This window comes from Trachemys scripta, chromosome 1 (assembly GCF_013100865.1).
Source record: "Trachemys scripta elegans isolate TJP31775 chromosome 1, CAS_Tse_1.0, whole genome shotgun sequence".
In the NCBI taxonomy this organism is placed as follows: Eukaryota; Metazoa; Chordata; order Testudines; family Emydidae; genus Trachemys; species Trachemys scripta.
In genome coordinates, this window is record NC_048298.1 from 295,323,879 (window position 1) to 295,468,057 (window position 144,179).

Genomic DNA, 144,179 nt, shown 5'->3' on the forward strand with positions numbered 1-144,179 from the left:
AGAAAGTACATTTAATTTTAAAATGCTGTCTTTCACAATTAGATACAATCTATCATATGTGTTAAGTATGTTTGGTTTTTAGCTGTGAAGCTCATGAGCTTTCAGCTTTAAGGCCTGGGCTTTCTATTGATAAAGTATCTCAACCTATCATGCAGCATAACTTTAAAATGGCAATGTCAAAAATACTCATTTCCGATTGCCAAACAAGTAAACCGGTTTCCTGAGCTACCATAAAGGGTAATAGGTTTCCCACTTTGGGAAGAAGTTGTTCCCAGGAGCTTGTTTAAAGCAAAGAAAACGGAGTGTACAACCAGTTGTACCTTCAGATATGTTACATTGGAATCTGTCTTTTCTCAGTTTACAAGTTGTTATACACTTCTAGGATTTGGTTCCTTTTAGAGTTATCTCAGTTTTCTGGAGGATGAAGAAGTACTGAAATAAATTCTCAATGAACATGTTCAGTTTTTGTTTTGTAGTCTTCACTTCCTTTGGTATTCTGGTCCATATAGATCTGTCACTTCTGCTGAACGAGTTATATGACTGGTTGCTGCATTAACCAGAATAAAGTGATAACTGCTCACTTGTGGTAAGTGTTCTATGCGCTACTGATGTGATAGGCAGGGCTGGTAGTGCCACCTGTTAAGGTTGTTTGATGCTTCCCATTATAAGATCATGTTCTCAATAGCTTATAACTTTGTCAAACTAACCATTTGGCTGAAGTTTTCCATGCAAGACGTCAGCTTCAGTCTGACTTTGAAAACTTCTGCCAAAAATATTCAGTTGCTTCTTAGAAAGAGGCTAGGGAAAACTATGTTTTACCCATGTAAAATATAGGTAGGGGAATTCAGTTGTTGGATTTTTCTTTAAACCAAGAAAACTACACACAAAATACCTGCATTAAAAGAATATTAATAAGCAATCCTTCCAGATTAAATATCACGGGATTTATAAGTAAAAACCATTCTATTAGATTATGGAAATTACTATGCATTTGAGCAACACTGATCATAAATCTATATTTAACAAAATAAAAATGAGGCTTAATAATTAGATCTCATCATAAAGCAGGCAAAAAATGGAAACTTCAAAATTATTTGTTTCACAGCATTCAAAATTGACCTACTTTAATCCTCTCCAAAATTTTCTGCAAGACTTTAATCAATATCTTCAAGTTTTGAATCATTACCCAAATTTTCTTTTACTGAAAATAGTTTTCTGTAATAAAATGAAGATTTCAGTAAACGAAAAACTTCAGTGATTTTGAAAATAGACAAAAATTGATAAATGTGGCAGAAAGTTTTGTAAAAGAGTAAGTTTTTAATGAAAAACTGTCAACTTTATAAAAAAAAATTTCACAGGCCATTTTCTGGAGAAAAATAGCCTTTCAAAAAGAAAACAATGAAAATTCTTGCTAAAAATTTTGACAAGCTCTAAATTCATCTAATTCTTTTACTCAGGATCCTTCCATTGTTATTGAATAATATGAAGCAATGGTGGAGCAGAGACTCCATCATTAGGGATGTGTATAGATATCCAGTGTAATGCAACTTCACAATAAATTGTTTTCCCTGAAATTTTCCATATGTTGTCTTTTAGCACACTCACCTTATATATAATCTGACGACATTTGGAACATGACTGCTGCAGGAAAAAAACCTCAGTAGTAATTCTATTAATAAAATAGTCTCAATTTTTTTAGTGACTTGACCTGGAAATTACAAATTTGGTCTGAAAAATGTTCATATGCAGCATTTTTTGAACAGTTGGAGAGTTAATTTTGTAAACTGTTCGCTACAGAAAATGTGTGGCACACTCAAGACAGACAAACTGAAGTCCACAAAGCTCCTGGTGGTGTCTGAAGTCTACATGCTCTCCTGCAGAGAGGAGATAGGGACCGAGGGGAAATGGTGGCTGTAGATCTTTCTTGTACTCACTCCTGATACTGTGTTCTGCAAGACAAATACAAGGGCAGCCATTACAGTATTTAATTGCTAAGCAGTTCCAAATGTGGCTCAGCAGAGGCAAAAGACTCCAAGAACTCCCATTACAAGTGAATAACTACCTATTTACTGTGTTTAACAATAAAATGACATAATTCTGATACTTTGTGGGAGGTTTTCTTTTTTTTCCCCAGTAAAGGACAGTGATTCACTTTTTGCTCTTTTTTGATAGGTAACCTTTTCTGCAGATACGCAGTACATCACAGGCCAAATCCATCACTGCTCTAACTCCTGAATTTAGCTCTGTATTCTCAGTCCATGGGCTCAATGACACTGCAGCATTATTTCAGGGCAGGGCACCTCTGCACAAGTAATAAAGCAATTTCAATCAATTTAGAATGTGCAGAGTGAACAAAATCATGAAGTGTCAGCAACGAAAGGCAGGAGATGGCTCCAGTTCACTCTGCAGAACGGTATTCAATATACCAGTTACAGAATTCACAACAAATGTCTGAGGACATTCCCATACCAACTGGAAGTAAATGCCCAGATTAGTCTTACAGCTAGTTTTTACACAAGTGCTTTGCAAATTTAAACTGAATTAATTAATGTTTGGAAAGTACAGACACATCCTTAGTTGTGGCATACACACCTTCAATATCTATTCTCGAATCTCTATGCTAGTATTGCTTAAGACAGTGGAACCTACCTGTAATTATCAATTTACCTAGTACCCAAGAGTGTGCTAGACGTTCACAGACAGAAGACAAGTTACAATCTACAAATACCAAATACAGGCAAGAGAATGGGAGAACGTAATTTTTCTTTATCCCAATATTTTTATTTACCACTTATATTTTAACATTAGTCCCTTAGCCTTTGTTTAACGTTGTCATATTAAGCCCCAGCCTCTTTCTTACTCTTGCTATTTTTTCAATATTATATAAAATAAAACACACATATGAGATCATATGCTGGCAGCCACGCTCACCTGTGAATCTATTTAAAAGATTGATCGCTGGAAGGGGAAATAGAAAATATTATAGCTATACTGTACATTGTTCTACATTTCACCATTTTTATTATCATGAACCATTTCTGCCTTCTGGTTGTCATTATAGTTATGTGATTGTCAAACTGCTCATTTAGATATGTTTAGACAATTATCCTTGTCTGATGTTTTTTAAGCCCCCTTGCCTTCAAGCATTCTGCAAACCCTAGTGCTTGCATTCGAGCACTCTGCAAATCCATAGTAATACTTCTGGGGCTAAGAACAAATCCATTTTTAACTTGTCAATATAGTGTGCCACTTTTTAGCAGGCTACCAGTCCTTTCAGCAACTTCATACATAAGCATTAAGCATTTATTTACATCTTGTAAATAAGATAAAGCGCATACCTACCTTTTCCGAAATGTGCAAGTGTTTCATTTCCCTGAAACAGAGATGAACTGCAGTGAATGTTCCAGTAGTAAGCCTGCATACTTGCCATAGGGTGGCCCATTCAGCTTAAAGGAGCATTAGAGGGTCCAGCTTCACTTGGGGTCTCACCCATCTCACCAAACACATGAAGTTGATCAGAATAACATTTCATCTTTTTAATGCATGATGCTGCAGTGCAAATGAGATATTTTGAAAGATGAGCGATATTGCAGTTCTGGTATCATTTGCATTGTTCTTAGGGTGGTTTTGCCAATTTTCTGGGGAAATCTGTTCATTAACTTATTTTCTAACATTTATAGCTGCAGATTTTCAAAGATGGGTGTCTACAATTAGGCTCCTCAATCCACATTTAGGCACCTTAACAAGTGACCCTATTTTTCAAACATGCTGAGCACCCTGCAGCAGACACTGAAGACCATGAGAGCAGCTCCATTCACAACACCTTTGAAAATCAGGTCACTTGTTTAGGACTGATGTGAATTTAAGAGCCAGTCATTTGAAAATCTTGGATATTCTGTTCCCAAATGACTTTCTCAGCTTTCAGTGCCCATGTAGTGAACATGTCAGACAAAATTTGACTGATGAAACAACATGCAAAACAGATAAACGTCCATAGTCACCTATGTTTAATAATTTGGGAAGTTTCACTTTTGTCTTTGGCACATATCCATGTATAACAATATTTGATGCACCATTTACAGTAACTATGCAGAAGACCTGGAGAGGAGCTCTGATTAAGCTCGAAAGCTTCTCTCATTAACAGAAGTTGGTCCAATAAAAGATATTACCTCACCCACCTTTTCTCACTTACAGTGAGGTTTTTAAGGTCAGACTTGACAAAGCCCTGGCTGGGATGATTTAGTTGAGAATTGGTCCTGCTTTGAGCAGGGGGTTGGACTAGATGACCTCCTGAGGTCCCTTCCAACCCTGATATTCTATGATTCTAAAGTCAGTTGGAGAGGAATCTTGCTAGATCATTATTGGAAAGGACTTCTCAGAGCAAATAGTATTATATCCCTTTTCATCAGTTCTCTAGTCTGTCTGAAGGAAATTGTTCAGACAGTCCAGTTAGTGCTAGTTCTAGCAACAGGTTTGAATATAACTTGATCCAGTTAATAGTGCTTCTGCCAATGTGTTTTTACAGATACTTGAATCTGAACCAAAAAATCCCAATGAACTGAATGTATTGCCTTTTTGGTATTTGGTATTTCAAGTAGCAAAGATTATTTATTTTCCCAAATTGTACCTGAGTAAGATGAGATGACACATTCCTTAAAGCATTAGGGGTAACTGGCAGTTCTTTATTATTAACCTTGCTAGCACTAGTGAGGCTGGACTAAAGTGAACAATGGTGGGGAAATTTTTGAAAAATTCCCATGTAGAGGGTGCTTTTCCTGAGTTTCCTCATCTGGAAAACATTTGCCTACCTCATTCATGTGGTGTTTGGTGATCCTGGAATGAAAGATACTATGAAAGAGTAATTAGTAAGGAAACTATGCTGTCTTTATCAGCTTTGCCTTCCCTTGCACCCACACAAAGTAACAACTGAGAAGAAGAGAGCAAGTTTTCCTGCCCACCCCAAAAAACCACTTACGTGAGTCCCAAAGAAGGTCTAACACATGAGCCATTAAGAAACTTTTCAGTCTCACTTCTAGAGAGTATCAGCTTCCTAAAATTCCTATCTCTGCTGACACCAATGGTCTCACTTCCAGCACCTTGTATGTATCCCACAGTATTACATATTGTACCAGTGGCCAAACAGGAGGGAAGGCGTCCACCCATGATGCCAGTTGGTCCTTGCTTATTCCTGAACCCAAAGATGCTAGCAATGGGACAGAGGGGCACCTACCTGGGCTTAGGCAGCACTGTACTAGCTGCAGTTCTAGTGGTACAATGATTGGATGTGTGTCAGTAAAATATGGGTGTTTAGGGGATAGCTTAAAAAAACGGTCCCTTTAGCGATTAGAGCTTTTATAAATGGCAAAGAGTTTCATTCTAAATTCTAAGCTACATTACATATAAACATGCTTGGAAGGACTAGATTTTTATTGATAAAAGTCAATAAACATTGATTTCATTGTACACAAACTGACAAATATTTCCATCAATAATAATTGAAATTTACAACTAGGCACGGTAAGAAAAATGCTGGTTGAGAACTTTATTAGAGTTTGATTTAAGGCTATTTACTTTGTGTATTTTGATATGTGATGTTGACAATGTGTTCTAATGGTTATAAAGCTTTCAATTTTTGCATCTCAGTGTCTGCTGTCATTAAGTAATTATTATCTGACACCTCCCCCCATAATTTCCTGCAACTATGAAAATTTAAATTAAAAAAAATGCCTAAAAACAAGCATTGACATTAATCTGTCAAATTTATAAAAAAAAATAAAAATCAAAGTTCACCAAGGCTACATATAAGTTTGTCTGGGTCCAGGATTTTATATTCTATAAGGTTATTTCAGGGGAAACTGGTGTGGTATAGTGGATTGAGTCAAGAAATCTGGGTTGTGCTTCAAGTAATTTTCCACATGGATTCCACTTCTGACATGCATGTGCCCTGTGCCTGTGAGACTGGACTGGAGCATCTGTTGGGGTTGTCCCTGTGCCCTGCATAGCCTTGCACACCCCCACCTGAGGGCATAAAGGGCAGAACAGCCCCAAAAGTTCCTTCTTACTGCCCCTGAGAGCAAAATGGAACCCTGCAGCGTTCCCTTCTCTGCACACTGTTTCATCTCTTATTCTTTCTAGTTCTTACTGTTACTGTTAATTCGCTGTAGTTATTAATGTTGTGCAGTTTAGACTAGTGTCGCTTTACTGCCCATTATCAAAAAAGACAAAGGCAGAAAGAAACTTCAACTTTAGGGAAGTTGCTCTGAGTACTGGCACTCTCCTGAGGTAGCAGAATCCAAATCTTCAGGTCTTAAACCCGGTCTCTCTTGTGAGGCAGCTATTCCTATCAATGGAGGACACAAAGAGCTCTTCTGCCTCAGTGAAATGTATATCCCCAATAAATGCTCGGTATGTTCCTCTTTTTCTATGAGGTCACAAACAGTAAGGAAATCCCTCCTTAATTTTTTCCTCTTGGAATATTCCATGAGGGTCTCCTCTGAGCCCCAAGGGAAGAATACCACCAAACCCGAGCAGACCATCTCTGCAAGTGCTCTGGTAAGCTGCGGTCTACCCTAAGCTCCAGGGCTCACTCGTCCTCAAGAAAGTCTCATTGTCGACTATGGAGTCAGTCACAGTTGCTAACCCCTCTTCTGCCTCCTCTTCAGAAGAAAGGGATCAGGAAAAGTATCACTTAGCATGACCGCGGAGACAGGTTTCCCTCCCTGGGACCAGGTAGATCCAAGCCAGGAGGGCAGTTCAAGGCCCAGATCAGGTCTCCCTGACACCTCAGTACTTATGGATCACCAAATTACCTCAGCGACACCTTAAGGAGCCTATCTGTGCCTCTACAGGTTCTTCCATTGCTCCTGCCTCTAGAGTCAGGTCTCCCTCTCCACATATGCCATCTTATGAGAGTCAGCTGATACATGGTATATCACACATAAAGAGCAGGACATAGATGACCATCCCATCCCAATGAGGATATCCTCCTTTTTGCCCAATGAAGCTTTTCACTGCAGCCATCCCAACCCAGCCAAACGATTACCATATTTTTTCAGGAGCTTTTATGGCAAGTGGCCAATACCCTGAAAATTCCAGCAGAGAGCATGCATGAAAAATCACACAAACTGTTTGTTCCTGCATTCCTCAGTCCCTTATAGACTGGCAATGCCAACAAATGATGGCTTGTTGGAGCCAGCTAAGGACCTTTGGCAAACCCCAGCTTCAACCCCCCAGGATCTTTGCTGACTGCAGCAGACCACAAAAGGTCTGTGCAGCAGGGACCACCCAAAATGATACCATTGGATAAGGTTCCAAAGAAGTTTGACTTCTCTGGCTGGAAGGCTTATTCCTCAGCTAGCTTATAGATGTGCATATCAAACTCCAAGTGCTGCTGGCTAAATAGGACTTCCTAAACTGAGACCAATTGTCCCAGTTTGTGGAAAGGATCCCACAGGAGCACAGGGAGGAGCTAAAGCAACTAGTAGCCCCCACATCTCTGCAGGCTGCTCTCGATGCCTCCAACATGGCAGTGCAACCTATGGCAACCTCATCACAATGTGCAAGGCTCCATGGGTGAGTCTGTGGGGATATCAAAAGAGGTACAACCAACCATCAAGTACCTACCTTTTGAATGCTATGACCTTTTCAACACGCACAGCAATGAAGCCCTGTACACTTTAAAGGACTTGAAAGCCACCCTATGGTCCCTGGGAGTAAACACACTAGCCCTAAGAAGAAAGCAGTACAGGCCTCAGAGCTACCCTAGACAGAGGCAGACTTCCTTCCACTACTATGGCCCACAGAGGTCTTCAGAGCCTTCCAGAAAGAGACAAATGTTCCAGAAGAAGAGTCCATCTGCCCTTTCCTCTTCTACCACACTTTCTGCATCAACCTTGCATCAGCAGGTTTGATGCCATGGTCAAAAGCTGCACAGAACCACAGGGTCTCCCACCCCCAGCCACACACCCCAGTTTGGGAACCATCTGTGTTTGAGAGACCTGAAACTGGATAACCTCAAACCAATGGGTCCTGGAGACTGTGGACAAGAGGTATTCTATCCAATGCCAGGGCCCCACATCCTCTCTTTCCTGTGTCTCTTTGGGGACCCCTCTCACAAAATATTGCTAAGGAAGGAGGTAGATTCCCTTCTGCAACTCAGAGCAGTGGAAGCACCCACTGGAGTTCCAGGGTAGGAGGTTTTACACACACTACTTCCTAATCCCAAAGAAGAAAGGGGATTGGTACCCCAATATGGGCCTCTGATGACTCAAAAAATTCATCAATCATTTCAAATTCAGTTTGGTGACCTTAGCTACCATAATCCACACCATAGATCCTCGAGACTAGCTTGCCGCTGTCCACTGACAGGACACCTATTTCTGTACAGCAATTCACTCAGCGCACAGGAAATAGCTATGGTTCCTGATGGAAAAGTCAAACTGCCAATGCAGAATACCTCCCTTCAGTCTCTTCATGGCTCCCAGAGTATTCAACAAGTGCCTAGCAATTGTAGTGCCTCATATAAAGAGGCAAGGGGTTTAGGTCTACCCATATTCAATGACTGGCTAATTTGAAGCCACTGATACCAAGGGTATGAAGCCTGATACTGATAGCTCCAGGATGGCCCTGTCAGTTCTGGTATTCAGAACAGATGAACTTATCAACACAGGCACTACTCACACTTACAATTCAGCCCAATATGATTATGCAGAGTGGAGGCAAGAGTCTACACCCACATGCAGCATAGCTGTTTCTGACAGCCTGGATGCTGGCTGGCCACAGACAGAAACTACTCTATTGAAGTCCAGAACATTTTGACTTGTAGCAGTACTTGCCCAGCAAAATGGAAGAGGTTCTGTATTTGAGCACTATAAAGACCCCACTTTGAAATCCCTATAGTGGCTATTCTAGGTTACATGTTAAGCCCTAAAACATTCGGGATTCTCAATGAGCTCCATAAGAGTCCATTCAGCAGAAATTTCTGCTTATTGACCTCCCGTAGAGGGTCACATAGTATTCACACACCCAACAGTTTGGTAGGTTCCTCAAGCATCTCGGTCATGTCTCCTTCAGTCAGAGAGAGTGCTGAACAAATCAATTCCTGGCTCCGAGGAGCTGTTATGCATGTCGATTTCTTTTTGGGGAATACAATCTTTGTATTTAGTGGCAGTTTATAATGTCATAAGACATTAATTAATGTGTGTGAGAATGCTTTTATTTTTCTCCATAATCTCCCCCTCCCCAAACAATTAAAATACTTCTGGAAAGTAAATACAATTTTAAAGCGGTAAATATGTGCACATATAACCACCACTGCTGCTTGGTACTAATTACAATTTACAGTCAATGCAGAGCAGACAGAATATTTAAGAATCAGGATGGAAGGGTTAATAGCTATCTATGGTGGGATTTTCAAAAGCACTTAAGTGACTTAGGAAAACAACTCCCTGGAATGGTCCTTGCAATAGGTTAACGCCTTCTTATGAAAAAAGAATGAAGAATACTTGTGGCACCTTAGAGACTAACAAATTTATTTGGGCATAAGCTTTCGTGGGCTAAAACCCACTTCATCAGATGCATGGAGTTGAAAATTCAGTAGGAAGATATATATATACACAGAACATGAAAAGATGGGGGTTGCCATACCAACTCTAATGAGACAAATCAATTAAAGTGGGCTATTAGCAGCAGGAGGGAAAATAACTTTTGTAGTGGTAATCAGGATGGCCCATTTCAAACAGTTGACAAGAAGGTGTGAGTAACAGTAGAGGGAAAAATTAGCATGGGGAAATAGTTTTTAGTTTGTGTAATGACCCATCCACTCCCAGTCTTTATTCAGGCCTAATTTGATGGTGTTCAGTTTGCAAATTAATTCCAGTTCTGCAGTTTCTCGTTGGAGTCTGTGTTTGAATTTTTGTTGTTGAAGAATTGCCACTTTTAGATCTGTAACTGAGTGTCCAGGGAGGCTGAAGTGTTCACCGACTGGTTTTTGAATGTTATAATTCTTGACATCTGATTTGTGTCCATTTATTCTTTTGCATAGAGATTGTCTGGTTTGGCCAATGTACATGGCAGAGGGGCATTGCTGGCACATGATGGCTGATACAGACTAACACGGCTACCACTCTGAAATCTTTCTTAATGAGTTTCATATTATACATTCACAATGGAAGGCAGATCATGCACTTAACTTTCTGGCAGATCTAGAGATGATTTTCCCAGTTGGAGCTGTTTTTATAATTACAGCATGTATATGGTTGAATGCTGTGCAGTCCTTGTTCTGTGCAATAAGCCAGTGATTCTCAACCAGGGGTTTGGGGGGCCCTGAGCAGGTTTCAGGGGTCCACCAAAATAAACCACAGAGCAGGGTTGGTGTTAGACTTGTTGAGGACCAGGGCTGAAACTGAAGCCCGAGCCCTGCCGCATAGGGCTGAAGCTAAAGCCTGAGCAGTTTAGCTTCGCGGGGCCGCCTGCGGGGTTGGGCCCCGGGCGATTCCCCTGCTTGCTATCCCCTAATGCTGGCCCTGGCTTTTAATCTACTGGATATGCAGAAAAACAGTTATTGTAGTAAAGGCGAGTCGTGGAATTTTTATAGCATGTTGAGGTGGGGAGGCTCAGAAAGAAAAAGGTTGAGAACCCCTGCAATAAGCATTGATCTAGCGGTAAATGAGCCGTGTGCCCAAAATTTGTGTTGTCCTTGTAGATTGTCAGAAGCTTAACAAGCTTAGGGAAACTAATTGGCTCCAGTTTCCTAGTGTTTTGCATTAGATGGAGGCTGTGCCTTAGTTGAGTAACATTTTATACTATTAGTCCCTGGATCTTGTAATCTGATCTGTGTGGATGGACCACTGTACGTATGCAGCACTCCACTGATTTCTGCGGGACTCTGCTCAGTGTTTAGAGCTAATCCACACAGATCAGACAGGGTAGTCCTAGCAGCGCTTTGTTTACCATTGCAGAGGAATAATACATGAACACAGCTTTCGAATACAGATGCCTTTTAGACGATTAATTATATGATTACATTAGTACAGGGATTCTCAAACTTGATGAGGCTCTGGCTCTTACCCAGTCGCAGTGAACAGTGTGAGAACCTCTTACAGATGTAGTATGCTTTTGGCCCCAAAGTGAAAGCTGACAGCTTGAAATATGAATGCTACAATAACACACATGATCACAGAGCTACTGATTAATAAAAACCATGATGGCAAAATATTTCCAGCACAAAGTTTAAATCTTCGGGTATCTGTGATGGGGTTCACTAACCACTAGTGGTGCCTGGGCCACGTCTAGGAATTAGCTCCACTCAGATCTGAAGCCCCCTTCCTTGCACCATGGCCCCTCTCTTTCCAGGAGTCGAGGTGCTCCTTTGTGACTCAACCCTCCAGCCAGGTCACTACAGTCCTCCCCTTCTTCTGTCAACCTAGCTGTGTCTACACTGGGGCTTAGGTTGGCTTAATTATATCACACAGGGCATGACATTTTTTCATAGCCCTGAGTGATGTAGTTAAGCTGATTTAACTTTGTAGTGTAGACCAGCCCTTTAATTAGCTGTTTTAGAGCACCAACTCTCAAATGGCAATCCATGCACAACTAGTGGTCCACAGAGAGCCAGCTAGTCACATTTTGCTGGCTTGCTCTCTTTTTTCCAGCTGCTAAACTGCATTTTTTTAAAAAAAAGCTAACAATACATCTAATGCTTTCCTAATTATTTGTCCATCTATCGACTGCTGTGGGGATGTAATACAGCCACAAACGAAAACAGAAGAGGTTCTTGCGATCATGATCGCCTCATGGATCACCTCCTTTCCTGAGCTCTTTATTAATATATAAAAGCTGGAGAAGTATTGCTCCAAAAGCTGGTGACTGTCGAAACAGTAACAGGAGTCTTTCACCTCTTGATCAGTGTGAATCAATCCCACCTAGGTTGATAGTGATGAAAGAGGCCTGGAGGCTGTCCTAGTAGCCTAAGGGAAATTAGTTGTTTCAATCCAGTTCCTTATGGACAGGCACCCTCATCACAATAAAGAAACATCACGGAAGCAAAGATGCTTAAGTTAAGGAAAAACAGAGTAAGTGTCACAACGATCTGGTATCGTGGTGTTAAATCACTTCTAGAGAGTAATTTCTTCCATATGGCCCCCCAAGACCAGTCCATGATATTCAATTGCCACACACACACCCCAACACACACACACACACTAACACCTTTTGCTGGGTCCTCTGTGTCTGTTTTCTAGACTGCACATTTTTGGGGATAGAGAATGACTTATGTAACTTGTGTAGGGATGAGCTCATCCGTATTTTATAATAATCACACAAATTCATTTTGAACAGTGCAACTTGGCTAGGATAGCTGTGATCCCTACTCAAGCTGCACTGTCCAGAATGAATTTCTGTGATTATTATTAGGGCTCCATGTCTGTCACGGAGGTCGCGGAAGTCACAGATTCTGTGACTTTCTGCAACCTCCGTGACTTCTGCAGCAGCCGGTGTGGCTGACCCCGGAGCTGCCCAAGCAGCTGGCCCCGGGGACAGCCACACCGGCCGCTGTTGGAGCAGCTCCGCAGACAGCCCCGGGGACAGCCGCACCAGCCACTGCTCGGGTGGCCCCAGGCAGCTGGCCCCAGGACCGCCTCAGCAGCAGTCTTGGGGTGGTGGGAGCAGCAGTGTGTGGGCGGTCCCGGGGGGGAAGGGCTAGAGCAGCTGCTGCCCTCGGTGGCCCCCGGCAGCTGGTGCTGCTGACCCCTGGGCCCCCTGTAACCATGCCTTTGTGGGTCACAACTGAGACTACCTAAATTCAGGCAAACGGCTGAGAAATAGGGCGGCCATCCCCCAAAACTGGAGGTTATTCTCCCATGAGGTATACCAAATCAGCAACAAAAGTAAACTGGTTCACTACACTGGCTAACAAGAAGTCAGAACAGCAGTTTCCTTAGGCATTCCAGTCCTTGAATCACCACCAAAAACACTAGACTTATAGATGAGTGGTTCTTTAAAATCCATTTAATCAAACAACAGGTTCTTCTGATCCCAAAGGACACACACCCAGGTCAATATACAACTCAGATCTTACCCAAAAATCACGCTGTTGCCAATCCTTTAGTATCTAAAATCTAGAGATTTATTTATAGAAAGAAAGAAAGAAAGAAAGAAAGAAAGAAAGAAAGAAAGAAAGAAAGAAAGAAAGAAAGGTGAGAGTTAAAACTGGTTAAAGGAATCAAATACATGCAATAATTGCAAAGTTCTTGGTTCAGGCTTGTAGCAGTGATGAACTAAACTGCTGGCTTAAGTTAAGTCGTTGGCTGCTTCCAAATCATTGGAAGGTCCTCAGTCTCTTGGTTAGAATGCTCCCATTAGTATAAGTTCATGGTCCAGAGGCTTGAGCAGGAAAGAGGCAAAATGGAGGTGTTTCCAGGGCCTCTTATAGCTTCTGCCATATGGAGGGAAACCCATTGTTTCAAACAAAGCCCTCAGCACAGCCAGTGGAAAATCACAGGTGACAAGATGGGGTTTGGAATCACATGGGCAAGTCACATGTCCATGGATATTTTTGCTTAGTCACAGCAGGAAAGTCCATTATCTGTACATAGGCATCTCCCATGGTGAGTTAAGTATTCTTTAATGAGCCACTTAATTTGAATAGTCCCTTCAAGATGTGCAGGCTAAATACCTTATGGGCGTACCCCAGGGGCAAACATTTGAAATACACCAATAGAGCCAATACTCATAACTTCAAATACAAAAATGATACATGCATACATATAGCATAATTATATTCAGCAAATTGTAACCTTTCCATAGACACCTTACTTGACAAGCTTTGTACAAGATTTGTTGAAGATGTATAATAGTGGTTGCAACAATGATCTATATGGTCATATTTTAATCAGATAACGTCATCGTCGTCCCCCCCAGAGCAGCAGCTTCCCGGCCCCCCAAGGCAGCAGCTCCACCCCCAACCCCCAGCTAAGATTTAGTCAGGGGTACATATTTCAAGTCATGGACAGGTCATGGGCCATGAATTTTTGTTTATTGCCCATGACCTGCCCAGGACTTTTACTAAAAATATCCATGACTAAATCATAGCCTTAATTATTATCAAATACTGATATGCTCAGCCATATACAGTGACTAGCTAGGAATTGCGCACATCCTCTTATATTTGTTCCCATCCTTTCCTGCACCAATCTGAACCCCACACCAGCCCGTTTGCTTGCCTCAACAGCTGTAACAGCTTGCCTTTTAAACTGTAATGTCTTTGGGGCAGAGACTGTCATTTATTATAGGTTTGTACCGCACCTTGCACAACGAGGTGCAACCTGGCTGTGGCCTTTTGCCTCTACCTCAATATATATGTTAGATAATAATAAAGATCATGCATCTCACCCTGGAACTTCGTATTTTACACTTTTGTGGTTTGTTAAGCCATTCAAAGGCAGAGATTTACTCGCTTTGTCACAGCATCCCTATTGTAAGGCAAAAGACAAAAACAAAAAAACCCTCTGGCTTCCCTAATTTTAAAAACTGAGGTGCTGAGGAAGAATAGCTTTTTGATGGTTGTGGGAAGATGTAATCCATTTGGGCCAACTATTTTAATACTGTGAATCCTAGAGCAGGCTGCACTTTTTTTCTTGTTGAGTCATTTCCGCTTGGAGTTGGCAAATGTGGAACTACTGAGGAATTGTTTAAGTGCTTTAATTAAACTATTCAATACTGCACTTTAGTTATTACTCCTGGGGGAATTCTGTGCCAAAAAATTAAAAATTCTGCAAAATTTTGCATCTTTTAATTGTCAAAATAACACAACATAATCGCACCAGTTTCAATTATTTTGGTAATTTATTTCAAAATACCTGTCAGCAATGCCTGTACAGTGGAGTCGCATCATACGTGCATTTAACTTACGCGAATTCAACTATGCGTGGTGTGGGGCTCCGTCCGCCGGCTCCTGCCAGCTGGGGGATGCGGCCCCGCTCAGTCTGCTGCCGGCCCGGGGTTCTGTCCATCAAGCTGAGAGGGGCCAGCAGCCGGGACCCCGGCTTGCAAGGGGCCGGCGGCCGGAACCCCAGACCGGCGGCGGGCTAAGCAGCTAAGCCAGCTGACAGTCTGGAGTTCCTTGCAAGCCGGGGTCTCGGCCTCCAGCCCCGCTCAGCCGGATGGACGGAACCCCAGGCCGGTAGCAGACTAAGCGGGGCTGCGTCCCTCGGCTGGCAGGAGCCAGCGGCCAGAACTCCAGACCGTCAGCTGGCTGAGCCGCTCAGCCTGCCGTCGGTCTGGGGTTCCGGCTGCTGGCCCCCGGCAAGCCAGGGTCCCGGCCACTGGCCCCGCACAGCCCGATGGACGGAACCCCAGGCTGGCAGCGGGCTGAGCGGGGCCGCGTCCCTGGCTGGCAGGAGCTGGCAGACAGAACCCCAGACTTGCAGCGGGCTGAGCCAGTCTGGGGTTCCAGCCGTCAGCCCAGCTCAGCCAGCTGCTGGTCTGGGGTTTTGACTATACGCAATTTTCACCTTACGCACTGGCTTTAGAACCTAACCCTGCGTAAGATGCAACAGTTCTGTAATAGTACAGACAATGAAAAAGATCCAGAAAATGTTTTTTTGACAAATAGATTCCTTATTAGACATATTAATACAGAAGTGAGTAATAATTCACGTAAACTACAATACAGAAATGTATTTCCCACACCCCTCAGAAGCAGTGCAAAGGCTTGGGGGAGTCAGCGGTAATGGAGGAGCTGAAGGAGAAGGAAGTAATTGCTGGGAAGGAGCCTGGGTGTGAACTTGGAGTGTTATTAGGTGTGGGTGGGAGAAGTATGGAACAGGTTTTGCGGGGAGGGAGGGATTGTTAGGGAGCCTCCCCCATGCAGACCTTGGCTGACCCCTAGCCTCTCCCAGTTAGACAGGCACATCGCCAATGTCCCCATGTGTCCCTGCACCCTCACTCCCATTCAACCCCTACCCCAGTCCCTCAGTCTGTTCCCCCACTTGCTCTTCTGAACCCCAGTCTGTCACCCCCCACAGAACCCCCATGTGCCCTACACTGTCACCCCCCCATATACTGTGTCTCCAGACCTGGCCCCACAGGCAGGGTGCTGGGAGGAACGCAGCCTCTTCTCTTCCCTATCTGCAGCTGGGGCTGCTCCCTCCTGGCACCAGATACTCTCTGTTCTGGTGCCACAACAGCCTCTGGTGGGCAAAAAGTGTAATTGCAGCACTTCTCCAGCAGAATGTATTTTCTGTGGAGAAAAAAACATTCTGCACGGGACATGAATTCAGCACATGCACAGTGGTGCAGAATTGCCCCAGGAGTAACTCCGTTTTGGTGAGGTCTAACCCAAAAAGAAAGATCATTTATTTTCTTCAGAATTTCCCTGGGCTTCTTTAGGCAACCTCTGGAAGAGGCTAGAGTGAGCTTAACCTATAACATGTGTGATGGGGTGCACAACCCCACACTGGGCCCAGAGGGTTTAAAAGGCAATACTGGGCCCACGTAGTCCCACCCCTCCAGCCTGTTGAGGATGCTCTGACTGAAGAAGCAAGTTAAAAGGATCTCAGAAGCTCAGGCAAAGGGTGGTGGACAGGTTGCAGGAGAGAGGAATCCTTCTCCAGGCAGAAGAGTGAGACTGAGAGGAGGCCACAGAACAGGTAAGGCCTCAGCCAGTGCCTTCTCCTACCACTACCCCCCTTTGTGAATCAACAGGTCCTATAGGGTCCTGCTCCTTTGGACTGTTTTGGTTGTAAGGTGATTGACTGTTTGTAGACACCTGTGGCTGACCTGTGCCAGCTGACTTGGGTTTGTGGGGCTCAGGCTAAGGGAATGCTTAATTGCCCTTTAGGTATTTGGGCTTGGACTGCAGCTAGAGCTCTTGGGCCCTCCCACTTCTCAGGGTCCTAGAGTCTGGGCTCTTGCCTGAGCCTGAATGTCTACACTACAGTTAGCCCTTAGCTTGAGCTCTGCATGTCTAAGTCACCTGGCACAGGCCATCTGTGGGTTAACTGCAGTGTAGACATACTCTTAGATTTACTGCAAGGAGGACCCTGTTGGTGTCACTTCCCTGGGCTGGGATTTGGTGGAACGTGAGGGCCCAGGTCCTCCTGCTGTACTCCATTAAGGGCCTAGTTCCAGATGTGAGTGAAAAGCTGAAGATCCCCGGCTTAAGGTCAAAATAGGTACCCCACCACCCTGAGAGACATGGGGCTGGAAGTTGGGTGTTCTAATCACTAGGCTGCCTGGCTCTCCAAGTCCCCCTCTCTCTGCGTGGCTCTAAAAGCCCATTCAATGTGACCATTCCACCCAGTTCCAGGAAGCTGGGAATCTCTGAAGTCTCCTCTGACTCCCTCAATTACAATTTTGTCTGATTTGTATACAAAATATGTACATATGAGTCATGTTAATTTCTTGCCCTTTGTGAGAAAAACCTGATACCTTGTGCATACTTGTGGTATTTCTATACACAGTTTACATACTTGTCACCAACCTAGTTTATTTTGCCTTTGATTCTTTTCATACATAAATTGTTGTTCTGCAGCCTCCTGCTCAATGAAGAGTTTATTCAGCATCTATGCCTTCTAAATATTTAGAAATAAAGATAATTTTTAGAATTTTTTCCTTTAGTGTTTTCACTAGCCAACATATCTTCTTCCATTTCTTTGATCCTGCAATCCTCTCTTTTTTTAAAATGATTTTTTCCCAGCTGCCAAAGGAACAATGTGGGGCTATTTACAAAAAATAAAATAAAAAAACAACAGTTAAAAAGATATTGGTTGTACACCAAAGAACCCCTCTGAACTATCTGTTTCCTACGCAGTAAAACCTCTGTCTCTGGAGTAACCAAGTTTGTCTTCATTGTACATTCAAATAAGATGTTATTACAGTAGTGACTTTAATTACATTTCTTGCTATTACATTAGTGCATAGTTACATGGGGTTTCACTGGCTCTAAATGTGTTAGTTTGTAGAACATGGTGCCTTTAAGTCTTGTGATAAAGGGAGGGCAAACATCAAAAGACATTTGGCCCTAAATTTATATGCCATTTTACTCTAGATTGGCAATGCATCTACCTAGGGAATGTGGTCCTAATCTTAAAATATTTTGTGATAAAAGATTTGGAAAATGGCAAAATATAAAGTGATAAATAAAAAATAACTTTTATACACGTAGACATATGCATAATACAAGAGTAGCAGGATTCTAGAAATGTGTTACTGTTTATATTATCAGTGTAAACAAACTGATTTGTTCCATGTTAATCCAATGATCTACCTAGAGGTAAATTTTAGTGACCCATGCCTAAAGTTGGATCCGTTGCCCTCATAGTGAAAATTATCTGGACTACCAAAGTCGGGAAAATTCTTTGGGGATTACTATAGTCTTCTGCTCTATTTCTTCTGTCTGTATCTGTTTCTTTCCTCTTCAGAGCAAGGCCTGTAGAAGAAAACTAGCTCTATTCTCAGGTACTTTGCCTTTGGTTCCTGTTAAGTGAAATTGACTTGATGTGTACAATCCTAAGAAGTTGCCCTCAGGAATGGAGGACAACGGTACAGTGATTTTCTACAGGAGTACAGCATGGCTATTCTGGCTGTCTAGCAAACATCAGATAGGAAGTGATTCAGTAAAATCACAGAAACATAGGGCTGGAAGGAACCTCAAAACATCTAGTCTAGTCCCCTACACTGAGACAGGATTAAGCATACCTAGACCATCCCTGACAGGTCCATGTTTGAAGGTTTTTAAGAACAGACTAGACAATGATAGGAATCCCCAGGTAACTTGTTCTAGTACTTAACTATCTTTATAGTTGAAAAGATTTTTCCTAACAGCTAACCTGGGTGGCCCTTGCTGCAAACCAAACCAATTACTACTTGTCCTACCCTCAGTGGACATGGAGAAATTGATCACCATCCTCTTTATAAGAGCCTTGTACAATTTCAAGATTGTGTCCCCTCTCAGCCTTTTCTTCTCTAAAATAAAACATGCCCAATTCTTTGAACCTAAAATGAATAGCTTAGTCTTATTACTTACATTTAGTCAGATATCTATGAAACTAAGAGATGATAGTATGGGATCTGGCTATTCCTGAAGGCGTGAATTTGTCACATCCATAAATGCCAAATCCTGCAACCCTTACTCAATCAGAGCCTGATCCAAAGCCCACTGAAGTAGGTGGAAAGACTTACTGACCTCAAAAGCTTTAGATTAAGTCTTAACTATGTAAACACATTTCTCTGAAGGATCTTAAAGGGCATTTGTGGCATCAATGATTCTATAGAATAGATGCTACCTTGGTCTATAAGAGAACAGCTATCGTTGTTTGTTATGGGTGGACGGCTATGTTGGGACACACTTTTTGGAAGTCACTGGGCTAAGTACTTGATTGGTCCTACTTTTAAAAAAAAAAAGCATTGCTTGACACAGCTGGTTTCAAGCACTAAATTTTCATGGACGCTCTTTTTCTCTTTACTTCTGCCAGATAGTGTAAACAGAGATAAATTTGCTCCACATAAATCAAGTTTTTAATTAAAAAAATAGTCTTCCAATACAAATGGCATATCTCGCTCCACTTGTTGAATCCTGCTTTGATCCCAGCTCTGAACAGACATGCCATGCTAATGAATATTGTCTTGCCAAAGATTTTTCTTTTGTGTTTTGGGTTTTAATGAATTTATTTTATAAATATCTTTTACAGAGGAAATATACTGTCCTTGTTGGAAAATCTGCATCTTTTAAAATAAAAAAAATTGATGTCTGCCCTCATCATTAATTGTGATCATGCTTGCATGTAGGAAGGAAGGTCAGTATACCATTAAAAGAGTGGGTTAAACTAGATGAATGTTTCTCAAACTGCTAGGCTCACATCCCTGGTGATGCTCCTGTTTCTTCTGAGAGAGGCTGGTGTCAGCTCAATGAAAAGGAAAAAAATAATTTCTTGCTTACTTTTTTTCATACTGTTGTTGTATAAGGCAAAATACACAATAGGAAAGAACACATGGACATGGTAGACTCAAAAAAAACCAACCCCAACCCCAGGATATACACAACAAAGCCTACGTGTACATGTACACATACACACACACACACACACACACACACAGCTGCTCTGGATGATTTTTAAACATACGATGTAGTAAGCACCATTAGAGGGCTCACAAACTATTTAAAGGGATACTGACCTATTCCCATACAGTACAGCTATAAACTCAGCAAAAGCAAAGTCATCTATTATGTACTGAGTATTCTCTAGAATAGTTGCTTCTGCCAAGTCTTAAGAGGAAACAAGCCAGGAGGAAACAGAAGTTAGCAAGTTGTCCTGTCCATATATTTAAATACTTCCAAAACACTAGTCTTCTTTCACTATGTCTCCCTCATGTTTCCTCCTCCAAAGCCCCCCAAAAATTGTGAAGGAAAACATTAATCTGAGAAGGACACCTGGACATGTTTCATGCTGCCAGTACTAAACCATCCTTGGAATTTCTAAAAGTTAGATTTCCTCATGCAAAAAAAGTTTGTATCCAACAGAGTTTTAACAGATTAAACAGGAACTGATCACAAAACTAAAAGCTAGTGGGTTGCTTAGGTGTAGTTGATCCTGATTTGATTACATTTGTTATGTGTAAACAGAATTAAGTCCAATCCAATTCTACTTGGTACTTTTCAAGGGCCAATTTCACATAGCTGAAAACAATTATGAGCCAAAGAGCTGTGTGAGAGAATTTAAACAGAAAATGTGAATAATTGGGAACGGTTGAAGAACATTTTACTATATGACCCAAAAGCCACATTATCACAAATTGAGAACAAAGACTATGTTGGGGTTTTTTTTGTTTTTTTTGTTTTTTTAAGCAGCCTGACTTAGAAGGGAAATGAAAGCAACTATTAAAAAAAATTGATAGCAATGAATATAAAGTACAAGCCAAGAATTTTAGGAAAATTGATAAGGGAGCAAAAGGACATAGGAGAAATCTATAGCCAGCAGAGTTAAGGACAAGAAGGAGTTTTGGTACATCAAGAACAAAATGAATCCTAACAATGGTATTGATCCATTACTAGATAGAAATGGTAGAACTGCCAATATTAACATAGAAAAGGAAGAAGTAATCAATAAACATGTTCTATATTTGGGAAAAAGCAAGATGTATTTATATCATATGATGATAAAATACTTTCCATTCCTACAGTAACTAGGATGTTAGAAGAACAGGAGTACTTGTGGCACCTTAGAGACTAACTACAGCCCACTTCTTCGGATGCCGAAGAAGTGGGCTGTAGCCCACGAAAGCTTATGCTCTAATAAATTTGTTAGTCTCTAAGGTGCCACAAGTACTCCTGTTCTTTTTGCGGATACAGACTAACATGGCTGCTACTCTGAAACCTGCGGGATGTTAGACAGCATCTACTAAAGTTAGACATTTTTTAATCACCAGGTGCAGATATCTTGCATCTAAGAGATTTAAGATCTGGCCAAGGAGCCATCTGGCCATGATTTTCAATGTCTTATTACCCAGGAGAAGTTATAGAAAACTGGAAGAAAAATGTTGTCAATAATGAAAAGGAGGGTACCCAGGATGATCCAAGTAACAACACACCTGTCAGCCTGACATTGTTCCCAAGTAAAACAACAGAACAGCTGTGTCAAAGAATATAGCCTGTAGCACACCCTATTGGCTAGCATGGCACTACTGAGGCCTGTCTGTTTCCCCCTAACTCTGCTCCCCTCCCCCTTAATTCCCTACAGGCTAGATATTCTGGGGTCCAATGAACCTTCTGGGGTCCAATTTTTTAAGTCCTGCAGAGTCTTTCTAAAGAAAACTAAAATATAAAGCCTTCATCCCAGTTTCAGCTGGGCCCAGCCCCTCCATCCTAAGGACCTATCTTCCTCTCAGTTTCAACACTCCCTAGAAGGAACAGACTTCCCCCCTGTGGGTCTGTCTTCCTGCTCTCCCAGCACCTCCTGCCTGGAGTTTGGCCTTCTCCACAGACCTTCCCCCTGCTGACTGACTCAAGGCCCTGCAGGAGTCTTCTTACTCCTGGCAGTGTCTGCAAGCATCTCCCCACAATCCGTGGCTCTCAATCTCCCACCCTCCACACACCTGCTTTATAAGGCCCAGATGCCTTCATTGAAGCCTTATTGGGCAGCAAGTAATTAGTCCAGGTGCAGTGGACCCCGCTCCCTCTTGCGGGGCCAGTCACCTGTGGCAGGCTGATATGGAATAATGCCAATAAATACAGGCTTATGAAAAACAGATCTTGTCGAATTAACTTTTTAAATAAGTTTACAAGTTTGGTGATAAAAATAATATTGTTGATGTAATATACTTAGACTTCTGTAAGGCATTTGAGGTGGAACCACACAACATTTTGCTTACGTAACTGGAATGATACACAATTAACGTGGCACACACTGAATGGATTAAAACTAGCTAATGGATAGGACTCAAAACTTCATTGTAAATGGGGAATCCTCTCCGAGCAGGGGGTGTCTAGTGGGGTCCCACAAGGATCAGGTCTTGGCCCTTTGCTGTTTAACATTTTTCATCAATGACCTGGAAGAAAACATAAAATCATCTCACTGCAGAGGAAACTAAGTTTGGAGGAGTGGTAAATAAGGAGGAGGACAGGTCACTGAAACAGAGTGATTTGGATCTCTTGGCAGGCTGGGCACAAGCAAACAATGTGTGTTTCAATACAGCCAAATATAAGGTCCTACATCTAGGAATAAACGCCATACTTACAGGATGGGGAACTGCAACCTGGGAAGCCATGACTCTGAGACAGATTTGGCAGTTAGGATAATCAGCTGAACATGAGTTCCCAGTGTGACACTGTGTGGGGGAAAAGACTAATGCAACCCTGGGATGTATAAAGAGGGGAATATCAAATAGGAGTAGGGGGGTTATATTCCCTCTGTATTTGGCACTGGTGTGACCATTACTGGAATACTGTGTCCAGTTCTGGTGTCCACAATTCAAGAAGGGTAAGGAAAAATTGGAAAGGGTTCAGAAAAGAGCCACAAGAAAAATTAAAGAATTGGAAAACAAGCCTTATAATGAGAGACGCAAGGAGTTCAATCTATTTCTCTTATCAAAGAGAAAGTTAAGGCATGACTTCATCATGGTCTGTAAGTACCTACAAAGGGAAAAGAAATTTGATAATAGATTCAGTCTAGCAGACAAAGGTATAATAAGAACCAGTGGCTGGAAGTTGAAGCTAAACAAATTCAGACTAGAAATAAGATGCACGTTTAACAACAAGGGAAATTAACCACTGGCACAACTGACCAAAGGTTTGTAGTGGATTCTCCAACACTGACAATTTTAAAATCAAAACTGGATGTTTTTGTAAAAGAGCTGCTTGAGTTCACCACAGCTGTTGGACTGGAGTGAGAAGTTCAGGGAAGTCCCATGGCCCGTATTATGCAGGAGGTCTGACTAGACAATCACAATGGCCCTTGCTGCTCTTAAAATCTATGATTTTATGAATATTGATTTTTTTTGTTTTGCCCTATGGCAATATTTGACACAACCAGAAGTAAAGGAACTGGCTCAGAGGAATTGGATAAACAGTTCAGAGAATCTTCACAAACACACAGGAAGTAGCTGCCCATTCATATTCCTTTTTCCCAATACCATGAATGAAGTTCAGGAAGTACACCTCTACCTCAATATAACGCTGTCCTCGGGAGCCAAAAAAATCTTACCGCGTTATAGGTGAAACCGTGTTATATTGAACTTGCTTTGATCCACCGGAGAGCGCAGCCCCACCCCCACGGAGCACTTCTTTACTGCGTTATATCCGAACCCATGTTATATCGAGGTAGAGGTGTAGTAAAGGCAGGGAACTATATTGGTTCTTGAACCAATGCCAACTGAAACTGAGAAACATATAAATATTTCAGCCAGGCCAGGCAACCAGCGGGGAAGTAATTTCTTATAACACATACTTCAGCCAGTGATGGCTAAAAGAAATGGAAACCTAATAACTGGAGAACATTACCATTATCTATCTTATCCAAGGGGGTTTTAAAGCATCAATATCATAGGTCACTAAGTTGTGAACACCATCAAGTAAAAAGCTGGAAAAAAATCCCACAGTAGATATTCTTTTTTCTCTATCTCCCCGTGGTTTCTGGTTTGGAGGTGTGGGTTGTTTTTCTGAGGGAGAAGCAGGGAAGGCAAGACTTAATAACACTGGCCTTACATTTCAGTCTCATCTCAGTTAGTCTTGGGCTCAGTCAGATCTCTTTGGACAAGTGGTTCTGCAGCTCAGGTCCCACCATCAATGCTCTGTCCTCAGTGCTTGAGAATCTTATCCTGGATTTCTTCAGCTGCATTTGCCCTGTGGAGGAACAGCTGTCTCCCTTGGTAACAAATAATGACAGGTAGCTGGGCCTTAACCTCTTACAGGCCTTGTAGATTAGGACCAGGATTTTGAATTGGGTCAGAAACACAGAATCTGTAGAGCACTGGTAAGATTTGATCATGACAAATTTGATAGAGTTCATTCAGATTTATACCATTATAACTGAGTAGAATTTGGCTCAAAAACTATAATCACAAATAGTAATACTTCATTCTTGAATAGCCAGTAAATGACAACTAATGCAGAAGGGTTCTTACATAAACTGAACAACAAAAATCTTCACTAAGCCAAAGCTGAACGAGTGCAGTGTAGAAAAGTGCTCTATCAAGTTCTGGAACCTCAAGAAACCCAAAAGAGAGTCCCGTGGCACCTTTAAGACTAACAGATGTATTGGAGCATAAGCTTTCGTGGGTGAATGCTCACTTTGTCAAGAAACCCAATAACTCAAGTCATCTTGAGTTCCTAAGTGGCTGATGGTTCATCTTCATTCCCTGCCAAATATTGTGCCCTCTTCATTCCTGACATCTCCTTTGAGTCTAACAAGAAAAGTAGTAACATGATAAGTTTTAGTTCATTACTGTTTTGAACCAGCTTCTAATCCAGAGGGGACAGGCTCCATGTTCCGGTATCTTGAGCCATTCAGTCTGGCCACTATTTACGTTAACACAATTTACTCTGATAATTACTAACTTGTTGGCTTGAGCCTTATTTTTGCTGCTGCTGCCCTAACTTTCTCTTTTTTAGGTCTCTTTACACTTCTAGAATATTCTTCTACGGTCTTCTCAGATCCTTGTACATCATTCCACCACTGATGATTTCCCTTTTCACTTTGCTCCTTAACTCCCCCACCACTCAACCTGTCCCACTACCTCCCTTATTGTGCCTTCTTCTTCTGTCTCTTTAGCTTTGTATTTTAGCTTTCAAAAGCTGCAGCAGAAGTTGTGAAACAAAGGTGGTTCCAATCTTCTCGCTGTGAGAGAAGAGAGAATCCAGCGACGCACTATGAGCACAGTACTGCTGAGCCTGTTGAGATGTTGCATGAGTTGGCAACTGCTTCACTTTGTAAAATGTCCTGTCTTTCTTTTAGGAACTGGCTTCTCAAGTTACAAGCAGGAAGAACAGATTGATGTGTCTAGGACAGAATGTGTTTGTTGGGAACAAATGTTTTATTGTGACAATTTTAAAAAGGCTATATTTATCTGAAGATTGATGCTAGTTAAAAGTTATATGGCATCCGTACCTGATCAGGGCCTTGTTGTTTTAGGTACGCAGAGGGTGATAAAGTGCCTGCTCTGAAGAGTTTACAATCTATTGTAACCAGAACACTTTAGTTCACATTATTGTATGGGGTTGTATTTAGTTTATATCCTAAAAGTAAAGAAAACAGAGCATTCTCTAGAAGATACCCTGCTATATTTACTCTCTGTGTCTCCTATACAGCTTCCAATCTAAAAAGACAAAATACAGACATAAGAGTAAGGGAAGAATTGTCACATAGTTTTAGGGCTTGTGGGAAATGCGAGGTGTTGAGGAAGGATTTGAAGGAGAAGGTTACATGACATGTAGGATCAGGGAGTATGTTCCATACATAGGGGGCAACATAGGGAGAAGCCAAGAACTTGGGGGGGAAAGGACAAGGCATGGAGATAGGTGGGATTAGGAAAGCTCAGGATTTGAACAGGAGAGTGAAAGGAGATGAGTGATGATGCGTAGGCTGGAGCAGAGCTGTGCAGAGCCTGAATGTGAGAACAAAGATTTTCAAATTGACACAGAAGGGGATCTGGAGCCAATGAAGGAACTCAAAGTAGGAAGGGGTGATACAAACAAGGGCTGTGATATATTCATGAGGTGTGCTATTCAGTTGCTTTCCTGGGGATTGAGGCAATGCATATCATATCTTCTCCTTATGATAAAGTGACTATATCACTATTAATTATTATTATTATAATTATTATTATTATTAGGTGTGCTGTATAATCTGAACTGTAACTGGACATGCAAGAAACATGCTCACTGTGACAGATATTGCAATTCCACACAGTATCTTTGGGTACCATTGTATTAATGATTTGTGTATGATTGTGTTCTATTGCATGGGGGAAGGTTGCCACAGCTCCTACAGGAACTAAAAACAGTGGGGTCTCAGTAAGGTGAGTCAATAAGATTGTAAACAATTCAAGAGGGGTGGTACCACCCCCAGGGATGGTTTGCGTACCCTTTTTCAAACTGGGTTTTCTGGAGATCGAGAGAGAGATGGATATAAAGGCTGAGTTTAAACAGACTCAAGGTCTTCCGTTTAGCTTAGCAAATGAACCGGAGCTTTGGTCCTAAAGCGTCCCCAAACCCTTGCTGAAGAACTGGAAGGAACACTGGCCTCCCAGACTTCTCATGTGGAAGGGTCAGAAGGGAGTAGTACATGGGTCCCTATCCTGAGACTGATGACAGCTGGAGGCCTCTCACCTGACTGATCACTCCAGGAGTGGACCATGGAGGGAAGATACAACAGGTGCACCTAGTTAGCACCACTGTTTCACTAAATCAATTTTTAAATCAGTTTAGTTAAATCTGTGCAAGGCTTGTGTGGACACATTTTAATTTGTTTACAACTGGCTTATATCAATTTAGCTTAAAGTCAGTAAAGTAAACAACCCTGCTGCTATAGAACACTGCAGCACCTTGTGCACCTTTTCTTTACGTCTGCGATGTAATGTTTTAAGTATATAAATCTTATAGATAAACAGTATTATGGGTGTAAAGGCTCATGTAGCACCTAGGTACTATGGTGACAGGCACTTTATAAATGTTTATAATAGATTTTTTGAATAATAGCATCTGTTCAACCACTCATCTATCAAGAAACCTCCAGGTAGGTGATGGAAGACAGCAATAGCAGGGAAGTGGCAGACGCCTTGATGTGTAGGACCAGGCAGGGAAGCTGAAGCTGTCCTAAAATTGGATAGTTCTATTATTATCTCCCCATCTCCACTGCAAACTTTTTATTATGGAGCTATAATTCCATTTGTGGGGGTGGGGGTGGGTGGGATGTCCTAATGCCTACGCAAACCACCTAGCTTTGCTGCTATGTTTTACCATGTAGACAGTTTGTAATGAAAAAGTTGGCAGGGTGGAATAAACTGACCACCATTTGGCAGGATCTTTAATCATCCGTGCAGACAGATTTCAGAGGTTTGGGCCCTAATTCAATTCAACTGGAACCCCTCAGTGCAACTAGATTTAGCCGGTGCCTGTTATGTATTATCAGTAAGGCTACAATTTAGTCATGGGTATTTTTAGTAAGTCATGGACAGGTCATGGGCAATAAACAAAAATTCACAGCCCATGACCTGTCCATGACTTGTACTATATATCCCTGACTTAGCTGGGGGCTGGGGGGAGGGGTGCTGCTTGGGGTGGGAGGGAGCAGGGGATCACTGCTGGCAGGGGGGAAAGGGGCCAGCAGCACTAGCTGCCGGAGGCCACTGAGCAGCAGCTGCTCCTGCCGCCCCCAGGCCGCTCACACACCACTGCTCCCGTTGCCCCCGGGACAGCTCCTCAGGCAGTCCCCAGGGCCAGCCACACCAGCTGCTGCTCAAGCGGTCCCTGGGGCCAGCTACCTGGGGCTGCCCGAGCAGCTACCGCCGTGCACTTAGCCGCACTGCTGCAGCTGGCTGCAGGGCCGCCCGAGCAGTTGGCTGCGGAGCCACTCCAGCAGTAACCGGAGTGGCTGTCCCTGGGTCACCTGAGCAGCTGGCCCCTGGGGTCATCCACACTGACTGCTGCAGAAGTCACAGAATCCGTGACTTCCGCGACCTCTGTAACAGACACAGAGCCCTAATTATCAGTGCCTAGAGCCCTAAATTCACAAGTACCTGTTATTTCTAAGGACTTCAGTTGCCAGTATCTGTAGCCTTAGAGATCACTGGTGGCCGTCATTTCTCTTTAACTCTGTGTATCACTGCTTATATAATATGCTTTGTTACAAGCTGTTACACAGGGTGCAAATGATTATTTAAATATTTAATAGCTAATATCTAGTATTACTAGGATGACCAGATAGCAAGCGTGAAAAATTGGGGCAAGAGGTGGGGGGTAATAGGCGCCTATATAAGACAAAGCCCCAAATATCGGGACTATCCCTATAAAATCCAGAAAAAAGAACAGGAGTACTTGTGGCACCTTAGAGACTAACAAATTTATTAGAGCATAAGCTTTCGTGGACTACAGCCCACTTCTTCGGATGCATATAGACTGGAACATATATTGAGGAGATATATATACACACATACAGAGAGCATAAACAGGTGGGAGTTGTCTTACCAGTTTATGCTCTCTGTATGTGTATATATATCTCCTCAATATATGTTCCATTCTATATGCATCCGAAGAAATGGGCTGTAGTCTATGAAAGCTTATGCTCTAATAAATTTGTTAGTCTCTAAGGTGCCACAAGTACTTCTGTTCTTTTTGCGGATACAGACTAACACGGCTGCTACTCTGAAACCTATAAAATCCAGATATCTGGTCACCCTAAGTATTACAGATAAGTAATATATCTGCTAATATTAACTGGTTTACAAATTATGATCTTGTCTGGACAATTTAATCTCTTAAATTGATGTAACAATCCAAAACTCCCTTACAAATGTGCTTTGATGTTATTTACAACATATTTTGTATTACAAGGGCAGAAGGAAGACCCTGAGAGCCTCATGCACTCAGCGGTAGAGGTAGGATCTCCCGTGCTCCAGCAGTGGAGAAGAAAAGCCTTATGCCTGTATTAAGCATAATGCCTCCAGGGCTTCTGGGGTGAAGAGGAGCAGTATTGCTGTCAATACTAGCTGGCCCCGACCCCTTGCGCTTTTGACTCCTAGACGACTGTGCTAATGGGGCCCTTCAGAACCTCTTTCGCCTTCCAACACACTTCTGTCACCCCAGCAGTAATTTGTCCCATTATATATTAGTGCTGCATATAGAGCACTAGAACATTGTCTACTGTGGGGTAAAGATGAAATGGTTTAATGCCTTTTATAAACACTCTTATAACACGTTCTGTTGCAACATACTGACAAAAACATGGCTGTCTATTAATGTTGGATGCATTAGGAATAAACTCACTACAAATGTACCCTCAGCATTAAGGATTACCTTGCGTGGGAATGAGAGTCACAACGGAAATGCCATTGCTTGGGACAGGTGAGTGAGTAGGTGAAACCCTCTGCAGGGAACGATCCTGCTTTGGGCAGAGGGATGCAAGGGGGTGACCCACTGGTTATCCTCTACAGCTAACTTCCCTGCCTTTCCAACCGCCATGGATGCTGGGGGCTGAATCACACTAGCCATCTGGATTCTCCAGCCCCCTCCAAGCACCCAAGTTAAGTCCTAGCCCCTCTAGGAGAGTGAAACACACCAGTGAAGGGGGCTCTGGGAAGCTTTTTGTTTAGGGTTTGTACAGTGCCTAGCACGCTGGGGCCTGGGGCAGAGGTGCCTGTTTGTACAGCGCCTAGCACGCTGGGCTTCCCTCACTGAATGCCAAGCACCCGCTGGTGGGGAGCGGAGAAGGGGCCCCCTAGGGGGAGCATGAGTCCGGCGCAGCCCTGGACCCCCCCGCGCGGCTGCGGTGGGCGTGGGCAGCGCCCAGGGGCGGCACCGAGGCAGACGCGCCCCCTGGCCGCGCTCCAGCTCGGCGCACTAAGACAGGCTCGGCGGCTCCAGCCTGACTGACGCCGGCCGGGACTGCTGCTGCTGCTGGCCCCTGCCGCAGCCCTGTCCCCGCCGCGGCAGCGAGTGGCTGTGCGAGCCGCAGAGAGACACGCGGGCGAGGCGCGAGCGGCAGGTAAGAGCCTCCTTTCCCCTCCCCACGCGAGCCGGAGACGCGGCGTGGAGCTTCCCCGCGGCCAGGGCTGCGGCCGGCCAGGGGTGGCCGAGGCTGCCTGCAAACCTCCCGCGGCTTTGCAAACTTCTCGCTTGGCAGGAGCCTGCGGCACGTGCACGCCCCGCACCTTGGGAGGAAGGTGCCGAGACTGGCACGTTTGCATGGCAGGAGAGATGGGGAGACTGGGGGGGACGGGACTGGACCTTTGTCAGTGTCCTGCTGTCCGTGAGCACAGGCGGGAACGCGCTCCCTGCCTGTCTGCCCGTCCCGAAACAGATCAGCTGCAGCAGGGTGTGTGCGCCTGGGGTGGAGGCTGCCGATTCTGCACAGGCATCGCTAGCTGGCCAGGCACTGATTCGGGGCACACTTTCCCGTGCTGACCCAGAAGAAAACGCCCCTCTATCCAGGGCTTTATAATTACAGTCCAGTGGAGGCAATGAAAGAAATGGCCTCTCCCATGGGGTGGTCGCGTGGATCTCTTCCATTTAATTGCTCTGTATTGTACTTACCTTGTAGGCATTTAAAAACAAAGTTAAGAATGTGCTTCTCAAGTGTTTTTAGGCTGCTACGCGGATTGTTTCCTTGTGCTAAAATACTTGATTTTTTCCCCCCTCTTTGCTGGCTGTTCCTATGCCAGATATTTGCAAGAGGGAGGGAGGGGGAAAACAGATACAGGAGACAAACTGACGCCAGTATTGTGATCGAAAGGAGGAGCACAAGGAAAAACACTTTTATGGATGGCTAAACGCTGACATGTCTTCCCACTATTATGATTTCTTTCCTTCTCATTTAGCGGAAAAAAAAACCACATGGCACGTTTTGAAACACTTTTCCCCGTCACATTTCATTTTGTAGTCTAGAAATCTTGCTACTGGAAATACCTGCCAATGAGACATCAGTATTTGTCAAATTTTGTTAACACATTTGTGTAACTAGCATATCAATCTGAATCAGATCAGTGTCTTTTGGACAAGCAATTAGTGCCATTGAGCAGGATTTCCAAAACAATAATCTCAGCTATGGGAAGTTGCCTGATTTTTTTTTGTTTGTTTGTTTGTTTGTTTGTTTTAAAGCAAGCCTGGACAGCTATAAATGGAGGAAATTCATAGTTGGTTCAATTTCTAAATTGTTATATAATATAGTGGGTGACTTCCAGATATTTGTACTTTCAGTCTAAATGTATATGAACTGTTACCAATGGTACTTGCTTTAAAGGATTCTCATTAATGTGAATGAAAATGAAGAATACATGTATAATTCAATGTTTACTCCAGTGGTTCTCAAACTTTTGTACTGGTGACCCCTTTCACATAGCAAGCCTCTGAGTGTGACCCCTCCTTATAAATTAAAAACAGTTTTTTTTATATGTTTAACACCATTATAAATGCTGGAGGCAAAGTGGAGTTTGAGGTGGAGGCTGACAGCTCGCGACCCCCCTATGTAATAACCTCACAACCCCCTGAGGGATCCTGACCCCCAGTTTGAGAACCCCTGGTTTAGTCTAAATAGATATAAGGAAAAAATAAATTATTGACAAAAAATAGGCAACCTCTCAATGAATGAGTTTTCCCTTAAACTCTTAGAAGTAGGAAATAAGGTACAAGTTCTTGGACTGTATTCAGGTTTGGGGTTGTGCAGGAAGGACAGTGCAGATAAGACAAAGATTCAGTACTTTATAAATGAGATGCAGGTAAGAACATGCTTATAATGTTAGGAGCACATTATCTTCTAATCTTCTGTGGTGTAATCTAAAGGAAGTACTGTAAAATTTGTCTGTGAGTACAATGAATCCTCATAGCAACAGCTTGGATAACTGTCATCTCTCAAAGTTCATCCTTTTTATTCAGCCAGACGACTCCCTTCTTTTAGATTTGATAGGTACCAATGCCATTGCTGATCTGCACTAACATTTGTTGGCTGGTTTCAGAATAGCAGCCGTGTTAGTCTGTATCCGTAAAAAGAACAGGAGTACTTGTGGCACCTTAGAGACTAACAAATTTATTTGGGCATAAGCTTTCGATGAAGTGGGCTGTAGTCCACAAAAGCTTATGCTCAAATAAATTTGTTAGTCTCTTAAGGTGCCACAAGTACTCCTGTTCTTTTTATTTGTTGGCTGGTTTGTGTTTGTTTCCTATTTGCTTTTAAAACAAGGAAGTAATTTTTATGACATTTCCTTTGTTATACCAGTTCAAATAAGTATATATCAGCAAAGTTTTTGGTAAATGAAATTTGTTGAGAAATATATATAGCTATATGTTTACTGAGGTCTACAGTGGTTTCAGTTTCTCATCTCTGTCTGGCTTTTCTAGGAGAGGGAGAGGTAAATGTTTTCTTCTTCACTTTATTCCTGACATTTAGAAACACTAGCAGTTTTGCAAAAATGACTAAAATATGGATCTAGTGTATTTTATTACCACTCACTGTGGTAATTAAGATTGTAAAATTATTAAAGGTACCCAGAGTCTGGGATAGATGCTTTTGTTTATGTATAAACTGAAATAAAATACAATGGTGTACATCCTCAGTGCCTTACAACACTCATTTTCACAATGCGCTTTTGTGATAGGTAAGTATCTTATTTTAACACATTTGTCCAAATCCAAGAGACACATACATATATGCCCAAAGCATATGTTGAGGATAGAAATATGTTTAGAAGAATCAAATATCATGAAGGTCTGGATGCTGCTCCCATTGGAAATCAGTGGTAGCACTCACATTGACTTCAGTGGCGACATAATTGGGCCTAAACCCCTGGAATCAGACTAGATACATTCACAATAAAAGATGTCACAAAACATTGGACAGTTAATTCCCCCTCCCCCCTTCTTTTCTTTACAAACTTTCTTCATCTTAACTATCTGCTGTTATCAGTCAGGGAGATAGTGTGTCCCACAATCCTCTCTCTTGAATACTAAACTGTTGTAATTCTAGTGGCCAGGCTAATCCATCTTGATAAAGTTTTATTTTCCCCTTGTTTAATTTTGAGGAGGATAGCTGATTACTTAGTGCTCTGGTTAGAGGTCACTAATAGAGTATTACTACTCGTGACAGTAGCTAGCAGCAAATCCAGGATCAGCTGGACTGTGCCTTCTGATTTAAATGACATTAAGAGACTAAAGCTGGCCAAAAGGAAGAAAATGTGCTTTGGAGTAATTTGTCCATTGCAAATAATATAATGTAACAATTACTAATGAGCGTTTGTATAGATTCTGTTTGCTCCAAATATTCTTTGGAAATAAGTGCAGAGGGGGGAAGAAAGCATGGTAAATATATTTTAAATTAAAACAATATAGCAAAAAAACCATGTATGCAATTGGTGGTTGTTCCTGACTGTCTGATTTCCTGCTGGTGGTTGGTATAAACAATAATATGAATGTTTATTTGTACATTAGCAGCACAAAATAATAAGTAAATGACAACGAGAGCTTTATGCTGGTTTAGTACTGTCTGAGAGCATTTGGCATAAGAAAAAACTAGAAACAGAATTCAGTTTCATAAAATGACCATTCAAAAAAAATAACCTAACTCATTTTCATTGGCATTTTTTTTGCATCATGTTCAAATAATAAGATTAATATTTATGAAAAGGTGTTTATAATAAAGAATCTGGGACTGCTCCTGAGAATGCAGTGCAAAATCTATTGTTTATTTTTAGTTAACTGAAAATCTTGCAACCTCTACTCAAGAGAGCAATACCAAAGAGTTGCAGGATTGGAACCAAGACTACTAAAATCCTTTCTAGTAAATACATTTGAATTAGAATTAAGCTAATTAACCAGATTTGTGTTGCAGATGCATGTGGCTTTAGACAGATGTGGCTTTCACCATTAAAGGTTTCTGCAAGAATTGTTGCAACACCTTATACAAACCAGATATAGACTGTTTCTTTAAGTTCAGAATCGGGATTGCAGCAAATAAGGCAAAGAGGTGTAACTCTTCCAGGCAGATATATTTTGGGGACTCCTGTGCACCTCAGTAGGCGCACAGATGTAGAATTTTTTTTTGGCTTTTTTTCTTTCCAACCTAATTTCAAATGCAACACATCTTCACAGAGCTAATCCCCATCATTCTGGTGGTTGACTTTAAGGTTGGGATTGCAAAATTCACCCTATACTCCCTTCCCCTCCCCCCCCCGCCCCCATTGATTAGGAACACCTTTGTGTATCCTCACTGTTCTCAGAGCAGGAATGCAATTTCTGTATCTTTTCCCACTTTCTCTGTCATTGTCAATAACATCACTATCCTCCCCTCATCCGAACTCTTGGCGACAACTTTGACTTCTCTCTGTTTCCTCAGATCCTCAGCTAAAACTTGTCTCTTTTTTTTTTAAATTTCTTTACCGTACTTTCCAAATTCCTCCCTTCCTTTCTTTCACTGCTGCCACAGCATTAGTCCATGCTGCGGCAACTTTCTATCTTTGATACTGCAGCCTCAAGCTCTCCAGCATCCTCATGTCTGCTCCCCATCAGAAACACCACTGCCAAAATCCTGTTCCTTTTCCGCTATGCTTCAGTCATGTCTCCACACAAATATGCCCTCTGGAATCTCTATACACCAGCTTTCCTTCTTTCTTTCACCCTAAATTTAAGCTTCGTACTTTCAGATCTCATATGGGAGCTGTGGTCCATTTAAAAACAAATCAGTATGTTTGTTCAATTTTAGGCCTTCTTTTCCCCCCTCATTCCCAGGTTTCACTGGCAGCAGGAGTAGGTCTATCACCATTAGCTGGTACTCTGTTGTTTGTTCTCTATTGCATTGTACTTGCTTATGCTTCTATTCTGTAAGCAATGAGAGGCGTGGAGTGTAATTTGGTTTACGCTTCTGCAGTGGAGTGTTTGATAACTGTACTGTAGTGTGTAAATAATACTTTTAAATGCAAATGATTGTGCTAGGAAGTCACCAAAATTCAATAAAGTTGAATTGTTTTTTGGGTTTGTTCTTTATTCGTTTTTTTTGTTTTGTTTTGTTTTTTGCATTTAATTTTCTAGATTGTTTAAGTTAACTGTGAAATCCTGAAAATGGTATAAAACTGCCTGAAATAGAAAATAAGACATTGGCCGACACTTTCACACTTCAAGTGCTTAAATTTAAGCACCTAATGCCACATGTTGTCTCTTATAAAAACACCCTGCTTTTTAGAGGGAATGAACTCCAATTGAAGTCATTAGGAAGCGCAGGTGTGCCACTGATGGGGACTATATACGTACCTGGATGGATGGGTGCCCAGCTGTGTTGGTCCTTAGCCATGTTATAATGAAATACTCAAATCCCATATAAAGCCTGAGCTTATCCAACTGTGTTATGCAGGAGCTAAGTGGAAAATACCCAGTCCACCTTCAGCAGCCTCTGAGCTGCTGTTACTTGGTCTCTTCGGTGATGGAGTCCTTGCCATTGGTCCTGTTTTACAGAGGCAAATAACTCCACTGCCCACCTGCGCTCAACACTCCTCCTTGTTACTGGCATATTTGGATCTAATTCCCCACCAGGCAGAGATTGTGGATGCCCCAAAGGGTATCATGGGGTTCCATGCTATAGAGCACTCATTAGTGCAGAATACTGTGGATGCTCAAGCAGGCAAGCTTGTATGACAGTCTTATTACATTATCATTTTCCATAGTAATACACAATGAAAGCCATTTAGGAAAAACCTATTTGAATGTGATATGACTTGAGCAACGCTAATGTGATTCAGTGGAAAACTGCTCATATGGGAAGTTGAAATCTCTTCTGTACATAAATATATATATATATATATATATATATATATATATATATATATAAAAACTGAAAAGAAGAAAAAATTCTGTGCATCCTTATGCCCACTTTACACTTTGTGTGCTTAGGAGAAAATGGAGGATGATGGAATTACAGCTACTTTATTTGTACCTGCTGTCGATCAGATTGGAATCACTTCTGAAAGTTCTCTCTTCTGGAATTTAGAAACCTCATCTGTATTTTGTTTTGCATTCAGCTACACCAAACCATGTCTTTGTAAAACACATCACACTGTGTTAACATAATGCTGAACAGATGCTGAAGGGTTTCAAACACCTTTGGTTTCCCCTGATTTCAGGGAAAATTGAAGGCTCTCAGCACCTTGTAGAACCTCACCGAATTGGGCCCAAAATCTCTTCTGTAATAAGCTGGAAAATTTTACACTTATGAAGATATAACATTTGCTTCATCTAGTACCTTTGTTTTTATTGCACAGTATAGATCAAATAGTACATTGTGTTCTAGGGACCTGAGATACTAAATTTTCCACCTAAAATATCCTCCAAATGAAAAGTCCACATTAAGTACAGGATAGATAACAGCTCTTTACATATATCTCCATTACAATATGTTGAACATCTAATTCCGAGCTATTCCTTTTCCTAAAATGGTTGTGTGGGAAAATCTCCAGGAAACCTGTGACTGATCACAAGGATTACAAGATCTGATTAGTATGGAAATACACTAGCTCAGCTCTGACACTGAAATACTTCTGCAGTCCCCTTCTTCCTGTAAGTGTTTGTCCTGATGGCATTTCGATGTGCAACTTGTTTGAGAAGGGCCAGCATTTATTTTAAAAATCATTAACTCTATTTTTCTAATTTTTTCAACCATTTCATTTTTAGAAACAATGTTGGACATTGCTACAACTTAGATGGGAATGCTTGGCATGCAAGGAATTCGGGATTCTGCCTGCCTGTAAAATGGGGATAATATTTCCTTTTCCCCAGTCTTTGTCTGTCTTGTTTATTTAGGTTGTAAACTCTTTGGGGAAGGGACTTTCTCTTATTGTGTGTATCTGTAGTGCCATTCACCAAGGGGTCCTGCTATCATTTGGAGAGTCTAGACACTAATAAATAATAGCAATAATTGGTTAAGCCTCCTCTTTCATTGGTCTCGGGAGGCCACTCCCAACAGTCCTTAATCAAACAAAACTTCCCATTGGCTTCAAATGGAAGTTTTGCCTCAGCAAGGACTGCATGATTGGGCCCTTGTTCTTTATTCTGGTGAAGGTCTAGATCATTGATTGAAATCAATATCTGAGGTTCAGCTGGAGAATTAAGCCCCAGCTATGCATCAAAGGCCCGGTCTGCCCTAGAAAACTAGATCAGTTCATGTCAGTCGGGTGTGAAAAATCCAGACCCTTGAGTGGTGTCGTTAAGCTGACCTAAGTCCTCGTGTAGACAACGCTAGGATAATGGAAGAATTCTTCCATCCACCAAGCTACTGCTGCTGGAGGAGGTGGATTAACTACAGCAACCAGCGAACCCCTTCTGTCGGCGTAGGTAGTGTCTACTTCGAAGTGTTACAGTGGCGCAGCTGAGCTGCTGTAGCGCTTCAGTGTATACACTACCTATGCTAATGGGAGAGGTCCTCCTGTCACTGTAGTTAATCCACCTCCCCGAGAGGCAGTAGCTAGGTCAATGGGAGAATCTTTCCATCAACCTCATGTTGTTTACAGGAGGGTTAAATTGGCATAGCTATCTCTCCTAGAGGAATGGATTTTTCACACATCTGAGAGACATAGCTATGCCAATGTAAGTTTTCTTGTAGACCAGCCCTTGGTGAAGCCAAGCTGGCTCATTATGTATAGACATGGACACCAGTTTCCCTAAGAAGGTAATACTTTAATACCCAGAAAGCCAGTACAATCAAAGAGAGATGATTCTGAGTAATTGTGCTAATTAGATATCTACTAGGCTGGGACCTGGTGGAATAGAGTGGGCCTGGCTTGTTGGTGGCACCGGGGCACCACCAACTGATTCCGGGTTTCTTGCATCTGGGGGTTGCGGTCAATGTGGTATAGGCGTCACCTGTTATCTCGAATTGGGGGTACTGTGCTGCCCGGCAGGGTTCCGTGACACTCCCATTGATGCTGACTGCTTATAGGTTCGACTAAGTATGAGGGTCTTCCTGATCTTGGCCAAAACCTGCCCCCAAATTCGACAACTTGTGGAGGGATAGCTCAGTGGTTTGAGCATTGGCATGCTAACCCCAGGGTTGTGAGTCCAATCCTTGAGGGGGCCACTTAGGGATCTGGGGCAAAATCAGTTCTTGGTCCTGCTAGTGAAGGCAGGTGGCTGGACTCTGTGACCTTTCGGGGTCTTTTCCAGTTCTATGACATAGGTATATCTCCATATATTATAACTCTTTGTCACAGGGTTGCACGGGGGTGTTCCCCTTGTCAGCAGTGTCGAGCTCAGTATCTTGACATTCCCGGACACTCAGGTCAGGTCACTGGGCATCTCCCTCATCCCTTCAAGGAGGTCTCCCTCAAACGCCAATTCTTGATGACTGGACTTGGGATTTGCGGTGCATGGGAACTCCATAATTCACCCCCAGTCACAGCCAAGGATGACTGGATATGCTAGCTTCAAGGCCAGAGCCTGTCATGGTCCTAGTTTCACTGTTTACCATCCTGGTGACTTGAGCAGTGGGACTGGGCTTCACATCCCTGTGAATGCACTGGAGGCAGATGATCCCTTCTTGTGGGCCTGGGGGTCCTAATGAGGTCTTGGCAGATGAGGGTCTGCCCAGACCCCAAGTCTGAGTGCGGAGACCTGCACCCCTCCAACCTCACTGGGATCGTCAGCTTGCCGGAGGGTTGTTTATGGACTCTAGCTTCCCCGGTCAAGACCTGTCCAAAGATACAGCCCATCATTGGATGTTCCCGGCGGAGGTGGCCGAAATGGCCACAGGTGAAACATGGGCCAATTTCAGGGCACCTGGGCCTGTCCTCGGGTTTTGTCGAGCAGGTCTGCTCGCCTGGGGTTTGGGATTTCCTCACTATGTTCAAGGGCATGGTGGTTCACCTAGATGCTCTGGGTGATCATTGGGGGTTGGCGAAGTCCCGTCTGTTGCAGCATTTTGGGCCAGGGCTGGGGCTGTTCACTGGCTTTGGGTCCTCTCTCCTCTTGGTAGCGAAGTCATTAGGGTGGAGGCACGAGCTCCGGGGTTGACAGGGATCTCACGGCCAAAAAATTCTTCGTGAGTGTGACTGTCTCATTCAGGGTTGCTGGCCAGTGGCAAAGGACCCATATGCACCCTTGTGGTGGGAGGATGTGCACAAATTGTTCCAGCACCACCTGTCCGTAACCTTGGCCCTGGTATGCAAGTCAGGCCTTGTCTACACTAAAGGGAAAAGTCAATCTAAGCTATGCAATTTGAGTTACGTGAATAGCGTAACTCAACTCGATGTAGCTTAGATCTACTTATCACGGGGTCCACACTACACGACGTTGATGGGAGACGCTCTCCCGTCGACTCCCCGTACTCTTCTCGATCAGGTGGAGTACAGGAGTCAATGGAGAGCGATTGGCGGTCGATTTAGTGGGTCTTCATTAGACCCGCAAAATCGACGACTGATGCGTTGATCGTCACAGCGTTGATCTTCCTGTAAGTGTAGACAGGCCCTCAGATTGTAACTATCACCAACGTGCATCCGTGAACTGCTGTGCAACCATCCTCAGCCTGGCCCCGGGTGGGTACGTCTTTCTGCACAGTTGTCGCTGATACGTCTTGGGTGTGATGTCGAGGGCATCACTTTTCAGGCACCCATAGTCTTGGGCATCAGCCACTAGGAGTCCATGGTACACAGCTTAGGCTGGGCCCCATTAGGTATGGAGCCAAAAGGGTGGTCCACTGCTCAGCGGGCCAGTTGGCTTCTGAGGTGGCCCACTCAAACATGACAAGAAAGGCCTCCGGATTGTTGTTGGGGGCCCATCTTAGCCAGGCATACAGGCACTGCGGGGCCAGTCTGAGTCGCTTCTCCACCAGAATTAGGGGCAAGAGGTGTCAGTAGTAGGGTAGCGAGCTGCTGCAGGCATTGCTGCTCCTCCTGGTGCTGGGCCCCCAACTCTGTTGTTGGTGCTGACTGCCCAGCTGTTGAAGGAGCTGCTGCTGGCTTTCCACGAGTCCATCACAGTGGGGTCTCTTTCTGTCCCCCTTCTGTGGGGTGGTCTCTGGTTAGCCCTTGGCTCAACCCGTTGACTCAGGGATGGGATGATGCCTGAGTTCTCCACCACCTTGTTCTTCCCTCTCGGGGTCAAGGGCACTCCCTTCTGGTGGCATCGGGAAGTCCGCACGCCTACCGGATGTACGTCAGGTGGTCTGACCTGCGACCATGCAAGTTGGCCGAATAGCAGTTCAGGTCTCCAGAAGGAGGGTTCAGCACACCCCAATGAGCCAGTAGTCCTGTTCTCCTGGCCAGGGTGAACAGTAGTCTATGGGTCTGGCCCTCTAGGCATGGGCTAAGCACTTAAAAAGTCTATGGCCCTCAGCCTCCTGACGGGGGCAAACAGCAACAGTCTGACTTCAGCCTTCTGGCCTAAAGCTTAGTGTGTGTCCAGCCCCGCATACAGGACTGGGGACAGAGGGTAAGGGGACCTGCTCCACCAGGTCCCAGCCCCGGGCCCTACCAGGAGTGGGCGATCCTGCCACAGGGAAACGTGCCGTTGCTGCCTCACATCCCAGCAGTGCAACTGGACCAACCTCTTGTTTCTCAGGGTTACTTCCTACTGGTTCTGGCTGGTGCTGCTCTGTCGCTGCTGAGCTCTGGCTCTCAGATTTACAGTCAGGCGACCCTTACTCCGGTGTCTTCTCAGGGTCTTTTGTCTCCTGGGGCAGTGGGTAGACCTTCTTCCCCACGACTTTCTTCCTGGATTCTGCTGAGGGCTCAGCTCTCTGGGAGGGACCGTCTGCCTCCTTCTCCAGTCTGGCCCCAACTGAGCTTCAGAGCCCTACTCTTATACTTCCTGTCCTGCCTGTGCACTTCCTGCGGGGGGGGCAGGGTTAGCTACTCCCACCATGGGGAGTTAATCCCATCTGTAGTGAAGGGAGGCCACTTTGCCTCACTATGGGTCCATAGTGATTTTCTTGCTTTGCTCCTCCCATCACAGCAGTAAACTGTAAGATCAGAGCAATATCCATCTCAGATGAAGACAATTGATACTTACTTTGGGCCTGATCCTGCAAGCTCTGTATCTGAAGCTACTATTGATTACAGTGGGGTTTGGAAGGGCTGCAGATTGGGCCCTGTTTCTGTGAATCAGCAGTAAGTGGATGGAAAGACTTTAAAGAATGACAGGATTCGGCAGAATGCCATGTAAAAAAATCTGAAAGGCCCAGAATTCCTCCCGAGTCTTTGTGCAGAGAGAGGCGATTTGACCCCAGTGGACGTAACAGAGGGTTGAGTCCGGAAGCCCGCATGGGTGCTGTGAGTCCTACACAGATGTCGGGGATCTATTGGAGGCACAGAGATGTCTTCATGAATGCTGAGTGCTTCCATACTGGCTCAAGGGCTCTCTGCTGCTCCAGCCTGAAGCTGCCCTGAGACTCTCACCCCCTTTAAGGTTCCATGGTGAAAGGAGCTGTGTAAGAAAGTTAATTTAGCCTTATTATCTATCTTGTGGATTCTTTGCTAGATTGGGAGAACCTGCCGCCGCCTCCTCACTCACAGATGCCAGCCCCTAAAAGGTATGTTTATGTTGAAATAAAACCCCGCAACACTATTGTATTGTTCCGGCCCAGGCTGGAGCCCAGGCGCTGAGACCCACCCCCTTCGTGCATTTTCAGAGCTTGCACTCCAGCCCGAGCCCAAACATCTCCATTGCAGTTTTTAGCCCCATACCCCAAACCCCACGAGCCCGAGTCAGCTGACTTGGGCCAGCCGCAGCCATGCTGCGGGTCTTTTATTGCAGTATAGACGTACCCTAAGAAGGCCCTGCAGGGTCCGAGCTAAGAGGTCTGGTGCTGTAGAAACAGCTGATTCTCTTTCCATCGGGTATGGGGAGTCACTAGCAGTACCATACAGCTGAAGTAGTTTGAGAATCATGGGTAAGAGGTCCAGGACTGATTGCAGTGCTCAGGGAGAAAGGAGTGAAGATCTCTCTCATTACACTACATGTCATTCAAAGGTGAGTGAGTGAGAGAATTCTTTAAGAGTAAAATTTCTGGGGTAAAATCCTGACCGTATTGAATTCAGTAGTGAAACCCGCATTGCTTTCAGTAGGGCAAGGATTTCACCCCAGGTGCTTTGCTAGTATTTGCATGTGACAAAAAGGCAAGGTTTAGAATTACCATTATCAAAAATCCTTCTCCCAAGTCACAGTTAGTATAAACAAGTTAAAGCTAGATTAAAGGGTATACGTGTTCAGACACGTTCGGCAGGGTTTAGAAATTGTAAATGACAAAGGAGGGTGGGGCCTAGTGTTCAACTGTGTAGATAGTCTGAAATTGAAATTCACAGGCTTCAAAATACAGGCCACTTAAAAATAAACTCTGTATATGGGTCATTGAATTCCCTTCAGTTGCAGGCCTCCTTTCATCTTCATGCTTAATCTGCAGCTGCAATAAGATTCTTCCATCTTACCTCATTTTTTCCTTCCCTTCAGCTTTTTTCCTCCTGTCCTGTCTGCTTGCCTGGTTTCCCTTTCAAAATGGTTTCTCTGTGTTCCTCACCCCCCCAACTTTAGTTCCATGCCTCTCAACTGTACCTTGTTATGGGAGTTAGTGTAGCCTAGTGGATACAGCACTGGACTTATACTCAGGGACCTGGATTCTGTTCCCAGTTCTGCCACTGATCTCAGTTCACCTCTCTGCCTCAATTTTCCATCTGTACAATAGAGCTAGAGCTAATGATACTGATGTCCTGCTTTCTTTGAGACCTACTGATGAAAAATATTATATAAGAGCTAGTTTTGATAAAGCATTGTATTCATTTTAGACCCAAATGTATGTGACTTTACCACACTTTCATATTTTAAAAATTGTTTTTCTGTCCTTTGCTGCTATGTGAAAGACCTGCACAAAGAAATGACTGCAATGAAACAGAATATACACAAAGTGATTTCAAAGGCACACATTTAGAAAAACCTCTGGGGGGAAAAAACTCTTTCCCTATGATCTCTTTTAGTTACAGTAATCTGAGGTGTTAGCTGTAACAGTAATATGTAAGAAATGTACAGATAGTATCGCTTTAAACGCACAGTCCTTTATGTTGGAGATATTTTCTCTGCAGATGGTTTCTTTTCTATTTGATTCTTGTAGCGGTTTAGTTGCTGTCCTATAGATTCACCCTTTCCCAGTGTCTAGCAATATGTGATCCCAAAGCACTGCACAGTGTATGTCTAGACAGCCCTCTGAGAATATCTACTCTGTGCACATATTTAGCTGTTTCAGTGACACCGAGACTGATGACAGCAGTCTTTTTCTGGTACCCAGGCTGCTTGTGAGTCTGTCTTGCTCTCACTGTACACCCAACCGACTATCTAACACTGTGTCCTGGATGGATGTGTAGTAGGGTGCAGTTCTTACTGTAGATATGTATGTACACAGCATTAGGCAAACCTGGCTTCTGCTCTCTACACAGTAGCTTGTAGCCATGTCCTGTTTCCTTTAACACCAGTGGAACTTTTCCCATTGACTTCAACAAGAGCAGGATTATATCTGTTGGGTGAAATCCACCCCTGTGTAGAAGATCAGCACAAGGTCTATGCACCGCTAAAGTCCTCAAAATTTAATTTAATTGGGATTTAAATGGGTCATAAGTGATGCATAAGCCTTGTGCGAGTCCTCTGTCCAGGAATAAGTTCCATTGGCTGCACCATTTTTTCGGTGGGCGCTACTTGAATTGTCTGAGACTCCCAAGATCCGTTCCTGAATGCAGGGCTCTACCATGCCAGGGATGTGTGTTCCTACTGGACAAACTGATGCAGCTTCCATTAACTTACTAGATGCCTTTTCACCGACTTCATTGGGAGTTGGATCAGGTCACAAAACAGCAAGCGTATGATGGCTCTGTGTCCTCTGCAGTCCTCTCCTCTTAGTGTCAGGCTCCCTAGCAGCATAGCTTCAATAGAGCCGCACTGCCAGGGTATTCTGTAGCCTGCAGCAGCCCTTGGATCCCTCTTAAAGGGTCTTCCTATCACAGAAGGAGTCAGTGGAAGAGTAAGATGGCTTCATGCTGTCTTACCCTTCCATCCTGAGCTCTGTGGAAAGTGAGGTATGCTAGGGAAGTAACTATTGACTGAATGAGGCAAGGCATTCACACGAATATTGCATGTGCTATCACCAGAAAGCTTGAAATTCAGAAACAGTGAGACCAGAACTGGTGGTAACGCCGGATCTCAAATGGCAAAGCTCATGACTTTGTAAAACTGTAGAGTTTGATCATCAGAGTTGAGACACGCTTTTCCCATGGACTCAAATCATTCGCATAGGAAAACATGTCAGACCATCAATGCTGGAAACACGTCCGACTCAAGCATTGCTTACAGCATTTTAGAACTTTAACCGGGCAGTGCTGCAGGCACCCACTACCAGGATAAGTTGCTCGATACGAGATGCTTATGTCTGAAACAAATGTGGTCCTAAAAGATTGTTTAAATTAAATTAAGTGGTGAATTACCATATTTCTGTCTTTACAGCACTAGAGCAGAGAGGCTGCCTAAGTATTTCCTAATGGAACATTTAGGCACAGGAACAAATGGTTTCGTCTGCTGAGCAGCCTGCAGTATTCTGTAATCTAATAGCACTGAAGTAGGATATTCTGATGTTAATGTTAGTCAATAGCAGTATAGGGTATGTATATCTAAAAGCAGCGTTTAATACCATTTATACTTCGTATGATCATTTAGATTTTTTAAAAATTCTTGTTTTAAGAGAGAAATGAAGGAGCATGAAAGGAAATTGTGCAATATAACCTTATCTTAGACTTCATCACATGGTCTGCAGAGCACTGCTTTTGCTTTTATACATGTACCCTTGGCTTCTCTCCCACTAACAACAATAGTGTTCAGACTCATGCTGAGGTCACTGTTGAATTATTTAATTTGACTGGAAGAGATTAATGTGTTTATTTAAAACCTTGCTCAAAATGGAAAAAAATCTCAGAACAATATTCTTACGTATGTAAGTTTGTATTCCGCGTATGCTTTCAGATCTGCTAATTGTAAAATTACATTACCTTATCAAGAACAGTTGTTTACATACATTAACGCCTGGGGACACCCCTCAGATAAAAATGTGCCCCATTTTCCCCAGCAGCCTATAGCAGGTACTTACAACCGTACTGATACAGCAGGATTTAGTCATTGGCTCTCTAGATTCCATAGGGCCTGATCCACTAGTCATCATCAGGGCTCCTTCCTATTCAGGTTTTTGTTTTCTCTCATGAGGCTGGAATTTGGAGCAGCCCAAACTCAATAGCTGTGTGCAGAGTAGAGTCTGGATATCTGACAACTGGGTCAGACCAAAGGTCTGTCTAGCCCAGTATCCTGTCTTCTGACAGTAGCCACTGCCAGGTGCCCCAGAGGGAATGAACAGAGCAGGGCAATTATCAAGTAATCCATCCCCTGTTGTCTAGACCCAGCACCTGGCAAAGGCTTAGGGATACCCAGAGCATGGGGTTGCATCCCTGACCATCTTGACTAATAGACCTATCTATCTACCACTGATAGACCTATCCTCCATGAACTTATCTAATTCTTTTTTGAATCCAGTTTTAGTTTTGGACTTCACAACATCCCCTGGCAACAGGTTGACTGTGCATGGTGTGAAGAAATACCGTATATACTTGTTCATAAGCTGAACTTTTTTTTAGTAAAAAAGGGAAGCATCAGAGAAGGGGGTCAGCTTATGAACGGGTAGAGAGAGGGAAAGGTGGGACACAGCCCCTCCCCCCAACATAGGGGGCAAGGAGAGGCAGCACAGCCAGCAGAGTCAGAAGGGAAGAGGTGGGGCCAGAGTCTCTCCGCTTCTGGCCACGCTGCTCTCCCCCTAGCCGCCAAAGCAGCTTCAGCTCTGGGGTTGGCAGGCTGCAGCCGCGCCGCCCGGCTTGCAGGAGCAGCTCCAGCCAGACCAGAGACAACCTCCCCTGGCCTGCCCCAGCTAAGGTGGAAAGGGATGATTGGGGATAGTGTGGGGTCCCAGGCTAGGGGTGGGGGCATATGGGGGATGGTCACAGGGGTTACTCCCCTGACCCCCAGCTTCTCCCCCCCCAAATTTCCCCACCAGTTGCTGTCCTGGCCCATCAGGCTAAGCCTCTGGCGCGCCGGGACACTTTGTTTACTTAGGTTTACCTCCGTGCCTGTGGATGCTCGAGGTAAACAAACCATCTCAGCCTGCCAGCGGCTTATCCTGATGGCCCGGGAGCCAAAGCTTGCCGACCCCTGAATTATAGGGTCGGTTTATAAATGGGTAATAAAAAATTTCCATTTTTATTTATCCATCTTGTGTGGGGGCTGGCTTATAAACGAACCAACTTATGGTCGAGTATATATGGTACTTTCTTTTGTTTGTTTTAAACTTGCCTCTTCATTTCATTGAGTGACCTCTAGTTCTTTTGTTATGTGAAGGGATAAATAAGACACTTTTTCTCCACATCATTCATGATTTTATAGACTTCTATTATTCCCCCCCTTTAGTCGTCTCTTTTCCAAGCTGAACAGTTCAACGCTTTTTAATCTCTCCTCATATGGAAACTCTTCCGTACCCTGATAATTTTTGTTGCCTTTTTCTGTACCTTTTCCATTTCTAATATTTGCTTTTTTGAGATAGGGTGACAGGGTGCTGGAACAATTTGTATAGTAGGGCTGCTGAGAGCCATTGAACCAAACTGTAAACCCTGTATATGATGGAAACCACTTCAAGCTGCCACATCCCCAACGCTCCTTGTTCCAGCACCTATGTGGGGTGACCAGAACTGCATGCAGTATTCAAGGTGTGGAGGTACCATTGATTTATATGGTGGCATTATGATTACTGACTTATCACCTATCCCTTTTCTAATGGTTCCTAGAGAGACAAGGTAGTTGAGTTAATATATTTTATTGGACCAACCTATGTTGGTGAGAGAGACAAGCTTCTGAGCTACACAGAGCTCTTCTGATATTAACTCACTCATCTTTTCTCTCTAATGTCCTGGGACTGACATGGCTACCACACTGCATACAACCAACATTGTTCCTAACATTGTTCGCTTTTTTTGATTGCTGCTGCACATTGAATGGATGTTTTCAGGAACTAACCACTCAAGAAAGAAATCTTGGGAGTCATTGTGGAAATGGCTAATTTAGACCGCATCATTTTGTACGTATAGTTGAGATTGTTTTCCAATATGCATTACTTTGCATTTATCAGCACTGAATTTTATCTGCCAGTTTGTTGACCAGGTTTGTGAGATCCCTTTGTAACTCTTCACAGACTACTTTGGACTTAACTATCTTGACAAATTTTGTATTATCTGCAAACTTTGCCACCTCACTGTTTACCCCTTTTTCCAAATCATTTATGAATATGTTGAACAGCACTGATCCCAGTATAGATCCTTAGGGGATACTGCTGGTTCCACTGACCATGTATTCCTACTCTGTTTCCTATCTTTTATCAGTTACTGATCTATACTGACATTCCCTCTTATTTCATGACTGCGTTCTTTGCTTAAGAGCCTTTCATGAGGGACTTTGTCAGAGGCTTTCTGAAAGTCCAAGTACACTATATCCTCTGGATCACCCTAATGCCTATGTTTGTTGACTTCCCTCAAAGAATTCTAATAGATTGGTAAGGCATGATTTCGCTTTACAAAAGCTGTCTTGACTCTTCTCCAATAAATTATATTCATTTATGTTTCGGATAATTCTGTACTTCACTATCGTTTCAACCAGTTTTCCTGGTACTGATTTTAGGGTTATCAGCAAGTAATTGCCAGAATCGCCCCTAGAGCCTTTTTTTAAGCATCAGCATCACATGAAGCTGATTTAAGTGATAGGTTACATACCATACTAAGTAGTTCTGTAATGTTATACTTGAGTTTCTTCTGGTCCTGGAAACTTATTAGTGTTTAATTTATCAATTTGTTCCAAAATCTCCTTTATTGACACCTCAATCTGGGACAGTTCCTCAGATTTGTCACCTAAAACAAATGGCTCAGGTGTGGGAATCTCCCTCTCATCCTCTGCTGTGAAGACTGATGCAAAGTATTCATTTAGTTTCTCTGCAATGGCATGGTCTTTCTTGAGTGCTCCTTTAGCACCTTGATCGTCCAGTGGCCCCATGGATTGTTTGGCAGGCTTCCTGCTTCTGATGTACTTAAAAAATTTACTATTAGTTTTTGTGTCTTTTGCTAGTTGTTCTTCAAATTCTTATTTGGCCTGCCTAATTTTACTTTTACACTTGACTTGACAGAGTTTATGCTCCTTTCTGTTTTCCTCCCGTAATATTTGACTTCCAGTTTTTAAAGGATGCTTTGTTGCCTTTAATCACCACTTTTTACTCTGGTTTTTAGCTATGGTGGCATTTTTTTGGGTCTTTTTTTACTTTTTTTTTTTTTTTTAAATTTGGGGGGTATATTTAGTTTGAACCTCTATTATGGTGTTTAAAAAAAAATCCATGCAGCTTGCAGGCATTTCACTCTTGTGACTGTACCTTTTTAATTTCTGTTTCAACTAGCTTCCTTATTTTTCGGTAGTCCCCCTTTCTGAAGTTAAACATTGCTGTGCTGGTCTTCTTTGGTATTTCTCTCCCCTCCCCCCCCCTCCCCGAATGTTAAATTTAATTATATGACAGTTGCTATTATCGAGTGGTTTAGCTATATTTACCTTCTTGGGCCAGATCCTGTGCTCTACTTAAGACTAAATCAAGAATTGCCTCTCCCCTTGTGGGTTCCAGGACTAGCTGCTCCAAGAAGCAGTCATTTAAGGTGTCTAGAAACTTTCTCTCTGCATCCCCTCCTGAGGTGACATGTACCCAGTCAATATGAAGATAGTTGAAATCCCCCATTATTATTGAGTTGTCTATTTTTATATCCTCTCTAGCCTCCCCAGGCATTTCACACTCACCATCGCCAGCCTGGTCAGGTCATCAGTAGCATATTCCTACTTCTGTACTCTTCAAGCATGGAATTTCTATCCATAGAAATTCTATGGTACAGTTTGATTCATTTAAGATTTTTAGTATATTTGACTCTATGCTTTCTTTTACATATAGTGCCACTCCCCCACCAGCACAACCTACTCCGTAATTCCTACATATTTTTGTCCCCTAGTTTTACCATGTCCCGTTGATTGTCATCATTCCACCAAATTTCTATGATGCCTATTCTATCAATATCCTCACTTAATACTAGGCACTCAAGTTTACCTATCTTAGTATTTAGACTTCTAGCATTTGTATACAAGCACTTATATAATTTGTCACTTTTTAGGTGTCTGCTTTCACCTGATGTAATTGAATGGGACTTTTTGTCATATGACTTTTTTTTCTGCAGTTCCTACCTGTACTTATCAAATTTTATCCTCTTCTCTTTACTAGGATATAGAGGATCCTTGTTAATACAGCCTCCCCTATGGTATGTCTCTGCCCAAACTGTGTGCTCCTCTGCACCTGTCAGCTTTACCCCAACCCGTAGTTTAAAAATTCCTCTATGATCTTTTTAATTTTACATGCCAGCAATCTGGTTCCGTTTTGGTTTAGGTGGAGCCCATCCTTCCTGTATAGGCTCCCCCTTTCCCAAATATTCCGCAGTTCCTAATAAGCCTATAACCCTCCCTACACCATCATCTCCTAATGCAGTTTTGCCTGTCTAGCTGGCCCTACACATGGAACTGGAAGCATTTCAAAGAATATTACCTTGGAGGTTCTGGACTTTAATCTCTTACCTAGCAGCCTCAATTTGGCCTCCAGGACCTATTTCCTGTCCTTCTCTGTCATTGGTGCATACATGTACCATGACCATTGGCTCCTTCCCAGCACTGCCTATAAGCCTGTCTAGGTATCTTGAGATCCACAATCCTTGTACCCGGCAGGCAATTCACCATACGGTTGTCTTGGTCACTACAAACCCAACTATCTATATTTCTAAAGATTGAATCCCCCGTTACTAATACCGGTCTCTTCCCAATAACTGGTATTCCATCTCCGGGCAGGTATCCTCAGCACAAGAGGATACAACGACATTATCTGGAAGGAAGGTCCCAACTATAAAATTGTTTCCCTCCACTTCACTTTGATGTTTTCCTTCCCCGAGACTTTCATCCTCAACAGCACAGAGGCTGTCAGACTGGGGGTAGGACTATTCTGTTGTGTCCCGGAAACTCACGTCTGTGTGTCTCTGTGTCTCCCTTAGCTCTTCTAGTTTAACCACTCTGGCCTCAAGAGCCCATACACAGTTTCTGAGGGCCATGAGCACATTGCACTGAATGCACACATATGGTACCTGCCCACAAAGCAGGTAATCATACATGCTACATTCCGTGCAATAAACTGGGTAGCCCCCACTCTGCTGCTGGACTTCTGCCTGCATTCTTTGTACTCCTGCAGCTTTTTTGGGGTTGTTGGTTTTTGTGTGTGTGTGTGGGGTGGAGGGAGGTGTCGTGGTTTGGGTGGGGAGTGGTTTATTGGCCTAAGTTTCGAGAATGTTTGGTGGATCTGGCTCTCTGGCCCCCTCTCAGAACTCCTCTGTTTATGCTCCTGTTCACTTGCTCCTCTGGTTGCTTAGGCACTGGCTTTTTAAACCCCTGTTTTCCCTAAGTAGCCCGGTCCCCTGGTTAATGGATCCTAAACAGATCAAGGATCAAAGTCTCATTAAGAAGCTCTCAGCCTTGCCTAGCTGATTCCAGACAGGCCTTAGGGCCTGCTTCTAGGAGGTGCAGAGCATCAGTCAGTTGGAGTTGAGGGCACTCAACGCTTCCTGGAAGGACCAGGCCATTTATTTGGTAAACTGATCCAGTCATTACACAAGGATGGGAATTGCTGATCTAGACCAATTACAGTTCACTGCCTTATCAGCTACTCTATTTTCTTTTGGTAAATCATTCTGGCTTGTTGAATTCATTTATAACATAGCACAGAGACTTGGCACTATAGCATTGAAATAAGCGTATGTATATTTTGTACACATAAATGTGTTTCTTCCTCCATGTTTTCAATTCACTCATGCCGTTCATGTTTTTATGATAAGTCTTTTCTCCCAGTGCTTGTCATGTACATCCACTGGGCAAGTAGGGTCATATGGGCAACAACAAAGACCACTGTGATTTGGGGCTGCATGACAAATGTCCCTTCCTCCTTGTCCACAGAGGAAAGCTCTCAGGTACAGAGCTCTGTGGAGTGCAGGGTGTACAGACTCGCTTGGGCACAGTCACTGTGGTGGTCAGCTTCTTGATGTCCTCCACCTCCCATGCTTTAAGGAGGGCCCTCAAGAAGCTGACCACAGGAGAACAGGAAGTGAATTCCCTAGAAGCTGACTGTAAGTGACTAGACTCTTTGCTCAGTCTAACATGAGAGAAATGTAAAAACCAAGGGCCCAGCTTCCAGGGATAGCATTGGGCCCAAAATAGCAAACAGAGTGAAAAGTAAACACACTTTTGAACTTCTTTCTCTTTTTATCTAATTTTATTAAAACATAAGTCAGGAAATGTATTAAACCTAACTATGGATTGTGTTATTGTTTCAGGCTTGATCAACATTTTCTTGGTATTGTGGAGAGGTCTGAGTCCCACCCAGTTGGAATGTTCTCAAACTGTGTCTAAGATTAGGAAGACTGTTATGTGGGGAAGAGACTTTCTGTGAAGGCGGCTACCCATCTGAATATTGTGAAGACTTCACCCAGGCTTTGTAATCACCAGAGAGATTTGTGCTTCTGTTTACACTTACACACAATCTTTGCTTCTTATGCACTCCAGCACCCCTATTAGCTCATTGTTCTCCTTCACCAGCCCAGCAGTGAAGAGACTGCTGGGCTGGAAGCAAGGAGATGAAGAGGAGAAGTGGGCAGAGAAGGCTGTGGATTCCCTGGTGAAGAAACTGAAGAAGAAGAAAGGCGCTATGGAAGAACTTGAGAGGGCTCTGAGCTGTCCTGGCCAGCCCAGTAAATGTGTCACAATCCCACGCTCCTTGGATGGGAGGCTGCAGGTGTCTCATCGCAAGGGGCTGCCCCATGTCATCTATTGCCGAGTGTGGCGTTGGCCCGATTTACAGTCTCACCATGAATTGAAACCACTGGAATGTTGCGAGTTCCCATTTGGCTCGAAGCAGAAAGAAGTTTGCATCAACCCCTACCATTACCGGCGGGTGGAGACCCCAGGTAATATATCAGCTGAAAATGATATAAGTATATATCAGCTCTTTGGGTGAAATGTCTGTACTTGGTGCATCATAACTAATCCTATTGTGAAATCATAACAAAGAAGGCTCTGTTCAGCTGGAAAGATCAGCTGTCTTTTCTGCTGAAAGGGATCCCAGATCTAGCTTCTGCCCATAATTGTGATTTTACAAGGGGCTCTCCTCTCCTCTGGCAGGATACAAGGAAATCCCATTGAAGTGTGAGAGGAGAATCGGACATCAGGAACTTGTCCAGGGTGCTGAAAGCTTTTTTCCTTTGATGTATTGGGTGCTAGCTTCCTTGAGAACCTCACTAGCTAATGTGCTGGCACTATTGTGCCCATTAGCATGAAATTGGGCACAAACTAGTCTCTTCATCCTGGTTGGATCTTTGCCCAACTCTAAAAGGACAAAAACTGATTTACTAATCCACAGTAAATGGCCTTTTTAAAGATTAGAGTGGATCCACAGGGATGGATTGTCATGAAGGTGCACCAAAGATCCTAGACCTTAGATCAGTCAAGGCCTCTTAAAATACCTGCTGTCCTGCCGTTGTGAGTTTTTCATAGCTGGGTGGACACTTCTAGCTCCTCCCCTCCCACTCCACCCCCAAGTCCACATGCAACTTTAAATTTTTCTGCTGAGGAACCTCTTCAGGGTAGACGTCAACCAGCATTGTAAATCCCTGCCCTTATCACGGGATCAAGTCATTGGATTTGTGTGGTCAAAGAAACAGCTGAACAACGATTGTAAAATTATTGAGCCCAATCCTTGTCTTGTGGCAATTTACTAGTGAATAGGGTTTGTAGTTAGTAACTGTAAACCAGGTACCGCCATTGATGATCCTCGGTCAGTCATAAACTTTGAATTGACATTAAGATCAAATAAAATGAACCATGGGATTTTTCTTTTATTGCTGTTTCAGATAATTTAAGAGCGAGAAAGGGATTTATTAACATTAATGCAACAATGGCTGCTGCCCTTCCTGATGTTCCTTACTTTAAAACTGAGCTCTCACTCTGAAATGGATCTGAACGTCTAAAAACATTGATTTGTCTAAAATCTTACAGGTGAATTGATAGTTGTCTAATTTGCATGGGAAGTGGTTGATTTAATGATTTACTAAAATAAGCTATTCAAATAATCTCAAAAAGCCACTAAGATGATATCCATTTTCTGTAAGGTGACCAGATGTTCCGATTTTATAGGGACAGTCTCGATATTGGGGGCTTTTTCTTATATAGGTGCCTATTACCCCCCCACCCCCGTCCCGATTTTTCACACTTGCTATTTGGTCACCCTAATTTTGGATATCTTTGCCTTTGAAAGGTTGTTGGCTTTATTGTCCTCTCACACTGGTGTAAATCAGGAGTAATTTCATTTAAATCAGTATATTAATCACAAACAGTGCAGATCTTATGATCTATTCAATGTCTGCTAACAGCTGTTATTCTGTGACAGTTCTGGATACTGCTGCAAGAGCTCTGAAGTTTGTTGTCTTTGCCCTTAAGCCCAGAGGGTTATGGGTCAGGCTCTGTCAGTATCTGGTTCTGGTGTCGGGCACTCCTCTCCTTTGAACAAAATGTGACAGCTCCCAATTGTCTAGGCTGCAATCCATTTAAATAACAATTTTGGTTAGCTACAGAAAAATACAACACTCTTCATATCTAACTGTGGTTCCTGTAGGCTTGTGTGAGTTTCTTTGCATCTTAGCCTCTGGAGCTAAAGAAACTGCATCTTGGATTGTTCAATAATAAACCCAGTGATGGTCACAGAACTGCTATGCTGTATTGATCTCCACAAATGTCCTTTATTTTTCAACTCACTCTTCCCATAAATTCAATTGTTCCCATTCTGTTGTCCCTTCTCCTGAGTGACTCATTCTATACTCCAATGTTTTGAATTTAACAATCCATAAGTTAAATTCAAAACCAGTGGTTTTGATTTATTCAGTGAGTTCCTCCCATCCCAAAGACGGACGGGACTCACCATGGCAGAGGGGGGGAAGGGGAAAGAAGGAGCAGTAGATATCCCCCAGTGAGACCAATTCTTAAGCCCCAGCCTGGAACTCGAGATGCACTGACCCCTCTCTCTCTTCCCTCAGGCCACCTTGTCAGCTTTGTGACATATGCCGAACGATAGAACATAGGTTGCGTGTGGCTTCTGCCACTGCCAGCCTCCCTCCAGTGAAACTTCCCCAAGCCCACAACTCCTGGTGGAATCCAGGCAGTGACTTTGGCCCAGTGTACAGTAGGTGCTGTTAGAAAGCACCACTGTCACTTCCCCATTTTTGAAACATCCCCTTGATTCGCAGAACTGAGAGTTAGAGATTAAGAATAATCCTTCCAATTTAGAGGAGGTGGATTGGGTGGCTAGAGTCATTTCCCTATTCTCCAGGTCAGAAGTCAGAGTTAGAAATGGATTACTGCCCACCAAAACTGCAATTTTAAAATTATGTAAAAACTGCCTGCTCTATTATTTTTAAATGAGATCACTCTGTGTACTGGGTGACAGATAATAGAGCTGCTAATATGCAGTGCTGCTGCAGACAGCAGAAGCAAAGGTGAACTTTTGACTTGCTATAAATGAGTTTCATTGACCAGAAAGGGTGGTAACTCCCCAGCCAGGGCGCTGCCTAAAAATCTCCTCCACAATATTTGTATGGTTGTTAGCATGGAAAAGTGGCTGTGGTCCACGAGTGAAAAGGACCCTGTGAAATGATTTGAATCCTTGTGAAGCTTAAAACTGAAATCAAGTATCAGAGGGGTAGCTGTGTTAGTCTGAATCCGTAAAAAGCAACAGAGGGTCCTGTGGCACCTTTAAGACTAACAGAAGTATTGGGAGCATAAGCTTTCATGGGTGAATGCCCACTTCATCAGACGCAAGCTGAAATGTATCTCTTGACCATTTTCTCCCTTCACATGCTACATGTTGTTGTTACTGTAGGGTTGCCCATGATCAAGGACACAGGGAAAGTTCAGGGAAGGGGGGAATCTCATGTAGGACTGCACTCTCAGGAGTGTAAAACTTTGCAGTCGTGCACAAGGGTCAGAACCTGAAGATGTGCTATTGTACCCAGAAGCAGATTAGGGATTTGTGGGGCCCTGGGCCAGAGCAAGTGGGGGCCCCTCCCCACCCCTTCCACCTGCAGTCCCTCCGCCCCCTTCCCGGTACTCCTGCCGGGGAAATGGGGTTGGGGCGTGGGGGCTTCCCCCTTCCGCCTGGAGCTCCTGGAGGGGTGCGGGGGCTTGCCTTGCCATACCATGCCTGTCCAGCACAGCTGCTGCTGGGGAGTGCGGTTTGGGTGCAGGGGCTTCCCCCGCTCCCCGGCAGGAGTGCCGGGTGGAGCAGGGCAAGCCTCTGCACCCTGACCCCACTCCCCGGCAGGAGTGCCAGGGTGTGCATGGACGCCCCAATTTGCCAGGGCCCCTGGGCATGGGCCCTGTTGGCACATTGGCTAAACCGCCACTGATTGTACCCTTCATTAAACAATTATATGTGGGGGGGGAAATGTGTGGAAAATTTGTTGTGCTCATTAGCAACTGCAGCCACAGGGACAACAGGCAGGTGCATGTGTAAGTGCTCAGAGTGCAACACAGTCTTCATCTGGTGCCTGGCCAGGTTTTCAGCAAGACCTACCGCAATAGATGAGGGTGGAAGGCAATGACCAATAAAGAATCTAGTCCAGGAGCAGCAATGGCAGGACTCAGGGGATCAGCCCATTAGTCACCAGATGTGCTAGGGGCACATTGTCATACTCCTGTAATGAGCAGGAGGAATAATATACCCCCATAGGGCCAGCTACAGATATTGGACAAAAGGTGGGGCAAAGGAACAGCGGTGAGTAGAGATGATCTAGGTAAACCACTCGCACAGACTGGGTGTGACGGGGTCATACAGGGTTTCAGTGTCAGACCTGTGGTTACCCTGTCTCCAGCATGGCCATCTCTTACGATTCAGAGAACGGCATCTGCGGGCAAAGGAGCAGGGAGAATAAGGAACCTCTGGAGATTCACTAGCCACAAACGGAAAAAACCTCCATCCTCCTTGCTACCCCAGTAGCTTCACCCCTTTAGGCACAGTATGGCATAGGCAGCAGAAAGATGGAGTGCTGTGACAGAAGCAGTGCACTGGAGAAGTGTGGGTGTGCCAGTCAGAGCTGGATATAACAGTTTATCAGGCTTATGGAGCTGCCAGGCTTGGAAACTCCCCTTGCCCACTTATCCTGGGCAAGTAGGAAGCCTTCCCTGGCAAGTGCCATCAGCACCTGCAAACTTTCAGGGGTCATTTAGGCAAAGAATTGTTTCTAGTCCTCATGGTGGCAAAGAAAACCTTCCAAATACAAAGAGAGCACAGGTGATCCAGTGCTAGCTTCCTAAGTCTATAGACAGGCTACTGTAGTTTGACTGCTCCTGCTCAGAGCTTCCACAAACTACAGTACAGTGAAAACTGACCACGGCCATCCCCTTTTTGGTTGCTGTGAACCCTGTGGGCTGCCAGGAAACAAAGTCAGGTCAGTTTCATGTTGCTGCTTGGGGAAATTCTGAAGAGCAGCAGCGTCAAGCACTGGAGCTGTTCATTGGAGAAAGAAGACTTTTAAACCACAACAGCTAAAGGAGAGGTTGAGCAGCAGAGACGCACCACAGTAAGGAGATGGAAATGCGGGGCGGCGGGGGGGGGGGGGGGCATCACCAACCCAAACTCACCGCAACCAGGAGAGAGGAACAGGAAAGAATATTCCTTCTTCTTTCCAGCAACCAGAAGGGGTTCGTGTCAGGTGGAGGGTTCCAGTTTATTGGACACATTCAGGCAAGAGGCAGATTAGACAGATGGAGTCCTAGAGTAGGTCCCGTGGACAGCACCCTGGTAGGAATCCCCGTGCCTTCCCTGTTTCCCAGTAGTGATGGGAATGAGGTGATGGCTTTTCTCTTGGGCATTGCCTCTGGACAGTGAATCCCTTCCCTACTCCGTTCCAACCATTTGTACTGGTCTTTAATGCTCAGTCCTCAGGCTATTAGGTGTTATGTGCCAGTGGGTGGGTGGGAGTGTTGGGAGAAGCAGGAGATAGGAAAAGGTTGGTGGGATAAGTTATGAAAGAGCAATATGATATTGAAAGAGATTGGCGGGTAGCAAATGGGGAAGACAGGAGAAACAGAATATCTGGGGGGGAATCTAGTGGATTCAATGTTGGGCAAGAAAAAAAACACAATATGAAGAGAGAGAGAAGGAAAATTTAAAAACAACAGATGCTACAGACAGGAAAAGTTGCACCCCCATTTTTCACAGAAAAGAGAGAATGATGTGAAACAAGGATGTCTAACAAAAAAGGTGATCGTAAGTTACATTCATAAAAATCTATTAAATGGAAAAATAATTGACAATTCGCTATCATTAAATACAGCACACAGCTCTGTCCCTTTCCATTGCTGGGGGCATGACCTTGGGAGCAACATAGCAGTACAAGATAATTTTCACCCTTGCTAGTAGGGCTAGTCCTTGGACTAGAGTGCACAAAAGGTTATTCCAGGCATTTAAGGTGCATTCACTGACTCTGCTATTCTGTTAGCAACCATATTTATCCAAGTCTATCTTGCTGCTGTTCTTACATGGATTCCACCATGAGCACCATGACTCCCCTGTTTCTCTGGACCTGGGTTGAAATACCAGAACAAATAAATGAATTGATATTCTGAAAGGAATGCTATAGACAGATCCTACTCGACAGCTGTCTGTATTTTCAGGTACCTAAATACCTTTTAAAAACTGGCCTCTAACCTCTCCATGCCTCCGTTTCCTCATCTGTAAAATTCAGGTAGTTATACTGACCCCTAACCCTGAAAAGTGCCAGATATTATTATTTATTATTGAAGTGGGCTCTGAGTTTGACAAATCCTGCTTATCAAGAGTATTGTGCAAATCTCTGACTTCTTCAGCATCCCAGAAAAGAGATTGTGAGAGCTGTAATTTTAATGGGTATAAATGTGCCACTTCCATTATTTTAGGGGGGCGGGCTGTATGTGTGTGTGCATACTATCTCTCCTTGTTGAAGACAGTTGGAGTTTTGTTCATGTAGCAGCTGCAGACCTGGCCTGCTATCTGAAAGCTTTAGTCATATTGTGTAAGGAATGATAGTGTTGCCACTGAAGAAAGAAGAAAGCTCAGTTGCAGATATATTATCCTCTAGTTTCAGTGAGGGGTGCTGGATGAACTGAGTTGTAACAACAACAAACTGTGAGGACTCTGGTAAAAGGTATTTAAAATATGTTTGTAACACATTTATAGCAGCATTCAGAGGATAGTATATGTGAAGTGACGTTTTGATAGTGTGGTGTGTCGCTCAGATGCAGAAAGAGATACAGCACGCTGGAGTGGGTGTTTGACTAAAACTTGTACTCGCTTGTTTTCACTTTCAGTGTTGCCTCCAGTACTGGTTCCAAGACACAGTGAGTTTAACCCACATCTCAGCCTCCTTGCCAAGTTCCGGAGTGCTTCCCTCCACAGTGAGCCTCTGATGCCACATAATGCCACCTATCCTGATTCTTTCCAGCAAACTCCCTGCACCCCTTTTCCATCATCACCCAGTAATATGTTCTCTCAGTCACCCAGCAGCATCAGCTATCCTAACTCTCCAGGAAGTTCTTCTGGACCAGGAAGTCCATATCAACTCACAGGTAAGAGGTAATGGTGGTCTCCAGATGCCCACCCGTGCCGGTGAATGTGAATGCAGGAGGAGATCCTGCATGGTGTTTGGAGGCTGAAGCAAAAGATGGACATGTTCTGTTAGGAGGCTGAATAGATGAAAAGAAATCGAATGAGACTCTCCTTTAATAGAGGCTGTGAGCTCTGGGCAAACCCAATAGCTCTCAAGGAGCTTAGAAACTCTAGCAGGAAAGTCAGTGGAACTTGTGAACTCCCCAAGTTCAATAGGTTTGTACTTCTCCTTGGGGGGGAGAGGGGGCGGGGGAAACAGGGAAAGTAAAATATAAAGACATTTGTTGATGTCACTTGAAGTTCATGAATAGAAAGACTTAATTCAGGAAATTAAAAAGGTAACTGATGTGATCCAGCACCCACTGCAGATGATGGAGGGACTCCCGTTGACTTCAGAGGATGCTGAGTCAGCTCCAAAGTTTCCTTCTTTCTAAAGTTCACTCATTCATGTTGCACATATTGTGAACCTCTTACTTTTTAAAGTTTCTAGTACTGAGGTGTTCAACATACGTCATGTGAAACAACTCCAAATTAACATTACTACAGAAATCTTGGCTCACATTCTGCTCGTGTTACACCAGTGTAAATCCATTGATTTCAACTTTGGGTTTACATGGATGTAATTCAGAGCTGAATCTTGCATCTTAACTTTTGAATGTCTTGACTTTTGAGCATCTAAATTCCTGTCCTTAATGTTTTCATTTGTCCTTTATTTATAAGCCGACACTACGGACATAAGAAGATTTTGTTTTCCTACTTTTTCTATCATTTCTTTTTTGCATCTTTAATCATTTTAGCTCATATTCCACAACCTCACTGATGTACTCCCCAGAATGACAGGGTATATGTAGGGCCTCTCTTCTCACTCACTGTGGTTTTACACCTGGGTAACCGTTGACTTCAGTGGAGCTGCTCCTGATTTATACTGGTGTCCTTGGAAGGTGAGGCCTGTCGTAAATTACACAGTGTGGATGTCCTGCCAATTCAGCTGATCCTGAAAGCTTGTAAAACCACTTGAAAATGTAAGTGGCTTAATCTGCATTTTAGCATATCAGCGCATACGTGATTCTGAATTGGAGACAAAATTATCTGATTGCGATTGAGTCAGGGACAGCTGAGTTTAATTTTTAAAAGGCTGTGGTAATTTCAGGAATCTTCAAGATGTGCAATAGCTATCTGGGTAACCGCATGACCCTTTTTTCATAACTTTCATCTTCCCTTCCCCCTTCCTTCCTTTTCTTTGTCACTCTCACTTGTTGAATCTTCTCACAAATTAGATTGTAAGTTACTCAAGACGGGCTAGCTTACTGATGTGTTTGTACAGTGCTTAGCACAGTGGTTCCCAAACTTTTTATTAAGGCGACCCACCAACTGCAGTTCATCTCTTTTGTGGACTGTGAACCTTGCACTGGACGGGGAAGGGTTAACTCTACATTGTGGGTTGAGGAAGCCATGCCCACTGTACTCTACTGGGCATGCTCCAGGTGGACTGGTATAAAAGGGAGCAGCTCGGCTGAGTTTGGGCTGACTGCCATGGAGGAAGGACGTATGCCACCTGCCCGAGCCAAGGCTCAGTGGAAGGGTTCGAACGTGCCGGAGAAAGGGCAGACCGGAGAACCTAGAGGTAACAGGGACGCCCAGACCATGGCAGCAGGGACGACGGCAGGAAGCAGCCCAGGGGAATCAGACGGTGGACCGGTGAGTGAGCTGAAGCCTTGAGTCAGTGTGTTTCAGTCAGAGCTTTCCCCTGCTGATTCAGTGGCCTGTGATACAACCACTAATAAGGTCCTGGGCTGGGGTCCGGTGGAGCGGGAGGGCCCGGACCCCCCTGCTGGGGGTGCAACCCCTCCCTCTGTGTTTGGCAGTGGTCGCTAGGCCTTACTGCCCTGCTGACAAGGGCGAATTTATTGACTCTGGTCACTAAGCCTTGCAGCCCTGTGGACAGGGGCGAATGTAGTGATTTGGGCCATTAGGCCTTACTGCCCTGCGTAAAGGGGCGGATTGACTGACACTGGCCCCTAGGCCTTACTGCCTGGTTGACAAGGGCAAATTTATGGACTCTGGCCACTAGGCCACACCACCCTGCTGATAAGAGCGAGCGTATGGACTCTGGCTGGGAGGGACATGTCCTCCCCCACACACACATTCCCTAGGAGAGGCGGACCCACTTGCCCTGCACAGGACGGGGTTTCCCCCCAACCCTCTCATGTGGTGGAGAATGTGGGCAACGACCCACTCCTGAGGAGAGGTCTAAAACCAGTAGATCCGAGGGGAGTACAGATTCTCCCCTTGATTGCCCTGACTTGCTAGTGACCCGAGATTACTGGACACCAGCATGGAGTTGGATAAGGTTTTGAAATGGCTCCTAGAAAGCCAGCAGCAACAAGCCACACAACAACAGCAGCAATACGCCCAGCTGTTGCAACAGGTGATGAGCCACCAACAGGAGATGATGCGGGAGTTGGCTGCCCAGCAGCAAGCCCACCAGGAAAGGCTTGTCCAACAAATGACAGCATTATTGTGGCCAGGTGGACCGTCAGTCAACCCTCTAGCGGACCCTCACCCGAGATCTCTATCATCTGGCCTCCCCCTAAGGCTCACAAAGATGAGGCCTGGGGATGATCCTGAAGCCTTTCTCATGACATTTGAACGGGTGACCACTGCTGCACGATGCCCAGCAGGACACTGGGCCATGCTTCTAGCCCCTTACTTAACGGGGCCAGCCCAGGCGACCTACTGCAACCTGGACACCAAGGACACCCTGGATTATGAAAAGGTTAAGGCAGCTATATTAGACCAGACAGATATCAGCCCAGAGACCTACCTCCAGTATTTTCGTCAGGAACGGTACCCTCCGTGGGGTAGGCCGTGAGCAGTGGCTCAATGTCTCCGGGACTACGCTTGGTGAAGGCTAGGGCTCGACCAGCGGTCCGGTGCTCAGGTGGCAGAAGCTGTAACTTTGGAACAGTTCACCCAAATCCTCACTGCCGGAGGGAAGGAGTGGGTGCATAGACGCCTCATGACGCTTATGGGAGTGGTTGGACTGATGGAAGATTACTTGGCAGCTGAGACTACGGAACCCTGACCCCGCAAGACGGAGGAACCTGGGGGGAGAAACCAGCCCACTTGGCCCCCCTGGGAGGACTATAGTGTCTGACAGGAGCCCCGGTCAGGACTTGTGACCCAGATGAAAAACCGACTGCCACCCAAGGTCTTACATGGCGGGAGGAGACACCACTTGTTGGGTTCGGGCCAACTTGAATAGATACGCCGCCCAGAGGAGTGAGAGACTGTTGTTATGAATGTGGTCAAGAGGGACGTTTTCGTTGGGATTGCTCCTACATGGAATGCAATTACTGGCAGGTCTGGGTAGCCAGCCCCTGGGCCCAAAAGAGGGGCCCAGGGAAACTCGGGGTATTGCCATTCATCGACTCTGGCTATAGTCAAACTCTCATCCGGGGTGATCTTGTACCCAATCTTGAGCCACGCAGAACCCCCATCTACATCCAGTGCATCCACGGAGACCTACATTTGTATCCTACTGCCTGAGTGACATTAGAGATACACCACCAAAGAGCGGACCTCTCGGTGGGCGTGACCGCCAGACTGGCCTATCCGGTGATTCTGGGGCTGGACTGGCCATGGTTCCTAGAACTATTGCAAGAGTCTACCCAGGACACTCCGGTAGGAGAAGGCGAGGAGTGAGTAAAAAGAAGGCTGCTCGGGAGGGATCAGGATGATGACCCAGGGGAAGGACCTTCCAGGTCTGCCAAGATCCTGGTACCCCCATCTACACAAATGGATTCCTCTGTCAATGATGCACAGACAGAGCTCGAACGTGATGGTGACTTTATTCAGGAACAACGAAAGGACCCTACACTTAGGCATGCCTAGGAACAGGCCACTGCTAGACAGCAAGAAGTGGGGGGCTCTCCCCTAAAGCCCCAAGGCCCACACTTTGAAATATGGCAGGACCACCTCTATCGGCTGGTGGAAGAGCCGCAGACTCTAAGTATTCCATCAACTGCTGGTCCCACAGAGGTTGCGCCAAGGTCTTTTACACCTCACCCATTCAGTGCCGTGGGCAGGACACCTGGGAAGAGAAAAGACCCTCCAACGGGTAGTGCGGCGGTTCTTCTGGCCAGGTATCCACCAGGAGGTAAAGAATTATTGTGCCTCATGCCCAGAGTGCCAATGCACGGGCCCAAAAAGAGTGCCGAAAGCGTCCCTCATTCCCCGCCTCCTCTCCCCCCCCCCAAGGAGAAGTACAAACCTATTGAACTTGGGGAGTTCACAAGTTCCACTGACTTTCCTGCTGGAGTTTCTAAGCTCCTTGAGAGCTATTGGGTTTGCCCAGAGCTCACAGCCTCTATTAAAGGAGAGCCTCATTTTGCTTCTGTCTTCACGAAGGTCAGCTTCCAGACTGCTGCACTGGGCAGCACAGTATGGGGAGGAGGTGACCAGCCCTCTGTGGAGGAAGAAGTGGTTCAGGACTATTTAGAAAAGCTGGATGAGCACAAGTCCATGGGGCTGGATGTGCTGCATCCAAGGGTGCTAAAGGAGTTGGCAGATGTGATTGCAGACCCATTGGCCATTATCTTTGAAAACTCCATGATGATTGGGGGACATCCCGGATGACTGGAAAAAGGCTAATGTAGTGCCCATCTTTAAAAAAGGGAAGAAGGAGGATCCGGGGAACTACAGGCCAGTGAGCCTCACCTCAGTCCCTGGAAAAATCATGGAGCAGGTCCTCAAGGAATCAATTCTGAAGCACTTAGAGGAGAGGAACGTGATCAGGAACAGTCAGCATGGATTCACCAAGGGCAAGATATGCCTGACTAACCTAATTGTCTTCTATGATGAGATAACTGGCGATAGTACTTATCCCTACAGCCTTATGATTTCCAAGTGATGCACTACCCTGGAAAGGCGCACACCAATGCTGACTTCTTTTCTTTGCCGGAATTTGAGGAAAGAGACACCGCACCCCTGCCAGATCCACTCTTAAAGGGGAGGGTGTGTGATGAGGCACACTCACCCTGCACTGGACGGGGAACGGTTAACCCCTAACGTTCTGGGTTGAGGAAGCCATGCCCACTGTACTCTACTGAGCATGCTCCAGGTGCACTGATATAAAAGGGAGCAGCTCAGCTGAGTTGGGACTGACTGCCGTGGAGGAAGGACGTATGCCACCTGCCCGAGTCAAGGCTCAGTGGAAGCCCGGGACCCTAGGCGCCGGGGATGCCGCAGCGCAGGCAGACGCTAAGGCAACCCCGGAGGCCTCACAGGGTTCGAACGTGCCGGAGAAAGGGCAGACCGGAGAACCTAGAGGTAACAGGGACACCCAGACCACGGCAGCAGGACGACAGCAGGAAGCAGCCCAGGGGAATCAGATGGTGGACCGGTGAATGAGCCGAAGCTTTGAGTCAGCGTGTTTCGGTCAGAACTTTCCCCTGCTGATTCAGTGGGCTGTGATACAACCACTAATAAGGTCCTGGGCTGGGGTCCGGTGGAGCGGGAGGGCCCGGACCCCCCTGCTGGGGGTGCAACCCCTCCTTCTGTGTCTAGCAGTGGCCGCTAGGCCTTACTGCCCTGCTGACAAGGGTGAATTTATTGACTCTGGTCACTAAGCCTTGCAGCCCTGTGGACAGGGGCGAATGTAGTGATTTGGGCCATTAGGCCTTACCGCTCTGCGAAAAGGAGGAGATTTCCTGACTGTGGCCATTGGGCCTTACTGCCCTGCGTAAAGGGGCAGATTGACTGACACTGGCCCCTAGGCCTTACTGCCTGGTTGACAAGGGCAAATTTATGGACTCTAGCCACTAGGCCGCACCGCCCTGTCGATAAGAGCGAGCGTATGGACTCGGGCTGGGAGAGACGTAGGCATAAGATACATATGTCCCCCTCCCCCTAATTCCCTAAGAGAGGTGGGCACACTCACCCCGCACAGGACGTGGTTTCCCCCCAACCCTGTCACAGGATCCACCATTATCCTGGCTCCCCCTGTTCCCCTCTTGCAGCCCCAGATAGTCCCTCTTTCATTGTAGCTAGTTCGTGATTGCCACCAGTGTGCTAACTGTCCACTTGCTGGCTCCAGACATTTCTTCAGCACTGCTGCTGCCCACATCCCTCTCTCCACACTGCTGCCCAAGAGACATGGGAGCAGGATCCAGGCAGCAGCAACAGCATAGAAGAAACAACCAGATCCAGCAAGCCGACAAACAGTAGCCTGTACCCACCCCATGTGTGTCCCGGAGGTGCTTCCTCCACTCTGATGCCTGGATCCCACTTCCCACGCCATTGCCTGCTGCCCAGGGGAAGTCCAGTGTGTGTGTGTTGGGGGGAGCACTTCTGGGGTATGCACGACCCACCTACCTTGACCCTTCTGGGGCCCACTGTGAGTTGGGGCCCACCATTTGGGAAACACTGACTTAGCACATTGGAGCCCTGGTCTTGGGCACTGCTGAAATATACATAATAATGACCTCAATCTGGATACTATAATTCTTGCTGTTTTGCCAGTTCCGTGGTCGCTTTACAAGTTAGTCTGTATTTATCCGCTATACGTGAATTCATCCTGTGCGGAGGGCCACCCAATGCCTATGTACCACTTAATTCCCACTTAAGCCCCAAAAATAGGGTTTAAGTGGTGCACAGTGTTGCAGTTCCCCAAGAACTCAGTTGGACTCCAGTCTGGTCACTCAGGTTCTTTTTTTGGGGTCATACAGCAAAGCTATGCTGAATTGATCAGATTCAAGTGTAGGGGGTTGGTATAGGGCAGGAACCGTCGGCATTTGTGGTGGCGCTATGCCTGTGGATGGTCAACGTAAACAAAATGTCTCGCAGCCTGCCAGCGGATTACTCTGATGGGCTGTGTGCCGAAGGCTGCCGACCCCTGGTATAGGGCGTACAACACATCCAAAGTTACACTGCAACTTTCCTTTATACACATTTACAAACTACATTGAATTTACTATACATTGCATCACATGTTTTGGGATTGGCTTGGTCACTTTGTAGGAACCAATCCCTGTACAGCATTCTCTGTCCATGTAGAATTTATTCTTCACCCCGTCTTTATGTTTCCGACTTAACTTGTCCATTGTAAATGGTTCCCTGGGTTTTTTCCCACATATCTTAGCCAGTGCAGACTTGCTGTTTTCGCCTGCTGATCCATTTACCTCTCTAATCCTATCTCCAAATAAATCAACTCTCACTCATGTCCAATTACTAACATCAAGCCAGGTCGACACAGATGTCTTTTGCTGTCTCTCTGCACGGGTGAATTTCAACCTAAATACTTTTATTAGTCCTGCAAACATGTAAACACCTGTGCAACCTGTAATTCCATTAAGTTACTACTCCCATGAGTAAATTGACTCCCATGCTTAAGTGTTTGCAGGATCGAGGTCTACATCTGTGTTTTCCAACATGAAAACAAGGTCTTTATTTCAGCTTTCTAATGCGCTCTGTTCCTTCTTGGCATCTATTAGAATGGAGGATGTGTTTTCCTATTTCTAGGCTGCTGTTCTATAAATGAAACAATTCAGGAATTAGGAGGGCTGTTTATTTTTCATTAGCGCGTATGCTTCTTTGACAAGAAGATTGGTCAGATTAAAAGAGAGTTGGCCTTCCCCAAAGTGTGAGGGATGAATACCCCTTCTGTCCCGCGTGAGCGTCGTCAGCTTGTGCCTTCTTTCAGCTGCCGGTGCCATAGGTTATCTTGGCCGGTTAAGGCTAGAGGGAAGGTACTAGTGAAAGTGATCAAACGTTTGAGAGGCCAGGCTCCCTCTGTGCATACATGTGTGGAACGGCAGCCTCTGTTCTAAAGTATTCATTCTGCAAATTACTGGCCAGCCTCTGCTCCTCCATTTGTGAGAGCGGTTATTGTGACTGAGCTGCCTTGTAGAAGAGAATTCCCAAAAGCTAAGGGTGCTCATCGTTGTCCAGTTTCCCTGCTGTTCTGTCCCTTATCTTGTTGAACGTGTATGAGCCTGATGGGAGATAGGGGTACAGACTGGGATACGGGTGATACTAGTGACCTTTACCTCTGTGCCTCCTTTCCTGTTGTCCTGCTTTAACTATCTCTTGGTTTTCTTGCAGACAGATTCGTTTAGATGGGGGACAGTTGGCTGAAACTCAATCCCGATAAAGCTTATGTAATGTTTCTGGCACTTCCCGTTTTTAAGCGGTTGTGGATGCTTTATGCACCTCCGTTATGCCCAGGGCAAGGCCACCACTTGCGAGGGAGGTCAGGAAAATAGGGGTCATTCTGCATTGCTTTCCAGAATGGAAGCTCCTAGTACAACACTACTTCACAGTGGCTATCACTAGACTTGGAAATTGCCCAATTCTGTCTAATGCAGAACTCACTACAGCTATACCCACGTTCCTCCCCTCCTGGCTAGACTATTGTAATTGAATCCTGATTGGTCTTTGCTTGAATCTGATCCAGAGGCTACAATGGCTGCAGAATGCAATGCCTCTCATTTGCTTCATGGCATAGGGCAATGCAGTTAGCAATGCCTGGTTTCCACATTCTGCCTGTAATCCATCTGATTCATTTCCAGGTCTTGCTGACAGTATATTAGTCTAGGCCTGTGTGCGGCTGTCTCTCCCCCGTCAAGGCAGTTGAGGTCAGCTAGTGTGTCTTTGCTCTCCATCCTCACCAGGATTCCATGTGAAGCGGGCTGGGTTCAGGGAGCCCACTTATGGAACTCCACCCTTAAGATGGATGCCAGTCTCTTTCCAGGGAGTTTGGGTTTGAGGCCAAACTAGGACTGGGTGCAGACTAACCAGTGCCAAAATCAAAGCTGAAATTTCTGTCATCTTGGGCCAAATCCAATCTGTATTTGGAAATTAGGACCTTTCTGCCTTTGGACCTGACACAGAGTCTAAACCGTAGGGACAGGTTCATCTCCAGGGGTTTGAATCTGAAACAGTCTTGACCTGGAGTTTGAGGAGGGAAGAGGTTCAGACTTGGATTCTGTTTTGGACCCTTCTCTAGTTAAAACTATGCTGAAGTAGAGTTGAAGAGTTCCCAGGCAGACCTGGGTAGAATTTACCAACTTGCTGATCTCAGTGTCTTTCTGTTTTTTAGTTGAAACACCCCCACCTTACAATGCAAGAGAAACACCAGGAAACCAAAATGGACGATCAGTGGATGCAACAGCTGACAATCAGTTAGTGCTATCATTGCCCAATGGAGGTAAATCTGCTGCTAGAGAAACTGAAAATATACAAGTATTTGTACTGCTTCCCAGGGAAAAATTCTTAGCCAAAGAATTATTATATATTCTTCAGAGCAGGAAGGCCTATTGTTCTTTTTCGAGTGCTGGTCCCTATGTGTATTCCACATGTGGGTATGCATTTGCACCGTGCACTCAAGTCTGGAAATTTTTCAGAGCAGTGTCCGTTGGCCCGCACATGCACAGTAGAGCTCCTTGTGCTCTTGACCTAGGGTATAAGAGGCAGTGAGGGTCAACACCTCTCCAGTTCCTTCTTACTCCCACATAGTCTGAGTCAGACTCATGTCCTCCATCGCTCAGTTGTATAACTTGCAAAGAAAGAGAAAATATTTGTAAATAGTTATATATTTTAACTTAGTAATTAGTAGTTAAATTTGTAGTTAGCATAGAGTATTTCCTTTCCCAGGTTGGGGAACCTCCAACCTCAGGGACTATGCTCAGATTCCCAGGATTCAAGAATTGCATCTCCCGCCCTTGCTCCTTTTCCATCAGATTGAACATCAGCGGTGCCTGTATTGTCTGGGTGAGGCACATATCTCTGTAAAGTGCAGGATCTGTCGCTCCTTCCCACCCAGAACTTGAAAAGCCTGTGAGCTTTGCCTATGAAAGCACCTGAGGGAGAAGTCTAGGTGGCCCTCATCTGTGCCCCTCCAAGCACATGCTTTGGAGTGGAGCCTTTGACATATAAGCCCAAGGACTCTTCTTGTAGGGCTCCCCATGAGAGTAGAGGGCACTCCTCATGGGCACAAGGACAGATCCCCACTGAGGACTGTCCACAAGAAACACCCTTCCTCCCTGAGCCTGTCCAGGTGAGGTGAAAAGTTGCCTACGGAACCAGCTCTGCTGGTGACCCCCAGATCGGAGGACAAGGCACATCTGTAACAATGGGCTCTGCCAGATCTGAAGTTAAGGAGGCAGCCCAGGCTTGTCATTCAGTAGCAAGAGAGGGATTTAAGAATTCAGTGACTTAGGTACCAGGACAAAAGATTCTGATTTTTTTTGCATCTGGGGGGTCACAAAAGTTAGAAGTAATAATGAAAACAAATACCATTATCCAGGTTGTAGTGATGAAGATCAAATAAAGGATGAGGGGAGGGAGGAATGTGTAACGCAGCAAGAGCTGAGTCAAAATCAGGACCGATTTCTTTATTGACTTCAATTTGGGGTGAGTTACTTATCCACCGTAAAGCACTCTGTTTAGAGGCTTTAGTATTTCCATCTTTTTTTTTTTTTAATGTCACATTGCTGTAATACATACTTATATTTTCTGAATAATAAGTAGTGTCACTAGTGCACAGAAAGAGCTTTACAGAAGGTCAGATCTTCCTCCCCATGCTTTGTGTGGGAGACCTAGTGAAAGCTGGGAGGGTTGTAAGCCCCCATCCGCATGCTAAAGGCTAGGGCATGGAACAGCTTTAGAGCCACTTTGCAACTTTTCTTCTTTGACTAGTGTCCCTATGAGTTCTCAACTGTAGGTGTATCTACATCCCTGCGCCTCTAATCAGAGATTTTAGGTAGCTGTGTCCGTTCAGCCCGCGCATGTGGTCTGCCTCAAGGCTATCAGTGCTGCGTGGGCAAACCCCCCACTGGGCTAAAAGAAGAAAAAAAACTTTAGTTTCCGTTTCCTGTTTTTTGGGAGGATCCTCCTTGTCCCTCCCCTCACCCTCGGAGTGTTTAGAGGTTATTCTAACTTTCTCTTGGTTTAAAAAAAAAAAAGAGAGAGAGAAGACGAGGACAGAACATCTTTTTTCTGCTAGAGGGTGATAGCTTCGACCTCCCCGGGGCATGGCTGGCTCTCCCAGCTTCAAGAGGTGCCTCTCCTGCAAGGAGTCGATTTCTGTAATGGACAGACACTCTCATGATGTCCGGTGCCTGGGAGAGTCCCATATCCCTCAGAAGTGCTCCCTCTGCCACCAGCTAAAGCTGAGGTCTCGCAAAAACTGGGAGCTGAATAATAATAAATAAATAATAATATATGGAGATATCCTATCTCCTAGAACCTGAAAGGTCATTGAGTTCAGATCCCTAAGAGGTCCCCTCAAGGACTGAATTCACAACCCTGGGTTTAGCAGGCCAATGCTCAAACCACTAAGCTATCCCTCCCCCCAGGTTAAAAGTCCTCCTTATGGAGAAGGCACTTCAGCTGCCAGGGGACTCCGGTGCTGACCCCGGATCCTCCCCAGAGCCTTCAACTTCAAAGGGAGTAGAGATGCAGAAAAACCAGCAGATTCCCCCCATAAAGGCTTGAGGAAAAAGGGCTCCAAGCACTGTTGGCCTGTCAGAGGAATTCCCCAGTGCGATCAGCCACCTTGGTACTGGCGGCTCCGAAGTGCGGTACCCAGAAGCATCAGGGTGCCTCCGCTGTGAGCTCAGCCGCACCGCCTAGAGAAGTCAGGGCTCTGCCCCCGAGGAGAAAGATAAATACCGTATTGCCTCTAAAGGAGTGGCACTGAGTAAACCTTTACCAAATGTATCAAAACTCACATCTAGGGAGTGCTCTGCATCTTGACAACCATCGGTACTAGCAGTGTATCACAGACACTCTCTGTGGTACCGAGTGAGCTGATGATACTGCAAGAGTTACAGTACCCCAGCGACCTAATGGTTCGTTGAAGAAACACAGTCGCCCTTACTCAGTATCAGGGCCCCGGTACCAAGCACATCCCAGTGCCCGGAATCGTTCTCAGCACCAGGCCTTATGCCACCAATATCTTGGTCAACGCCATCCTTACCCAGTGATGAGCCTGACAGTGACCAGGAGGATGTCATTTCCCTAGCTTCTCACCATGGCCTGCCATCACAATACAAGGGTCCTCAATTCCATTGAGCCAACCCATGATTGTGCTATGGGCCCCCCTTGGGCTTCTCCGCCATCCATGCCTTTCCCTCGCCTATGTCTGTATTGGGATCCTTGGGCGACATACACATCCCACGTGTCAAGGATGTCCATTGTCTCTCAGAGAGAATCCACCAAATGGTCCCCTCTGGCCTCTCTGTCCAGAGCCCCTGAGCCAATGGAGGAGGAAGCTTTGGAAGAACAGGAAGAAGGACTTGAAGGAGAAGCTATCCCTCCTGAAATCTTCTCCTTATCTTCACCAGACGAGGCTGTACTACTCCCCTCTTCCCCCCAATCACTTGGTGATGATTTTAAGACCAAGAGAGTGGCAGATGAGCTGTAAATTCGCCTGCAGGAGGTGACAGACACATTGTAAACTGGTGAATATTCTGCACACTGCCTCTTCATCCAGAATTGCCCTCCCAATTAATGAGATGATTCTAGATCCTCCCAAAATCATCTGGCAGACACCAGCCTCCATTGCACCAACCTGCGAGAAAGCTTGACAGGAAGTACTACATCCCTCCCAAAGAGGCAGACTTTTAGAGTCACGAACTACCAAGCTGCCATGGCCAAATAAGATTTTATTAATTATGTGAAACTTAGTGTATTTGTGGATCATCTTCCAGAGGTACAAAAGGAGCAGTTTCAGGCCATTGTCAGAGAGGGCCAGTTAGTAGCTAGAACTGTGCTACAGACAGCAATGGGTGCAGCCAATACAGCGGTCCACTCAGTCTCCATGGCAGTGGTAATGAGGCCGGCTTCCTTGTTACATCTTTCCAGGGTTGCCCAAAGAACTGCAGACGATAGTGGAAGATTTCGTGTTTGAAGGGCCCAAGCTCTTTGCGAATAAGACATACTCCTCTCTCTACACCCTGAAGGATTCCCGGCCCCCATTACGCTCTCTGGGAATCTACACTGCAGGACAAAAGAGAAGATACAGCTCTCAACCACAGCAGAGGTCATGACCTCCTCAGTACCCACCGTCACAGCACGATTACAAACTGCAGCACAAAAAGCCTGCAGTACAAAATTGGAAGCAGTCAGCATCCCAATCCGCATCCTCTCTGCCCTCCTCTGCTGAACACTTTTAACGGGGGTTGAGGGTCCAAATAGCTATTTCTTGCAACATCAGATGACTTCTGCCTGTCATGTCCCTTTGGAAGTCGCCTGGCCCTCTTTCAGAGCAGTTGGGACAATATCACCTCTGACAGATGGGTCTTGGAGATTTTCAAAGGGTTATGTCATTTAATTCCCTTTCCCTCTTCAGGGACCCTTTTCATGAGAACCTACTTCACCATGAAAATAGATGTATTACACTTAGGGGCCATAGAACCAATCATGACGCAACTCAGAGGCAAGGAGTTCTACTCATTGTTTCTTGATTCCCCAAGGTGAAGGGAGTGTAGGGGCCCATTCTAGATCTAAGGGCACTAAACAAATACGTGAAGGCACAAAAGTTCCAGATGATCACTCTAGCAGCCATTATTCCAGCTCTGGAGTAAGGAGATGGGGTTGCAGCCTTCGACCTACAAGATGCCGACTTCCAGATCTTCACCTTCACGACTCTCATAGGAACAGTCCAGTCCAGCTCCCAAACATCAGCTAGGAGCTTTCTGCAGCTGCTAGGTCATAGGGCAGCATGAACCTTTGTCACTTTAAATACCCAGATGTTCATGAGGTGTCTTCAGATGTGGCTCAATTCAGTCAATTCTCCAAACAGGGACAGACTAACCAAACTGCTATCAGTGCCCTGCATAGTAAAATACTCTCTGGACAGGTGGAAAGACCCATCCAACTTTCGAGTAGGTGTTCCATTTGTGCAACCACCACCAATGCTGACTCTAACAACAGATGCTTCCCTAATAGGCTTGGGAGCCCACCTACATGACCAAAAGGTTCAGGGCAAGTGGTCTTCCACAGGAGCGGCCCTCCATATCAATCCTTTGGCCATAACAGCAGTCAGGAACGCCTGTGCACACTTTCTGCCATTCATCAAAAATAACCACACAAAAGTCATGATGGACAATATGACTATATGTTTTACATAAATCACCAAGGGGGGTCACCAGATCTCTCTCCCTCTGCATGGAAGCACTCAAACTTTGGAATTGGTGCATCCATCACAATGTGCTTATCTCAGCTGTGTATCTGCAGACTGTGACAGCTGACAGTCTGTTGGATCTGTTCTCATGACTACGAATGGGAACTGAACTCAAAGGTGCTTCGCAACATATTCACCCTTTGGGGAACCCTACAGATCTTTTTGCTGCTTACTGAAACAAGAAACGTCCTCGCTACTACTCCAGGGCTGGCCTGGGGACACATTCACTGGGAGACGCAGTCATCCTCCTATGGGACAGGGGCCTTTTGTATGCCTTTTCCCCCATTCCCTCTCTATCCAAAGTCCTGTTGAAAATCCAACGAGACAAAGTGAGAGTTATTCTGATTGTCTCTTCTGGACAAGACAAGTCTGGTTCCCTTACCAGACACACATGACGGTATACCCCCGGTTCCTCTTTGGCCCATTTCTCCGTTGCTCTCTCAAAACAACAGGAGGAGCCTTCACCTCAATCTGCGGATCCCCTACCTCCATGGTTCACTCCTTCGTGGTTCCAAGACTAAGAGGTAAAGTGCTCTGACGAGGTGAAAGATGTGTTGCTATACAGCCGAAAGTTGACCACTCAACCTACTTACCTACAAAAATGGAAATAATTACAAATTTGGTGTCATTCTAAGCACATATACCAGGCCTTGTACTCTCTCCCTCTGGTTTTAGACCTCAAGAGGTCAAAACGCTCGCTCCACTCCCTTCAGGTACATCTTCAGTCGTAATGGCCTTCCACCATCAAGTAGACGGATACTCGGTGTTCGTTCACCTGCTGATGCATAGATTTTTTTTTTTTAAGGCATTGGTAATCTCTTCCTGCATATGAGACCACCCTCTCTGACCTGGGATCTTAACCTAGAATTAGACCTCCCTTTCAGCCCATGGCAACTTGCTCTCTCTTTCACCTGTCGATGAAGACAGCATTTCTAATTGCCATCACCTCAGGTAGGCGCATAGGAGAAATTGCGGTCCTGATTGTACATCCCCTATTTGTTGTCTTTTTTTAAAGACAAAGTAACCCTGAGGCTGCATCCCAAGTTTCTCCCTAATGACTAAGGACTTTCTTTCATTCGCAGAAAGACACAAAGGCTCCGTGATATTGGCTCAAAGACTACCCAAAAGGGTCTTGGGTTGCATTAATCTCTGTTATCAAGGACTCAACCCGTTGCCTCCATCCGGACGTACGCACTCCACAAGGTCAATTTCTACCTCAGTTGCACTCTTTAAAGATGTCCCTATCTCGGAAATCTGCAGAGTAGCAACTTGGGCCTCTGCCCACACTTTCACAGAACATTATGTGCTCGCTGGAGATTCGGCCTCCGACGTCATCTTCCGTTCCTCAGTACTCTCTGTAGTAACAGACTCCACTGTGAAGCCCTAGCCCTCCATGGGGGATACTGCGGTGAAGTCACCAATGGCGGAGCACCCATAGGGACACTATTCAAACAATAAAAAGTTACCTTGTGCAGTAACTGAGGCTCTTTGAAAGGTGTGTTCCTATGGGTACTCTACAACCTGCCCTTCTCCCCTCTACTTTGGAGTTCTTAATATGGGGCTCTGCGGTAGAGAAGGAACTGAGGGGGGTTTCCTACGCTGCGCTAGAAAGCCTCGAGGCAGACCACAAGGGAGGGAGAGGAGAGCGCATATGCGGGCTGAACAGACCTAAAATCTCCAATTAGAGCTGCAGGGTCACAGATATATCTGCAGTGGAGCATCCTTAGGGAGACACATCTTGAAGAACCATCATTACTGCAGAAGGTGAGTAACTTTCTCTTTCTGCAGCCTCTTGGCTGCAGTAATGACTACAGACCTCAGCTTGCAGACCTACTGACTTGCTCCTCCCTTAGCCACACATTCACCTGTCTCAGAGACCACCACCGTGGAGCTGTGCCCCATGGAATCTATGGTATGAGGAGTCCCTCTGCTCTGGTTTCCTATGGCCTGCTCTGAGTGCAGTTGTTACGATTGCTCATCGTACTGCAGTACTGCACAGACACCAGGTTCAGGGCCTGGCTGTGCTGAGCACTGTGCGCAAACATATTAAAGTACAGTCCCTGCCCCCAAAAGCTTACAATCTCAATTAAGATAGGAAGTAACAAGTGCATGTAGTAGACAACTGGAGGGGAGGGAGGATGAGGGTAACCATGCTAGGAACATGTGGGTACATATCACACCCATGTGACAGCCACCAGGTTTCCAGTCATCTTTCCTCTCCTCTCCCCCACCACAAATAAATACTCCCAGAAACATTAAGGACATCATTGATTCCTGCTGGCCACCTGCCTAGCTACTCTCAGTTGGAAACATATTGTACATTTCACAGCAGGAGTGGGTTTCACTGCTTTTTGGGTCTCACATGCCCATGGCAGGGGGACAGGTTAATTAATGCTCATGGGACAAATAAGATTCAGTACAAATAAGCACCCAGATGGATCCTTAACCAGACTTTGAGTCTGCAAAACTTGGGGTTCCAGCAAGAACGGCCTTTCCTGTGGCATTTTGGCATTTCTGCCTGTACTCTCAGGTGGAAACAGGCCATCCTGAGGTGTGTGAAAATGAAAAATAAGAAATAAAACAGAGGAATGATACATGCAAACCTCCTTGCTTGGCGTTAGGTTTAATCACACATTGCATGAAGGCTTAGCTCACTTTTTATTGTAAAACTGAACCAGTTTGCTCATTCCTGGCTCCTGTTGTTTGTCAGAGATACAGTGCACATAGCTTTGCAGTGCCCGGGCAGTTAACTCAATCTGCACATGCTCTACTTTAAGCATAAGAGTTGTCTCACTGGAGTCTCAGCGGGACTACTCACATGCTTCCAGTTAAGCACATGCTCAAGTTCTCTAATGTTCTCCCTTTGGGAGCACTAGTCAGCAAACTAAGAAGAAATGGAATCTGCTGTTGAGACTGCCTCTGACGAAAAGTGACTGATTAGATGGAGATAATGGTCTGAGAGAGTTTGGATAGAAAAATAAGCATTACTGTGACCTAGGCACCTGATTTATTTTATTTCCTACAGACTTTCGACCTGTTTGCTATGAGGAACCCCAGCACTGGTGCTCAGTTGCCTACTATGAACTCAACAACCGAGTAGGGGAGACTTTCCAGGCTTCTTCTCGGAGTATTCTTATAGATGGATTCACGGATCCTTCAAATAACAGGAACCGATTCTGTCTTGGACTGCTCTCTAATGTCAACAGGAATTCTACTATAGAAAACACCAGGCGACACATAGGAAAAGGTAAGAGCAAATTCCCTCTTATTGGTAAGGAACAGAGCTTGGAAGAACGTCCATGGTCTAGAACTAGAAAAGTCTGTCTGTCCGTTGTATCTGTCTGTCTATCTAACAAACATGAATATAAAGCCACCTGCTCGGCTTCTTTCTGAAGCAGTAGATGAGGCATTGGCCCTTTACTGGGAAGAGGGTAGCTTTTTACACAGATTATTTACTTGGCCTACATGGAACCCATAATTAAAAACAAAACTTTGCTCTAACTTAGAAGTATGTGTTTTCACATATCAGAACTTCTGGCAATGGAGAATATTGCCATTGAAATGTCACTAAAAAAATAATTATTGGTCCCTGACTGCTGGTTTTTCTATCACCAGAAAGCAGGCGGAGAGAGACAACATGCTAACTAGCCGAGCTATAAATTTAAATAGACTGCTAAAGTTTCCTCTGTTGCTTTTTTTCTCTTGTTAAGGAAACCAGTCCAATCTGATTCTGTGTTTCTGGGAACTTTTACCAGTTAAATCTAAGAGAAATCTAAGGTTCTTTTTCAAGTGATTGCCCACATATATTCCACTTCCAGTGAAGTGCACATGTGATCCACACACACAGGACTGAATTCTTTTGGCCAGCAGTGTCCACTGGGGCCATGCCTGCACTCTGTATGCCCTCGTGTCCCCCTCCTGAGGCCAGAAAGAGCAGAGCAGGTCCAGCCATCCATCAGTTCCTTCTGATCGCCTGTGACAGTAAGACCAAACCCCTGCAGTGCCGCTTCACTGTGCATTGTGTGACTTTGCCTACTCATGTATATAAATTAATTGTAGATAACGTCATTAGTATAGTTGCCATTTTTCTCTTACACCTGCTAGGTTTAAAACAAATATATATTTAGTGTCCTTAGAGGCTTCTCTGGTACCAAGACTGCTGTAGCTGAAACAAAATCCCTGGAGTTCAAAACTTGCCCCTCCTGTGATACAACTATTCTACTCAATGAGCATTTTAGGTGTCTTTTTGCCTTGAAGAGGGGCACATCCCCATCAGATTCTCCATCTGCCCACCCCTTCTCCAAGAAGACACAGAAGGCTGCTCCTTGCTGCAGCTCATCTCTGTTAGCAAGTTCCAAATTGGGTAAAGCTTGCCCAGTTGCCAGTATTTAGTGGAAACTTCTAGTCTGTGGCAGCCAGGTTGCTGGTCATCTCTTTGATCTGTCATGTCTTTCCTCCCTGGGAGTTTGGCATCTGGACATCCCAGCTTGCCTGGAGTTTTTGCAGTTGTTGCTCCAACAGAGATTTGACAGCCCTCAGCCCTTTCTGGGAATCCTCCAGGTGCTGCTGTAATTTGTTTTGTCAAGCTTCCAGGTCTTGTTTTAAATTCCTTTGAGAAAACTCCAGCTCTGGTTGTATGTCTTGTTTAAAATCCCACTGGTCATTTTTGATTCTGCAAGCACCTCCTTTATTTGTTCCGTCTTGGTTAACAGGAATCCAGCTCACAGTCTCTTTTTCTCTCTCCTTGGAAACTGGATGCCGCTCTTGGCATCAGCGTGGCCCCTTTTCAACTTGAGCGGCTAGTCACATTTATGGGGCCCTGAGGATGTTCCAGCTGGAAGTAGAAGTTGATGGATTCTGATATTCTCTTTGATGCAGTCTTGTTTATTTACTAGGAATGTACAAAGTCCTCCTTCTCCGAATGCAGGAGGAACCCAGAACAAAAGGAGCAGTTTCTTAGTTTACAGATCCAAGACTCTTTAGTCCACAGCCCCAAAAAATCTCTCTAGCTTTTTTCAGGGTCACATGGTGTTCATAGGCTACTGCTTGGCCTTCTTGCTTTTTTGCCTCTCTCTCTCTGTTCCTGTCTTTTTCAGTCTTGTATCGCTTCTGCCATTCCTCTCCCTCCCCCATACACACCTACCCAAAACAATATTCAGCCAAAAACTTTTGGGTGGATTCACACTCACCTACAGTCTTCAGCTTAAACCTCTCCAACGCATCATCAGTGATCTACAACCCATCCTGGACAATGATCCCTCGCTTTCACAGACCTTGGGAGGCAGGCCAGTCCTCGCCCACAGACAACCTGCCGACCTTAAGCATACTCTCACCAGCAACCACACACCGCACCATAACAACTCTAACTCAGGAACCAGTCCATGCAACAAACCTCGATGCCAACTCTGCCCACATATCTACACCAACAACTCCATCACAGGACCTAACCAGATCAGCTATATCATCACTGGTACATTCACCTGCACATCCACCAATGTTATATATGCCATCATGTGCCAGCAATGCCCCTCTGCTATGTACATTGGCCAAACTGGACAGCCACTACATAAAAGGATAAATGGACACAAGTCAGATATCAGGAATGGTAATATTCAAAAACCTGTAGGAGAACACTTCAACCTCCCTGGACACACAATAGCAGATTTAAAGGTAGCCATCTTACAGCAAAAAAACTTCAGGACCAGACTCCAAAGAGAAACTGCTGAGCTTCGGTTCATTTGCAAATTTGACACCATCAGATCAGGATTAAACAAAGACTGTGAATGGCTATCCAACTACAGAAGCAGTTTCTCCTCCCTTGGTGTTCACACTTCAACTGCTAGCAGAGGACCTCACCCTCCCTGATTGAAATAACCTCATTATCTCCAGACTGATTCTTGCCAGCATATTTATACCTGCCCCTGGAAATTTCCATTACATGCATCCGACGAAGTGGGCATTCACCCACGAAAGCTTATGCTCCAATACATCTGTTAGTCTTAAAGGTGCCACAGGACACTCTGTTGCTTTTTACACTCTCCTTGTATCTTAGATGGGGATTTATGCTCATAGGCATGTTAACTGAAGGGTGAGTTCACACCTGTCGATCTCAATGGGGGTTTAACTCAACCCACAATAAGGTTTCACCCAGCTCATAACAATATCTTCCTGCCACTTCTGTGACCAGCAAATGGATCACCAGTTTTAACCTTCTCAAAATAAAACAAAGCATGGAGTTTTGGATTTCCTTCTCCCTCTTCACTGCTTTCTTTTTTGTTACTTCTCTCTCTGAGGGGATCAGAGTAATTGGGACATTTTAACCAAGGCTATGTCTACACTACCACTTTTGGCATAGTTACTGCCACTCGTGGAGGTGGTTTTATTATGTTGATGGGAGAGCTCTCGCCCACAGGCATAGAGCAGCTACGCAAGTGATCTTACAGCGGCACAGCTGCAGCGATACAGTGTAGACATGGCCTAAGGCTCAGTTAAAACAGGCCCTTACTGTCTACTGAAATCAACAAAAGTTAGAAGCCTAAATGCCTTTGTGGATTTGAGCCTAATGATCTTCTGTTCTGTGACTGGTCCTCTTCCTTGTTCACACAACTTTGAATCAGCACTTGCCATGATATGATTGTCAAGTATCAGAGGGGTAGCCGTGTTAGTCTGAATCTGTAAAAAGCAACAGAGGGTCCTGTGGCACCTTTAAGACTAACAGAAGTTAGTCTTCTGTTAGTCTTAAAGGTGCCACAGGACCCTCTGTTGCTTTTTTCATTAAATGATTGAAGATCAGACTGGAAACCAGGAACTCCTGAATTCTGTTTCTGTCTCTGCCACTAAGTCACTTGGATGAGTTGCTGAAACTCTGTGTCTTGGTTTCCCCTCCGTAAAGCTGAAATAATAATACTTATCTAATTGACATTAGTTGTCTGAGGATTAAGTAGTTAGAATCCAAATGTCACTTAGAAGATCTAAAACAATTTATGGATAATGATGTTGACATTTAGTCTTATAAAAGTTTTGATATAGGTCACTGATGCATTGGCAGGCCAACGGCAGAAACAGGGAAGAAATGTGAACAAATTTGGCCTTGCCACAGAAAAATAAGCAACCCATCTCTACTACAAGTGTTTCCAGGAGAATTCTAGCCTTTTAAATAATGTCTCCTTTCCTGATTGGGATCCAGAATAATCAATAAACATACATGCCCCTGTTGGTATAATCCCAAATGCCTCTATTGCAGTCTGCATTTAAAAAACAAACAAACTCTGAAGTGTTCAGTTATGGATTTCCCCCTTCCATTGGAATGGCTTCTGCTGGAGGACATAAAACAGCCAAATTGAACCGGACTATTCCCTGCTGAAGATACACTCAAGTTTTTTCAGGTTGTAATTTATTTAGTTGCAGTAGTAAGTCTTGGTCAGAAGCTTTCATTAAGCAATGATCAGCTAAACTACATTTCCTTTTTTTTTTTTTTTTTTTTTTTTATTATTATTATTAAATGAAGGTCCAACAGAACCAACTCTCAGTGGCCCCACCCAGTTCCCAATCTCAAAACAATATTTTAATTGTCTCTAGTCCAGTCTTGAGACTGAATGATTGAATATGGTAAAGGCCTAAGCCAAGTAACAAATCTGATATGCTTGGTACAAAAAACAGCAAATCTGAAGGCCAAATGCAAGGCCATTCCTCGGCCTCCCACCTTTCTACGTACACCTCTACCCCGATATAACGCGACCCGATATAATACGAATTCGGATATAACGCGGTAAAGCAGTGCTGTGGGGGGGCGGGGCTGCACACTCTGGCGGATCAAAGCAAGTTCGATATAACGCGGTTTCACCTATAATGCGGTAAGATTTTTTGGCTCCCGAGGACAGTGTTCTATCGGGGTAGAGGTGTATTGTCCTTTGGAACAGTTAAGATGTTGTGATGCTTCGTGAAACCCCAAATCGTTAATATTTCTTTTTGAACAGTGGAAATGAGAGAGTCGTCCAGTTCCAGTTTATCTTAAAATGAAGACAAAGACTGTATAAGAACATACGCTAGTAGTGTGTTGTAGATCCATAAACAACAATTGTTAGGCCTCTCACGGTTAAGATTCTCATTTGAGGCAGCTAGTTCCTATGAGTTTCTGCCCAAAGGGCAAGAGAGGGAATGATCTCCAGAGCAGGAAGAAAATGTGGTAAACACTAATGGTTCTCATCTGTTCAGATTTGAAGATCTGTCTGTGTTGATAAAAAATCCTAGAACCTTACATTAGGAATCTACTCAAAGGAAGAAAGCTAATTGCCCACGGAGGATCCTCATCCAGCCGAGACTCTTAATTTCTCTGCATTTCCTATTCATCCAACTTGAAAGGAAAATGCCCAGAAGGAGGGGAAATGCCCTAAGCACAGGACTGTAAGACAGGTCCAATGATTCATAGTTCCTAAAGCATGTCAGATAGACAGATGAAAGCTGTTGAAATGGATACAACTATCTCTTCTGTTAACAGAAAAAACAGCGAGTAAACAAGATTAGGTCACTAGGATAAGTGTATGTAATAGAATTGTCATCCAGTGTACCAGCATGAAACAGTTTCCTGGAAATACCACATCAAAGCAAGTAATAATCCAGAGCACAGTGCAATTACCTGCTAGAAATTGGTCCAATTTCAGCAGTCAAACTTCAAAGACAGACATGAGGCTTCTGATCTGTTTACTTTGTAGTACCGAAAAGTTCTGGAGGATTCTAGGGTGCCAGATCTCAGGGATCTGAAGAGATGAACAAAATCCCATAAAAGCATGGGAACTCCTGATTTGGGGATTCTGGAAGTGAGTGCAGCTGACTGGCTGTCATTGAAAGTGCTTGTCTCCAGTGAATGCATACTGGAGAAATGGAAATACTTACTGGCATTTTAGTTTCATTATATTCATGTTTTTTTTTTTTTTTAAATCCACAAAAATAAAATACTGTCACCGAAATGTTCAGAAGTGACTTATGAGTTTGGTTGTCTTTCATGTTGGATGCTCAGTTTGAGATACCTTTAAAGGGATTTGATTTTCAGAGGGTGGGTACTCTGCATTTTCTGAAAATCAGGTCCTTTAAGTTGTCTCAAGTTGGGCACCCAAAATTACTAGCATCTGCTGAAAATTTAAGCCACAGTGAATATTTCTATTCCTAGTTTTCTCTTCCTGCCCCGAGGCTGGTCAGTGGCAGTGTTCTCGCTCTGTCTGCCTATATCACATACTTCTATTGCCCTGTCACTGTAGTGTCTGAGCAGTTCACTATTACATATATTTATCCGCACAGCACCCCTGTTGTTCCCACTTTACAGATGGACAAAAAAAAGAGGCCCAGAGGCTTGTCTTCATTGCAACAGGTAGCTCCACAGTTACTACACTTGAGATAGCTTAGCTTGAGTGAGAGCAGCCACACTGAGCTAGAGATTAACTCTAGCTAGTGCCTGTGCAACATTAATTTGGCTTCCTTATGCATGTGCGTTATGATACAGTCTTTAATTACGTGATCATATAGTGTGTTTTCCACAGAACCCATCTCATTCAATGCACAGGTTGGACCTGCTCTGGACATGAATCAGGGCTGTGTAGTGAAGGCAACTGTTGTCTGTGTGACTCCTGCTTCATTTATTGCCAAAGTTGGAAGGTGTGTGGTGAATGGGGCAGGGGACTACAGTAAAGGAAAGCATGGTCTCATGTTGAAGGCAGTTGAATGCTGCCCTGAAAAATTGGATTCTGCCTCTGCCCCAGTGCTCCTGTGTGATGTTTGAACTCATAAAGTACTATATAATACTAAGTAGGGCTGTCAAGCGATTAAAAATAAATAAATCATGACTAATCGCGCGATTAAAAAAATTAATCACTCGATTAAGAATAGAATATCATTTATTTAAATATTTTTGGATATTTTCTACATGTTCAAATATATTGATTTCAGTTACAACATATAATACAAAGTGTACAGTGCTCACTTTATTATTACTTTTATTACGAATATTTGCACTGTAAAAAAAATAGTATTTTTCAATTTGCCTAATACAAGTACTGTAGTGCAATCTCTTTATCATGAAAGTTGAACTTACAAATGTAGAATTATGTACAAAAAATAACTGCACTCAGAAATAAAACAATGTAAAACTTTAGAGCCTACAAGTCCACTCAGTCTTACTTCTTGTCCAGTAACCCTTGTCTTGCCAGGGGCCCGTGAGCCAGGGGGCATGGCCTCCCTTGGAGACTGATGGGGAGGGACAGACATGCAATCCTACATTCAGGTACCAGCCCATTATTACTCCATCCATGTAATCACTATATCTCATGGTTGTTACTGTAAAGTCACAAATTTCCTATACAGAATAATAAAATATTGCTACTGATACATATAAACATCTACATACATACACTTTAAATATAACATATTATCATGCACAGAACAAACCTTTCAGTGATTTATGTCACAATTCTATTCCATACAAAAAAACTACACCAAAAGAACATTATTAAGGTTGCAAAATCAAGCATACTACAAAGTTAGGAAATGCCAGAATTAAGGTTGCCTGCGGAGTCTTAATTTCCTCCCCTGCACTCCCAATGCACACTGGATATGCCTCATTCAGTACACAGAATGGATGGTGCTCTCTTACTGAGCAGCCATTCAACAGTTTGTTTTATCCTCATTGTTCAATGTGGTCCCTGCCTTATTTACACTACCCAAACCCTGCTACAAAGACAACAGTATTAATTTCCTCATGCGTTTTCCGCTCATCGCTACAGCATCTGAGTGTTTAAAAATATTAATTAATTACTTTTCCCAACACTCTGAGAGATGAGGGGGTATCACTTCCACCTTACAGATGGGGAACCGAAGCACAGACAGATTAACACCAAATGTATTCACTAATTTTGAGTGCCCCAGTCTCTGAGGCCTTGGCCCTCTAAGCAGGGCCAGGCAACAAGTAGTCCAGGGCTCTGGCCTCAGGCAGAGCAGAGAAACGAGTGGTCTAACAAGCTCAGATCCTCAGGCAGGAAGAGCAATAAGCAATCTAGGGCTCATGCCTGCGAACAGGTTAGAGCACCAATCTAGGGGCTCAGGCCTTCAGGCAGGGTGGCGCACCAAAGAGTCTTGACGTCCTAGCTCTGGTAAGCAGCAGACAAACGCAGGCTTCTTGGCCTAAAGTGGGGAGGCTGCCACGCTGGGGTGGGGTTGGCAGTAGGGGGGCCCCAGGCCCACCCTACTCCACCGGGTTCCAGCCCAGGGCCATAACATTGGCAGGCCTTAACATGGTTCCGTCAATGGGTCGCGGTGATCCAGCGAAACATGCTGACCTGGATTCAGGCAACAGCACAACTGGACTATAGTCAGGTGTCCCTGGGCTACTTCCTATACTCCCTTCACTGTGTACCTGGGTCTTGGGGTTGTCCTCAGTCTCCCCAGAATATGTCGCCAGCAACAGTCCCAGCAGCTCCTCGGCATCCTAGTTGGCTGGCAGCTCTGGTGATCCTGGTGAGTTAGCGCAGTTGAGGTCCTCTTCAGGCTCTCGTTCTAGCAGCAGGTGGGAGGCATCTGTCTCCTTTGGTGGCTCTAGGCCAACTGAGCTTCAGGGCCCGCCCTTTATACTTCCTGCCCCACCCCTCTGCTTTCCAGCAGGGTGGGAGTGGATGTCCTGACTCCGTGCACCAAGGTGTGGACAGGGATTCCTTCCCATCAGTCTCCAAGGGAGGCCACGCCCCTTGCTACACTGTACAGAAGTAAAGTAGCCAAAGCATAAAGCCCTGATATAATATATGTCAAGGATTACAGAGAAATAACTTGTGGTTTTGTCCTTTCAAGGTGTCCATCTCTATTATGTTGGTGGCGAGGTGTATGCAGAATGCGTGAGTGACAGCAGCATTTTTGTACAGAGCCGCAACTGTAACTATCAGCATGGCTTCCACCCAGCCACTGTCTGCAAGATCCCCAGCGGCTGCAGCCTCAAGATTTTCAACAACCAGCTCTTTGCCCAGTTGCTCGCCCAGTCAGTCAACCATGGCTTTGAAGTGGTGTATGAGCTGACCAAGATGTGCACTATCCGAATGAGCTTTGTTAAAGTAAGGATTCCTTTTCTTCTGTTGCCTTTCTGGTAAGAAAAGGGAAATCTCAGAGATTAGTTAACTGTGTTGATTTTTTCCAATAGAGTTTTGTCTAGCCACCAACATAAAAAAATGCATGAATGCTACTAAACAATTCACAGTCTGTAGTTGCTGTAGAATGAAAGTGATGGGGCCTAGCTGTGAGGTGCTGAACACCTTCAGTTTTCATTGAACTTGGTAGGAATTGATGGTGTTCCACACATTTCTGATCTCTCGCCGCAAGGAACGAAGAGAATCTCTTCAAAGCTGTTCATCCTTCCCAGCCATGTTCAGCTAATGAGTTAGCAGCTCCTTATGATCAATAGTATTGAAGATAACTGCCCACTGACTTGAGGAGACTGTTGACCACTGAAACTATTGCTTTTCTGGGCCATGGCCTGGTCTAAAGCCAGACTAACTGCTCTCTAGAAACTTGGAACGTATCAGATTCTGCTAGAGTTGATTTTTCTACTGTCTTCTCAATGCCCTTTCCCAGCAAGAGGAGACTAGGGCCAGATTTTCACATCTACGTACCCAGAGTCAGACTCCATAATCTGTATTTATGCCCCTAGATAAAGGTGGGATGATTTTCAGAGTGACCATCATTCCCATTCACTATCCGTTGGAGTTGGGGTTGCTCAGCACCTCTGAAAACCAGCCCACTGCTGTTTAGGTGCAGAGTTCGAAGCCTGAATTTAGGTGCCCAGGATTGGAAATATCGACTTAAGTGAAAAATGGCAACGCTTAGGAGCAAGGGATAGAATACAGAACTTTTTGAGCTCTGCCGGCAGCTTGCCCTCTCATTTACAATTACAGTTTATAACCTCACAGGCCCATCCATCTCCCATTAGCTTGTCCTGACTAAGGCCATGTCTACACTATGCAGCTTTTAGTGACACGGCTGTATTGATACAGCCGTGTCGTTAAAAGTCGGGCAGTGTAGCTGCTGTTTGTTGGTTCTTTTGCCAGCAAAATACTTTAACACCTCTGTTAAAGTTTAACACCTCTGACAAAAGTTTTGTCGTTCAATTGTAAGACATAGCCTAAGAGGAGCCTGGTGACTTTCAGGTGGTTGAACAAACCTCTCCCAGTGCCTCTCGAGCTTATGATTGCAGTTCTGGGAGAAAGCTAATCACAGAGGACTGGAAGTTTTTCTCTGCACTTCTTCAGCTCTGGAAGACTCCCCCTAGTTTATCTTGTTTGTAATAACTGACAGGTCTTTGCAGCTTTATACAAGAAGTAGTGCTGTCCAAATGACTGCAGTTAGCTGACTATTTATGCCAGAGGGGACGGGGCTTTTGGGCCAAGAATCAGGACTGATATGCCTAGAATGAATATCAGCAGGGTCAACCACCCCCCTCCTCCTTGCAAAGTGTCTAAACAGCTTTCTTAGTGCAGACCTTTCCTATAAAACCTTAAGGACCGAAGTCCTATCTGCATTTTGTGGACATTAAAAATCCCCTGGCACTTTTTTCCTAAGGCAAAGTCTCCCAAACCATGACCTGCTCTGTTATGCTGTGCTCCAGTTTGGGAAGGAATTGAAGTCTTGTACAACTCAAGTATTAGTAGCGAAAACAGTGTTCTTTGTTAGTGGAAGACATGAATGGGCATGTTTGTTCAGGAAGTGCACGCAACACCTTCATTATCTCAGTAACTCGCTGGCGCTCTCTTTGATGTGTTATCTGGAATCAAACCTGAGTGGCAGGGAATGCTGTTGTGTTTTCATGCTGAACCAGACTGCTCCCATGTTATCATCTTGCGTTGTTGAAACAATTGTAAACACTATATCACCCTTTTGGCTCCCTATCATCAATGTGTGAGAGGTCCATTTCCAATCTTTTCAAGCCTCGTTGCTCCTTTTTATTTGTTCCTTGGAAAACTGCTTTGGGAGTCCTCTTATGGTCATTTTGGCAGCAAAATCTTGTCCTCTCCTCCACTGGGGACGGAGAGTGCAAGAAGCCACTTTCTGTCCCTTCTTCCCCCAGTGCACCCCTGCAGCAGCTGGTTAGGATTACAACTGTAATAATACTAAGAACTTAACAAATGCTTTTCATCTATAGATGGCGATGTTCTTTACAAAGGTGGGTATCATTTTCCCTGTTGCAGATGGGGAAACCGAGGCACAGAGAGGTTAAATGAGACCTCTACAATCACACAGCTTGTCAGTATCAGGAACAGGAATCAGGTCTTCTTACTCCCAGTTTGGTTCACTTCCTCTTGGACTACACTGCCTGAGGCTGCAGTACTAAGGAGAGGACCTGGAAAACACACTTACTGTGGTGCTCCACAGCTTGAAGGGACTGCATTGCTTGTTCATGTGGGGCATGGCCAAGCCCCAGGCTCCTGTTGACAGAACCTGCTGGGAGCGGCCTGTGCTGCTCCTACTTGGAGCCGCCAGTATGGACTTCTGCTGAGTTCATTGCCTCCAAACCCCTGAGCCATTTGCTCTGTGCTGGCAAGCTGGCTCTTGGACCCTCTACTTAGTCACTGCCATCCCCATCGCAATCATATGGCACAAGACAACAAGGCTAGGATTTTGCCCGTAGTTTTGATTTCACTCCCTTTCTAATCACTTCGGAGAGCTTCTCCGTCTGCTTAAGCTTCCAGCTTCATTTTAGTACTGGGAGCCAAGAATGCCAGCTGCAGCCCAGGGCAGCCCGTTCATAAGCAGCAGTGGAGTTGGAGTAACTTTCTTTGATAGGGACACAAGCAGAAGTCACAGTTCCTTGCCATTTTAGTCACGGTGGGTTTGAGTGTGCAGCATGAATAGTAACAAACCCATGAAAGAGCCTGAGAATGTGTTCAAGCTGCCACGAGAGGGAGCTGTCCAGCCACCTAAACATTTGGCTTACTGCAATGTAAGTCACTGTTCCATGCACCAAACTGCTCAGGTGTACACAAACTTCGATCTCCCCCCCACCCCCAGATTGGCAGTACTGCCAATAAAGTGAGGGGCTTAGGCACTTCTGACATTTGTTCTACTGTCTATGCACTTTCTGATGGAAAAAAAGAGTACAGAACATACCAGTATTACAGATCCAGGAGATCTGGTAGATAAACTAGGGCCAATGTAAAGAAAAAGAGGTTTTTTATGAAAACTTTTCCAGAACTTTAATGTAAACTGACTTCACTGCAGCCCAGAATGACACTAATTGATTAAAAGGAGCCTGTTTGAGAGGCCCCGAAGCTTACTCTTCTCCCTGTAAAAATTCCACCATATTAAAGTAAATGTCTCTTTGGTGATGACAAACCTATTAGCCCTCCAGATCAACAGCAACATAGATAAACCTCAGCATCTTTGCTCAGTGACCCACTAAAAGTGCCTGCTCCTGCCAAACCCGCTCATGCTCACTAATATCTTAGTTTGTGCTTAGTCCTATTGACATTGGAGTTCTGTTCCTGGCTCTGACATTGCCCAGAAGTGTGACTTTGAGCTAGTCTTGTAATCTCTCAAGCCACTTAACTCAGTGAAATCAGCACAATAAGGTACTAGTAGCCCCACTAGGTGTGGTAGAAGTGGGCCTTCTGTGTTTGGGCTGAAATTAGGCATAGTAGCTCCACTAGATTTCATACTGAACATTGTGGTTTATTTTATGCAGCACAATAAGAACTCAGTTCTGCACTCATTGAAACAGACTTGCTGGTTGTCCTGGTTGCTCCAGGACTCCAGTGCATTATTAACTCCATCACACTCTCTTGGGGGTCTCTCAAACCCCAGCCAGAGTCCTGGGCAGCTGGCAGAGTGGCCTCCTGCTACAGGATCCACTGTGGAGAACTGTTGAGAAGCCTGAGGCTCCTTGTATATCCTGTCTCCTTGCGGTGGGGTCTGTGAGAGCCAGGCACAGAGAGGAACAGAGAGAAAGTGTGTGTATGCCCCATATACCTTATCTTAAGGTGAGGGTGTAGTTGATAGAGGAGACAGAGGGAAATAGGAAATGAGGGACACGGGAAGATTGAAGACCCAAAGTGAGAATGGTGGAGCAGGAGATGAAGGGATGATGAGATAAGGAAAGGGAACATACAGAAATAAGTGAAGCCCAAAATGTTCCCCCCCCAGAGGAGACTCAAAGAGAGGAGGAACCCCTCTACTCCCCATTAGAAGAAAGGCATGGGGAGAGAAACCCGTTGCCTCAAAAACCCAGAATGAGAAAGCTATGGAGCCTCCCTGTAAGGGACAATTGCAGGTCAGAATCGCCAGAAGAGGAAGGGGGTTGATGGAGGATGGAAAAGCCTATAAATAAACTAAGTGTAAATTAGAAGAGGCTCATGGGGCCTTGTAGGAATCTCAGTATTCAAACATCTGTCTGAACCACAGACTTTTAAATAATCGTGTCACCAATAATCTTAAATTTACTGAAATGCACACACAGCTCTGGCCCTTAAGGCTCCCCACTTGTTGGAGAAGTTGTCCCTAGGAAAATGTATTAAATGCTGGCAACTTAGTTGACGTCGCTGGCCACTTTCCCACTGGCTGCAATGAAGCCGGGCCTTTAGTGGTGGAATTACAATGAAAAAGAAACTCACCTTTTGATCCTTTGATATTTTTGTAGGGCTGGGGAGCGGAGTATCATCGCCAGGACGTTACAAGCACTCCTTGCTGGATTGAGATTCATCTGCATGGACCATTGCAATGGCTGGATAAGGTGCTCACACAGATGGGCTCACCTCATAACCCCATCTCCTCAGTCTCTTAAGAATCATCTCTAGTATTACCTATAGGATGGATGCTATTGCAGGCAGTGGCTTATAGAATCTCCAATTAAAAGAAGTTTCTATATGTAGATGTAAATATATATACATAGTCTACTATCCCTATTTTTTTTCATGGTATGTTTTGTCATTTCTAGTTAACATGATGCTAGTATGACAAAGTTAGAATTCAGGGTTAGAATGTCTGTTCTCATATGAAATAAACCAGATCCCTGCAAAGAGCTAAACATTTCCTGTGAGCATCTTCACTTCCCACCCAAGTCTTCGAGAGGTGAGAACACTCAGCACACCATATGGATTAAGAACCCTTGGCTGCAGAGAACCAACGCCAAGCTGTGCACCACTTAAATCCATTTAAGCAGGACCAAAGTGGCCTGCAGGATTTGTGCAGAGGGTGAATTGCAGCTGGTGAGTTAAAGGAATAAACAGCAGTTACTGTCTGCCTCCCTATTTGTGACATTCCGCAGGGTACAATCTGGACTGTTGAACAGCTGTGTCCCCTCATTTCTCAACCTGGCGTTGCCTTTTACACTGCTTTGCTGTAAGAACAACCACTCCTGGCCTGTTCAAACACAGCCTCTAACATGCAAAATCCCTCCCAGCTGAAAGATATGAGTGTTCTAGCCAGTCACTCCTGATTTATATTAGAGTGACACCAGCAAATTCTCAGTCCCAAACTTGTCCCCAGAAATGTGCGGCTTGTACTGTCCAGCACCTTCCTGGACAATACAAGTTCATAGAAAGTCCGTCATTTCATTAATAGAAATGGTATGCACAAGCACTGTTATCTCAAACGGAGGTTCCCAAACACTTCAGTCCAAACACACTGGTTTAGATAAAACAAGTTTATTAACTACAGAAAGATAGATAGATTTTAAGTGATTACGAGTAATGAGATATAAAAGTCAGAATTGGTTACAAAGAAATAAAAGGTAAAATGCAAACTAACACCTAACTTATCAAGCTGAGTGAATTCAAAGCAAAGATATTTCTCACCACATGCTTTTACTGGCTGAACTCCTTCAGTCAGGCCTCCTCCCCCCCGTTCAGTGTTTCTTCAGGTGTCATTAACGCCATGAGCAGATGGAAAGGGAGGGAGGAGAGAGGTGATTTGTGTCCTCTGTTCCTCATTTTTATATCTTTTCCTCCTCTCAGAGAATCATCTCCAGCTGGGGTTCAGGTGGCAGCAAATCTGTCTCCCAAGATGAAAATTTATTGCTCACACCCTTCTTCCTGCCAAAGAATGGCTGCTTACCCAGGTGATTGTCCAATTGATTTTGTTGACACCTGGCAGAGGCGTCCATTTTCCTTTTGTCTCTGAGGAACTGGTTTGGGCTGCTTCCCCAGAATTGGAATATGCCATATAAGATTCCACTGTTTGATGTTACTAACTTTACATACAATGTTGCCAGACATATTCTATCAGGACGATAATGATCAGCGAGTTATGAGTTTTCAAACAATACCTCACAAGACATATTTTGTACAAGATTTATCATAGTTTTGTAAAAGTGGTGAACATACGACTACAGTCTGTCACACTATTGCAAAGCATTATGGGCTAGATCCTATGAGGAGCTTAGTTTTCCACATCTACCGTTGATTTCAGTGGGAGCTGCTGGCTCACAGGAGGTGTTCAGCCCTTCATTGTTAGAGCATCCTGGGCTAACCCAAGTAGTCAGATACTGTTGACACACTAGTGTATGGTACTGTTGCACTGAAAAACAAGAACAATTTCATTTAAACAAAACCAAAATCTATGCATATATATATATATATATATTTAAAAATGAGTTAACTTCCACTGCTTTTTGCAAGATAAAAATAAATAAATACTTATCTGGCATGTAAACTTCATCCTCTCCTCTGAGCAGTATTGATGTATTTTGTTTTTAAATTAGAACCATCTGTAGTTAGACTATTGTGCTGCTATCCATGGTACGTCTAAAAGGGACTTGGACTGTGAGTCACAAAAGGGAAGTGAAGTGTAAATTGTGGAATTACATAACTTAACTCCTTTGGGAGAGCCTTTGTACTGGGTACATGGCAGAGTTGGGAGCAGCAAACATACAAGGGTGGGAATGGGATTGAGTCGGATACATTTACTGTATTGATGGTGCCTTGCTTCAGGGATTGATTCTGGGCCGCTGATTATTCAGGGGTTCAGCAGATGATGCTCTCAGCCAGTCTCAGGGGGTAAAGGACACAGTACCCATCCCTACAGTTGCTGGAACAAGCTGTTTACCATCTTAGCCATAGGCCTTGGCATTTGCACAGTGGTTTTGGCTATGCTGCAGGGAATGGCCAGGGCTGCAGGGGGAACAGGAAGTCCAGAGCAAAGCAGTGGGCAAAAATATTTTATAAGCTTCCAGTCCACATTCCCTCTGCAAGTGGGACATGCTGTTGCCTACACTCTGGTGCATGGAACCAGCCTGGCAAAACTCCACTCACCCAGGGCACATCACCTTTTCTGAAGGGCACCAATCCTTTTTCATGATCACCACCACCATGTGAAAGAGGTGGGTGAATATTTGATTATGCCTAGGCAGGACAGCTTAGCTAGCTGCCAGGAACCAGGTTGCTATAAGGGACAGAAACTCCAGTAACTTCATAGATCCTGCTTTTTACTATAACAGAAGTGTTACCCTGAAACTTTTATTGAACAGAATGATTTTTCTTTTCTCCTTGCATAATATCTAGAACTAAGCATTGCACTGTCTAATTGTAAGAAGAGGATTTCTGAAACCTTTAAGTATATTTTGCATAAAAGCCAAACGACATCTGTTAAAAATACTTCTCACAACTTCTAGAAACTGTGTAATACCTATAATAAGGTGATAATTATGAATGTAGCATAAGAATTTTTAATAAACCAATAGGGTTACTTACTTTGAATACAGCTTCAAGCATTTCCAACAGTGTTAGTGCACAGAATAATAAATGATAGCAAATTTTCATGGGAAATGTGTATTGGTGAAGAGCCCCATTCTGTCACCACTTGATAGCAGCAGCATCATTATCTGATAGGAGAAGCTTTATAATCTCCCACAGCAATGAAATCAAGTAATATTGGTACAGAGAAACTCTAGACATGCCATTTACTGCTTAGCAGAGTTGAGAAAATTAGTTTGAAAAGACATTTTCATCAGCTCTCTAATCTTCTCTACACAGCATCCTCTGCATCAGCAATGTCACCCTACTGGGGTCTTTGAACTGTGGTTTTCAAAATACTCATTGCTCATTTTCTCCAATTTTTCTGGGCTTTACTGACTGCGGCTCCCCCTCCCTTTTTAGAACTGAGGATGGAGAAAGCCCACGTGTTCCATTTCAGCAGCTAGTTACTTCCCCCATTCTGTATCCCAGGTTTGTCCTTTCCTTCTGCGCTGCCCTTTTCAGTGAAAGACAATTGACTCCCTCCAGCCCAGAGGGCAGAAGTTACAACCTCCTCCTCAATCCCCTGTTAATACCTGTATAGAATGGACAGCTGGGCTTGATTATAGACATTCTCAGCACCTTCCTCTTCTACTCAGAGAGTGAACATGTCCCTTCCAAGGTGCACCTGGTCTTTGTCAGCTTTAGAATCCAGTTGTCTCCTGCTGATAGTGCAGCAGAGCACCTGACCAGCTGCAGTGGTCTCTTTTCTCAAATATTTTTGCTTTCATAGGGGGTTTCACCTCTGGAAAGCAATGGCATTTGCACAGTAATAACCCATGTGATTTGTGTGTGATTAAAACACCAGACACCTCAGGTTGGCTTTTTCCCTCCTGCATTCCACCCTCTGGGAGTAATCCTTATAAAAACAGCCCCATTGACTTTAGTAGGACTACATCCGTGAGTAAAGGCTGCAGTACCAAGTTCCTAGTGTGTAAACCCCACTTGCCTTGTTAAGGTATTTCATCAGATTTTAAAGCACTCACAGCAGACCTGGCAAAACCCTAAATTACACTCAGGCCAAATTTTACAAAAGCAGCCACTGATTTGCAGTGCCCAACTTCAGCTGCCTTACACCAGATCCTCCAGGATACTTAGGTGCTTATCGCCATTAATTTCAATGGGAGCTAAGGGCCTAAACACCTTTGAGAATCTGGGCCCTTGGGCCTGAATTTCAAAGGGCCTCAATGTGTGCAGCCCTCATCGACTTTAGCTGAGTGGTCAGCCTATTCTGAATGATAGGCCCATGTTGTCTGAAACTGGGCATAAATTTCCCATAACTTATTGCAAGGTAATTCTGTATTTCACTGCAATGTTTCCCCATTGTAAACGGTGATATTTTCTGCTCAAAGGTCCTCATGAATCTGTCAGCTAGTATGCAGTTAAAAACCTTTAAACGAACTCATAAATACTCCAGTTTTTGATAAGCTGCCAGAGAGATTTAAAAGGCACTTAGAGGAAAACTAATTCGCAAAGACAGGTTTTTTTTATGTTTTTTTTTTTTTAAAGCTTCTGGGAATCAACAATTCAAACCATGTTTAAGGTTCCTACCGAGAAGTGCAATGTATCAAGAGAGAGTTATGAGATTTGAGCTGCTGGTGGCACAAAGAACATTCATCATGGTGCTCAGACCACTTATTTTCCTATTAAGAAATCTGTGCAAGAAAATTGTTGTGGGTTGATGATAGTTTAATTGCTGCCAGTACTTCAGAAATACCAGTATTAATATATCCCCTTTTTTCAGAGCCTGTTCAAGCAAACCTTGCATCCCCCATGAAGCCATCAGTTGGCCCCTTCTTTTTCCCACCCTTAATCCCCATTTACCCCACATCAGATGAGCAGGTATGTAGTGTGGCCAGACCTGGTCTGTGTGTGTGTTTGTGGAGAGAGTTAGGAGGTTTCCTGTTAAACAGGAGCACAGAAGGCCTTGCAGTGCAATAGTTATGGCTGCAATAAAGGGGCAGACATCCTCATTCCCCTTAGGGCCCAAGGTCCTGTTGTCCCTGCTCCACAGGGGATATGAGTGTGACACAGCTGCCAGCTAGGGATCTAGAGTCCAATCCAACACCCACAGAAGTCAGTATGTCTTGCCAATGAGTCCAATGGGTGTTCAGTCAGGACTATAGTCCTTTAAGTCAAACTGTAGTGAAGTGTCCCACACATTAGCTCTGCAGGTTCATCCCTGGTGGTGACCAAGATGGTGGTTGCGACATTGTCACAGGAGAGCTCTGCTAAGGAGAGGCAACTTGTACTCCATACCTTATGGCACTGAAGCATGAACATCAGTGGGCCCCCCTCAACTTAAGGGTGGAGGGAGAGGCATCTGTGTCTAGCTTTGTCTGATCTGACCCTGGTCTTTCATGGCTGACAGCATTTATTATCTGCTTGCAAAGCTATGAGATTCAGGAAGCATCACTCACCACTTGCTGCTTAGAGAGATGTAGAGTTCCTTAGATTTATAGTGACTACTATGGGAGAAACTGCATCTGTTTCTTTTGGTTGAATAGAATCATTAATAAAGAAGCGTGGCTTAATTTATTTGTTCTTGGAATGGATCTCAAGGGGAAAGCCAGTGTTCTTGGCTCATTAGGGACTTTTTCTCTTTTGTATTCAACTTTAACAATACTTAAATTCTCTCTGATAAAGCTGGGGGAGATCTATAGACCATTTGAAATGTAATGTGTGATATCATCCCTAGCAGTGCAGAGCATTTTGTGCTGGAAGTCAAAACCATCGACAAGCATTTAATCCTTCTTCCTATTAATCTCTCTCTCTCATTACTGATTCCAAGAAAACTAGAAGCAGATGCGGTAAATAAAGATTGGGGTGCAATGGAGTAAACTTAGAATAGAACACTCATTAAAGTGTCATTTTCAAAGCTGAGGCATGTTGCCCATAATACAGATTGTACCGTTAGCTGGGGAAGCTGGTTTTATCCTGGGCGTCTTCTGCTTTTGAGTTGGGACAGGCAGCTAGTCAGAACAGTCTGCAGGTGCAATTGGGAGCTTTAGTGAAAGAGCTGAGAAGGGCCCATGTAGGGCTGCAGCTTTCTTAAGCTCTTAGGACTAAATTCTGCTTCACTGCGGGACCAGGGAGAGTGGAGATGTAGCTCATGAGCAGAATGCCCCATTGCACCAAGGAAAGGTGTGATGGTAGGGAGCATGCTGGACAGCGTTCTTCTGTATGCTGCAGAAATGTGCAGCTATGCATGCCTCCCTATCCTTCCATCTGAGTCTGTGCATGGGGCAAAAGGGCCTAACCATAGGCCCAGTCTGGCTGGGCACAGCACAACAAGGGCTATGGCCGGCTAGCTGCCCCCACACTATTAGGGAGTTGTGTTCTGCCTGGCTCCTGGATAGAGGAGAGAATCCCTGTACCCTCTTTCACCCAGTAAGCTGCTGGAATGACTCGACAGGAAAAAAAACCAAGTCACAGTCAGCAAGGCCTGTTTCTTAAGGCATAACCTTTATAACAAGAAATCAAAATAAGTTCATGTGAACAAAATATCCCCCCAACTTGGGGGCTGCAGCATAATGCCATAACTCCTTGTGCAGAGCGCTACCTTCTTAATGGCATTCTCCTCCCAGAACAACCATTCTCAGAGCCCCTTCCTTTGAGCACCTCTGCAAGAAGATAGGCTGAGGGGTAGTTAACCCTTTGTTTAGCAGGGGTCCGCTAATACTCCTGTCAAACACCCACTTTGCCCCAGAGCACCTGCACAAGACAACATATTGCGTTTATTTTAAAATCAACTGCCTGTGCAAATTAGATCAAATACTTCCTCCTTAAATTGATTCCCTGGGTTAGAACATAAGACTGGCCATACTGGATCAGACCAATGGTCCATCTAACCCAGTATCCTGTCTTCCAACAGTGGTCGATGCCAGATGCTTCAAGGGAATGAACAGAACAGGGCAATTATTGCGCAATCCCCTGTCATCCAGTCCCAGCTTCTGGCAGTCAGAGGCTTAGGGACAGCCAGAGCATGGGGTTACCATCTTGGTTAATAACCATTTTGGGGTTGGTTTGTTTAATTACACACTGTGTCCCTTGAAGTCAGTTGCACTTCCCTCATTGCCAGCGTGAATACTTCCAACTAATTGTGAACTTTTTTCTGATGTGCAGTCTTAGGGTTTTTTTGTTACATATGTATACCGCTATTTTGTATTCTGAGTTAGTCCTAAAATGGTCATGTACAATAATAGCACAGGAAAACTAGACCAACGAGTTGATTTCAAATACATAATTCATCATAAATTGAAATCCATGGAAGTTTGGTTAATCCTAACCCCTTGCACTTTCAAATACATTATCATGTCATCTGAATCAAAATGTTTCTGATATTACAATGTGCTAAAATATTACAGTCTCATTAATTCACACTCATGCCTGCGAGACACTACAGATTAGTGAGCACGGGAACAAATTTAACAAAGAGCAGGGATAAATCATCACTACATTTTCTTCCTTTATTTTGGCAATTTTAGTTCTGTTTTAATTATAATTCTTTCTAAAATACAAATAAATTTATCACAGCATATTTTGTAAAGATAACTCATTGTTAGTAATTCAGAATCTCATTACAGCACTGCCTCTATTTAAATTTTGCTGATAAATGGGGAGATTAACCCCTTTCTGTGTGGATTATAAAGTGTGTATAGTAATGAAGGCTCTAATCCTCCAAAGATGTATGCATGTGAGGGGCAAAACTATGGATTTGAGGGGTTCTCTGCTGTTTATTGGTATGTGTTAGTTATCACACTCTAGTTGAGGGTAAAACCAGTACCAAATGGAATATATAAATATACAAAGGCTTGGAAGGACTAGATTTTTATTGGTGAATGTCAGTAAACATCAATTTCACAGCACACACACAAACCAGTGGGGAAAATATCCATCTATAATAATAAAAATTTACAGATAGGTGAAGTAAGAAAAATGCAGTTTGTGAACCTATGAGAGTATATTTACTTTGTATATTTTCATATGTGATGTTGAAAATGTGTGTTCTAGTGGTTAGAAAGCTTTACTTTTTTGGATCTCAACGTCTGCTGTCATTAAATAATTATTGTCTGTCATCCCCCCCCCCCCCCCGTAATTTCCTGCAACTGTGAAAATTTAAATTGATAGAAATTAAAAAATGCTTAAAACCCATAATTTTGTGCAATTGTGAAAGTTTAAATAAATAAAAATTGAAAAAAAATGCTTAAAATTAAACATTATCTGTCAAAATTATTTCTAAAACAACGAATTCTGCCAAGCCTAAATAAACAAGAGTAAAATACACAAGTTCTTTCTCTGGTTGATTTCTGCCCTTTCTTCCTCCCACTATCACAGCCTGAGCAAAACTTCTTCATCGTCCAGAAAAAAGGGATTTAGGGTACGTCTGCACTTCAACAATAAACCTAAAGCAGCAAGTCTCAGAGCTTGTGCTCATGGGGCTAAAAATAGCAGTGTTGACATTCCCGCTTGTGCTTGAGCCTGGGACCCACCCTCCTAGCTGGCTTTCAGAGTCTGGGCTCTAAGCCAAATGGAACATCTACTCTGCTATGTTTAGCCCTGTAGCACAAGCCCTGTGTGCCCAAGTAAGTTGACCCAGGCTCGAGACGCACTGCTGCAGGGGTTTCTTTGCAGTGTAGACGTACCCTCAGTGTCATTCTCAGGCAGATGTCCTTGGCATTCCAAAAACTTGCCAATGCAAATTAGTGCATGGATAGTGCCACTTGTACTCTAGCCTTCGTGAGCCTGGGAGTTCAAAACCACGTTAAGTCCTCCAACTGGCAAACTAGGCCTTGCTATCACATTGAGAAAAACATTATGCTTGCTACACAGTTAAGTAGCTTTTCCAAATCCTTTGTCCTGTCAAGGGTGACTGGGGCTGCCTGAAAACAATGTACTTAATCTGATGTTTGAATAACACACTTTTTTATCAATCTTTCATTTCTTTGGATAGAATTATCCTAGTGTAATAGTGATCATACATGTCTTGTGCTTATTGTTAATAAAGTTACTTCCAAACAGAGAGCAGTTTTTTGGTGTGCATTTTTCTGCGTGGCTGAGATTTACAAATTAAACCTTGATAAGGGTCTAGGGCCCAATCCTGCTCCCATTCACTACAGGTGCAGGAGCACTCCCCTTAGAAAACTCTCAATCAGATGACAAGTATCAGAGGGGTAGCTGTGTTAGTCTGGATCTGATTGAAGCAACAGAGTCCTGGGGCACCTTTAAGACTCTCTGTTGCTTCAATCAGATGAGTAAACCTTATACACATAGTCCACTGGAATCAGTGGTTCTTCTTCAAGTGCTTGCTCACGTCAATTCCATTCTAGGTGTGTGCGTGCCCATGTGCACAGCCATCGGAGACTTTTGCCGTAACAGTATCTGTAGGGTCGGCTGCAGCGCCCCCTTGAGGGCCGTGCTCATGCATCAGTATATCAGGCACCGCCGGCTGTACACCCTTAGTTCTTTCTTACCATCCGTGATGGTTAGTTGGAATGCCTTGTCTTGCATTGCAAGAACGTTAGCGATTCTTTCAGCCCATTGTTCTGTCTCCTTTGTAGTTAGCTTTTAGGTACTTAATGGTCAAACTAGGTGTCAGATAGTTTTAGTAGTTAAGAGTCCCAGCTGGGAGTTTGCTGCGAAGTGGGGCATGCCCCATGCTCCAGGCTTTAAACCATGTTCATCATGTACCCAGCGATGCCCATCGTGACCCCCATAACAGCTGTTTCAAGTGTCTGGGGAAATCACACAGAAAAGACAAGTGCAGGATCTGCAAGAACTTTTGCCCTAGAACCCAGACAGAGCGGGATATCCGCTTGAGGGCCCTCCTCACAGAGGCTATGCTTCGTCCTGCCTCAGAGCCCTCCGGTCAAACTCCATGCCTAGTACTTCGGCATCAGTGTGCAGCGCACTGCTGGCTACGGAACCTACCCAGCACCATTCCCCTTTGCCGGTGCCCAAGAAATGGCTGAAGCCCAAGGGCCCGTGGGCATTGCAGGACAAGGGGACTTTGGGCAAAGGACCTGTGTTAGGCCACGTGCCTGCCCCGGAGCTACACTGAGGTACCGCTGTGGTCAGACCCCCTAGCCCAGCCAGGGATCCACCTCTGTCTCTCACAATTTCAGGTGTCTAACTGTCAGGCCCTGCTAGGCAGATACAATTTCAACTTGTGGGACTCCATCAGCAAGTTCAAGAAGGGCCTTCCACAGGACTAAGTCGAGGAGTTTGCCACCTTAGTGGATGAGGGTAAACCAGTGGCGAGAGGCGCCCTCCAGATGGCCTGGGACACTACGCACTCGACAACCAGGATGATTGCCTCTGCAGTGGTCATGAGGCACAACTCCTGGTCACAGTCCTCCAAGTTGTCTCAGGAGATGCAAACTACCCTCCACAATATCCCGTTTGAGGGAGCAGGGCTCTTCTCAGAGCTGACCGATGCATGGCTCCACAACCTTAAAGATTCCCATGCCACCCTCGAGTCCTTGGGCCTGTACACCCCTCAACCAGCTAGAAAGTCATTCCGGCCGCCGCCGCCATCAAAGTCGTGGGGCATTCCCCGGTCCAGCTCCTATATGAAAGGAGAAAGACAAGGAGTTTAAGCAACAGCACCTTCCATCTTCCCGCTCCTTTGCCGAGGTTGGCCCCTCTCGAGATCAGGGCAGCCAGAAGCAGGCGTTTTGAGGATGCGCCCGAGAACGGCGCCCCAGCCACTGCCCAGGATCCACCCCCCTGCTTTTTCCTCGACCGTCTACCCCCCTTCCGTTTGGCCTGGTTGTGGCTGACCTCGGACCATTGGGTGCTCGACACAATTTGGTCCCGACTCAATTGTTCACTACACATCAATGTCAGGGAGCTCAAAGTGGTCCACTTGACCTGCCATGCCTTCCTACCTCAGCTGAAAAACAGGGTGGTCCAGGTCCTGACAGAGAATACAGCAGCCATGTTCTATATCAACAGGCAAGGCAGAGCCAGGTCATCTGCCCTTTGCCAGGAAGCTCTCGGGCTATGGACGTCTGTGTGCAATATGACCTTACATCTCGTAGCCACACACCTCCCCGGGGCCAGGAACGCTTTGGCGCATTGTTTCAGTAGGACTTTCTCGTCTTGCCATCAATGGTCTCTCCATCTGGAGGGGGTCAGCATCATCTTCCACAGGTTGGGTACTCTCCGGGTGGACCTGTTTGCGTCCAGACACAACAGGAAATGCCACGACGTCTCCTTTCAGGGGTCTGACAGAGGCTCTCTATCCGATGCTTTTCTGCTCTCACGGTTGAAGGCTTTAATGTATGCCTTTCCCCCAGTTCCACTGATCCACAGAGTCCTCATGAAGATCAAGCAGGACAGAGTGAAGGTGATCCTCATAACGCCAGCTTGGCCACATCAGGACTGATTTAGCACTCTGCTGGACTGCTCGGTGGTGGCTCCATTTCAGCTACCACTCTGGCCGGATTTTCTGTCACAAAACCACGGCGCCTCCCTGCACCCGAACCTGGCAGCATTGTATCTGATGGCTTGGCTGTGGCATAGCTAAATGAGGAGGAGCAGGAGTGCTCGGCCAGAGTCCAGCAAGTCTTGCTGGGCAGCAGAAAGCCCTCCACTAGAGCGACCTACACTGCCAAGTGGAGACGGTTTACGTACTGGTCCTCAAATAAAGGCATTCGGCCCGGTCAGGCTTCGCTGCAGTTAATCCTGAACTATCTTCTGCACCTCAAGCTCCAAGGCCTGTCTTTGTCATCTATTAAGGGCCATTTGGGTACTATTTTGACTTTCTATCCGCCACTAGAGGGCAGATCGGTTTTTGCCTACAGCATGCCTGCCAGGTTCCTCAATGGCCTTGAGCACCTCTATCCGCACGTCCGGGACCCAGTCCCTCCGTGGGACCTAAATCTCGTGTTATCCCGGCTCATGGCACACACACCCTTCGAGCCTCTGGCTTCCTATTCTCTCCTCCTTTCTTGGAAGGTTGGGTTCTTGGTTGCAATAACTTCAGCCCGCAGGGTCTCTGAGATTAGGGCACTTACCTCAGAACCGCCCTATACAGTCTTTTACAAGGACAAGGTCCAACTGCGTCCACACCCAGTCTTCCTACCGAGTTTCATAGGGGCCAGGAAATTTATCTGCCCATCTTTTTTCCAAAGCCCCATAAGTCAGAGGAGCATCGACTGCATTCCCTAGATGTCAGAAAAGCACTAGCCTTCTACATTGAACGAACCAAGCCATTCTGCAATCTACGCAGCTGTTCGTTGCAGTGGCCAACAGAATGAAAGGTTGTCCGGTGTCTGCTCAAAGAATTTCTTCTTGGATCACTGCATGCATTCATTACTGCTACGATCAGGCAAATACCTGGCCTGCTAATGTGGACAAACTAAACTGATAGAGAAATAGGAAGCCTCTGTAGAATGTTTAATATAATTTGAATAGATCACTACAAGGGCTCAGCCCCTTTCAAGGCATATGGAGGCACCGTAGTGCCTGGCCTGAGAAGACTGAAAACTGGAATAGTAACCTGATCATCTTCTCTCACAGATGAATGTGACAGATTCAGTACCATAAACAATACTTTGTATCCAGGTCACTCCATTCACTCAATGCTTATACAGCCTGAATAGATGTTTGTGAGCCTTGATAGGCCATCTGGCAGAACATTTGATCTAGGAAATATCAAATAATGGCTTCTGTGTGGATGATGATCAGCCAGTGTCACAGCATGCAAACATTGTAGAAAAGAGGTGGGATTGGACATAGATCAATGTGACCTGTTGTGAATCTGATTTCATTTTAACAGCATGAGTATGTTGTTGGTGGAGCAGTAGTGCCAGTTTTTCCCAATCTGGTCCCTGACTTGGAGGAGTAGCGAAGACTCCTATACAGCGAAGGCTCCAGGCACCAGCGCTCCAAGCGCGTGCCTGGGACGGCAAGCCGCAGGGGGCGCCCTGCCGGTCCCCGCGAGGGCAGCAGTCAGGCAGTCTTCGGCGGCTTGCCTGCGGGAGGTCCGCCAGTCCTGTGGATTCGGCGGCGGGTACGCCGAATCCGTGGGACTGGGGACCTCCCGCAGGCCTGCCACCGAAGGCAGCCTGCCTGCTGTGCTTGGGGCAGCAAAAAAAGCTAGCGCTGTCCCTGCTCCTATGTACATGGGGTAAGTGGTGTAAACATTTGAATGCTGGGCATGTCACAGTCCCCCCCATTCTATATATCATCTAATGGTTAGAGAACTCAGCCAGAATGTAGAAGACCAGAGTTCTAATCCCCACTCTGCCTGTTTTGGGGCACACACTTGAACCCAAATCTTTCCTCTCAGACAAGAGCCCTCGCTACTGAGCTAAATCATATTCTGGGGTGGGCTCTCTCAATTTCTCTAGCAGAAGCTGTATATATTTAAAAAAAAAAAACCTTAAATATTGAGAAGGACTCTGTCGCCCCATGGTTGGCACAAACACTGGAGACCCGGGTTCCAATGCCTACTCCAAAGACTATTTGTTTTATTCGAAATGGAAGAGCTTCAACAGAAGATAGGGAGAGAAATCCATAATGGAATATTCCATAGCCCAGTGGTTAGGGCATATAGGTGGGAGACTAGTATTGAAGTTTCTGTTCCAAATCAGGCAAAATAGGGATTTGAATCTCTGTCTCCAGCATCCCAAGTTACTGGAAATAAAAGCCCACTAACTTGTTTGACCAAACCTTCCAGCAAGGCATCCAGGCTGATTTGAAGATTTCAAGAGATGGAAAATACACCATGTCCTTTCATAGCTTGTTCCAATGATTAATCACCCTCACTGTTGAAAATTTGTGCCTTTAGGTAAGCTAGATCTATCAAATATACTTATTTGAAATGTCAACCTCTGAAAAGGAACTATGAAACACACAAGAAAGACACTCTGCCCTAAATAGAAGTCGTATGTGAGAAAATGAAGCTAACATACTAAAATAGCACAGTTCAGTCAGATTGCAACATGGTAGATAATAGATATTTGAGTTGTGATGTGCTTGCAAAATGGACTTGTATGCATAAGTTATTATTCAAGGAAGTAGCCTATTCAACCACTGCATGCAAAATTCTAATTTTCAGATGCCAGTATATCTCCCACAGTTTAAGGAAGGCATATGAAAAATATAGCTTCCTTGTTTGATTCCTTTGACAGTCTGAGTGAAATCTAATCACAAGCTGTTATGTCTATGTACTGGGAAAGATAACAGTATAACAAGTTATCAATATAAAGATGACAAGCCTCACAAAGAAGCTGCTAGTCCCAACATGACTGGATTCTGCTTTCCTTTTTTATATTTTATTTTCATCCCATACATTTTATTATGTTCTGAGTTAAATCAACCTAGTTCTTGAAGCATAGTTTTTGTAACTGAAGTCATTTTATGTCACATCTTTAAATTGTAAGACTCCTAACATGCTTTGCAAGCTCAGTAAATCATAAACAGCAAACTACTTCCTGAGTTATCACTTCACCTTAATAAATTAATGTCAGATTGTTTTTAACAGATAGGAATATCACACTTTTAATGATTTCAGCTTCACAATAGCCAAATGCTGAAAGTTACTGGTAGCTGTGTACATGGAGGATTTGCTGAATCAGACATTTAATTTAAACATTCACAAACATAATTTAGATAGAATGAGTACTTTGAGTGACATTTTAGAAAGACACCATTAACAAATCAAATTCTGATAATTATGTATTATTGTAACAATTAACAATCATGTTAACTATTACTAAAAGATTAAAAGAAAAATTTCTAATTTACTTCTGCATTTGACAGCACTTTGTATAGTCCATTTCCAGATCTACTCGGTGTAGACCAGTTTCTTCTGGTTGCTCCATCTCAAAAAATAATTAGAATTGGAAAAGGTAGAGAGAAGGGCAACAAAAATGATTAGGAGTATGGAACAGCTTCCCTATGAGAAGAGATTTAAAAGATTTGGACTTTTCAGCTTGAAAAACTGACTATGGGGGAGGGGGGCTAGAAAATCATGTATAGTGTGGAGAAAAAGCACTCTTTACCCCTTCAGATCCAGGGCTGGACCACAACATTTTGGCACCCGAGACGGGGAGCACAAATGACGCCCCCATGCCCTCTCGCTTGGGCCAAAACTTTGAAAGGTCTCAATTCTGCCTTCTTCCTGTTCTACTCCTCTCATGGTACTGCTCTGCTATCTACCCCAATAAAGGAGAACAACTTAAAATGCCTTGTTTAAAAATTTTAAGTAACAACTTTCAAATGCCTGAACAGCAAATGTAACTTTTCTTGTCTGCATAGTAAACACTGGCATTTTTATCTGTTTGAATAAAAGTAGTGCTTTCTGTGCCTTCTTGGTTGCAAAGATTTGAAGTGCTTCCTGCTGAAGGTCCACAGTCTGGGCCAGCTCATGCTCTATTGATATGGTTGCAAGGCCAACCAGCCTCTCCTGTGGTCATTGTGGAGCGTAGATGTGCTTTTATTAACTTCAGCTTGAAGAAGCTGCGTTCTCCACTGACAACTGTTACAGGAAGTGTTAGAAGTATGCACAGAGCAACAAAAGCATTTGGAAAGAGGGTGGTCATTTATTTGTGCACATATATTCCAGAACAGCCTTTGGAGTTGATCCTGCTGAAATGTATCTTGAAAGGGCTTTCAGTTCATCACCTAAATCACTCGCATCAATATCGTGCATGTCATCATGTGTCAACACTGTCTCTAGTGCTCTGCATTGCTGGTGTAGGTCTTCAAGTATAGTGAGGAGTTTTGGAATATCATACAACATCCCAAATATACTGCTGTTTTCCCTGAGCTTCATGAAACATTCTTCTGCATGAAACATTCAACTGACTGTATTGCAAAATCTAGCACCCGGTTAAATAATTCAACTTTGAATTGTTGTTTGGGGTCTCTTATGGGATTATCCTGTGCCTTGTAATCAAAATGTCTTCTTCTTCAGTGACTCTTGTATTCCTGAATGGGTGGGAAAATAGCTTCAGTGTGAAGTTCCTCTGCCAACTTCTGTGCACTCTTCAGAACGTTTTGAAATCTCTCAGCTGACCGGTAAGACTGTAGGTATGACTTTGCTTTATCCAGTTATTCCATTGCTCCAGATATATCAAGGTCAACACCTTGGAGTCTCTTTGCTTACAACATTTATTTCAAAAACAGTATGTCATGCCACAACACTAAGCCACACAGAAATTTGAAGTTATGTATGTTTCTGGTGATTCCATTTCCCTCTGCCACTGTTCTCCCACAAACAGTTCCTGTCATAGCATTATCCTCCATAATGGCAACTATGGCATCTTCTATCTTCCCAATTTGGTGTTTGATAGGCTTTATCGTCTCCACTCAACTTTCCCATTGTGTGGCACTCAGTGGTTTCAGTGTCAGAGAGGATGTTCCCAAATTTTGCTTCAAAATTTGCCATCGATGAGTTGATGCAGAGAAAAATACATAGATGCTTTGAATTACATTAAAAAATTCAGCAGCCTCACTAGACACTGATGCTGCATCACTGACCACCAAGTTCAATGAATGAGAACTACATGGGACAAAAAAAGCTCGAGGGTTTAACTCTCGGATCCATGTCTGCGCTCCTCTGTTCTTTCCTCTCCTGGTGGCACCATTATCATAGCTGACATGAGAGGTCAGGGCTATCGCAATTCCTGTATCTTCCAGCTTCTTGAAAAGCACATTTGTCATACCAGCTCCTGTAGTATCATCAATGTCAATACATTCTAGAAAATGCTCTCTGACAGTCACCATTGCAGGGACATTTTCACTAAGTTTGTTGTTGTTACAAAACGCACCATTAAAGTCATTTGTTCCATATGGCTGATGTCAGGTGTGCAGTCCAGAACAACAGACTTGCTAACTTCAGATCTGCCACAATCTTCTGTTTTTTTTGTTGCCAATAACTGTATGATCTCATTTTGAATTGTTTTTCCAAGGTAGTGATGTGTATACATTTCTGGGGTGGTGACTCTTCTTAGATGCTCCTGAAGTACAGCATCAAACTCAGCCATCAGCTCCACAATTTTAAGGAAGTTTCCATTGTTTGGCACATACAACTGATCTGAAGTGCCATGCAGTGCTAGGTTTTGGGTAGCAAGCATTCTCACAATGGCAATGAGCCTTTTCAGAACATTTTGCCAGTAGAGACTCTGATGCAATCTTCTCTTGATGCTGATCATCTATGGTGGCCTTTAACCTTAGTCTCATCTCAAGCTCTTTCCACCTATGGAATGCTCTCTGGTGATTTGCTGCCTTCTCATGGCATGCCAGATTTCTAGCCAGATTTTTCCAGTCCTTTGTTCCTGTAGAACCCAATGTGACTGGAACATTAGACTGGAAGAGTCTGCAACAAACACAGTATGCAGCATTCTGGGTTTTTGAGTACATAAGCCATGGCCTCTCCACTTTGTCCCATTGGGGATTTCACGCTAGTAATGTGTTGGATGGAAACTTCTATTTTCATTGTCTTTGGGGAAGATGAAATTTTTCACTTGCTGTGGCCCATGCAGTACAGGCTATTGCTCAAGTGGGTCCAGAGTCCTGGATCATCTAGACGTAAGAAACTAAACTCAGCAGCAGCTGCTTCTTGCACCTCCACCACACTCTTCTCTGATCTACACTTTTCTTCAGGAATGTGCATGGTTACATCCATTTGAGATGGAGATATGGATGCTGCAGTAGCTATCAGGTCACCTGCACTCCGACTACCTGGAAGATCAAGCATCTCCTCACCACTCACATCCTCACTGCGGCCAGAAGGCTCACCGCGAACATTCGTGTCTATGTATCTCAGGAGAGCTCCTTCCTGCTTCAGTAGAAAGCAAAGGAAGCTTTTCTTTCTTTTTCTAAATGCTGCCCCAGAGGGGCGTTTTCTTCTTTCGCTCATGACTGCTGTTCTGTGCCAGCTATAGTGGCTCTCAACACTCAATTGAAGGGGACAAATAAGTAGGCTGGTAGCAGGGCCTGAGTGAGGGAAGATATCAGCATCCTAAGGGCCTAACTGGCTCCTACTACTCCAGCTGAGTGCCTGTTCTCCTTAAGTGGACTTCAGGGAAGCAGCAGGAAACAGGAAGCTCCCTGAGAAGCTGGTGTTAATCAGTCCAGACTTCTGGGGGGTGCTAGAGAGGTACATAAGAGGCTTCTCCTCCTCTCTCTCCCTGCAGCTCCTGCTGCTTTGTTACTCCCTCTCACCTTTTCTCAGGCCTGCCATGTCTCTTGTGCCCTCCTTCCTCCAGCACAGCACTCCACCATCTCTGTGCATCTAGAGCAGCGAGAATACATATGCACCAGCAGCAGACACAATTTTCTACACTCTGGGTCCTAGTGGTGTCCCCCCACAGTCTGGCACCTGAGGCAGCCGCCTCAGTTCGCCTCATGGTAAGGCCAGCCCTGTTCATATAACACAAGAGCCAGGGGTCAATGAAATTAACAGGAAGCAGGTTTAAAACAAAAAACAAAAAAAGTACTTCACACAATGCAGTCAACTTGCGCAACTCATTGCCAAGGGATGTTGTGAAGACCAAAACTATAATGGTTCAAAAAGATTCAGATAAGTTCATCAATGACAATTAGCCAAGATGACCAGGGATGTAACCCCATGTTCTGGGCGTCCTAACCCTCTAACTGCCAAAAGCTGGGAGCACTTGATAACTGTCTTGTTCATCCCCTCTTAAGCATCTAGCATTGGCCACTGTCAGAAGACAGGATACTGGACTGGATGGACCATTGGTCTGACGCAGTATAGATGTTCTTATGAATGGGCCCAGCAAATTGTTAACAAGCCAGAAAACTTTAAAAATAAGAAAAAGATTGTATAAAATCACAATAATTGGCATGGGAGCTCTGGGGCAAGTGTAGTACTTAAGACTACTGTTTAAAAAAAAAAAAAAAAGTTAACTGAATTGCAAGTTGTCTCCCCCAAAATGTTTTCACAAAAAACCCTAAAAAAATCAGCTAAATTAGACCAAAAAAAAAAAAAAACCCCACTACTTTCTTCTATATATAAATATCAGAATAAAAATCTATAAAACTGGTATCTATTTTTAATTTTCATATAACCATTTACACCCTGAAAACACAGTATCTGATTTTTTTTTTTAAATGTGAAGTTTCTCGCTCTGAAAGAACACAAGCAGTTTGGAAATGCAGCAAAGTTTAAGGCTACCTAACCAGAGCTAGCTATTTGAATACAGAGACAGAACATAAAAATGAATATACAATAAGTTCAAAGAAGAAAAAAAATGAACATGAGTTTTTACAAAAAAGTTGCTCAAAGAACACTTATTGGTCCAAAATTTTTTATACAAAATTTCTTAAAACATATTTGAAATGAGAACCACCTGCACAATTCCAGACACACAATTGCTGTTAACAGATCGCTATCTGAACGATTTCTGTAAATAAATACATCTTACACAACACCCATACAAGAGTAGCAGAAATATTATTGAATTGATACTTATTAAGCTGTGACTTTGGTACAAACTTTTAAGGTCCACTAATAAGTACCTATGCTATTACTTAAAAACCCTCTACTAGAAAATTAGTTTTAATACTAAGAAAAACTCAGGATTCGTTGTTTTGTGATATGTTTTGATTCTTAAACAGGTAAACCAATTGTTAAAATGAACAATTTTAATTAACTAGAAACCCGAGTGGATTAGATTCTATTTCTTTTGTATTAAGCTCTTTTTAAAAGGTTTGTTTTTGGAGGAGGAAGATTACTGATAAGGAACAAGTGATATGGAATTAATTTTACTCTTTGCACACAGCTGCTGTTATAACTAAATTCAACAACTTTAAATATTTCATTTTATTCACTTACAGAGAGGAATGAAAGTCACTCATGGTTTTCAAATCCAAGACAAATAAATAATAATTAATATAATTCTTAAATTGGTTCATCCATGAGAGGTCACTTTATTCTACTATCACTCAGCAAGCTATGGTCCACCACTATTGACCACCAGTTCTTTAAATATTACTTTTTGTAAAGTTCATGAGCATGGGATAGTGGAAGGCCATGTAAACAATGAAAAAAAAAAACCTTAGGTTATTTTCTTTTTTGCCTCTAGTTCTTCCTTTAAATGGCAATTTCTCCTTTCTATACATTCTGGGGCTATTTTCCACATCAATTCCTTCAAACTACCTATTACGCTGGTTACAGCCCTGTAGCACTTCTGTTAGAGAGAATGGTTAAACACTTCAATCCAGCTAGACTTGTGAATTATGGACACACCAACAGGATCAACCAATGCTTTACACAATTAGCCATTAGTGCAGCTACTGCATGGCATTATTTTGTCTTTAACTGTTAGTGCAACAGAAGCTAATGACTCCAAGCCTCCTATATCCCTGAGCAATATGCTACTATGTCATCTTACTGGGCTGGCTCAAAGTCAGTACTTTTTTTTTTATTTCACAACTTCCACAGAAAGTAATTGCCTCTATTTCTTCAATGATTGTCATCAAAGAGTGACTACACTGAAGCTATGAAATCTTTCACATAGCAAAGTGTTTAGTTTATAATGGAAGACTTTGGTAGGAGTAGGATTACTGATACAATGACATTTACATAAAAAATTATGAATAAGTTACATTTCTGAAACAGAATGGGGAATTAGATTCCTCCTGATTTGCTCACAAATTTGTGGACATCCATGCAGCTAAGAACCCCAAAAGTGCAACCACAAAACAATACAGGTATAATACAGCAGCAACAAGTTTAGTCTTCCATCTTAATATTTAACTCGCCTTTTTTCACTTATGTAAGAGACATATCCCTCCACCACTTCAGCATAAGATTCTGCTGCAGATCTTTGTCCCCATCACACAGGTGCTCCTGGAAACTGTTGCTGCCTTTGTTCCAAAGCTTGTTGACTTAGCAGCTGCTGTTGTTTCTGCAGAAACTGTACGACCTCCGGACTTCTTAACAATGACTTAAAGAAAAGAGGATTTTTTAAATGGACACCAAAATATTTAGAATAGAAAAATATCCCATATTTGTGAACTATACATTATATCAGTTTGTTCCTTATATTTTATAAATGGGAGTTCAATAAAATTAACATATTACAAAACACACCAAAGTGGGAACCATTTTCATCATTACAATACCTCCAGAAAAGAAATGGAGTCAACATTAATGTCACCTCCAGTTAACTGAATCAAGACTGAAAGATGTGCATGATATGCCACTTCATAATACTATTTACTTTTGTTTATTAAACAAAAATAAGTTACTGTCATATAGACAATGTAAACATCTGCTTTAAAAATGTTTAACTGCAGTTTAATTTTGAACTATACTTCTTGTATTCTATATAGCAAACTACCTAAAATCCCTGTTCTTTTGTAGAAATACAGAGCCTGTCATTGAAGTAAGATTTCTATAAATATAAAATATTTATAGTTTATCATATTAACTGGTCACCAGATAGAAACAAATAACCCTTATTAAAGCATGAAAGGAAGCACTGTTTTGTGAAGAGGATGGGAGTCAGGAGTTTTGGGTTCTATTCCTGGCACTATCACTAGCTTGTTGTGGGCCTTGGCCAAATCACAACTTTTGTGCCTCAATTCCCCCCCCATCCCCCCCCCCGCCCTTCCACCTCCCCCCCCACCCCTCCATCTGCAGCATGGGAATAATTATCTAACTCCCAAAATGAATACTTATAAAATCCTTTGAGATCCTTGATTAAAAGGTGCCATAAAAGTGCTAGACATTATCTACTATATTAGGAAATGTTTTCATCCTTGTGCTACTTGAAGTTTTCCAGAAAGCCAGTTCTTTTTCCAAGATGTATACAATAACATTCCATTTAAAAAAACCGTTATGGTTTATGAGATCATGTCCTCCTCCTTCCCATATACTTTGCCCCAGGTGGGATATATTAAAAACAAAGGGATCTTTCCTAAAGGAATATTGCTGAATGAGAGAAAGGGTCAAAGCACTGAAGAAGACAGCAACACAGTTCAAGGAGAACCTGTGCCTCACATTTCCTGTTTGGTGGGCAGAACCAGGAATGAAAGAGCTTCAATCTTGTGCAAAGGCCTTTAAAAGAAATACTTACTTTTCCAAGAGCATCTGGTTGCTATATTTCTAGGGAAATCATAAAAGTGTTTTCAGTTTCCATTACTAAAAGGACCTTATCAAGTGCAGCTAAGAGCTGTGAAGGTACTGTCAATCAGGCAAGGGAGCCAAAGAGGTGCAATCCAATAGCAAGACTCAGACAGCAGCAGCCAATGGGCGGCTTTGTGACTCCAATTTTTCTGCAGGCTACTTTAAAGAATTAAAGAAAATAATTTCCTTTTCATGGACACTATTTCAAAGTTTATTTCTAGACTTTAAATAAGTGCTTCTTCTATATATTGTATATCACTGGGAGAAGGGAGACAAAATAAGGTTATTTTGCTGTAAACCTAGCATTCTGAGGTCTTTTCTTTAAAGACTTTCATCTTCAAAATATCTGGGATCTGGAGTCCTCCATGCACATAGGTGCCTAAAGAGACCCGCAGCACAATAATCAGGGCTGGTTATGCTGCTTGTCATTGTTAATGGAGACAGTAGATGAACAGTTTGATTCTCTTTTGATGGAAAGAGAATAAAAACAATGGTAAAGGTACAGTAGAAATATTCACAATAAAAGCCAAAACCACCAAATATATTAAATTCTCTCCTCCACGTAACTGACATTCAGGGAAGGCAGCTAACGGAGCCACAAAAATGATCTTGTGTTTACTACAATGTAAAACAGATGTTAGTGTATACCAGTGGTTCTCAACCTATTTACCATTGTGGGCCACATCCAATACTACCTGTATAGCCCTGAGGGGGACCACAGCTCAGTGCTGATTGGGCCACAGGTTGAGAACCACTGGTGTATACAATATCATAGTAAGTGAGGTAGCGAGTCTAAGACTTCTACTGACTTTATTTCTTACACTGCCATGACTGAAACTTGCACTGGAACTATTTAAAGTGCACATCTTACTGTTTTACTGGAGCCTTTACAGCAAAGTTGGGTTAACGCAAGTATCGGCAACCTTTGGCACACGGCTCTCCAGGGTAAGCCTCCTGGCGGGCTGGTTTGTTTACCTGCCGCATCTGCAGGTTCGGCCGATTACTGCTCCCACTGGTCGCGGTTCACCGCTCCAGGCCAGGGGGGCTGCGGGAAGCGTCATGGGCTGAGGGATGTGCTGGCCATGGCTTCTTGCAGCCCCCACTGTCCTGGAGCGGCAAACCGTAGCCAGTGGGAGCCGCAATCGGCCGAACCTGCGGACGCGGCAGGTAAACAAACTGGCCTGCCCCGCCAGGGTGCTTACCCTGGCGGGCCACATGCCAAAGGTTGCCGATCCCTGGATTAACAGATTAAAACATCCTAGATACATTATGAATGCTATCTGCCCAAAGAACTACACACTTTTCTAATAGTACAGAAATGTCCACGTTCAGTTAATGTAGCTGTGATTCACATACTCATGATTATTCATATTTGTGTTCTGTGCAGATGTCGAAATGTGCATCTTCCATGTCTACTGTGATATTTCAATTTTAAAAACTTGTTTATATAACTATGTAATGCACAACAGCAATCTACTGACTTCCAAGTTTCCAGAGAGGCACCAATAACTTTCAATACATATTCTATCTGTATCTTTAAGAAAAGGAGTGAGCAATTTACAAAAATTGGTTCTCAAAAAGCAATCCTACTATCTTCAGCCTTGTGAAGCCATAGTACTTACCAGCCTTTTCTGATTCAATACTTGTTCTAAAAGAGTAGGTCTTGCTGGGCGATCTCCAATAGACCCTGTTCTTTGTTTTGTAACAGAAACTGAACCTTCAACGCAATCCTGGACATTAGAGACAAAATACAAGAGGAAAGATGGATGTTAATATGTTTTGTCATTACAATGCATTTTCATTTCTACAGGGGAGATCTCAGAATAAAAGGGCCTGCGTCCCCTTCCTAACCTGTGGAAGGAAATAAGGTGTGCCAGAGAGGAAAAGGATCCACCCAATGTTCTGTTTTTCCCCTTTCCCTCCATAAAGCTTCCAGTCTCCACTTTCTCCATTTGCCACAGTGAGCGTGACTCCAGAAACTGGTGAATTAGACTTTAAATTAGATTCCTAACCAAATTACCACAGCTAGTTAATAAAACTAATCTATTTGATTAAAAATTAAGTAATTTGAAACAGCCCAATTATTCCCTCCACACTTCTTAACCATATTTCCCTGAAAGTAATGTGTGTCTAGAGCAGGGGTTCTCAAACTGAGCGTCGGGACCCCTTAGGAGGTTGTGAGGTTATTACATGGGGGGTCGCGAGCTGTCAGCCTCCACCCCCACCCTGCTTTGCCTCCAGCATTTATAATGGTTTTAAATATATAAAGAAGTGTTTTTAGTTTATTTTGGGGTCACACTCAGAGGCTTGCGATGTAAAAGGGGTCACCAGTACAAAAGTTTGAGAACCACTGGTCTAGAGAGTCTCAGGTTGGAGGCTAGGTCAAGGCTATAGTCACAGCTGAGGCAGTTCTAGCCACACTGCAGCACAGATAAGGTGCTGCAGATTCCTCACTGGTTTCTCTCTGGCCTGAGGCATCCCAACCTGTAAAGTTTGTTAACTGTTTTTCCACCTGAAAGGGGTCAGACAAATATCTATCCTAGCATCTACTACTTCAACACTGTTGAAGAAATGTCAAAAAGCTCAGCCTTTATTAGATGCATATATAGGTATTCTACCTTGAGTCTCACTAATCTTCAAAGGCTAGTGTAGACACTACATAGTTGTGGAAAAAGAAAATCCTGCCCTTTCCAAAACCACCCCCTCAGTACAAACGCCTCCATCACCATTTTTTTTTTAAACTCAGTAGAAGAAATGCAGTTTCCCCCTTCCCAAAACTATTCCAAAATGCAATGCATGCACAAAATGCAAGAGCTGCTTGAAAACTCTTTATAAAAATTATGGCAACTATCAGAGACTACATTGTATAGAGTTTGGGATTGAGAGCCCAAACTGCTGAAAACAAGCTGAGTGCTAATACCAGTTCTGCCACTGATTTACTGTGTGATCCCTGTGCTTGTTTTTCAATCTGTAGATAACATTTATGAAGATGTTGTGTGGCTCAATATAGCTCTGAATGTTTAAAGTATTACACTTATGCCTAAGCATACTTAGAGGGTTTCATAAGTGTAACAAACAGGGAGGAAGGAGCAGGAAAGCAGATGGCCAAAAAGTTATTCTCTGCAAGGCTTTCCCTGGCACAGTGGCCTCGGTCTATAAGAAGGGTGTGGATTTCTCTCTGGGACAGGAGAATTACCATTACTATTATTGGAACTACCTGGGCCACCACAAACATGCTTAGATAATTGGAACTCAACAGGACAGGAAATCATCCCAGGCTGACTGGCTCATTAGAAAGAACTCACTTTGTGCCGGGAGTAGGAGCAGACAAAAAGCTAGGCAGGCGATGTAAATAACGAATGCCATTCTGCACTGAATCTGTACCTTAGTGGAGGAGAGAACTAGGAGAGTTATGTGGCTCTCCAGTGAGGGAGGTGCCGCTCCCACACACCTGTAACAGCAGCACATAGTAGCAGGCTAAGTCCCCCCCTCCAATGGGGGAGCCCACCGAAAAGCTGATTACCTGCAACTCACCCTTAGCTCAAGTGATTCGGGGTGTTGCTAACTGGGCGCTGCACAGCGGGCTACCCTTGCACACAGCGGTGGGGGGCTTATGTGTAGCCTCAACTACCCCCCCCCGCCCAAATCTCTGCCCTAATACCTCGGCACTGTGATACAGCCGTGAGCCGGGCACTAACCCCTCACCTCGGCCCGCGCGCTGCCCCCGGGGGTGGCAGCCCCGCCCTGCGCTGGGGGCGCCCCGGCCCCGCCGCCGCCCAGGGCCTGGTCGCTCTTCTTGCGCTTGTACTTGTCCTTGTACATCTTGTTGCGGTGGCGCTTGCACATCCAGGGCTTGCGCTGCTTGGCCACCTGCGTGGTGGTCTCGCTGCAGCCCTGGTACGTGCAGCTCTTGCAGCCCCCGCCGCCCGCGGGGCCCTCCCCGCCGGAGGCCGCCGCCGCATCCTCGTCCTCCAGCTCCTCGGGGCTGGCCGTGCTCTCGCCGCCCGCCGGCTCGCCCTCCTCGGCCGCGTCCCCTTCGCCCTCGCTGGGGCACACCTCGCACAGGAACACGAGGCCTCCGGAGGTCTCCGGGTCCTGCGCGGCGCCCCGGGGTCGCCCGATGCCCCCCGCCGCCTCCTCGTCGCCGCTGCACGGCTGCATCACCAGCAGCGTCAGCTGGGGGGGCGAGGAGGAAGCGGCGGCGGGGCCGGGCCGCAGGGCCCTGCTGCTGCCGCCCGGACCCTCCGTTCCGCTCTCCCACCCGCCGAGCGCCGGGCGGCTCTGGACCGGTAGCCACAGAACAGTGACTGCGCAGGCGCAGCGGCCCTGACAGGCGACCAACTGTACACGCTGCGTGCCTGCACTGAGACCTAGTGCGCGTGCGCGGCTACACTGTACACCTCCCCAGCTGCCTACTACTACGCATGCGGACGGGCTCGGGAATGCATGCGCCCTGAGGTCGGGGGCAGTGACAGACGCGCGACTACGCCCGCTTTACGGCGGCAACTGTTGAGGGGAGTGTGGAGTGAGCACGCATGCGTATTATGGAAAACTAACTTCGCACGTAGGGAAGTGCCACACCAGGGTGACAGAAAATCAAGTGCGCGTGCGCGGCGGTCGCTTTGTCGCGACCCCCAGACGCAATTTACTGCATGTGCGCAAACCCGATATGGGCGAAGAGTCGAGGACAGAGATGAGGAGCGCGCGCCTGAGGCGTCGTTAAGCCCACAATAGCTGGGGTGGTCACGTGACAATGCAGCCTCCTCCTCCTTCGCGGAGGGTCTTATGTGTGCCACGTGCTGGGCGGGGCAGCCCCAGTCCCACCTGTGTTTTCCTGCAGGCGAGCGGTGTCACCGGGCACCTGGGGCTACCCGTGCATTAGGGTACAGCCCAGACTGATGAGTATGTCACAATGCGCTGCAACCGTGGGTGCCTTGCAATGCCCTGCTAAAGGAGCGCCCAGCATGCAGGCCACACCCTGAGTGTCTGTGTGCAACTGCCACCTGCCAGCCACACTTAGCGTACCCTCTGGCGCTCTCCAGCCTGGGTCATATTGTGGGGTGACCCCCAGTGCAGCTGCTCTTCCCCCAGGCCTGGATTTCCCTCATTGTGTACTGCCCAGCCCCCTCCTGGACAATGCAAGCATATAGGAAGGCCCTTGTTTTATTAATAGAAAGGATATGAACAGATTGTGTTGTTCCAAATGGAGTTTCCCAAACATGTAAATTCAAACACATTGAATGAGATCGAACAAAAAAAGTGTATTAATTACAGAGACAGAGATTTTAAGTGAATACAAGTAATGAGGCATAAAAGTCAGAAATGCTTACAATAAAAATAAAGATAAAATGCAACTAGTGCCTAACTTAAACTATGTTAAACTCAAGGTAAAGTTTTCACACCACATGCTCTCCACAGATTTCCTGGCCAAACTTTTTAGGCCAGGACCCCTCCTTCTGTTTTAATGGCTGCTTCCTTTGTTCCTTCTGATGCAGTGAATCAATAGAGAGAGCAAGGAAGAGGGGTGCCTTGGGTGTTTTCCCTTTCTTTTTATAGTCCTGTTTTCCCTTTGAGAAGCATTTTCAACTGGGAGTATGGTGACAAGCAGACTCTGTGAACAGGAACCCCATTCTGTTTCTTCGCTAAGATGTAGATCTGCGCCACAATGCCATCCAGAACCGCCTGGTGAAAGCCATCGCACCACGCCTGGGGCAGGTGGCTGTAAACTGCGCCATCCCCAGTACTGACAGCCAGCTGTGACCTGATGTCGTCACCGATGAGGCCCAGGAAAAGATCATCCTTATTGATGTCACGGTCTCCTTTGAGAACAGGACCCCGGCCTTTCACAAAGCCCGAGCTCGTAAGCTGGAAAAGTACGCTCCCCTGACCGACACCTTGAGAGTGAAAGGCTACGAGGTGCAGATGGACACCCTGATCGTCGGAGCCATGGGCGCCTGGGACCCCTGCAACAAGTGTGTGCTGTGGACCTGCGGGATTGGTCGATGCTATGCACGGTTCATGCGGCATCTTATGGTCTCAGACATCATCTGATGGTCCAGGGACATCTACATCGAACACATCGCCTGCCACCAACAGTACCAGGAGGCGTGAGCCTGAGCGACATCGTGCATCGACTACGAGAAAGGGACTGAGAGACTTTTTCCGTTGGACCATATGAACTGGAACAATAAACTCACTGAATCTTAAATCTCATCAAATGAAGGTCAATCCATCCTCATCATCATATTCACTTATTATACACTTGAATATAGCCATTATATGAACACCAGACCCTCGTATCTCAATGTCTGTACTTTGACCCGTTAAGCTTTTACTCCCAATCGGGGATATTGCAGATTATGTATTCTTTAGGCAATCCAATCTTAAACCGAATTTGGCACCCGTTGATAATCTGTATGTTATTCCCTGATAACCAGACACTTCTATGCTTAAACTCTGTACCATTCACTTTTTTTTTAAACATCATCTTAATAAAATTTTTATTTCTGCCCATGCCCTTTTTCTTGCCAATGAATAGCCAGTTAGCAGGTAATGACCTATTGATCTTGTTTACACCTGGCTGAGGTGTCAGCTTTCCCTTTGTCTTTGAGGAACTGGTTTGGTCACTCCCCAGACTTGAAACATATTTTAGTAACACCATACAGTGGAATGTTATAGTTTTACATACATTGTTGCCACACATATTTTACCAGAACAATAACGACCAGCAAATTATGAATTTTCAAATGATATCGCATAAGGCTTACTTTGTACGAAGATTATTACAATAGTTGCAAAGGGTGAATACAGAAGTACAGTCTGTCATAGGCCCTTAATACTGCGTGTTTGTTACAGTGTTTCAAAGAGTGACAAGGAGGAGGAGGTGAAAATGACCCAGAAATGTGCTATGTAACTTATGGACAGCTCCTCTAGGCACCGCTCCCCCATGCAGCACAGCCACAAAACCAAGCCCCCTGGTGATCCAGGCAACTGTCCTGCTCATCTGCCCCACGAATCAGCCTGTTTGCAGCCCTACACCTAGGGGGCTGGGCAGAGTCTGGACTGCTCCTTGACCCATTGTTACCCAGCTCTGTCTAGGATGCAGTGGAAAGAACCAAAACATGTATCAACAGCACCGACACCTTCCATTGTTGAAAAGCACTGATGTGCCTTCTTGCATGCACACAACAAGAGCCTTGCCACATTTGTAGCCCTCTGAAACAACCAGCTCTCAACTGGTACCTACAGTGAATCTTGCTGATGTATATATAAATTGTATAGAAGTTGCTGTGACGAGTTGGATCACAGAAACCCCCTTGGGAGCTGCCACCCAATGCACCAAGACTACCCCTGCTCCTGTTTTTCTTGCCAGCTCAGGATTCCAGCACCCTGTCTTGCTGAGCCAGACACTCCCGTCTGCTCCAACACAGACCCAGGGTCTGAATCACTTGTCCCAAAGCTGTAAGTTTACCTGAAAACAGCTCACAGAAGTGTGCTTGTCTTTAGCACTCAGATACCCAACTCCCAATGGGGTCTAAACCCAGATAAATCCGTTTTACCCTGCATAAAGCTTATGCAGGGCAAACTCATAAATTGTTCGCCCTCTATAACACTGATAGAGAGATATGCACAGTTGTTTGCTCCCCCAGGTATTAATACATACTCTGAGTAAATTACTAAATAAAAAGTGATTTTATTAAATACATACAGACAGTAGGATTTAAGTGGTTCCAAGTAGTAACAGACAGAACAAAGTAAGTCACCAAATAAAATAAAATAAAATAAAATGCGCAAATCTATGTCTAATCAAATAAATACAGATAATCTCACCCTCAGAGATGCTTCAGTAAATTTTTCTCAGACTGGACACCTTCCAGGCCTGGGCACAATTCTTTCCCCTGGTACAGCTCTTGTTCCAGCTCAGGTGATAGCAAGGGGATTCTTCATGATGGCTCCACTCTCCCTCTGTTCTCTTCCACCCCTTTATATATCTTTTGCATAAGGCGGGAACCCTTTGTCCCTCTGGGTTTCCACGCCCCCTCCCCTGCTCACTGGAAAAGCACCAGGTTAAAGATGGATTCCAGTTCAGGTGACATGATCACATGTCACTGCAAGACTTCATTGCCCACTTGCCAGCACACACATATACAGGAAGACTAACAGGTAAACACAGTCATCTGCAGACAATGGTCCTGGTTAATGGGAGTCATCAAGATTCCAAACCATCATTAATGGCCCACACTTTACATAATTACAATAGACCCTCAGAGTTACATTTTATATTTCTAGTTTTAGATACAAGAGTGGTACATTTATACAAAGCAGATGATCATACTCAGTAGATTATAAGCTTTGTAATGATACCTTACAAGAGACCTTTTGCATGAAGCATATCCCAGTTATGTTATATTCACTTATTGCCATATTTTTCTAAAACTATCCCAGCTACATTATATTCACTTATTATCATGTTTTTATAAAACCATATAGACTACACAACGTCACAGTTGCCTATTATTTTTTTTCCTTCTCTGATCTCTGTCTTTAGAGTGTGAGCTCTGTGGTGCAGGGATTATTCATAGGTGTTTGGAAGGTACTACTGCAAATAGAGGGCACTACTGCAAATATGTAGCAATAGTAATGAGAGTAATAATACACACCTCAAACAGTTAGGGCCATACTCAGAACCCTTTTACTCAATGATGAACTTGAGTAGTTCTGCTGAAGTCAAATAATTTTGTTTTGATTTAAATGCAACTAGAAAGAATGCCTGTCTGAAACTCTAGATGTCCTTCCGATTAATTAAAAACACAATACAAAAATAATGACAAAACCAGAATACTACCACATTTCTTTCCCCCCTCCCCCAAAACCATATAATAAGTAGCTGGAGCATATTTTATACATTAGAGCCCTTCACATGCCCCACAAGCAAAGACAAAACTCCTTACCAAATACCCCAGCCCTCCCTAAGAGCCCTGTCAGACAGATGGGTTTTGCAACATGCCAGGAAGGCCAACAGGTATGGGCTATTTCAGACCAAAGTGGAGGATTTTGTCCAAAATTAAGAGGTCTTTGCGAAGAACATCCTGTTAGCAGCTCCCTCTGTTTTCACCTGAGGAGGCTGTATCTCAGGCACGTTCACTGATCTCAGTTGCAGCACTGGAGTTCTCACCGGAGGGCTGTGCTTTAAAGGCACAATTTGGCCCTTAGTTAGTATAATTGTTCCTCAATTTCTACATCTGAAAAAATGAAGATAACAATACATAAGAACATAAGAATGGCCATACCGACGTTTGGTCTACACTACTGCTCTATATCGATATGCCCGCATCGCTCAGTGACCTAACCCATTGTATAGACAGCGCTGTATCAGTGGGAGACCTTCTCCTGCTGACATAGCTACCGCCTCTTGTGAAGGTGGATTAACAACACCGACGGGAGAACTCTCTCCCATCAGCTTAGAGCATCGTCATTAAAGCGTCACAGTGACGCAGCTGCACCCATGTAGCGTTTTGAGTGTAGGCTTGCCGTGGGTCAGACCAATGGTCCATCTAACCCAGTATCCTTTCTTCTGACAGTGTCCGGTGCCAGATGTTTATGAGGGGATGAACAGAAAAGGGCAATTTTTCAGTGATCAGTCCCCTGTGATCCAGTCCCAACTTCTGGCAGTTGGAGACTAGGGACGCACAGAGCATGGGATTGTGTCCCTAACCATCTTGGCTAATAGCCATTGATGGATCTCACAGGGATGTTGTAAGGCTTAATTAGTTTGCAAAGCACTTTGATATCCTTTGATGAAAAGCACTTTAGAATGCAAAGCAAAATATTATATTATTATGATGCTTCTACTTTGTATTAACCAAAAGGTTGCTTTTTGAATGATTTGGAATGTTTGTGCATAAGAAGAAACAAATGGAAAAGGAATGGGTAGCTAATCAATTTAGCCTAACTTTGAACTTATGGAATATTATGGGTTAAAAACTGCAATCAAATATTGTTTTGTTCCTGATGTGCCTAGGAGAGACTGTAGAAAATGTTGAGCAAGAAAGGTTCAAATGCAAAAAACAAATGTTATATTCCATATACCATTTGTACCAGCCATGATTTTGGGGAATGAAGGCCATGTTTTGACAATTTGGTCCTTAACTTACGTGTCCCAGCTGCCCAGCTGGGAACAGATACACAGTCTTTGGCCTTCCCAGGTGTGTCTAACATCAGATGCCAAAAACTGCATGCTTAAATTATAGATATTCATCTATGTGCAGGCTGCCTACTCGTGGTTTGAATAGAGTCTGTATATTTCTGCAATCTACATAAGTGCTCATAAAGTGGTTCATTTTGATGTGCCAGAGCTTTTGTGCCAATTTTTCAGTACCTAGTCCTCAGTAACTATCCTGGTGAGAAGTATTCATTAGAAAAGCAGTCACTGGGGACAGAACTCAAGAAGATCGTGAGAATACTGGTGATGGCGAGAGTATTGGTGGCACATCATCTACACTAGTGAACTCATCCAGTAGTCACTAGTACAAGTCACCTTTCCTGGCTTCTGCTGCCAACAGCACAGAATTCTACACAGCACTGGTGGCTTTTGACAGTTTTGCATTGTTTTGATTTTCTTGGCAAATAACACATTTTTCAAAATTCTGGAGCATCTTTTTCTCTTTGATATAAGATTTGAAGGTCTTGTATCCTTCATGTCTTCATATACTATAACTTCCCAGCAGAGGTAAAATTCCCAAACTATATTATTAGCGTTACTACCACCATTTTTCATTTTGTACAAATGTATAGATTGGTGATAAATTAGATATAGATGGTCATCATAATTGAGGAACTGGGGAAGCCATTATCTATTGGAATACACTAAGAATATATTGACAGACAGTGATGTTTATTCCAAATATTAATTTAAGGATGTGAACTAAGTATTAGCACATCAGCCTGTCTTCCACTACCCATACGAAGTGATTAGGCCACTTGAGCTGCCCTAGTTCTGGGATAAGATGGCACTGATGTGTATACTTGCAGCTACAGCAAAATATTCCCTTTTATGAGGACAGAGGGTATGAAATCTGTTTGCTTATTGTTGTTTAAGAGTGTTTTGCACACAAAGTGCTTTTGCTGTTGTCTAATGTGTGTATCTCATGAAATATTAAGAACTTCAGTGGAAAGTGAGATGATGAAATTCATACATCCAATGTTAAGGTGGCCCTACAGAGAAACCATAATCTAAATGCAAATTATCTTGTAACTGTATTACACCATTATAAAATGAAAACATCAAGTCAGGAGAGTGCCTGAGATTTTAAAACACAGCTTTGAAAGATACATGAATGATATAAGGAAATAGAGCCTTCTGAGGAAAGCTGTGATAGGGTTGCCAATTTTGGTTGGATGTATTCCTGAAGATTTCATCACATATAACATAATCTTTAATTAAAGATTAATCTTTAATTCCTGGAGACTTCAGGACAATCCTGGAGGGTTGGCAACCCTAAACTGAGAATTAATCTCATTTAAAGCACATTTCTTAACAAAGACATTTCTTTTTAGAAAGGATTCAAAAGTTGGTAGCAGAAAAAAGGCTTCTTGTCCTTTAGTTCTATTGCTCATTTTACTGCTTAACACCATCCATAGTATTGAGTCGTATAACTTCATGAGAAAGCCATGAGGAGATTCAAAAGCCTGGTAATAGGAAAACCTGATACACTAAAAAAAAGACAAAACAAACAAAATGGTGAAATGTGCCTTACGAATATTAATTCCTTGAAAGCAATGAATGTTGAACTCCCATCTATAATGGCAATGCAAACTGCGTTAGCCTGCCAGTGGTGAACTTCTTAAGGTTTGGTTTTGAAACAAAAGTTTTGATGCTTATATTATCAAATACTATAAACAGCCTTTCTCACAGGACTGAAGTGTTTCTCTTTTCCAGACAAGACTGGAACGTGCAGAAGGACATAGCCTTTCAAAAATAAAAATGGACTACATTTTTGCCAATCTCAGTTTGACAGAATATACCCTTGTGTTCACCCTACACACTATTGTAATAATGTTTGTACAAGGTATGCCGTGTGAGGTATTATTTAAATAACTTGCTCATCAAGAATATCATGACAAAATGCACGTAGCAACATTATATGTAAAATTATGAACATAAGCTGAAATCATGACAGAAGTATGTTTCCCAGATAAATCTGGGGTGTGGCTAAACCAGTTTCTCAGAGACAAAGGGCAAGCTCTGATGCCTCAGCGGGTGTTAACAAGGCTGATGGACCATTACCTGCTAAGTGGCCATTCTTTGGCAAGGAACTGGGCAGGGACAAAAATCTACATTTTAGCAAAGAAACAGTATGTAGTTTTCTTTCTTCAGTAGACTGCCTGTTGCCTTGCTCCCAGCTGGAAATGCTTCTCAAAGCGGGGAAGAGACTATAAAAAAAAGGGACAGACACCCTCCCCTCTCTTTCCCTGCCCAGCACATTCTCGGCACCTGAGAAAACAAAAGGACTTTGTGGGAGGGATCCTCACCTGAAGAGTTTGGTCAGTAACCTTGCTGGATGCATGTGGTAAGAAATTTTGCTTGGATCTAATATAGAATCATAGAATATCAGGGTTGGAAGGGACCTCAGGGGGTCATCTAGTCCAACCCCCTGCTCAAAGTAGGACTAATCCCCAGACAGATTCCTAAATGACCCCCTTAAGGATTGAACTCACAACCCTGGGTTTAGCAGGTCAATGCTCAGCTATCCCTTAGGCACTAGGAAATGTTTTATCTTTATTTTTCTGACTTTTATGCCTCATTACTTGCACTTACTTAAAATCTATCTCTTTGTAGTTATTAAACTTGTTTTATTGTTTTATCTAATGCAGTGTGTTTAAATTGAATTGTCTGGATAACTATTTAAGATAATAAGCTGGCATGTTACTCCCTTAAAGAAATAACAAATTGAATATGTTGAACTGCCCAGGAGAGGGCTGGGCAGTACAGGACATACATTTCTTTGGGAGAATCTGGGACTGGGGGTGTGTTGGGGGTCACCCTGCAGCATAACTCAGACTGGTAAGAGCCAAGGTATGGCTGGCTGGCTGCAGCACACACACACAGCCATAGCTGGGAGTAACTTGGAAGCTGTTTAAGACCAGTCCAGACTGGAGGCTATAGCAGCAAAACAATGTAAATGGCACCCCAGGTTACGGGACAGGGGTACACAGCCCCCAACTAGTCTGGATTGTACCCTGGTACGTCACACTCAGAAAAAAGTTTGGGATCAGTTTGATCTGAGTTGTGGACAAAGGTTCAGGTTGTAATAAAGGTGTGACATGTCAGAGTGCTGGTAAAATGCTAGTTTTTATTTCTTGGTCTCAGGCACATGACATTTCTCAGAGGTACTTCTGTCCTATGGCAAGGCACATCCACTGATTCTAATGGTTACTGTTATATCTTCCTTCTCCCCTACATTTATTTATTTTATATTAAATGAAAATAAAATGATATCTCATTAAAATTAATAAAACACATAAATAGAAATGTGCAGGAGGGAGATCAGGGAAGATTATCTCAATCTCCTGGAGAGAAAAGGGGATTATTTTGCCTCTTATCAGACACCTGTCCTGAACTACTATCGCTGAACCTCAACTGCTTTTTGGTTACCTGGCCACTTCTTGTTCTCAACACAAAGCCGCCTGTAATGGCCTTTTCATCAGCTGGAGTGAATCTGACAGCTGGAGCCTATGTTTACTGCTATTGCATTTTTCATTGTCTGTGACTGGGTGGGCATGTGTTGCTTCTTTTAGCACAGGAGCACTATAAGTAGCATTTTGGATATCCTCAACAAATGCAGAGCCAGTGTCCTTCTTGATTGTGTTTAGATGTCTTCTGTTCCTTTTGTGTGGGTATAGCATATGACTTTGATGTAGATAGCATAGCTGTTACTTTGGCAATGGTTGATATCCCTAATTCTGATGACTATTGTTACATCAGTTGGCTCTTATTTTTCTAAAGCATTTAATCCATTTCCACTTTACACTGAAAACGCAGAAGATCTCAATGTTTGCAGCCCAAAGCATGTGAGCACCAAAAAGAGAGAAAAATTATCATGTATGGTAAGAGTAGGCATAACTACTGTGCTTGATGAAGTGGTAAGGCTAAGTAATGCAATGAAATGAAGAAATTAAAAAAATGAGGTTGAATGTCAGGAAAATCAGTGAGGTCCATTAGGCTGTGAAACATTCTCCCAGTAGAAGTGATGAAAGCCCAGTTGATTTGGACATTTAAAACTAGACCAAATAAAGCACTAGGAAGTGTATTGTAAAGAAGCAATCCTGCATTGTCACAGAGATGGAACAGATGATCTATGAAGTCCAGCAAGTCGTTCCACTTCTAACATCTATGGCTTTGGGGAATTTCAGTTGTTTACGTTCTCTAACTCGAAATAATAGTTGGGCCAGGGGGTTATCTTTTTGGCTTTACTACTTAACTTCTTTCATGCACTGATTATGGAGCCATTCATATTTCATTAGAGTCTCAAGCCAGCTACCAACAAGTTTTGCCCTACATAGACCTATCACCTTCATTTTAATCAGCCAGAAAAATGTCGTCTGCGAGACTTGTGTAGTACATACATGGGCATTCTGTGTCAGGGCAACCAATATTTCCATACAACTACTTCTTACAAAGTTTTAAAACTTCTTTCTGATTGCATATTTAGCTTAGCAACTATATTTTTATTTTGTCTTCCTGGTCTTATGCAAAGAATTTCTCACATATAGGTGTTTTTAAAATCATCCAATTTTTCTGATTTTCATGATTTATTTTTGTGTGTGTAGTACTCATGATTCACCTCCATGGGTGAGAATTGTTTCATGTTATGTACAGAAAGTTCTTTTCTTGGACTGCAATTATATTTCTTCACCTCTTCCTACTGCCTCGTTCAAGCTGTGAAATAGCAATTCTGCAAATTCTTATGTGCAGGTACAGATGTTTCAGTTACTTGTTTGTCCTTAGGAACCTGCTTTTTTATTATTATTAAATTGGTTGTCATGAATGGGTATCAGGAGATCACAGACTGCTAGTGGGGAGGGAGGTTGTCTCAGCTAGACACCAAGTAGATGAAAGGGCTATAGGGAGGAAGGGTGGTCCTGGTATGGAAAAGGTTGAGAGTTGTTGGCTTATGCAGTCACTATTACTGTCACTAATTAATATTTATAAGTTCTTCATTAATGTGTTTTGCCAGCCAGCTGCTCTCAGGGCTTTAACTCTCTTTGCCATTAGCTGGTCAAGAGCCTGCCGATGTGAATAGCAAAAGCTTCTATTGACTTCAGTGGGATCAGGTTCAGAGCATCTCAGAAGGAAAGAGCTTCCCCAAGGGAGAGAAAGGTTCACACTATTCACAGGACTGAATCACTGAATGATCCTGAGAATGTAACACATCAGTGCTGAAGCAGCTGTGTGCTTCTCCCCTGGTTTTTTCTCCGGCTGACGCTACACAATGAGTTTTCTGTCAAAACATGCAGAAATGGGTGATGGAAGGAGAAACAGACTAATATATGTATGTGCTATGTCCCTGCAGCTGCTCTCTGACTGTGCCTGCCATCTTGGCAATCATATTTATCAGACCCTGTTGATCTTCAAATGAGCTGTGTTGTGTAGAGAGGCAACTGGGAGGGAGGGGAAAACACACTGCTTAGGCTGCTTTCCCCTCCAACCTCAATTTTCAAACCAGTTTTCAGGAAGTGCACAATAGAGGGAAGCATTTGGCTCTAAATTGTTATACACTAAAAACATGGAGTTGGGAATACTTTAAAAACGCATCTTGCGCATGCTCAGAACATCAACAACTCTGCTTTTCTCCTCACAGAAATGACAGTAAGGTGGGGATAGTAACATACTCCCTCGCCCCTTGAAGGCATCACCAGCTTCAATGTGCCTTGTCACATTACAATTGCACATTGTACAACTGTACAAAAAAGAACTTAGTTACTGCAGCATTGATTCTTTTCCCATTTATAAATAATTTCTGTTACATGAGCTGAAACCAAGCATATGGTATGCCAAGTAACATTCCAAATTTGATTAAGGATCTAATTAATAGTCAGATCATAAACTTTAATCTCATACTACTTTTCTGCAGTTATTATAAGGTAGAGGGGTATTTTCTAAAAATCTGAAAGCACATGATTCAAGCCATGTTAATTTTTTGCTTCTTCTGTCACTTATTATGGACCAAATTCTGCCACCGTTACTCACTCTCCATAATAACTTCCTCTGTAAGGAGTCATTGTAAGAGAGGCAGAATCTGGCTCTAAACATTTGGTAAAAGAGATTTAGTGTACGTGTAGTTAAGGGTTGAAAGCAACAGTGCAGTGCTCAGAGGATAAATTCATTGCTGGTGCGCTGGTCAATGGGACCTGAATTGGGTGAACGTAGGAAGCGGAGATGGTGTGGATTTGTGATTCTATTGGTGGGGAAGGTGTAGTGCAAAGGCTGAGCTCTGGAAAGTAAGTATAATGACAAGATGAAATTTCGTTCAGTATGCTTCAGCTTTTGTCACAAAAGATCTTTTGGAGGAAAGTATCTTGTAGTTCTGATCAGCTACCTCATCTACTGTGGGCAGATATTATTTTCATAAATGACAATCTTAAGCCATATTAATCTACTTGTATGTTGTTACAAAGTTTTCCTGTGCTATTTTCTGTTTTCACTTTTGAAAACAATGTATATAAAGATCTCAGAGAGTGATATTATATACAAATATGCCTGTTTTCTATAAAATATATATAAAAATGCTAAGGGACAAATTCTGCTCTGACTTACATCCTGTACAATTACATTACGTCAGGGCAGAATTTGGCACTAAGCATCATTTACTTGATGAATTGGGGGAAAGGGGCAATGTTTCATTTTATAAATCAAGCCCTTACATCAAGAAGATCATGATACCTTTAGGTATCCATACAGTATCTGGCTGATCCATCTTGCTTTTGGAAAAAGCCCAGCAGCACTTTTACCTTTTTACCTGTTTCATATCCGTGAAGGTTTATAATTAGGGCCCTACCAAATTCAGGGTCCATTTTGGTAAATTTCATGATCATAGGATTTAAAAAATTGTAAATTTCATGATTTCAGCTAGTTAAATCTGAAATTTCACAGTGTTGTAACTGTAGGGGTCCTGACCCAAAAAGGAGTTGTGTGTGTGTGTGTGTGTGGGGGGGGGGGGGTTGCAAGATTATTGTAGGGGGGGTTGTGGTACTGCTACCCTTACTTCTGCACTGCTGCTGGCGGTGGCATTGCTTCAGAGCTGGGCAGCTGGAGAATGGCAGTTGCTGGCCGGGAGCCCAGCTCTGAAGGCAGAGCCCCCACCAGCACAGCGCAGAAGTAAGCATGGTATGATATTGCCACCCTTACTTCTGTGCTATTGCCTGCAGAGCTGGGCCCTCAGTCAGCAGCCGACACTCTCCAGTCACCCAACTCTGAAGGCAGCAGAAAAGAAGTAAGTGTAGCGTGGTATGGTATTGCCACTGTTACTTCTGCGCTGCTGCTGGTGGGGCGCTGGCTTCAGAGCTGGGCACCTGGCCAAGAGCCGCCGCTCTCTGGCCACCCAGCTATGAAGGCAGCGCAGAAGTAAGGGTGGAAATACTGCAACCCCGCCTAAAATAACCTTCTACCTCCCTGCAACTCCCTTTTGGGTCAGGACCCCCAATTTGAGAAACACTGGTCTCCCCCCATGAAATCTGTATAGTATAGGGTAAAAGCACACAAAAGACCAGATTTCACGGGGGGAGACCAAATTTCATGGTCCATGACGTGTTTTTCATGTCTGTGAATTTGGTAGGGCCCTACTTATAATTCATTTCATTGTGTTAAGTCCCTCTAGCTTGCTCACAATCTATATCTCTCTTACTGCTAACGGTAAGTATTTCAGATACCCTCAATGACATGACCATATGGCTGTGTTTGGCCTATTTCAACTGTGATCACACATCTGAACTTGTACACAATATCCTTAGTCTCTTGTTGGCTGTCAGCTGGCCAGGTATATTAATGTAGTCCACAAGAGGTTCACTTTCACCTTCTTCTAGTCTTATTTTATCTGCTTCCTCACTGTCACATAATAAACAGATTATACTTAAAGTAATAGCAAAGTAATGACCTTTCAGGAATGTCCTAGTAAGGCAATTTAACATAACTTTTGATCCTTCGACTTCTGTACATTAATAAATGGATTATCCTTCTGTCTTAGAAATGTACTATGCCATCGAGGGAAATAGGACCATGGTGGCATATGCTGGAAGTCTCAGGCAACCAGTAATAAAATATCATTAGTGTTTTTAAAAATTATAGATGATAATTTTCTAATGCAAAAAGTATTATACTCAACACGACATAACCTGGACTTCATTATGAGGGTTACATATGAATTAATCACTGGACTGGGTCACTTGGTAAGCTGGGCCCATTCAAGCAAAATGTGTTTTAATACAGCCAAAGGCAAAGTTATAGATCTAGATACAACCTAGGCCATACTACAGAATGGGGAACTGGGGAGTTCCCAGTGTGATGGTGAGGTGAAAAAGGGTAATGTGATCCTTGGATGTGTAAACAGAGGAGTAGTGAATAGGAGCACAGGTGATTTTACTTCTGTATGCAGCATTGGTGTGACTGACTGCAATACTGTGTACAATTCTGGCATCCGTATTTTAAAAAAGATCTTGAAAAATTGGAAAGGGTTCAGAAAAGAGCCACAAAAATGATTTGAGGGCTGTAGAAAATGCCTTACAGTGAGAGAATTAAAGAGCTCAGTCTGTTTAGTTCAGTGACTCTCAACCTTTCCAGACTACTGCACCCCTTTTAGGAGTCTGATTTGTCTTGTGTACCCCCAAGTTTCACCTCACTTAAAAACTACTTGCTTACAAAATCAGACATAAAAATACATAAGTGTCACAGCACATTATTACTGAAAAATTGCTTACTTTCTCATTTTTACCAAATAATTATAAAATAAACCAATTAGAATATAAATATCATACTTACATTTCAGTGTATAGCATATAGAGCAGTATAAACAAGTCATTGTCTGTATGAAATTTTAGTTTGTACTGACTTGGCTAGTGCTTTTTATGTAGCCTGTTGTAAAACTAGGCAAACATCTAGATGAGTTGATATCCAGGGAAGAGCAACAAAAATGATTAAAGGTCTAGAAAACATGACCTATGAGGGAAGATTTAAAAAAATTGATTTGTTTAGTCTGGAAAAGGGAAGACTGATGTGGGGACATAACAGTTTTCAAGTACATAAAAGGTTGTTACAAGGAGGAGGGAGAAATTTTTTTCTTCGTAACCGCTGAGGATAGGACAAGAAGCAATGGGCTTAAATTGCAGCAAGGGAGGTTTATGTTAGACATTAGGAAAAACTTTGTAACTGTCAGGGGTGGTTAAGCACTGGAATAAATTGCCTAGGGAGGTTGTGGAATCTCCATCATTGGAGACTTTTAAGAGTAGGTTAGACAAACACCTGTCAGGGATGGTTTAGATAATACTTAGACCTGCCATGAGTGCAGGGGACTAGATTAGATGACCTCTCGAGGTCTCTTCCAGTCCTATGATTTTATGATTCTCTGTACCCCCTGGAAGATGTCTGCATACCCCCAGCAGTATGTGTATCCCTGGTTGAGATCCACTGGTTTAGTTTATCAAAAAGGAGATTAAAAGATGATGTGATTACAGTGTATAAGTACCTTCACGGGTACATTATGCTGGCTGCTAAAGAGATCTTCAATCTAGCAGAGAAAGACATCACAAGAACCAATGGTTGGAAGCTGAAGCCAGACAAATTCAAATTAGAAACGAGGTACAATGTTTTAACAGTGAAGGTGATTCACCATTGGAACAAACTACCAAGGGAAGTGATGGATTCTCCAACTCTTGATGTCTTCAAAGCATGACTGGATGCCTTTCTAGAAGATACGGTTTAGCCAAACACAAATTATACTTCATCAAACACAAGTTATTGGCCACAATATGGGGACAAGTTGGTGAATTTTAATGGCCTGTGATATACAGGTCAGACTATATGAGCTAATGGTCCCTTCTGACTTAAACCCTGAATCTATAAATGGCCTTTGCTCCTGTATGAATACTATGATGTTTGCTTTGTGATAGTATCTGGGAGATTATTATCAAGGACTACAGATCTCGTTACTACTACTGGACTAGAATAGTTTGCACTGAGGCCCATATAGTCTTTTCAGTATGTATATGGTGGGGCAGAGGGCCAAAACTGGTGGAAACTGGTTCTGCAGATTGTTCTTCCCTTCACCTTTATCATGTGAAAAACTCTCCAAGACTACTATAAAGTGTCAGGCCTCCACGACTGTGGAGGAAGCAGTACTGTGAGAATGCCTTCCACATACAGTATTGTCACAGGTTTCCTTATGCAAGATAATGCTGACCCAGTGAGCATTAGTACCTGTGGGTTTCCCCTCTGCTTTGCATGAGAAAAGCCCCTAGAAGGGTTTTTTTGGGGTGGTGGCCATTGGGGACTGGGTTGTGGAAGAGGGTCTGAGGAACTGTGCAGAGGCTCTGTGCCTCTGCAGCTGACCCCGCTATCCCTGGGGGCTCTGAGCGTTGCAGCGTTTTCTCTATTAGATAGAAATAAGGAAATTCTGGATCTGTGATAGTAATTACCTTCTTCACTGCTGCCTCACTTAGCTGGTATGTGGGACAAAACGCACCTGCTGTGAATCGTCAGCATTTCAAATCATACTGCAGAATTGTGCTGCAGCACACATTATATATAGTTAATTACACAGTTGTCGTACTATGAGTTCTATCAGTACTCCTTTCTGTATAACCAGGCACAGAAGGGGAGGACTTAATGTAAAATATATATGTTTGCTGGGCTGCCTCTGTTCCGTGCTTTGTCCTGTCTGGGAGGCTGAGCCGACAACAATGCAGGTCTGGGAAGAGGCTGGGTTACAGATCAAATGGGGGAGGCCAAGGATGCATAGGATTAGTTAGGGTTACCATATTTCAGCAAGCAAAAAAGAGGACGGGAGGAGCCCCGCCCTAGCCCCGCCCCTGCCCCTCCCACTTCCCGCCCCCCCAGAACCCCCAACCCTCCCCCCGTTCCTTGTCCCCTGACTGCCCCCTCCTGGGACCCCTGCCCCTAACTGCCCCCCAGGACTCCACTCCCTATCTAAGCCTCCCTGCCTCTTGTCCCCTGACTGCCCCAACCCTTATCCACACCCCCACCCCCAGACAGACCCCTGGGACTCCCACGCCCCATCCAACCACTCCCCACCCCCTGACAGCCCCCCCCCCCCCAACCCCCCACCCCCCCCCCACCCCCCCCCCCCCCCCCCCGCCCAGCCCGTCCATCCCCGCCGCCCCCCCCCCCCCACAAACACCCCCCNCCCCCCCCAGAACTCCCAACCCATCTAAACCCCTCTGCTCCCTGTCCCCTGACTGCTCCGATCCCTCTCCCCACTCCTGCCCCTGACAGCTCCCCCCCAGAACTCTCAGCCCCCCCACCCCGCTCCTTGTCCCCTGACTGCCCCCTCCTGGGACCCCTGCTCCTAACTGCCCTCCAGAACCCCACCCCCTACCTAAGACTCCCTGTTCCTTGTCCCCTAACTGCCCCCTCCTGGGACCCCTGCCCCTAACTGCCCCCCAGGACTCCACTCCCTATCTAAGCCTCCCTGCCTCTTGTCCCCTGACTGCCCCAACCCTTATCCACACCCCCACCCCCAGACAGACCCCTGGGACTCCCACGCCCCATCCAACCACTCCCCACCCCCTGACAGCCCCCCCCAGAACTCCCAACCCATCTAAACCCCTCTGCTCCCTGTCCCCTGACTGCTCCGATCCCTCTCCCCACTCCTGCCCCCTGACAGCTCCCCCCCAGAACTCCCAGCCCCCCACCCCCCCCCTCCTTGACCCCTGACTGCCCCCTCCTGGGACCCCTGCTCCTAACTGCCCTCCAGAACCCCACCCCCTACCTAAGACTCCCTGTTCCTTGTCCCCTAACTGCCCCCTCCTAAGACCCCCCCCAACTGCCCCCCAGGACCCTACCCCCTACCTGTACCCTGACTGCCCAAAACTTTCTCCACTCCCCTCCAAAAGCCCCCCCCCGTTTCTTGACTGCCCCCTCCAGAACCTCCCTGTCCCTTCTCCTGCCCCCCCTTACCCTGCTGCTCAGAACAGGGTGTTGGGCTCTGTGCGAGCCCGACACGTGGCTGTGCTCCCCAGCACAACAAAACCCGGTCCCTGGCCCTGCACAGTGCTGCCGGACCGGGCTGTAGGGGAGAGCTGCCCTTGTATCAGCACAAAGTGCTCTCGCTCCCGTTTTGCTACGCTGCATGGCAGAAACCGCTCCCAGTTGCAAAAGGGGAGGGCTGCACTTTGTGCTGATACACTTGCTCAGAATGCAGGGCGGATCCGGCTCCTCTACAGCTGCTCCGGAGTCCAGCCCAGGACTTTCCTGCAGCCCTCCCAGCCGCTCGCTCTGCTCTGCCGGGGGAGGGGGGAAATCCGGGACATTGTGAGTGCTTTACAAATTCCCCCCGGACGCTATTTTTAGTACAAAAAGGAGGACATGTCCGGGTAAATCCGGACGAATGGTAACCCTAGATTAGTGAGAGAAAACCCTGTGGATCTTCAGGCAGGGACCCTGGCTCCATTCCTCTTCTGCCCCTCCCAGCATTGGGAAGATGGCTGGCAGAGGTGTCATGCAGCCATTGCCTACCCAATGTTAGCAGCACTCCCGATGGGAAGTATAATTTACTGCTATTTATAGCAACAGTAATTTATGAGACTTTTTATGGCTCAAATTCCATCACTTCATGAGTGCAATGTGTCATTTAGATCTCCAGCTTCTTGTCCTTCCAAGCCATCCATGTTTCCCAACACAGGGGCTCTGTTGAGTAGTTCACAGAAGGACTGCCACCAGCTAAGTAGCGTGAGAGGAGCACAACATATTTCTCAGTCCCTGCTGGCCATCGTCTAAGACTTTAAGATCTTTCTCCTCCCCTCTGTGCCAAGGGAAGGGAACAGATGGGTTGGAGTCATCACTTTGAAAAACATTTTGCGTTAATTAGCCTATTAAAGGTGCTATATAAATGCAAAGTCCTTTCTAGTCTACTCGGTCACCAGTATTGCATTTGTCCCACTAATTAATAAGGTTCCATAAGAGAAATTCATCTAAGAAATTTAATATGTTTAAAAATTAGCTGTATAAATTTCTAGAGTGATGACTGCTACAGTTCTGGCTGTGAATGTGTGAGGTGCTTGCAGAAAAGGCAGCTGTGCTCCCACAGAAGAGACTAAAATAATCTGAACCTCACACTCACTACTTGGCTGTCCATATCCAGGAGCCCCCTTGCTCCCTTCTAAACCATCTGCTCTTTTCCTTGTTCCTAAAACATAGAATCATAGAACTGGAAGGGACCTCGAGAGGTCATCAAGTCCAGTCCCTTGCACTCAAGGCAGGACTAAGTATTATCTAAACCAGTGTTTCCCAAACTTGGGACGCCGCTTGTTTAGGGAAAGCCCAGTATCAAAAGCCTTAATAAAGGCGTCCAAACCAATTCATCTTTATGTTAGTTTTGCTCAAATAACTGTTAGTCTGATAAGAATGTATTTAGTGTTTAGACTCTATGAAATGCTTGTAAACTGCTGTATGCATTAATCTCACTTGTAATGTCAGTATTCCATGCTATACGAAAATATGTACGTTTTGATTTATAATTCTCAGTTCTCTCTTTGCTCCATCCCTTTTACTTCTTGCTCTTAATTTTCTAGTGTATAGCTCCCAGTTAAAGTGACTAGCTCTTTCTGAGGGTGTATGTTTTAATTCTGCAGTGGTAAAGCATACTGTTAATTTGTGTTTCAACAGTCATGTCTAATTCCATTGAGTCTTTGGATGAAAACCAGGAATGTGTCCTATTACCATGTTTTGTACAGGGAGCCTAGGCACCCAACTTGAGGCTGTGAATTGCACTTGGTGGCAGGGTGCTTAAAAGTTAGGCGCTGCACCGCTCAGCCTAAAGTCTGCTTGTAATCCCACTCTTTCTGTCCTGTTTGCAATGTTTGTCTTTGCGGGGGCCATTAGATTCAAAGTCGCTCTGGGCTAAGGGAATAGCTACCTTTTTGACACAGATTTTCCACTGTATGGCTCCATGTACATTCTTGGTGCTATGCAATCATCATCATTTTAAAAATTCCCACTGATTTGACTTGCTCATGCATCTTTATTTGTTAATTCCTCATAATTTGTCATAGAGTAGTCTTCCAAGAACGCTCACCTATTAAAATAAAACCAGCTGCCTTTGCGGTAGGCTACTCTCAAATGCTGTAGTTTGTGTCACCAGCAGATTATATAGAATCATAGAATCAAATAAATGTAGGGCTGGAAGGGACCCAAAGAGGTCATCTAGTCCATTCCTCCACTGAGGCAGAACCAAGTATATCGAGACCATCCCTGACAAGTGTTTGTCTAACCTGTTTTTAAAAACCTACCATGATGGGAATTCCACAGCCTCCCTAGATAACCTATTCCAGCCTAACCCGAATCCTATCTTTATAGTTAGAACATATTTCCAAATATCTAACCTAAATATCCATTGCTACAGATTACTTCTTGCCTTACCTTCAGTGGACATGGAGAACAATTGATCACTGTCCTCTTTATTACAGTTCTTCTTTTGTATGGAAATAGCAACCTTTACAAGTTAACAGAAAGTTTTGAATCCATTTGAGGGCTTCAGGAGATGCCGAGTGCACCTTTGTTATACCTCCTGGAAATGAAAAGATGGGGGCACTTGTTCACAATGTGTTTGATGGTTTGGAGGTCTCCACATTCACACTGTGGCAAATCCTTGATCCTCCATTTGTGCCTCAGGTGTGTGCAAAATCCTAATATGGTTGATGGTCGTCCACTGTCTTCGGCAGAGCAAGAAACCAGATGGTGGGATCATCAGTGAGGTGCTTGTTGTTTACATCAGAGCCTGTCCATTGCATCTGCCAGGTGTCTTCTAGGTTGAAGCTGGATGATAAAATAATGTCTCCAGCCCTTAACATATTTGAAGACTGTTGTCAGTTCCTCCCTTTTCTCAAGACTAAACATGCTCAGGGTTTTTTTTAAAAAACTTTTCTCATAGGTCAGGTTTTCTAAACCTTTTATCATTTTTGTTGCTCTCTTCTGGATTCTCTCCAATTTGTCCACATCTTTCTTAAAGTGTGGTGCCAAAGCTGGACATAGTATTTCAGCTGAGACCTTACAAGTACCAATAGAACAGGACAATTACCTCCCGTGCCATACATAATATATCTGTTAATATACCCCAGAATGACATTAGCCTTTTTTGCAACTGCATCACATTGTTGGCTCATATTCAAGTTGTGATGCCTTATAACCTCCCAATTCTTTTTGGTGGTACTACCACCTAGCCAGTTATTCCCCATTTTGTTGTTCTGCATTTGATTTTTCCTTCCTAAATATAATACTTTGTACTTGTCTTGTTGATTTCTGACCAATTCTCCAATTTGTCAAGCTTGTTTTGAATTCTAAACTTATCTTCCAAAGTGCTTGCAACCCTTTCCAGTTTGGTGTCATCTACAAATTTTATAAGCACACTCTCCACTGCATTATCCAAGTCATTAATTAAAATATTTAAATAGCACTAGACCCCAGGATGGACCCCACCTCCCACTACATACATCCTTCCAGTTTGACAGTGAACCATTGATAATTGCTCTTTCAGAATGTTTTTTTCAACTAGTTGGTCACTCGTAATTTCATCAGACTACATTTCCCAAGTTTGCTTATGAGAATGTCATATGTGACAGCATCAAAAAACAGAGTGTTTAGGAATTAGCCTCTCCTTGTGCCAAAGCTATTATCTACTGCAAGATGAATGTAACGTGTCCTTTTGCAGAAGTTCAGCAGTTACTGCAGAACACATATACAGCTAGCCTTAAAATATCGGTGCATGATTCCAAAAGAGAAATATTTATTGAAGCAGCATAGGTGTGTCACTGCATAATCCACCCTTTAGAATAGCAATAAAAACTCCTGCTTTGCCAACCACCCTTCAAATGGTTTGATATAATATATTTCCCAAGGATTAATTTAACTTTGAGTCTAGCTAGCACACGGAGTAAATGTAATTCCAGCTAATGTGCTATACTGGCGATTAAACCTAAGTGCAGCCTGGAAGGCTATAGACTTTTTCCTGTAACAATGTTAGGGCTTAGTAAAGAGCAATACCACTGTAAAATCGTTTAGGCCTTGAATCACTTAGCCTAATGTTCACTGTGTTTGTTTCTGGAGAGTTTTTCCATGTCCCCATCAGAACCCTAAACCTACCCCATTTTCCTGTATTTTACACTTCACTTTTACTCTTGATGCCCTGCGTTGCAGCCCCCAATATTCTAGCTGAGGAAGACTGGACAGGACACTGCAGAGCAAACCTGTCAACTCACCTATATTTGGGGCCTGATCTAAACTCCACTAATGTCAATTGGGAATCTCTGGATCAGGCTGCTAGAGGGAAATGCCTGCAAATTCCTCTTAGCCACTCATCCTCAAAATGCTTATCCAGCCATATCTGAAATATGAGCAAGACATACTCTATACCCTCCATAATAGAGGCTCCAGGAGAAGAGAAATAGTGAGGAGAGAGTAACAGAGTGAGAGGACCAAGAGTGGATACAGTAGTTATGGGAAAAGAATGGAGGGAGAGAATGGGAGAAGAGAATGGAAGAAAAGAAAATACCCTGAAGTTAGATAGAGAAGAGGAGAAAGGAAAACAATTAGAAAAAAATACCTTGAGAAAAGGTTTTAGGGTTTTTGCTAAACTCTGTTCTCTTTGTTGCCTGCTCTTCCCATGTACCTCCTGTGGTTTTGTAGTGTCCTGTATGACACCTAGACTGTAATCCCTCTGGTGCAGGGTCTGTTTTCTTTGTTATTTGTCTGTATAGCACCTTGCAAAAAAAAAAAGAGGCCCTGATCCTGGACTGGCATTCCTAGGTGCCATCATGATAAGAAAAATAAGCCAAAATATTTTAAAAGTATTACAAAATGTTTCTTTAAATGCTTCTGAGGGAAGACCAACAGTGGAGAAGACAGAATAAAAGAATAACTAAAAAATAAAATGGCGAATATGAAGGAACCATGACATCCTGCTCCTGCAGAGTTTGTGGAGTCAGGAAATGAGCTATGGTAAAAGTGAGTAAGCAGGTCACCCAGAATCACAGTGGGGGCAGAAACACCATTAACATCAATGTTGTTCAGCAGGTGTAGAGTTCCTCTTTGTCCAATCTTCAAAAGTCTAAATTTGTGAAAATTCTAGCATGATGGAATCTGCCTGGCATCCTATTGACACATGAATGAATCTTCCACAATGAACCCCAAAGCCTGAATCACTGTTGACTGTGCCTCTTTCTGTTACTGTACTCCTGGGATTTTGTAGCACATGGGTTACCTCAGTGAAATCTGCACAGTTCAAGTACCCCAACTTCTTAATTCTCTCAGTGATCTCTGGAATGTTGGCCACCTTGATCTCCTCCCCCTGCAGCACACTATGGATTGCCCTGAAAACCTCCCCCACAGAAGCACCCATCATGTACCACCCACCATAGGTGCTGGAACTAGAAGTGCTGCGGGTGCTGCTGCAACCCTTGGCTTGAAATGGTTTCATTTATATACTGGATTTACAGTTTGGTTCAATGGCTCTCAGCACCCCCACTATACAAATTGTTCCAGCACCCCAGCTCCCACCTCCAAACTGGTGCCAACTGATTATCCACGAGGTGTTCACACCACTCTGTTTCATGAGGAGGGGAGTTCTCATCCTTGTGGTCTGGTACTGTAATGTTGTGGCTAGCTCACCCACGACACTCAGGAAAGTCTGCTTCCCCATTCTAAAGTTTTGCAGCTATTGCTGCTTATTCCATGTCATGAGTACAACTCTGCCCTACTTGTATGTGGTCATGAACAAGACCCCAAAGTAGTTCCCTGTGATTGTCTTCCCACTGAGGATCATCCACAAGTACAGCATGCAGCCATCTACTAAGGTGATGAGCTCCATGAGCTATGTATATTGATAGCGGTCTCTCCTCAGGAGTCACCACAAACATCAGAGAGAAAGTGCAGGCACACACACTTGGCCAACGGGGGCGCTCGCGAGAGGTGAGTGGACCCCATTACACTCCTATTGAAACTATTCGGTTCTAATTTACTCATTTCTCCTGCTCCTCCTTTGGCTAGTTTTTCCTTAATTTGTTGGTTGTTGTCACTGGACACACTCATCTCTGTTTGCCCCCTCCCCAGTCTCTTTATATAGTCCCATACAAATATAAAATTGCTCACTATTTTTCATTCCCGTAAATCCAGTCATGTCCCCTCAAACAAGTGTAGAGCACTAATAGTGCAGTCCTATTTTTGCCACCTGATTCATTTGATTTTAATTTATTTCCCTGTGATTTTCCTAAGATACTTGCATTCTCTTTTAATTCCAGATTAAAATTCTGCTGGTCAGGACTCAAAACAAAAAGCCTAATCACACACCAAAACTGAGAAATCTCATAAAAAAAGTCTCCCTCCCCATTACCCCTCATCCTGCCTAATAGTACCATGTGTCTTTATTGACTCCCACCAAATCCGTATGGAAAACATTGAGCTAATGGAATGATTTTAGTATTCAAAAGCCTTTTCCTGAATCAAAATGAGATCATGCTTGATCTCTGTAATTAAACTACCACCTGGCTGATTCATCAAAGTACTTTCTCACAAATGAAAAATTGTAATTGCTGGAGGAGCATTCCTCTGAGCCAGCAACTAACAATGGCAGAATGTGGTCCCAACACGTGGCCCAGCTTTTGTGCCAGGTAATTAAAGCTCCTTAGAAAGCTGTCCCAAGCTGAGAACCATAAAGTCTGGATCTTGCTCTCCTTCTGGCTCAGTAAATGATGAAATGCCCTTCAAATCATGACCTTTGAAATGTCACAAAGCTTTCTCAAAGCACTGAGCACTGCCTACATAGAAGAAAAAAATGAGGTTAATAAAAGCATTATCACTTTTGTTAAAAAAACAGTTCCTTAGGGTTTACTAGGAGGAAATTATCTTTCCATGGTTCTTGCAATCTGAAGTATAAAAGTGCAGTGGATGACTGCCTGATCCTTACACTTTTAACTGCTTTGTTGCTACTGTGCTATGTATGAAGATGGAGTAGAATATACCTCTGTTCATACACAACTGGTGCCATGGGATAATCCACGATCTCTTCTTGTTATTTCAATGAAATATGAGCATTAATTATTGCTAATGATTATGTTGTTATTTATATAGCACCATTGGTGTGACTGGCTCTTTACTGATACTAATGTCATGAGACTTGCCTTGCCTCAGAGACTTCATCAACATTAGGAAATTGACCCATTGCTGACAGTTGTTGTCAGCATATGTCCCCGTGAGCTGCCCCAACTAAGTCTCAAGAACAATACCTGTAACAGCATTGAAAATGATCACGTCCCATTCTCACTTGTGGTTAAACTCTTCCAGCACTAGTTCCAGGAGACCCAATGTCGGCAGGAGGTCATTTTCCCAGTGCAGGTGAGGTCTCTGAGGCAAATATCTCACTCACACCAATGATTCTGCATAAATATTAAAATAATTATTAGACATAACAGTTATAATAGCAATATTTCATTGAAATTGTCACAGAAAATCATGGGATATCTGGGGCTAAATATCTGCACCTCAGAAGCTGGAGGAACAGCAATGAAATAGCTTATGCTCTAATCATCCTGAAATTGGTACTGTAAAATTGTATTGCTGTTGCTTCCAGAGCCCTAAATGAATGAGAATTAAAAATCAGCTGGCTTACAGCCAACCAGCACTACTGCTCTTCTGAAGATCATAGCTGACATACAATTATAGATGGAAAAGACTTATTTGTAATTTTTTGTTTCTTTGAAGCACACTACAAGGGCACAATTGTTACTAGAATTGCTTCCACCTGCTCCTTTTGGTTCCAAATATAAGGTTGACAACTGACAACACAAAAATAAATCTCTGGGCCAAATTTGCTGCTGGCTTAACTCCACTGAAATCAGAGAATTTGGTCCTCTCTCTGAAGGACTGAGTCAGAATGGCTTAGTGAAAACACATGAGATGAATGCAAATAACAGGACTGTATTCGTATAGTCTATTGGGTCATCCATTTGTCTCCCTTGCTATTGTTTTGTCCATCTAATAAATATCTAGTTGTGGGGGCTAGTATATGAATGCATAGAAGACTGATTGGTAACCTCTAGCAGATAAAGGTCATACAGTTGCACTGGATGCATACTCACTGCATTGCAACACTCTCATACTTTGCCAGTCTCTTGTTGCAGAGAGCCACTGCAGATACATCAGATCACTGACAGGTTAACACTCCAGTGCTTGAAAGGCCTTAAATAAGAATAATAGAAGGGGGCAGTTAGCACCCAACATTTGCACCCTTATGTTGAATGCCACATCTACATTAGGGACTTTTTTGGGACACCCCCCCCCACTCTTAACAGTGGTTCAACTGCACAAGTAGTAGCACTGGTACAAATTTCTTTCTAACTATTCCTAGTGTAAACACCATTTGAAAGGGAGGTTTTTATGCCTCGCAGTGCAGTCGAAAAAAAGGTGAACAACCCAATTTAACAGACCAAAGCATACTCAGTATTTGGAATAACAACAACAAACAAACAAAAATGCCACAAGTTGAGGGTGGGGTAATTTAAGGCTGGGAAGTTTTATGCAGAATCTGACATGAATCATTTACCGTAAGGGAAATTTTTGAAAGATTTTCCACCATTGCCCACACTGGTTCAGGTGAGCAGATCTAATCCACACCATGCAGCCAGAGGGCTGTGTATGCAAGTACTTTCCTATATAGCTGACCTAGTGTTAGCCAATGGGACTATTGTTCCTAAGTCACTTAGATGCTTTTGAAAATCACACACTAGGTCACCAGGTTAAATCTAGCCCAGGTTGTGAGTAACCAAAAGTTGTTACAGTATGAAGGCTCTTTGATGATCTATGTGAAATGAATGAGTTGTCTCAGCCCTGTTCCTACTATATGAATATTCTTAGCGCAATGCCCTCTATACCAGCGATTCTCAAACTTTAGCAATCCAAGGACCAGCATTTTGACTTAAATTTTTTCGTGGACCCCTAAGTCCCCCGCTCAGCCCCAGGCCCCGCCTCCACTCCACCCAAGGCCCCACCCCGCCCTGCTCTGCCCCTGCCCCTCTTCTTTCCAGCCTCTTTCTGCCCCTCCCCTGAGTGTGTCCCATCCCCACTCCTCCTCCTCGCTCCCAGAACCTCCTGCATGCTGCTGAACAGCTGTTCCGTGGCTTGCAGGAGGCACCGGGAGGGAGGGGAAGGAGTTGATCAGTGGGGCTGGCGGCCCCGGATATGACTTGCGGACCCCCTCACGGACCCCAGTTGAAGAAACGCTGCTCTATTCTGTTGTCAAGCTTGTTGGCCATGTCAACAGAAATACTGAGAGCTGAATGTGGATATAGACCTGCTAAAATAAGTGATCCCTCCAAGTTCATGGTGAAGTACATCAGAGGGGGAACTTGGACAAGCTTGTACTGCCTCTGCTTGTGTCATTGCAGGCCTGTTATTCTACTGTCGGTCATTTTACAGGCCTATAATTCTACTGCCTGCTTTCAGGAGCATTGCATTCCCTTATTGCTGTTCTTATATATAAGGAATACCCTTATGTTGCTCAAACCCACGCTGTTTACCCGCAGAGGCTATTCCAGATTGGTATTTTTGTTATTTCTGTGTACTCTTCTCAACATCACATATGACTGTGTTGTGAAATCACTGCGAATGCCGTGTAAGGCTTACATCATCACACGAGCCATTGCGTCACAGTGTTCTGGTGTACTGTTGTGCATAACCATGTCCTATCCAGAAAATACAGAAATCAGCCAAGACTCTTGTGATTTCTTCTGTACTGAGACTGGCAGCTGTCAGGAACTCAGCTGGCTCTGGGCATGGTTGTCTAGCAACCCAATGAGCTTGGCTGGGCCCAATGAACCCTCAC

The 144,179-nt window shown here is 44.2% G+C and overlaps 3 protein-coding genes across 4 annotated transcripts in view; 2 read left to right on the plus strand and 1 right to left on the minus strand.

The window, feature by feature from the left end:
* Nucleotides 1–585, plus strand: part of ALG5 (ALG5 dolichyl-phosphate beta-glucosyltransferase) — a 44,965-nt gene extending 44,380 nt beyond the window's left edge. Inside the window, exon 10 of the mRNA XM_034758596.1 lies at nt 1–585. This exon is cut by the window's left edge and continues 780 nt beyond it. The gene's annotated coding sequence lies outside the window, so the exon portion shown is untranslated.
* A 29,498-nt stretch (nt 586–30,083) lies between these two features.
* On the plus strand, nt 30,084–90,751 carry SMAD9 (SMAD family member 9). Of its 2 annotated transcripts, XM_034758598.1 has the most exons (7): nt 30,084–30,191; nt 51,679–52,308; nt 58,739–58,996; nt 68,137–68,244; nt 76,250–76,471; nt 85,054–85,310; nt 89,882–90,751. In XM_034758598.1, exons 2-7 carry the CDS (start codon nt 51,897–51,899, stop codon nt 90,023–90,025), a joined length of 1,401 nt encoding a protein of 466 aa, XP_034614489.1. In that variant the 5' UTR covers nt 30,084–30,191; nt 51,679–51,896; the 3' UTR covers nt 90,026–90,751. The 2 variants fall into 2 exon arrangements, with proteins under 2 accessions (XP_034614489.1, XP_034614490.1); XM_034758599.1 differs by lacking the exon at nt 68,137–68,244.
* A 166-nt stretch (nt 90,752–90,917) lies between these two features.
* RFXAP (regulatory factor X associated protein) lies at nt 90,918–116,381 on the minus strand. Its single transcript, XM_034758600.1, has 4 exons — nt 115,789–116,381; nt 113,706–113,813; nt 110,715–110,899; nt 90,918–91,758 (listed from the first exon to the last, which is right to left on the minus strand). The coding sequence occupies exons 1-3, from the start codon at nt 116,242–116,244 to the stop codon at nt 110,789–110,791; spliced, it is 675 nt and encodes a 224-aa protein (XP_034614491.1). The 5' UTR covers nt 116,245–116,381; the 3' UTR covers nt 90,918–91,758; nt 110,715–110,788.
* Between the last annotated feature and the right edge of the window lie 27,798 nt (nt 116,382–144,179).

What these genes read in the sequence shown, in the direction of transcription:
- SMAD9 (XM_034758598.1), top strand. Translation starts at nt 51,897, where the DNA reads ATGCACTCCAGCACCCCTATTAGCTCATTGTTCTCCTTCACCAGCCCA. An exon ending in CCGGCGGGTGGAGACCCCAG is followed by an intron (nt 52,309 to 58,738) that starts GTAATATATCAG and finishes TTTCACTTTCAG; the next exon opens with TGTTGCCTCCAGTACTGGTT. An exon ending in TCCGAATGAGCTTTGTTAAA is followed by an intron (nt 85,311 to 89,881) that starts GTAAGGATTCCT and finishes ATATTTTTGTAG; the next exon opens with GGCTGGGGAGCGGAGTATCA.
- RFXAP (XM_034758600.1), bottom strand. Translation starts at nt 116,244, where the DNA reads ATGCAGCCGTGCAGCGGCGACGAGGAGGCGGCGGGGGGCATCGGGCGA. An exon ending in GGGGCAGCGCGCGGGCCGAG is followed by an intron (nt 113,814 to 115,788) that starts GTGAGGGGTTAG and finishes TCTAATGTCCAG; the next exon opens with GATTGCGTTGAAGGTTCAGT. An exon ending in TATTGAATCAGAAAAGGCTG is followed by an intron (nt 110,900 to 113,705) that starts GTAAGTACTATG and finishes CTTTTCTTTAAG; the next exon opens with TCATTGTTAAGAAGTCCGGA.